At 46.5% G+C, this 144179-nt stretch overlaps 3 protein-coding genes across 5 annotated transcripts; 1 reads left to right on the top strand and 2 right to left on the bottom strand.

The window, feature by feature from the left end:
- Positions 1–17503: 17503 nt before the first annotated feature.
- SUFU (SUFU negative regulator of hedgehog signaling) lies at positions 17504–53324 on the bottom strand. 2 transcript variants are annotated; one of them, XM_066600925.1, is made up of 12 exons: positions 52970–53324; positions 49924–50058; positions 38548–38684; positions 35988–36130; positions 34824–34909; positions 34663–34735; positions 32564–32717; positions 32372–32483; positions 32096–32230; positions 30856–30994; positions 27392–27460; positions 17504–21193 (listed from the first exon to the last, which is right to left on the bottom strand). In XM_066600925.1, exons 1-12 carry the CDS (start codon positions 53116–53118, stop codon positions 21104–21106), a joined length of 1422 nt encoding a protein of 473 aa, XP_066457022.1. In that variant the 5' UTR covers positions 53119–53324; the 3' UTR covers positions 17504–21103. The 2 variants fall into 2 exon arrangements, with proteins under 2 accessions (XP_066457022.1, XP_066457021.1); XM_066600924.1 differs by having other exon boundaries at positions 32564–32720.
- Positions 53325–59794: 6470 nt separating this feature from the next.
- ACTR1A (actin related protein 1A) lies at positions 59795–84649 on the top strand. The gene is made up of 11 exons (XM_066600926.1): positions 59795–59930; positions 65415–65479; positions 65567–65642; positions 67570–67695; positions 68279–68403; positions 70905–71121; positions 73277–73369; positions 79495–79669; positions 80231–80292; positions 81537–81577; positions 83224–84649. Exons 1-11 carry the CDS (start codon positions 59883–59885, stop codon positions 83324–83326), a joined length of 1131 nt encoding a protein of 376 aa, XP_066457023.1. The 5' UTR covers positions 59795–59882; the 3' UTR covers positions 83327–84649.
- A 10733-nt stretch (positions 84650–95382) lies between these two features.
- Positions 95383–125640, bottom strand: MFSD13A (major facilitator superfamily domain containing 13A). 2 transcript variants are annotated; one of them, XM_066600927.1, is made up of 9 exons: positions 125554–125640; positions 116259–116504; positions 112133–112212; positions 110082–110531; positions 105261–105378; positions 103813–103909; positions 102860–103031; positions 101296–101489; positions 95383–97493 (listed from the first exon to the last, which is right to left on the bottom strand). In XM_066600927.1, exons 2-9 carry the CDS (start codon positions 116421–116423, stop codon positions 97240–97242), a joined length of 1530 nt encoding a protein of 509 aa, XP_066457024.1. In that variant the 5' UTR covers positions 116424–116504; positions 125554–125640; the 3' UTR covers positions 95383–97239. The 2 variants fall into 2 exon arrangements, with proteins under 2 accessions (XP_066457024.1, XP_066457025.1); XM_066600928.1 differs by lacking the exon at positions 125554–125640 and adding an exon at positions 116629–116698.
- Between the last annotated feature and the right edge of the window lie 18539 nt (positions 125641–144179).

The following is a 144179-nucleotide window of genomic DNA, read 5'->3' on the forward strand; positions in this document are numbered from 1 at the left end:
GTATAGCGCCAACTTATTCCGCAATGCTTTCAAAGCATGGGGGAGCACCAAGCAAGACAATTACATGTGGTATACACTAATTTGGAGAGACGGGGTGGGGTGGTTCAGGAGGCATAAGGAAGCAGAAAACCGTAGGAAAATTACACACAGTATTTAATCATTAGAAAACAGAATGGGGGGGTGATAAGGAGGTACAGGGAAAGAAGATGTATACAATAAGCAAAGTGTAAGGTGTGGGGAGCCATAGGGAGGGGCATCCTGTGGGGTTGGGGGATTAGATGAAGAGATTTGGTATGCCTCCCTGAAGGGGTGCATTTTTAAGGCAGAGGGGAAATTATGGAGTGTTTGAATAAGGAGGGGAAAGTGCCAGAAGTCAGGGAGAGGTTGAAGATGGTAGTGAGGTGGGTAATGACAGCCAGGAAAAGGGACCGGAGGAGGTGTGAGGGAAGAGGGTTGCTAGCACAGGTGGTAGGGCGAGCAATGGAGAGCAGTCTTAGAGACCTCTTCCTCTGTCGTTGGTTCTAGCATAGATAGCGAGTGAGTGATAGATGCAGTGCTGGAGAGACCGAGTTCGGGGCTTACCGTGCGGTCTTCTGAGCCACTTCACCTGTGTTGCTAGCTATGTTATATATACAATCAAATGTCCATGTGGATTTGGGTTACATTGGCAAAACATCAGAAAAAGATTAAGTAATATATTTCCAAAGACAAATCTACCAATCAGGCCAAGTGCCTCGAGCTTCCTATTCCCCACCATTTTATGTCCCATAATCACAAAATAGAACAATAAGGTTCCAGGTAATTGAGTGGATTCCTCCATCCAGATGGAGCGGCGATCGCCTCGTGGTTCTACGTGATCGTAAATCAAAATTAAGGAACCGAACACTTAACATCCTAATGGACTCAACCTGGATTATCTATCAAACTGTTGCAGGTAAATTAATTTTGTTTGTTCTCTTCCTCCTCACTCCATCTTCAGATGGACCCTTTTTGCCCCCTCCCTGCCAATTATTTTCCCCCTTCTTCTCCCCCCCCCCCCTTTTTTTTAAGGTCTTGCAGTCTCTCTTCCCTTCCCCTGCTGTTTACCCCTTTTGAGTTCTTTTTCCCATTTTTGATGTATCATAGACATTTATTTTGCTTCTTTCTTCACCCCCTTTTGTTCAGCCAGGGCTGCTTCCTGAGAATGTACGAGGTAAAGTCTAACACCCCTGCATGTATTCTCTCACTTGGTACTATTGCCCCTGCCATCTGCCTATTCCGTCTTAATTGCCCTTTTTCCCCCTAATGCTGCCTTTAGATGGAACGGATATTGTTTAAAAAATCATTCAAAAGAGCGAAAGTGAACGATAATCGTTGGCTCGCATTTAGACCAAATCGTCATTTCTTGTTTGGCGTTCAGTTTTAGCCGGCATAACAACCATCGTCGGCTTGTTCGCTTGTCATTGCATTTAAACACTTCTCGTTCAGCATTTAACATAGTAATGTGAAACGAAGAACAATTCCAAACAATGCATCTGCCTGTCTAAACAGGCTGCACGAGCGCCAACAAGGTGGTGATGACGTCACCGGCTTCTTCACTCATGCAAACGATTCTCGTTCAGAATCGCTCAGTGTAAAAGGAGTATTATTTTCTCATTCTCTTCGTATTGCTTCCCCCTTTACTCCACCCATTCTGTGTGTATTCTCTCATTTGCTAATATTGTCCCCGCCCTCTGTCTATCCTGCCTCCATTGTCTTTCTTATTCTCTTTATTCTCTATACATTCACTTTGTATTGATTTCTTTTTAAGGCCTCAAGGCTCCAGATTCTGCAGCAATAACCCTCCATAGCATGCTATGGAAGAACAATTCTTTATGCACACGAGCGGAAATCAATTGCGGTTTCCGCTCGTGGATAAAACATCAGAGCATACTCCATTTTACTGCGGTTCCCGCATGGACAGCTTCCATTGAAGTCAATGGAAGCTGTCCGACCCGTGGCCCATCCGCAACAGACATTGCAGACAGGCCACGGATTCAGTGGGAAAGCAGGAGTTTAAAAAAAAAAAACTGCACTGCGCATGTGTGCCAGCGCATCGGCTGGACTTCTGCACACATCTGCAGTACAGAAGAAAGAAGACACAGACAGGTAAGCAGGGTCACCGGCCGTGGGCACTGGCGGATTCTGTGTGGGATTCCCCATGCGGAATCCAAGGCCTTACTCTGTCAATTTCTCCATGCTCTTCCTTGTTCACTTTCACTGTATAGAACTCCCCTTCTCTGACACACATGCCCCCATCCAACATGATGCCGTGACTCCCCACTTCTGGTTCAAAGCTTTATGCCGTGATACCACTTCACTTTATTTATTGGGCTCTCCTGCCCTGTGCCACTACCCTGCTGGTGACCAGTGCCCCCTCTCTCATTGCAGGTATCTAATAAGGGAAGAGTATCATCTTTCCTTAAGGAGAGCACCTAGGAGGTGAGTGAGGAGACTTATAAGGCCATCCATGCTCCTCTGGGTAATATATGCAAAGAAGGAAGATGAAATAGGCATCTGGTAATTGACTCATTATTATTTACTCCTCTCTGCCATTCTTTCAGCCTATTTTCCTAGCTCTCCAGCCTCTCATGTGCAAATACTGCGATTAACCCTTTGTGCACCTCTACGGCTGTCAATGCTTAATCTTTTACTATCTGTGCCAAATGTGTTCCAGGATTCTCTCTCGATATGAATGGCTTTTATCTGGTCACATCCGGTTTTATCTTAACTTGCCCTTACTAATTTTGTGCTTATTGAATTATAACTTCCTCCCATTTGGGACGCTTGATCACAGCCTATGCCTCAAACCTTCACTTTTTAGGTGCAACTTGTTATCTAGTCTAGTATGTGTAGTGGCCCGGTACAACGGTACCCCTCCATAACTGTATGCATGCATTTTTATTAGAGATGAGCGAACGTACTCGTCCGAGCTTGATACTCGTTCGAGTATTAGCGTGTTCGAGATGCTCGTTACTAGAGGCGAGCACCACGCGATGTTCGGGTTACTTTCACTTTCATCTCTGAGACGTTAGCGCGCTTTTCTGGCCAATAGAAAGACATGGAAGGCATTACAACTTCCCCCTGCGACGTTCAAGCCCTATACCACCCCCCTGCAGTGAGTGGCAGGCGAGATCAGGTGTCACCCGAGTATATAAATCGGCCCCTCCCGCGGCTCGCCACAGATGCATTCTGACAGAGATCAGGGAAAGAGCTGCTGATGTCAGAGCTGCTATAGGGAGAGTGTTAGGATTGATTTTAGGCTTCAATAACCCCAACGGTCCTTCTTAGGGCCACATCTGACCGTGTGCAGTACTGTTGAGGCTGCTTTTTGCAGTGTTGCACATTTATTTTTTTTTGTATATCGGACGTGCAGAGCATTGCGTCCTGCAGTAATTTTACATAGTCCACGGTCAGTAGTGGTGGTGAGGCAGGGACAGTGAAAGACATATCCAGTCTATATAGGCAGTGGGCTTTTCCAAAAAAATTTGGGGAAAAAAATCTATTTGGGCTGCCTGTGACCGCCCTGACTGTACTGCGTCTCTGCTGGGGGTAGTTGTCCTAATTCATACGCAGCCAGCTAAGTGTTACAGCAGGTTTGCGCAGAATTCTTTCCTGCCTCTGCGTTGCCTCTTACATCACCGCTGTCATCCTGTCCAGAGTGAAACAGTCTGCAGTAATTTTACATAGTCCACGGCCAGTAGTGGTGGTGAGGCAGGGACAGTGAAAGACATATCCAGTCTATATAGGCAGTGGGCTTTTCCAAAAAAATTTGGGAAACAAAATCTATTTGGGCTGCCTGTGACCGTCCTGACTGTACTGCGTCTCTGCTGGGGGTAGTTGTCCTAATTCATACACAGCCAGCTAAGTGTTACAGCAGGCTTGCGCAAAATTCTTTCCTGCCTCTGCTGTGCGTTCCGTAAGCGAAGTCAGCCTCCAACCACAGGTCAATAAGCGGCACATTTAATTACAGCGTTCTGTTTCTGCACTACTGGTAATACAGCATGCTGAGGGGTAGGGGTAGGCCTAGAGGACGTGGACGCGGGCGAGGACGCGGAGGCCCAAGTCAGGATGTGGGCACAGGCCGAGCTCCTGATCCAGGTGTATCGCAGCCGACTGCTGCGGGATTAGGAGAGAGGCACGTTTCTGGCGTCCCCACATTCATCTCACAATTAATGGGTCCACGCGGTAGACCTTTATTAGAAAATGAGCAGTGTGAGCAGGTCCTGTCGTGGATGGCAGAAAGTGCATCCAGTAATCTATCGACCACCCAGAATTTTGCGCCGTCCACTGCTGCAACTCTGAATCCTCTGGCTGCTGCTCCTCCTTCCTCCCAGCCTCCTCACTTCATTACAATGACACATTCTGAGGAGCAGGCAGACTCCCAGGAACTGTTCTCGGGCCCCTGCCCAGAATGGGCAGCAATGGTTCCGAATCCTCTCCCACTGGAGGAGTTTGTCGTGACCGATGCCCAACCTTTGAAAAGTTCCCGGGGTCCGGGGAATGAGACTGGGGACGCCTACTGAGGACAGGTCTTCAGAGGGGGAGGCAAGTGCAGCAGCAGGGCAGGTTGGAAGAGGCAGTGCGGTGGCCAGGGGTAGAGGCAGGGCCAGACCGAATAATCCACCAACTGTTTCCCAAAGCGCCCCCTCGCGCCATGCCACCCTGCAGAGGCCTCAAAGGTCTGGCAGTTTTTCACTGAGAGTGCAGACGACCGACGAACAGTGGTGTGCAACCTTTGTCGCGCCAAGATCAGCCGGGGAGCCACCACCACCAGCCTCACCACCACCAGCATGCGCAGACATATGATGGCCAAGCACCCCACAAGGTGGGACGAAGGCCGTTCACCGCCTCCGGTTTGCACCGCTGCCTCTCCCCCTGTGCCCCAACCTGCCACTGAGATCCAACCCCCTCTCAGGACACAGGCACTACCGTCTCCTGGCCTGCACCCACACCCTCAACTCCGCTGACCTCGGCCCCATCCACCAATGTCTCTCAGCGCACCGTCCAGCCGTCACTAGCGCAAGTGTTGGAGCGCAAGCGCAAGTACGCTGCCACGCACCCGCACGCTCAAGCGTTAAACGTGCACATAGCCAAATTTATCAGCCTGGAGATGCTGCCGTATAGGGTTGTGGAAACGGAGGCTTTCAAAGGTATGATGGCGGTGGCGGCCCCGCGCTACTCAGTTCCCAGTCGCCACTACTTTTCCCGATGTGCGGTCCCAGCCCTGCATGACCACGTCTCCCGCAACATTGTACGCGCCCTCACCAACGCGCTTACTGCCAAGGTCTACTTAACAACGGACACGTGGACAAGCACAGGTGGGCAGGGCCACTATATCTCCCTGACGGCACATTGGGTGAATTTAGTGGAGGCTGGGACAGAGTCAGAACCTGGGACCGTTCACGTCCTACCCACCCCCAGAATTGCGGGCCCCAGCTCGGTGGTGGTATCTGCGGCGGTGTATGCTTCCTCCACTAAACCACCCTCCTCCTCCTCCTACGCAACCTCTGTCTCGCAATCAAGATGTGTCAGCAGCAGCACGTCGCCAGCAGTCGGTGTCGCGCGGCATGGCAGCACAGCGGTGGGCAAGCGTCAGCAGGCCGTGCTGAAACTACTCAGCTTAGGAGATAAGAGGCACAGGGCCCACGAACTGCTGCAGGGTCTGACAGAGCAGACCGACCGCTGACTTGCGCCGCTGAGCCTCCAACCGGGCATGGTCGTGTGTGACAACGGCCGTAACCTGGTGGCGGCTCTGCAGCTCGGCGGCCTCACGCACGTGCCATGCCTGGCCCACGTCTTTAATTTGGTGGTTCAGCGCTTTCTGAAAAGCTACCCACGCTTGTCAGACCTGCTCAGAAAGGTGCGCCAGCTCTGCGCACATTTCCGCAAGTCCCACACGGACGCTGCCACCCTGTGCACCCTGCAACATCGGTTTCATCTGCCAGTGCACCGACTGCTGTACGACGTGCCCACACGGTGGAACTCTATGCTCCACATGTTGGCCAGGCTCTATGAGCAGCGTAGAGCTATAGTGGAATACCAACTCCAACATGGGCGGCGCAGTGGGAGTCAGCCTCCTCAATTCTTTACAGAAGAGTGGGCCTGGTTGGCAGACATCTGCCAGGTCCTTGGAAACTTTGAGGAGTCTACCCAGATGGTGAGCAGCGATGCTGCAATCATTAGCGTCACCATTTCTCTGCTATGCTTCTTGAGAAGTTCCCTGCAAAGCATAAAGGCAGACGCTTTGCGCTCGGAAACAGAGGCGGGGGAAGACAGTATGTCGCTGGATAGTCAGAGCACCCTCCTGTCTATATCTCAGCGCGTTGAGGAGGAGGAGGAGGAGGAGCATGAGGAGGATGAGGAGGAGGGGGAAGAGACAGCTTGGCCCACTGCTGAGGGTACCCATGCTGCTTGCCTGTCATCCTTTCAGCGTGTATGGCCTGAGGAGGAGGAGGAGGAGGAGGATCCTGAAAGTGATCTTCGTAGTGAGGACAGCCATGTGTTGCATACAGGTACCCTGGCACACATGGCTGACTTCATGTTAGGATGCCTTTCTCGTGACCCTCGCGTAACACGCATTCTGGCCACTACGGACTACTGGGTGTACATACTACTCGACCCACGGTATAAGGAGAACCTTTCCACTCTCATACCCGAAGAGGAAAGGGGTTCGAGAGTGATGCTATACCACAGGACCCTGGCGGACAAACTGATGGTAAAATTCCCATCCGACAGCGCTAGTGGCCGAAGGCGCAGTTCCGAGGGTCAGGTAGCAGGGGAGGCGCGGAGATCAGGCAGCATGTACAGCACAGGCAGGGGAACACTCTCTAAGGCCTTTGACAGCTTTCTGGCTCCCCAGCAAGACTGTGTCACCGCTCTCCAGTCAAGGCTGAGTCGGCGGGAGCACTATAAAAGGATGGTGAGGGAGTACGTAGCCGATCGCACGACCATCCTCTGTGACGCCTCTGCCCCATACAACTACTGGGTGTCGAAGCTGGACACGTGGCCTGAACTCGCGCTGTATGCCCTGGAGGTGTTTGCTTGTCCTGCGGCTAGCGTCTTGTCAGAGAGGGTGTTTAGTGCGGCTGGGGGAATCATCACAGATAAGCGTACCCGCCTGTCAACCGACAGTGCTGACAGGCTTACACTCATCAAGATGAACAAAGCCTGGATTTCCCCAGACTTCTCTTCTCCACCAGCGGACAGCAGCGATACCTACACAATACGTAGGCTGCACCCACGGATGGAAGCATTGTTCTCTATCACCATCAAAAACGTGGACCTTTTAGCTTCAGCAATCTGTGTATAATATTCATCCTCCTCCCCCTGCTCCTCCTGAAACCTGATGTAATCACGCCGAACGGGCAATTTTTCTTAGGCCCACAAGGCTCAGTCATATAATTTTTGTAAACAATTTTTATACGTTTCAATGCTCATTAAAGCGTTGAAACTTGCACCTGAACCAATTTTTATTTTAACTGGGCTGCCTCCAGGCAATTGTGATGGGCAATGCAATGGGATATATTTATGTACCGCCGGTGGGTTCCAGGGAGCCACCCATGCTGTGGGTCCACACGGAGTTGTAACTGCATGTGTCCACTTCTAAAGAACCCCAGTCTGACTGGGGCATGCAGTGTGGGCCGAAGCCCACCTGCATTAAACATGACATTACCTCAGCTGTGCTGGGCAATGCAATGGGATTTATTTATGTACCGCCTGTGGCTTCCTGGCACCCACCCATGCTGTCGGTCCACAGGGACTTCACAATAGGGAGTTGTACCTGCCTGTGTCTACTTATAAAGAACCCCAGTCTGACTGGGGCATGCAGTGTGGGCCGAAGCCCACCTGCATTAAACATGACATTACCTCAGCTGTGATGGGCAATGCAATGGGATATATTTATGTACCGCCGGTGGCTTCCTGGCACCCACCCATGCTGTTGGTCCACAGGGACTTCACAATAGGGAGTTGTACCTGCCTGTGTCTATGAATTAAAAACCCCCGTCAGGTTGGGGCATGAAGTGTGGGCCGAAGCCCACCTGCATTTAATCTGACGTTAGCTCTGCTGTCCAGGGCACTGCAATGGGATACATTTATGTACAGCCGGTGGGTTCCAGGGAGCCACCCATGCTGTGGGTGCACACGGAATTCCCATTGCGGAGTTGTACCTGCCTGTGACTATTTATAAAAAAACGCGGTCTGACTGGGGCATGTAGACACCTTGACAGAATGAATAGTGTGTGGCACATAGGTTCCCCATTGCTATGCCCACGTGTGCAGCTCCTGATGGCGGTGGCACAGGATTATATTTCTCATTGCTTCTGTACAGCATTGTGGGCTATCGCCCAGCCCCTTTTAAAGAGGGTCGCTGCCTAGCCGTGCCAACCTCTGCAGTGTGTGCCTGCGGTTCCTCCGCATGGCAGACGCACTTATAAATAGACATGAGGGTGGTGTGGCATGAGGGCAGCTGAAGGCTGCGCAGGGACACTTTGGTGTGCGCTGTGGACACTGGGTCGTGCGGGGGGTTGGGCAGCATGTAACCCAGGAGAAGTGGCAGTGGAGTGTCATGCAGGCAGTGATTGTGCTTTGTTGGAGGTAGTGTGGTGCTTAGCTAAGGTATGCATTGCTAATGAGGGCTTTTCAGAAGTAAAAATTGTTGGGAGGGGGGGCCCACTCATGCCGCTATTGTGGCTTAATAGTGGGACCTGGGAACTTGAGATGCAGCCCAACATGTAGCCCCTCGCCTGCCCTATCCGTTGCTGTGTCGTTCCCATCACTTTCTTGAATTGCCCAGATTTTCACAAATGGAAACCTTAGCGAGCATCGGCGATATACAAAAATGCTCGGGTCGCCCATTGACTTCAATGGGGTTCGTTACTCGAAACGAACCCTCGAGCATCGCGAAAATTTCGTCCTGAGTAACGAGCACCCGAGCATTTTGGTGCTCGCTCATCTCTAATTATTATTAAATATTATGTTTTCCTGTACGGGGATGTGTGAAAGAGGGGCCTTTGTGGAGATTATGGCACTGGGCACAACTCAAACAGGGAAAACATCCCAGATTATGGTGGTTTGTGTTAGCAGTTTGGTTGGCACTATGTCTGATTGCAACAAATTATCCCGTAAATTACAACACCTGCAATAGGACATGAGGGGATGATGCGCACAGTTCTGGTCACCGGTGCTCAGGAAAGATGTTATAGTGCTGGAGGGGGTTCAAAGAAGGGCAACTAAACTAATACATGGAATGAAGGGACTGGAATACCCAGAGAGGCTATCCAAACTGGGATTATTTACCCTGGAAAAAAGACGGCTAAGGGGTGACCAAATAACTATGTATAAATACATAAGGGGATGATACAAGGATCTCTCCCAAGATCTGTTTATACCCAGGACTGCGTCGGTAACAAGAGGGCATCCGTTACGTTTAGAGGAAAGTAGGTTTCATCACCAACATACAAAGAGGTTCTTTACTGTAAGAGCAGTTAGACTGTGGAACTCTCTGCCTGAGGATGTGGTGATGGCAAAATCCATAGAGTAGTTTAAAAGGGGACTTGATATCTTTCTGGAGAGGAAGGATATTACAGGATATAAATCTTAGGTTATTTGTTAATCTGGGTATACAGGCAGGTAGGAACTATTAGGGGTTGATCCAGCGATTAGTCTGATTGCCATTAGGGAGTCGGGAAGGAATTTTTCCCCCAAAAGGGCTAATTGGCTTCTGCCTCTTGGGGTTTTTTGCTTTCCTCTGAATCAACAACACAGGAGCATAAACAGGCTGGACTAGATGGACATTGTCTTCATTCGGCCTTACAAGCTATGTTATGTTACTATGATGAGGGAACAACGTGGGGAGTCCTTTACTAAGTATCGCCCAATGTTTATCAATGATCCGGTGTACTGCCGTGCTGGCCCAACTGAAAGTAGAAATGCAGGGAATTTGTTACTTGGAATCCTCCATTGTTCTCTTCTCAAGCCTTTCCGATGGGATCCCAATGAATGTCTCCTTGTGTTTTGGGAGGGCTAATTTTGGAAAAACCCTTTTCTTTAAACCTTACTTGCATTTCTTCTAGCAGCATATTGGTAGTGGCTGGCTTAGAGACTATTCTTTTGATCCGCATGCATTGCGAGAGTGGAAGGGACTTTATGAGTCTAGAGGGGTGGAAACTAAAGTAGTATAAGAGCCTGCTTGTCTGTGGGTTCTTTATACAAATCAAAGGACAGCTGACCATTGTTTACCTCTACCATGATGTCCAGAAAGGTGGCTCTGCTGACATAGTGAAGTGGATGGAAGGGTATACACGAGCTGATTGAGTGATTGATGGAAACTCTCCAAACTAGGTGTGTCACCCTCCCAATTAAAAAAGACATAATCAATGTAACATATATACAACAGGCAATGATCATTAAACTCAGAGTGACCACCCATACGTGTTTTCACGTCCTGAGTGTCAGGAAAAAACGGAGGGGTTTAAATGCTGTCCGAGCTCCCGCCTCAGAAGCTGGTTGGGTCAGAGAGTCAGACAGCAGCAGCAGTAATCACAGAGTGCTGGGAGAACCGCTCCCAACATTAGCAGAACAAAGTAAGACAGAGGAGGTGCAGTCGGCTGTCATACCAACAGGAATGCAGCGCCGCGGGGCAGCCGCAGTGTCCCTAGCACCCCTGCGGCGTATAGGAGTTGTGTGGCCAGGAGTAGTAACCAGTGCCAGGGTTCCCCTGTGCCGCACACCACCCGCAGGAGCGACATTACTAGCAGTGCGGGCACGGCGACCCCGAGAGGTGCCAAGCCTGACACCTACGTAATGTACAAAAAGTCCCCGGGAACGCTCATCTTCTTGCAGTTCCGGGAGCAGCTTGTTGAGCGCCTTCTGTATGAGACCCCCGCACCTCAGCAAGCTTACAAATCTGAGAACTTTCGAAGGTTCACAGAGCGCCACATTTTACAGCCCATCCCTGCCATGATTTTGGTGCAGATTTAGCTGTGAAATTTCATTCCTTACATTAAAATGAAGAAAAACCCACAGTGCATTTTTTTTAAAAAATAGGAGCATGCTGTAGAAAATCCACAGCCTTACTGAAATCCACAGTGGGATATTTCCTCTGTTCATGAATAGGGATTATAAAAACCCCATTCACTTATTGTACTGTACAGAGTGCATAATATTGGTATACACATGTGAGAAACCAGCCTTACTGCTCTCCTGGTTGGAGATGGAAGTAAAGTCCCATTTACACGGAACGAATGTCAGGCAAATGATGCCCGACACTCGTCCCTTTGTGTACTCGCTCCCGTGCTGTTACACAGGAGCGAGTATCGCTGGCTCTCTGACAGAGCGGCCAGCGGGACGGCTGGAGGAGAATTCTCTCCTTGCTCTCCCCCACCTCTCTCCATTCACTGAATACATTCGTCAATCAGTACTGAACGGCTGCTATTTACACTCATCGTTCAGGATTTTATGCAGCCTAAATGATGAGCGATGATCCTGAATGATGAGTGTAAACAGCAGTCATTTAGTACTGAACAACCGGTGTGTTAGTGAATAGAAAGGGGCGGGGGAGAATGAGGAGTGAAATCTCCTCCAGCCGCCCCACTGCGAGCCAACGACACTATCTCCCATGCAGCAGCATGAGAGCAAGTATGTGCAGGGACAAGTATCAGGCATGGTCTGATATTGCTATATAATGCGATGACCATGTTATAATCTACTGCAGAAGATGTAAAGCTTTACCAAAAACAACAAAAAAAAATCATTTGATGCATTAGCCAGACATTTACATAGAAGAGTGAAGGTCAGCGAGCATGTGTAAAAGTCAGCACAAGCAGGGGAAAGAAAGAATGGGTAAGGGAGGGTGAAATAGCAAGTTAGCAAAAGAAAACCACCAAGTGAAAGAGCAGAACAGCATGTAAATACTGGCAGTATCAGCCATCAATCTTGCATATATTAGTTAGGATTTCCTGTTTTGCTCACAACAATGCAGCATTGTTACCACGCAATCTCCAACGGGTGACAGCTCTGGTTCGCTGGAGCAGCCATGTAAATTGAAAAAATAAAATAAAAATACATCACCCAACTACCTGTCAGGTCCCCAAACAGCACTATAATTTAGTTTATGGTGCAGTAGGAATGTGACTGATTACCTTTAACCCCTTTAGTGGCACGCCCGGAAAATCTCTGGGGCATGCTGCACTGACCATGCATTTAACCCCTTGAGTGGCAGGTTTCCTACCACCCTGTCGTGCCCACCAGGGCAGGTTTTTTAAAATGGTCTAATCATTGAATTTCAACTAGTTTTGCAGTTGCGTCTCAAGAGCCATAACTTTTTCATTTTTCCATTGACATGGCCATATAAGGGCTTGTTTTTTGCGGGACAAGTTGTGATTTTTTAAACAGGGGGGAGGAAAAAAAGAAATGGGGAAAAAAGAAAAAAGGGGCCATGTCATTAAGGGGTTAAATAATGTATTAACTTCCTTCTCTGGGTCATTACGACGCACACGGATACCACATGTGTGATTGTATTTTTGATTTTTTAGAAAGTAAAGGGAGACAAGTGTTTTTTTTTATTTTTTTAATATTTTTTTTACTTTTTTTTTTTAATTTTTTTTTTTTTTTTGTCCCTTTAGGGGACTTCCACAGGGACCCATCAGGACCCCTGATCACATTCCAGGGGTCCGATGGTGACAGCCCTTTACATGCTGCAGTCACATAGACTGCAGCATGTAAAGGGTTAACACAGCAGAGATCGGAGGTTTTCTCTGATCTCTGCTGTAAGAGCAGGTACCTAGCTGTCCTCTGACAGCTAACAACCAGCTCTCCCTGCCACAGAGACCATCGGCTTGCTTCTGACAAGCCGATGGTCTCTAAGGCAACCTGTAAACAAAGCAGGACATTGCCGACATGTCGGCAATATCTTCTGCTGGTTTTTCAAAGCCCTTGCACTGCTCTGTGTGGGTCTGTGCAGGCAGAGCACAGGGTCACAGCTTGTGGCATTGTGCTATGCAGCTCCCATAGTGATACATAGCCCGGAAATCTTCCGGGCTATGTTGCTATGAGCAGTGGAGCTCGTCCCCGGAAATTTTCCAGGCGTGCCACTCAAGGGGTTAAACCCCGGAAGATTTCCATGGACAGCTCTGGTGCTGAAATGTGGAGAGCACTGAGCTGTCTTCTGAAATCTTCCGGGGTTTTTACTGCATACGTAGCGCAGCAAGCCCCGGAGATTTTCCTGCCAGAATACCAACTGTTGAAGCAGTATAGTACTTTCAAATACTTGCGAGACTAATTGCATTGTTGACTCATTTAAAAAACCTGCCCTGTGAGGCATAACATGGTAATAATAAACCTGCCACTGAAGGGTTTAAAGCAGCAATCCTGATTTTTTTTTCTAGCAGCACAGGCTGTTCGTAAAGAATAATGTTGAGGCTTTTGCATTTACATGCTTTAGGTGATGTACCATTTATAGGTCATCTGTATTCCTCCTTTCCCTCGGATATGGTTTCCCTACTACAGCCTGTACTTCCAATCATGCCTCTGGTTTTGCATAGACAGAAGGGGTTGAGTCTCTTCACACCGGCCGTTCTCTGCTCCCAGGGCAGCAAGTGAGATCAGTGTCATGTAACTGCAGTCCAATAACTCATATTATCCTTTCAGAGCATCTTAGAAGATGCAGCTGCACACTCATAGAATCATAGAATGTTAGAGTTGAAAGGGACCTTCAGGGTCATCGGGCCCAACCCCCTGCTCAGTGCAGGATTCACGAAATCATTCCAGATAGATGTCTGTCCAGCCTTTCTTTTAAACACTTCCATTGAAGGAGAACTCACCACCTCCCTTGGTAACCTGTTCCACTCATTGATCACCCTCGCTGTTAGAAAGTTTTTTCTAATATCTAATCTGTGTCTCCTCCCTTTGTTTCATCCCATTGCTTCTAGTCTTTCCTTGTGCAAATGAAAATAGAGCTGATCCCTCTGCACTGTGACAGCCCTTCAGATATTTGTAGACAGCTACTAAGTCTCCTCTCAGCCTTCTTTTTAGCAAGCAAAACATTCCCAGATCCTTCAACCGTTCCTCATAGCACATGATTTGCAGACCGCTCACAATCTTGGTAACTCTTCTCTGAACTTGCTCTAGTTTGTCTATGCCTTTGAGTACAATCACTCAGCCAGTTGTGAATCCACCTAACAGCTGTCTTGTCAATCCCATATTTGGTCATTTCTTCAATAAGTATAGTATGAGATAGTTAGTCAAATGCTTTACTAGAGCCAAGATATACTATATCCACTGCATTTTCCTGATCAACCCAGTCTTCGGTCATAGAAGGAAATTAGATTCGTCTGGCATGACTTGCTTGTTACAAACCCATGCTAACTCTGGTTAATTACTCCATTTTTATCCATGTACTTGCATACATGCTGTTTAATAATTTGTTCAAATATGTTTCCTGGTATAGAAGTCAGGCTCACAGGCCTGTAGTTTCCTGGATCCACCTCCTTCCTTTTTTTTGAAGATGGGGACAACATTTGCCCTTTTCCAATCTTCTGGGACTTCTGTTCTCCAGGAATTTTCAAAGTTTATGGTGAGTGGTTAAGCAATTACCTCTTCTGCTTCCTTTAGTATCCTAGGATGTAATTCATCTGGACCTTGAGACTTGAATTCATTTAAGTTAGCTAAGTGGTCCCTCACTATCGCTCTGCTTATAGATAGCCTGCATTCTTTTATTCCCCCCAATAGCACAGGGAAGATCAGTTGATGTTCCATCTACTCTCAGAGAAAACCAATACAAAATAGGAATTGAAAAGTTTGGCCTTCTCAACATCATTCTTAATCAATTCCCCATTTTCACCATAGGACTATACTGTAGATTCTGTACAGATAGTACAGAAAGTCCATGAGAGTCAGGGGAGTTTTCTAACACTGCAGCTAATCATTTACCCAGTATATCACTACATACCTTCTGACTCTTCAATGAAGAGAGGGATAATATCTGCAGCGTGCATTTTACTTTAGGCCATGTTTCTTTTACACCAAGCTATGCCCTTTGTGTTCCCTCACAGCCAAAGTGCCCAATAGTAACTTCACTCGCTCTCACTCACGACCTGAAGGTTGCGGGTTCAATCTGCGCATGGTTCAGGTAGAAGGCTCAAGGTTGACTCAGCCTTCTATCCTTCCGAAGTCGCTAAAATGAGTATCCAGCTTGCTGTGGGGTAAAGAGAACTGATGAAGGAAACAGCAAACCACCCTACGAAAACAGTCTGCCAAGGAAACGTCACCCTAGGAGTCAGTCAGTCATGACTCGGTGCTGTACCAGGGGACTTTACCGTTTTACCTAACCTTCAGTGATCACAAATGACAACATCTCCGTCTGGAGTCATCCATTGTTTTTTCACTACCATGAAAAGGTCTCCCAATTGCAACTTATCTCTGCACACTATCCACATTATCACTAGAGCCTTTGGCGCACTAGCAGTTCCTTTTATTTTTGTATATTGTTAAAAAAAATTGATTACATATGGACCCATATTATTCTACTAGTAATTATTAGGAAATTATAGTAGCAGTGTTTCTGGTGGTGCAATGCACCACACAGCTATGCTACATGCATGTCACACACACACAGCTCTGCTACGTTGCTTTCGCATATTAGCTGCATGTGATTTACGAACTTCAGCTGGTGGCTGAGGTGAAATCATGGCTTGTTGCTGTATCATGTAAACTGCATTAGCTTCACGGCGGTGTTGAACCCTCTGTGGTGACATGATTGCACGACAGCGACGATTTGTTTCAGTACTGGAAAACTGTTCACGATTAGATGAAGGCTGGACTGGTGTTGGCGGCATTAGCAATTGAGATCACATGATCTCACGTTCAGGAGATCTGTAGATAGCGGTAAAGGACTATGCTTCAATGCCGTTGGTCAATATGCACCGTCAGCTATGTATGTGGACGTTTGTGAGGTGTCACTTATTGGAGTCTCCACACAGGTGTGCAGCTGTCTCACAACCCGCTACAAACTGTCAGACTGAGGACTGCTGTATCTATAGCAACTGAGGCCATGGGGGTTTGTAGTTCCGCCCATAATCCCTCATTTAGCTCTGAGACCATGTGACTGATCACATGACAGTGACATCATCACAGGTCCTGTCAGCACATGAGCTATTTATGTGTAAATTTGTGAGGTGTCATTTATTAGAGACTCCACACAGGTGTGTGACAGTCTCACAACCAGGTATAAACTGCCAGACTGAGTACTGCTGCATCCATAGCAACTGAGGCTGCAGGAGTTTGTGGATGTAGTATGCCCATAATCTCTCATTCAGTGCACGAGGATAAAAGGACCTGTGATGACATCACCATCATGTGATCAGGGGGTGGAGCTAAGAGCCCGTAACTGACAACACAGGTGCTGTCAGGCTCTGAATTTAGCTCACACATCACACGTGGAATGACAGACAAGTGGTCGTCAGCACTTTTACTGTGTAGCACAGGGTTTTTTGTGTAAATGCATGGACCACATGGAGCTGTAATGGATGCGGGCAGGCATGATCCCAGGCCAATCCCGCTTCCATTCACTAGCGACGATCGTTCCTGTGTAAAAGCACGATCATCACTGGGACGACCCACCAGGCATCTGCGCCCGACAAGTCATCCTGTTTAAAAGGGCCCTAAAGCAGACATAGTACCAGCAGCAGCCTATACATGGAGGAGCACAGAACAAATGAGGTGCAGCTCACTGGGGAAGGGGTGGCGTCAGAGCTACATGGTGGGATTTGATAGATGCCCATGTAAATCCTGTATTTCATAGGATGTCAGCCATCTACACTGAAAAGCAAGCTCTAGCCAGATAGCTGGCCTGGAGATCACATGGCGCAGGAGCCTATAATGAAAGCCTTCAAAAATGTATGGATGCAATAGAGCTGGCATCAAAAATTAATTACTCTGATAGAATATTGCTGGGGAGTTAGTATCAGATATCCAAAAAAAATGTATAAAATTTCCTTAAAGGGGTATTCCAGCGATTCAAAATAAAAGTTATATGCTTCATAAAGTGATGTCATTTTGCAATATAATGCTATAACTCGTTTTACAAAGATGCAAAGATATTGCTTTACGTATGGCCCCACCCTTTAGTTTTCCATTGGTATCCACTGGTTACGACCCGTAGGCTCCACGGTTTTACTGGTCAGGCACGCTCGGTGTCTTCAAATGCTGTAATGACAGTTCATTCAGTTGTGAAGAACTCATCAGGAAATGGGGCATTATGGGAGATGTAGTTTTTTTTGCACTCCCCTGAAACTGGCTGGAAAGCAGCAGTGGCGCAGGTCACCAAAAAACGGTTCCGGTCGATAAGCTAGCTGTACATTAGGAATAATGGCAATAAGTGGAAAGGTTAGGGAAATGCTGAAAACGTTGCCCAGTCTCCAGACAACCCCTTTTAGTTTACAATGTAATCAGACAGACGAACGAACATGTATCCATCACACAAGTCTTTTGTACAAATACTTTTTAATGCATTTAGTTTACAAACAAGGTAATAAATTTGGTGATCTGCAAATTACAAAAAGTAATTTATAAACTCAGTCTACCTGCAATCTAAACCAGTGAGAACTTACAATACAAACTAGAATAAAGAGGAACACAAAATAGATACAAAAAACAAAGATAAGTTACAAAATTAATGTTATACGGAAAACAATTCAGAGATTGTTACAACACATCCACTTGTTTTCTATTGTCGTTACAGAACACTATAAGAATGGATAAAGGCCAGGTACATAGACTCTCTATAGATGCATAGACTGCGTGGCGGCCGACGGCCCGTTGCGTGTCATCTGCAGCGTGCGCAGCATTCATAAGCCAAATAGTGAAACTGGATTTGGTGATCTCAGGGATGTATCTAGTGTCCCACAAAAAACAAGACAGAGCATAAAATCTATTTTATCAAAGTCTTACTGCCAACTGTATCCGCTATTCACTGCTATCAGCCACCTTAAAGCGGAGGAGAGGGCAACGGTAGCTTTTTTTCTTTCCCACTGGTGTTATTGACTTCAGGACAAATATCTCCTGTTCTGAGAGCATTCACTAATATAGGAAATATTACTTATGACTAGACCAAAAACTGTAGATTACATATAATTTAAAGGGGTTTTCCCACCACTTTAAATTGCTTCACAACCGCTCAAGTCCCTCCTGGTTGCCGCTGATCATGACATGTGATCGCTACAGCCAATCACTGGCCACAACAATGACCATCTACAGCCAGTGATTGGCTGCAACGGGTCACACATCCTGATCAGCAGCAACCAGGAAGGGCAGAGGGTTTGTGGAGTAATTTGTGGGAAAACCCTCTTTAAAGGGTGTGTTCAAACATTGCAGCAATGGTGGGGAGTCTGCAGGCCAGAGTTACAGTACAGTTACAGCAGAAAATCCACAGCGTTCTTTTCCTCTACATGTGAACAGGATTTGTATTAACCCTTTCCAATCCAATTTGTATCCTGGTTTTCCTAGGGGGCTTACTCTTTTTCTGCAGTTATACAACGGCGCTATATGCTGGCTAAAGCCAGTACTGCATGAGGTGACACGTTGGATAGGCTCCGACAGCAGAGAGGCTGGCAATATACAGTAAGAGAGCCCCGACGGAAGTCTTCCAACAGTGGGGCTGTACAGCCTTAAATTAGAATGTCTTGAGAGGTCAGACAGTGGATTGGAAAGGGTTAATCCCATTCACTTTAAATAAGAATGGCCTAGGATTTTGAACTATTAATAAAGATACTGGGAACCAAATCCCTGGCACAGAGTTAAAGGGATTCAGAATCAGCCATCAGGAGTAAAATCAGCGGGAATCTGTTACGCCGAATCCATGGCGATTTGTGCACAGAGCAGACTTCTAGAAGATGCTGCAATGGTCCGGTTTTTGGTATTGCAGGCCAAGTTCCCATTCGTTTCAACAGGAACCTAGCCTGCAGTACCAAGCCTGACCACTGCAGTGGGAACAGAGCTGTCAGAAAATATGGCAAAGAATATTAAAAAGCACTTGGGCCCTGTACTGAGGAATACTTCTAATGGAGTTGACTTCCAATGCTATATGCAAATAAGGGTCTGGGTTCTATGCATGACTGAGCCGTCTAAGAATCAGACGTCCAGAGAAAGCTCAAATGATAACCTCAGAATCATTCATAGCACTCTCTGACAATCCGAGGGTAAATGCATCCTCTCCTCTTTGCCTTGTTCTTAGTCTAGCAAAGAAAGTTTATGCCAAATTATTGCATTAGTATAAAAAATTCTAGTAATACTGTTTGTATGCAGTTACTGCAGAGAGCCTGACCCTCTCGTCAGCCCCCTCCATGCACACTGACCAGCTGCAGGGCGGCTTCTGGGATTTTCTTTTTTTTTTTGCAAAATAACTGATTTTTTGCAAAACTCACTAAGTAACATATAAAGTCAGATAGCTTTGGGCTGCACTCTGCATTATCCAGTAGAGGGCGACATCACTTCAAAAGACTTTCCTTGTCAGCCACTGCTAAAGGGAAAAGTATGCTGCATCCACACATTTGTACATCATGAACTGCTGTATATAATGTCTACCTGCTTTTTCTGCATGTTACTTCTTACACAGAATTTTCACATATTATGCTCCCATTAACCACTTCATTTCTAGGTGTAGATTATAAACATTTCCAATTCCAAAAAAGACAATGAGTGGAGTTATACTGTATCTTGTAAGTTTGATAAATCTGTACTCCTACAAATCATTAATTTTGGTTAGGTGTCCACAACAATAAACCAATCACAGAAAATCCCACTGCGCGCAAGTGTAATCTGTGGGAAAACCTGGGATTGAGTAGTCCATTTCCCTACAGCACCTCCACAGGTGAAAAGAAGGATTGCATAGTTCCTACTAAAAAAAAAATAAAATGGTTTGTCTATGCAATGCACCAAGATGCAGAGTCCTCCTAAGAGAGAAGCTGTTCTCTCTGCTAGGAGAAGGAGAACCCCAAATGGGGATTCTTAAAGCAGCCGTTCAGTTTTAGGACAAAATTCTGTCTGGAACAGAAGGGGCAAAGGAGTATATTACCTGTCCTTGGTTTTCTCTGCTGCCCTTCTAATCCTCTAGCTCCTTGGCCATCCAAGATGGCTACTGTGGACTACTCTCCAATTGGCCAGTACTGATTGCATGAGCAAGTCTGGCCAATCAAAACAGGTTGAGTGAATTAGTAGCACTACCACTACACTGTGGGGACTAGGTTGTCTGAAGATTGTGTCAGCCATCTTGGAAGACTGAAAGCAGGACCCGAAACCCATGGATTAGAGGGACAGCAGAGGAGGACAACTTCTCCGGTCCTGGTAACAGAATTTTGTCCCAAAACCAGAGGATTGCTTTAACTATGAAATAGGAATTCCTACATAGAACATATGAAAGGAGATTTCCCAAACCAATCATTTAACATGAAGCATCAAGTTAACTCTTTGAAGCAAACTGGAGTTAAACATTAAGTTTCATCGACTTGCTTCATCAGCCAACAGAACAACAAGGTATAGGAGCTACATGTAGTGAAACACATGGCGCCTGCACAGAGTAACGCTACGTAACCCGTCAAACATCATATATTCATTTGCCATGAATAAAGGAAAGAATGAACGCTGCTCATTCCTAAAGTTAAATTTTAACTAGCCGTTTAGTCATTTAACACGAAAAATGAAGCGAAGGAACACTGACCTAGTTAGCGGTCTAACCAGTAGCGGGTTCCAGTGTCATAACTAATGTGTTACATTGTAATAGAATGCAGCGCCAGGTGAAGACTAGCATGAATCCCACAGTAATGACCCCACCAATGAGAAGAGTCCGCTACTTTACTCCAACAGGCTCTGATAAAGTTCGTGTAACCGCCTGGGAGGAGGACGCACCAGAATGTTCTTCATTAACGGGGCGGGAGGGCAAAAAAAAAAAAAAAAAAGTTATCTGAACTTTCACACAAGCATCTGTGCTGATCGTCTCGACACGCCAGGTTGTGCAGTAATTGCTTTCCTTTGGTTTACAGCAATAGACGGTGCTGAACGTTGGAGAGTACATTAGAACTTTGCCTCTTCCTCAAGGTAGCGGATTATCAAACACTGTGTCTGGAAGAATGGAGATCTTCAGCTTCTTCTCCGGCCAGCTGAATTCCTTCGGCAATTTCATCTGGATATAAGAAAATGCAAAGCGGTCAGTGACCATCAATCTGAAACAGATCGTCCTTGTTGCCTGTTCAGTTTAAAGTCACTCCTGGTAATTGTAAAAAATTGATTATGTAGCTGTCCCCCAGTATATATAAGTTGGCTAGTGTTACCTTTGTTAGTTATGCAAATAAGGAAGATGGAACAATACCTCTGCAGCGCCACCTATTGGATGGCAGCAGTCCTGCAAATCAATGTCAGATCCTTTATACAAGTCTTTGGAACAATGGTTGGGAATTGAAAACCGAGCCAGAATCCATACACAGACAGCTGTTTTGGGGGTTTTGCCCCTCATCAGTGTGTAGTAGGATTCTGGCTAGGCTAGTGAGACCTGTGACAGAGTCGGGAGGAGTAACATCTCTCCTTAAGGAGAGCACCTAAAAGGTGTGTGGAGACACCTAGGAGGTGAGTGAGGAGACTTATCCCTTTGTATCTGAAACTCCAGGCCTCTCTCCCCTCAGATGGTCATGTGATCTCATTTCTGACCAGATCAGCTTTACTTGGGGTTGTGTGTTTAGTTTCCAGTCAGTTTGAGTGATGCTATGACATAGATCCTACCACAGAAACCACTTAGAGGGGGACACAGATACTCATGATGATCACACAGCTCCCGTCACACAGTTATAATTGAGGAGATCACAGCTCATCCTCCGGAGTGTATACTTATGGTCTGTAGCTTATTGATGTGACCGCAAAAGGTAATGGCAGTGATCTCCCTGCAGCAAAGATAATACTGACTCCAGGTGGTTACGTAATGCTTGTGCGCCCTCATATGCAAATCTCTTTAGGCTTCTGGGAGAGGGAGATTTTTTAAGGCGAGGGTGCACAAGCTCTAGACCATGTATCATGTTGGTGGCGTTATATTGGTGATCAAGTCAAGGTTCTGAGGAAGAATGCACGAGATATAGGTCTTACCTTAATCTGAACAATCGGAACATCAAATTGATACATCAATAGAATAGATCTCGCATTGCGTTTTTGGATACGGTCATTGGGAAAGATTCTGATAACATGTTGTCAACTGATGTTCTTCGGAAGCAGACCTCGGTCAATTAATTTTTCCATGCCTCCTTTTTCCATACTCCCTGCACAATTAGGGCTGTCCCTGATGGTGAATTCTTCAAGATTAGACGGATCTGCTCATCGGAAACCAAATTTGAGCTGCGGTCAGCTGATCTTGGGACCGAGGATATAGGTAGGAGATCTATACGTAGGCGTTAGACTGCTAAAAGGACTCTTAGGTCAAACTTCTTACAATCAAACAGCTAAAAGAATCAGACGATTACCTTAGCTCTACTGCCCCCTGTAATAACAAATGGGGCGTTAAACACTCCCCCTTGACTAAATATTGGTTAATATTGAAGTGTGGTTTAGCATTAGCTAGTGCTCTGTCTGATAGACAATTAATGCGGGAGACAAAGCTGCAATCCTGGCAATATGCTCGTTAGGAGTCATTCTGTACCTAGGATTAGGAATGCATCCACTTCTAACCCCCTTCACAAGAGAATCTGCACACGAGGGCCTGTGTGGGATATTCTGACAGCAAGACAATGTGATGATTCCTCATTACTAAAAAACATTCACAAACATCTTAGAATGTTTCATGATTGAAATCCAAAACATTTTTTTGGCTGTGGCATTTAGGTGGGGTAGAGTTGTCAGAAGGCTTAGGCTCAGGGGCCCGGGCTCAAATTTATTAAAGAGAGTCAAAATTTGGAAAATCTTGAGAGAAAAAAAAAAAAAAAGTCTTTTTCACATTTTCAATTGCAATATCTCAAATATGTGCAAACATACTGTACAAATTTTTGATGAGATATATATTTCCATCTCTTTACTTTATTCTGGACGCACATTTGAAAAACTTTAGTTTTTTTAACCATTTAGGAGAGGTACAAATTTAACATAGATTATCAACATTTGGAGGAACACTGTTTTCCTGCACCAAGATTAGAGAGGCTCATAGGTGTCCGAATGATAAATCCCCCCCCCCCCACAATGACCCCATTTTCAAAACTACACCCCTTAATGTATTCACTGAGGGGGGGGTCAGGAGTATTTTGACCCCACTGGTTTTTTTTTTCAGGAGTTAATGCAGTTTAGAGGAGAAAAATAAAATGTCAAATTTATGCAAATACATCATTTTAAAGGCAGTTTGTTTTTTCTATAGTGCACATGAAAATGAGGATTTACACCCCAAAATGGATACCCATTTGTAATGTGTTCAGAAACATACCCATTGTGGCACTAATCTTATGTCTGTATGTACAATGGGACCCAAACCGAGAGGAGCAGCCGGTGGCTTTCAGAACAGACGTTTTCCTTGAAGGGGTTTAAGGTCCCATTGCCCACTTGTAGAGCCCTTGAGCCACCAAAACGATGGGAGAACCCCCACACGACCCCATTTTGAAAACTAGACTCCTTAATGAATTAATCTCGGGGTGTCCTGCGTATTTTGACCCCACAGTTTTTGAATAAATCTAAGCAAAGCAGAAGGATTTCAATTATTTTAAGAAGTACGATTCTCATATTTTTGGCCATGGTGTTAATTTTTTGCACAGCACACACATGAATGAAGACTTGCACCCCAAAATGGATCCCCCGTTTGTCCTGTGTTCATAAACATACCCATTGTGGCCCCAATCTACTTATAGGACACATGGCTAGGTCTATAATTGGATTTCAGGGCACAACTGAATTCCAGGCCAATTTCTTGACCTCAGCAGCAGGGATGGGGTGTAAAGTAACTGCATACTCACACAGGCGGTCACGCGCAGTACACCGTTTTTCGCTTGTATTTCCCGCACTGTCGCTTAGGGGAGACACGGGTACCCACAGCCCGTACACAATATACGGTAGTTGCGTATGGGCTCTAGGTATATCCGCAACCATAGAGCACAATGGCTCTGTGTCATGAATATCCGCGGTAAAACAGAACATGCTGCATTGGGTTTTCTGTGAGTGGAATACGTAATGCGCAATTCCTATCCGCTCCCGTGAGACCCGCCTAAGGTAGATCACTACTTTTTTTATCATGTGACTGGGGACCGCTTAACAAGGCCACCGCTCACTGCTCTAGGCTCTCGATCGTTGGTAGCTGGGAGTAAGGAGATTTTAAATTTCCCGGGTCCTCCCCGGCTGCTGTCTGTGTCTAGCATTTTGCCGGCGGGCACATGTACAGAAGCTGGGGAAGGACCGTGGAGGAGGATTACGTCAGGGTTCATATCCGGGGACGTTCGTTATGCAATTTCATCTCCACTCACAGATACGATCCATAAGGGGAGATAAAAAGTTAAAGTTTCATTTTAACTTTATCTGATGGATAACAGTGATCATGTGACCGGGAACTGCATACAGCGGTCCCCGGTGACCTCTCCCTGCGCTCGGCTACTTTTGACAGCCGAGTGCAGGGAGATTTTATATTTGCCAGGCTCTCTGGCCTTCTGCTCGCCACATCGGCGCATGCACAGAAGCCTGTGGCAGGTCCAGATCGCTGCGGGACATCACAGAAGACATGAGGTGAGTATTTTCAGCTGCCCTCATGGATCCAATCCATGAGGGTAGCTGAAACTAACTTTTTTTTTTCATTTTTCCGTGATCACCATTATCCATTGAATAGCAACGATCACAGAGATCCCCGGTGACATCTCCTGCCTCACTTCAGAAGCCGGGAGCCAGGAGATTTGAAATCTCCCAGGCCTCCCACACGTAATGTCATACGTCTGGAGCACATGCGCAGAAGAGGGCATCAGGTCCTTTCTGGACTAGATCGCTGCAGAGGATGGGGGAAGAGTACGCTCAGCTGCCCTCGTGGATCCAATCCATGAGTGGAGCTAAAACTAACTTTTTATTGACATTCATGCGATCGGCGTTATCCATTAGATAGCGTCAATCGCATTGTCGAGGGAAGGGGGGAAATTTTCAGTTCTCTCTCAGGTAGTGGGTGGAAACCAGGTGCTATGATGGTTCCTATGCATTGACAGTGGGTGGGGGGAGGGGGAAAACACACAAACTTATAACCATGGCTGGGTTCAAACAGGGTGGAATTGCCATGGAATTTCCGTGCGGACTTTCTGCATGGCAGTTCTGCTCGGGATAAGCCAGCTAAGTTGACAAGGTTTGCAAAAATCTCACCCACACGTTGTGGGGCGGAATTCAAAGCTGCGGTATGTCAATTCTTTCCTCGTTTCTGCAGCGGCCCCTGTCCTCTCTATGGGGAGAGATAGCCGCAGCGGAATGCCAACAGCGAAGCCGCTACAAAACCCATGGGCTTTGAAGCTGTGTTTATCCAGCGGCTTTTTGGTGCGGTCATTCCGCAAGATTTCCGTCCTATGTGACCCCAGGCTAAAGGAACATTATACAACAGTACTGAGCAGCATACAGGTGATTTCAGTAGCTGTAAAGCACTATTAGCTCCTGAAGGATCTGTGTGAGTCTCCATAGACTTCTATGGATAGCATGAGTCATCCCCCTCCTCTACTTCCTGGTCTCTGTCTTATCTGTTACTAGAGAACGATATCACTCCACAACAGGCAGTGACAAGCAAGTTAGGAAGAAACTAGACTCCTAATGGTTAAAAGTGCATTTACACACACAGACGATCGCTCAAAATTCGTCAAAAACTGATAATTCTGAGCAATCATTTTGAATAGGTATTAACGGGATAAATCAGGCCTTTAGTACTTCATTGTATGTATTTAGAGAGCAGTGGGCTGTCTGTTCTCTAAATACATCACTATTGTTCTCCATAAAGAATGTTATCAGCGCTGCCCGTTGGGAACACAGCGTGCGGTCCGTCTTCTCTTATCGTCCTCAGGGTCGAGGATTTCATGCAGACCTTAAGTCAGCGATGGACAAAAAGTACGCAATGGGCGCACATTTACAACGATCATCACTCAAAAGATGGCTTTTGAGTGAAAATCTGTGTGTATAAAAGGGTGTTAATGCCTTAGAGCAATTTTTTTGGGTAAAACACTTAGATTTACACTGTTGCTAGTCACACTGACCATCATATTAAACACAGCTCGGTTGAAAAGTTAACTAGAGATGAGCGAACGTACTCGGTAAGGGCGATTTCGCAATCGAGCCCCGCGATTTTCGAGTACTTCACTACTCGGGTGCACTGTGAGTGAGCGGGGGGTTGCAGCGGGGAGTGTGGGGGGGGGGGGGGGGGGGGGGGGGGAGAGGGTGAGAGAGAGGGCTCCCCCCTGTTCCCCGCTGCTACCCCCCCACTCCCCTCTGCAACCCCCCGCCCCACAGTGCACCCGAGTACTTTTCACCCGAGTAGTGAAGTACTCGAAAATCGCGGTGCTCGATTGTGAAATCGCCCTTAACGAGTACGTTCGCTCATCTCTATTAATAACCCTTTAAGTATTATATGGTTTCCCCTAAAAGTTCCAATTTCACAGATTTATGCTTTGTGGTGACTAACTACAGGATACGAAGAAAATACTGTGGCTTAAAGGAGTTTTCGGCTTTTATGTAAATGAAGGCTCATCGTCGTATAATGAAAAGCTCTGCAAACGTCTAATCTACATTTCATCGCTTTCAAGATTTCTGCTTGCCGTTTGTGAATGTGAACACATTTTATACTAGTTTTTCCCCACAGCAACAGCATCCAGTCCTCAACTGGCCGATAGGTTTTAACTACGCTTATACCATATGGCACACTATCAAAAAAAAGAGCCGCGATAAGGATATCAATTTTCTTGCCGTTTTCAATACATCTGCTTGCTTTCAGTGGATGAAAGCCGAAACAAATTAACTACTTCTCTTATGCTTTAGTTACATAAAACTTAAAAAATTCCCCCTTAAACTATTCTGCCATGCACAAGGCAATCTAATACTGAGCTGGTTTCTCCTGCAGGTAGATTGGGTTTGGTAGTCGCAGGACATTACTGCCGAGAGATTGCTAGGAGGCGAGCAGGATCCCAGAACTTGTTCTGTATTTCTTCCATGCCCCCTGCATGCTGATCTTAACTAGATTACAAGCTGGGAGTTAATAAATGAATCATTGTGAATGCATGACCCCGTTACAGAAGGCAGGAAATGGCACACTCCAGCGAGTTCCCATGTTTGAAGTAGAAATCTAGGGCTGCAGAACTAAGTCTGGCGTTTTACAGGAACCTGCACTCCCCCGCTCCTCCATGGGCTAAAGAGAACTTACTTCCTCTGGAGAGCTTAAATCTTCTAAGTCTTCCAGCATCCTTTCCACCAGCTCCTCTGTCAACAGAATCTGAGAAGATAAAATGGTTTGAGCCTTTTATTCTGGCTTTCTATGTAATTGGCACAAACATTTGATCTCGCTCTGTGAAGTTAGGGGAGATTTTACAGCGGGCTTGTCTCTGTAGCAGCGGCGCTCGCTGCTCGTTCTTACCGTACTCACCGCCTTCATGGCTGCAAAGTACAATGTGGCAGAGCTTGGCATCGGCTGACGGACCGTTTCAATCAATGAATAAAGGGGGCACTTTTTCTAAATAATTAGAACCGCCCCCCCCCCCCCCCATACCATATAAAAATGGTGGCCAGACGCTTTATAAACTACGAACTACGCCGTTTTCACAAATCTACCTTAGAAAACATGCCCAGTATGAGAGGCAGATTCCTTTTTAACCCCTTAAGGACCAGGCTGTTTGTACCTAAAGGACCAGGACTTTTTGGGGATCCTACCCATGTGGTGGTTTCACTGGCCTATTTTTTTTTTCTTCAGCTACCAGTATTTTTATTTTTTTTGCTGCGATTCTCTCCTCCTCCCCCCCCCCCCTCCCCCCGTGTCACACGCAGGGCTATTTCCCGCCCCCCATCCTTTTTAGTTTTATTGGTTGGTGGGGGGTTTAAAAGGCTAAAAGAATTTTAAAAATTTGACATTTATTAGTTTTTTTCTTAAAATCACTACATTTACACTAAAAAAGTATGGGAATGGGTTGTTCTTTTTTCAGATGTTTTGATACATAATGTGATGTTTCAGATTATAGGGTGTATACAGCGACTGTTGCTTGGCATCAGCTTTGGGTCATTTTCTTTTTTATGTATATATTTTTAGATTTGGTCCTTGTGGCTGACCATCCTCAGTATGGCTGGGTTCTCAGTGGACGGATTCTGGGCGGAAATCTCGCGCTTTGGCCGCAGCGAAAAACCGCGAGATTTCCACCGGGAATCCACTGCTTGAAAACCCGTGGCACAAGTTTTGAAGTGGCCTGGCCGCACGATCTCCTGCTGTGGCCGGCGCTCCCGTAGAGGAGAGCGCAGCTGCAGCGGAAGAAAAAAAAAATTTTAAAAAACCAAACATGCTGTGGCCGGCGAATCCAGGCCACAGTGCCGGCTTTACCATCCCATGTGGACAAGATTTATGAGAAATCTAGTCCACATGGCCGGCCAAGTGAGGGATTAGCGGCCGCAGGCGGATTTACCACTGCAAAATTCCGGACGGAATTTCTGCGGCAAATCTGCCCAGTGTGAACCCAGCCTTAGGGGAACAGGTCTAATTATCCAAAAAGAGGTGCCACCTTTATTGATTGAGTGAAACGGTTTGTCAGCCGTTAGTAAGAATGACCAGACTGGAGAGGAGTCCACTGAAGCTCATGTGTATTCATATGCACGCTCACTAAGCAGTTGTTTTTGGCAGGCCCCGTGTGTGCACAGTAACATGGAGAGACTATGCATCAGCATCTGGAAGGAGGAAGGCGGGGGAGTGTGCGTATATGAATATGTATGAGCTTTACCGGACTCCCCTCCAGTCCGGCTTGGCAAAGTTACAATAGTGAGATTTGCAATAAATTCGGAATAAATGACAGACAGCTAAAATCAATATGTCCGTCACGATACCCTGCTGCCCGCAGTCCGGACGGTTTAGAGGCGTCCAACAGGTTCCCTTTCCATAACTTCGCATATTAAAGAAAGAAGAAAAAAAAAAGAAGCCATTTGAACGACTATATACACAAAGCTGTGGTGAGCATATATGGATAAGGCCAGCTGCACACAACCGGGAGCCCACAGCAGAATCAGACCCTGTGCCCAGCCTGCATCCGCACTTACCTGACTTTTCTTTCTGTACTGCGAGTGGTCCGCATGGCGAGCCGTCAAACATGCGCAGTACAGTTTTGTTTTTTTTTTTTGTTTTTTTTTAAATCCCTGCTTTTCCCATATTATCACCTAGCTATGTCATTGCAGAAGGGCCACAGGTCAGATGGCTTCCATTGACTTCAATGGAAGCCGTCCTCACGGAATCTGCACTGAAATAGAGCATGCTGCAATTTTTCCTCTGTGGGCAGAGGGGAAAAAAAAAAAAAAAAAGCCATTGATTTCCGCTCGTGCATGCTATGGGCAGTATTTTCTGCCGCATCCGGAGGCGAACGCCCACTCCAAATTCTGCAGTGCAAATTCGCCGTGTGCTGGCGGCCTAAATATGATGCTGTGCATTGTGTGCGTTGAGAAATCACACTAATTTTCAACATCCGTACTCAAAAATCTATGCTCCAGCAATGCCTGCATGGTAAGAAACTCAAAATTACCTTGCCCCTTCTGACTAGCATGGACAGTATAAACACACACACCGTGTTATTACTGCACAGAATCAAGACCGTTTAGTCTATTAGAGCGCACAGAACACAATTTTGAATTGGAATTAAACACACGTTCCTGCATCTTGTATTTCTGTTACATAGTTATGGCGCCCCCTGCTGTTTTTTAAAAGTTCTTCTCAGGATATGAAACTAATGTGTCCATTGCGGCGGTCACATATGCTCAGCACTTATCCTCTGCCTCGATCCTACTGTACTAAGGGCAGCAATGCGATTTCACCTAGTGTGCCGGCCAGACAACAAGTGGACTAGAAGCAGCTTCTTCTCACATCACTGGAAACATTAAGTGGACATTCTGAGATGGAACTGCAAGAGCAGCAGGGGGCGCCATAACAAGTATGTAACAATAATACATTAGACACAAGAATATTTGTATGATTATAATTAAAAAATTCATGTCTGGCTAGACCCAACAGAGGAAATTAAAAATTTAAAACGGGTTTTCCAAGATTTAATAGCAATGACCTATCGTAATGATGCATCACGAATATCCAAGTTGCAGGAGAGCAAACTCCAGTAACCCTGCCAATTGACTGAACGGGGCTGTCAAACTCCAGCCTCCTCATTGTGTACCAGGCACAGCACTATACATTATATAGTGCGGTGTCAGGTACTGCAACTAAATCCCATTCGCTTGAATGGGATGGAGCAGCATAAACGACATTTGATCAATGGATGTGATATTACATGCCAATAAAAAGGCTACAAGACTCGCTTGAGTGCTGTGGGCTCTTCTAACAGCTGATCAGCAGGGGTGCTAAAAGGAGTAGTCTCCCCATCAATTTGATATGGATGACCTATTCTAAGGACAACCCCTTTAAATAAATCTAGTATTCTTCTCAAATCTAGTCCTCAAGTACCACCAACAGGACATGATTTGAGGAATTCCACAAAGAGAACACCTATGGCAGTGACCATCACCCACACAGTACTAAGGAAGTTCTGAAAACATGGCGCATTGAGGGTATGCCAGAACCAGAGTTACACTACTTCTGTAATTGCGACTACTCAAGGTTATCAAGCCGTCTTCAACAATAAGGAGATTTCCTACCTGTAACCAAGGACCATGTGCTGCATAAGGATGCTCCTCCGTAGCAAAGGCTCCTTCTACTCCTGTAGACACAAAAGTGATGGCGGTGTCTCCGGTAATACTCTTATAGGTAAAGTGTCGTCCATGTAGCAGTCTGCCTCTACATTCAAGAGGAAAAGGATTTTAATGACAAGTTGAAGAGTTAAAACTTTGTTAATATGTGGAAAAGTCCATTTATTTTCACAACATAATTTCATGCAACTTTGGTCTCGTTACTCCCTGCTGATTAACATCACATTAGCTTCCATTTCCTATCTCCATTCCAGTGTCTGGCACCATCATAACCCCCAGACGGCAATGCCTGATGCCTTGGGGGTCATACTGGACTCTGACCTCTCCTTTGCCCCCCATATCCAATCTCTGGCCCAAACATGCCACATGCACCTCAGAAATATTGCTAAAATATGGTCGTTCCTAACCACAAACACGCTAAAGACACTCGTGGTCGCCCACATCCACTCCCGGCTTGACTACTGCAACTCGCTACTCATCGGCCTCCCCCGCACTAGACTCGCTCCACTCCAATCCTACTAGATGCGGCAGCTTGGCTCATTTTTCTATCCAGTCGTTATTCAGACGCCTCTGCATTATGCCAGTCACTGCATTGGCTGCCCATCCACTGCAGAACTAAATTTAAACTCCTCTACCTCACTCACAAAGCTCTGCATGGCGCTGCACCACCATACATCGCCTCCCTCCTGTCAGTACACCACCCAGCCCGCTCACTCTGATCAGCTAACACCCTCAGACTAAACACCCCTGTAATACGAACCTCACATGCTCGCCTACAGGACTTCACCAGAGCAGCACCCATCCTCTGGAACGCTCTACCCCAAGGCATCCGGACAATTCCCGATGCACGAAATTTCAGACGTGCCTTAAAAACGCACCTCTTCAGGGAAGCATACCAAATCTCCTGACCTAGTCCCCCGCCCCTCCCTGTTTGCTTTCTAATAAATGATCTGTACATGAAATTTCCCATTGCCTGTGTTCCCCACCCCCTGCACCTCCTGTACCACCCTCAACCCATTTGTGTCTAACCCAATGTACCTCACATTGTAATTGTTGTATTGTTTTGCATTTATCCATGCCTGAAAGCGCTGCGGAATAAGTTGGCGCTATACAAATAAAGATTATTATTATCTGACAGCACATAAGGTATCCGTGATACAGTATTACCTATAACAAAACCAATAATCACCGTAAACAAAGTGGAATAAGAGCTCCGGACTCCTGATTAAATTTGAGATGGACGCTTTCCAGTTGACGTGTGCGAATCAATTCATGAGGGATTATGGCTGACGAGTTTTCACTTTCGAGGCTATCTTTCCGGCTCCTTGGAAAATATAAAATTGCCAATAAATGGCAATACACAACTTTAAACAGACATTACCTTTAAAAAAGGTCTCATAAAAGGACAGACTACTTTTAAAAGGCATCCTTAGGGGGTTAATGATGAGCATTGTCGTCTACTTACGGTGTTCGATCGTGGTTCATGCCGTTGTGTCTCTGTGAGCTGATTGGAGGTAGAATCGGTTTACTGTTTATTTCTAGGCCTTTCCGCAAAGCCTCTCTAATCTGTTCTGTATCTGAAATAAAGAATAAGAAATTCATAGGAGAGCCGCAAATTTTAGTACAATTTTTCTTTTTATCCAACCCCCTTCCATACCTTTGCCAGACAACTTCCGTGGTTGGGTTCCTATACAAATACTTCTGCTGTCATCCTCATCCTCTGGCGGGCGACTTAAATCGTCCCATGCACATTTGGCGCTGACCCCGCTGAGGTTGGAGCCTTCCGTCTCAATTCCTTTATCAACTCTCTCCTGCTTAATAAATGAATGTGACAAAACCACATCTTTATAAGACTATCCAGTGAGGTACGCACCACTATCAGAGGTCTCGGCACCAAGCTAGAATTCAGCGATCAGCGACTCGTGCACAAAAACTGCACAATGTCAGTGCATTTAGACAGAACGAGAATCGCTCAAAAGACGGCTTTGAGCGATTCTCGTTGTGTCTAAATGGGCCTTAAAACACACATCCAGCTGAGCAAACATCTGTCCTGCAGATTCCATTGTTCTCACAGGCACAGTATGAATGCAAAGCAAACAAGGAGTACACTGTGCATCCTGCAGTCCTATGAAAGTTGAGCGAAATTGATTCAATTGGAACAAACTGGCGCAGTCTTTTAACGGCTGAATAATGGATTTCATGTGGCGTTAAAAATCCATCGTTCAAACGAAAAGTGCACGATGCCCGCGAATTCTGAGTGATAATTGTTGCGTGTAAAAGGGCCTTAAATCTTATGCAGCAATGCAGCTAGTGGTATTTATAACAATAGCGGAATAATTCAACCCACTGAATGAGCAGAATCTTGATGGTAGATAATATCAGTATGCTGCTCAAATTAGAGCTGGAAGGTTTATGGCCCACAACCCTCCTACACAGCTCAATTATGGTGCAACTCATCGAGTGATTTGTACCATAATTATTGGCTGTAAACGTGTGCAGTGAGTGAAGATCAGCGATAAATCGTTAAATTATCACTAACTGGATCTTTCATGTAGACCTAAAAATCAGCATTCGCCTTCTGCAACTCCTTTTGTGTAAACAGAGGTCATAACAATGTTCTGAATGGAAAGCAGCGGTAGAAGTGTTGATCAGAGGTGCGGTTATGTTCCAGCGAACCTTAGAAGCTACCCAATTATTCTTTAGTGTAATCGCTTGCCATGTGAATGATACATGACTGCTACATTACCACTGGTTGCGCGCTTGTTTATCTAGCCATGTAAAAGGACCCCACGTGGAAAGGAACCCGTCATGCTGCCCCTCAGTATAAAGTAGCGACAGACACTTATGAGCTATTGTTATGAAAGTTTTCAGAACTTACAAGTTGATGCTGCAGCGTACGGCCAGAGAAATCACCCTTATTCATGAACTGCAGACCGATTTCTTGCCATTACAGTGCTAGAAACCAGTCAATCATGGCGTCCCGTAAATAACGGTGACTCTTCTCTGGCCACGCACTGCAGGAACAACATGTAAATTCGCAATAACTACAAATTAGCAGCCCATAAGTGATGGGACACTGAAAGCCGTGTGCCTGCAACTAAGATATGCTGCCCTCAGTGAGATGATAGCAGATTGGTGTGCGGAGAATTGGGTTACAGTAAAGTTGGTCCTACAGATGCCAACCGACCGCCTATACCATCAAGTACAAGACTGAATAGATCTGCAACAATGGGAATGATAATCCCCATAGAGAATCATTCTGGTTGCTGCAAATAAATAACTTTCTACCTAGGAGATGAGCGTTTCACAACAGTCCCAGCTACCGTTATCAGATAATACCCGTGCTGGATTGCAAAAGCTTCCCTTTATTGCTTTAGTGTACGACGCTGCTAGGCAGCAGTATACCAACAATGAAAGCTATTAAACCACCAGTCACCGGTTACTCCAGTGTGCTGTAAGCGTAGGCAGTGTTCATACTTTCATTAGGCCACCTTGCATGCTACCCCAGCGGACGGACATTACTCAGTAGTAAATAATTCTATTTGTATGGCTGGCTACATTTCTTTCAGCATATCCTATGCCACCTCTTACTAAGACCACCTCGCACATGGCCTAATCGGAAACATGTTCCCATAATACCTCTGGCAAGCCCTGTGACTCTGCAAATGGCTAATTACAGAATAAGAACATTTTGGGCTGATTATTTCTGTAGGTACTTATGAAGCCCCCATTCCGGGTCTCATCAGGTAGACATACTTGCAAGTGAGGATCAATCTCAAATATGGTTTCTCCTCTTCGCATATCTGTGATCAGCCACGGTCCACCGGCTCTGCCGAGAGAAATATCTTACTGTTATCATCCTGCATGCAAGATACAGAACACAAAACTCATCTCCCTGCATACAAAAGCCTCCTTACACTGGCACGGTGCGGAGGAGCTCTAGTATTCCCTGTCCGTTCCACTGCTGCGCTGCATGTAGCTCTTCGGTGCAAACACCAACTATCTACCAGAGAGACCAAGGCACAGGTTACCACATGATGAATGCATTTATCATACTTCAGCTCTTCGTATATAAAGCAGCAGCGTCGTCTTGTCCCCGAGTCATTCCCAACCCAACCATGTGACAAAATTGTAACACATCCCAATTCACTTGAATGAGCCTGTATTGCTATACTCCGAACCAGCAGTCACCGTTTTGTGAAGGGCCGCTGTTCTCCACCCTTCATTCCAAGGTCGGATTACTTTCCAGCATTCACCTCCAGGTTAAGGTTTTGATGTTTCTAATCAATATAGGTGCAGAAGATGTTGGCACAAACCCCAAAAGCCTGAGTCCCAGGGGTGAGCCCAGGGCTCAAAAGCTTAAAGGAAAGTTATTAGAGATGAGCGAGTATACTCGCTAAAGGCAATTGCTCGAGCGAGCATTGCCTTTAGTGAGTACCTGCCCGCTCGAGACCGAAGGTTCGGGTGACGGCGGCGGGCAGGGAGCTGCGGGGGAGAGCGGTGCGGAACGGAGGGGAGATCTCCCTCTCCCCCGCACCCTCCTGCTGACTGCCGCTACTCACCGCTCCCCCGCGCCGGCACCCGAACCTTCGGTCTCGAGCAGGCAGGTACTCGCTAAAGGCAATGCTCGCTCGAGGCTAAATTGGCTTCTGCCTCATTGGGGTTTTTTGCCTTCCTCTGGATCAACAAGAGGGAATGGAAACAGGCTGAACTAGATGGACATTTGTCTCCCTCCAGCCTAACGTACTATGTAGTCGTCAGGAAATGGGATAACATACTAGACCGCTTTTTTTTTTATTTAGTGAATTAAGAACAGCAAGAGATACGCGTTTCAGGGTGAACCCCTTCATCAGTCATGCTGGGGCTACATTGGTGGCAACAGTGGAGAGACAGGCAAGTGGCATTGGAGTGGGGAGGCCCGAGGCAGTGATGCTGGGGAGGAGAAGCTAGAGTGACGCTCCGAAATAAAAAGGTCGGACATGTTATCCCATTGCCTGATGATTTGTCACTGGACAGTTGCGCCGATATACCAGTTCTTTGTATTCACGATTCTTCTGGTAGGAAGTTCTGTGACCGCTCACCTGTAAAAAGGAGACAAAGCCAAATGGGGTCTGCACCGGGCGCATCTGAGGGTCTTCAGTAAGCAGCATGTGCTGAATGCGGGACTCGCTATTATCCAGCGGACTGTGCCATGACACGTGATCTCCGCTGCAGAAGGTGTTCTCTGAGGAGACGAAGAGTACAATGTCTGTACCGATAAGATGAGGCATAGATCACATTGTTACATTAGCCATTAGCTTTGCAATTCTATATGTACAGTGGGATACACATGTATACCAAAAGGAGGACCGGTTCCTCTGTTACTCCTACTGTAAATGTATGACCACTAACAAGTGTGTGTCATCAGACTAGAGCCTGCCAGCAGGATTATGGATATAAAGCCACTGCCAGAGCATTATATTCAGCATATGCATGCCACACATGTACTCCTTTTAGCTTCACCCCATAATCTTACTTTTAATCTTTTGCGCCCCGTAAGTAAGTTCTCTTTTAAGGTTGTACCTTCCTAGCTCCGAGTCATCACAGAATCCTGCCTGCCCTCTCCTCCCGCTTGCTGCCCCCCAGCTCGTCGCCAGCACTCCTAGCGCTGAGTGACTCTGCACTTGTGTCTCCTGGCGCATGCACAGTATGCCAGTGAAGTATGCCCCTTGACCTGACCAGTGCCCTTCGCCAGTTGAGGGCCGCGATGTGTAGTGCTGAAATATTGTGCTAAAAGTCCAGTTTTTTAAATGTGCATTTTCCACTATGGACAATCCACACTAATTCCGTTAAAGTGTGAACAGCGGCTGTGTCATTGATGGCTGACCCTCGCCGACCACGTAATGCAGCGTTCCCCAACCACTTAGTACTAGGGCCAAAGCCATGTCACAGGCAGCTAATATGAGGGAAGGAAACATCGGTATGTGCCGCGTCTTAATAGCTTATTACCCTTTTAATACTCCGTGTGGCTGAACAGCATCTACCATGCAGGAAGGGGCTCACGGTCTACAAAACGCTGGGGACCTCTGATGGAATGCATGGACAGGTCTGATCTCCTGGGTCAGAGTAAAGAACGCTCCTCTGACATCAATATGTCCTAGTGGGGAGTTTGGACAGAGGCCGTCATCACAATACATCCGGACTCCGATTAGGTCTGCAAATATATCCCGGTACTGACATACAATAAAACCTACTGCCAACTACTGACGAACCGAAACAAGTGCTTGGCCTGGGACCAAAATGGGCACTTGGCTGCTTCACAACACCAGGACCCGGAGAAGGCAGCGGCTCCAAGTCTATTGTCTTCTAGACCTCCTCCAGAAGGAGTTATCCCAAAATCTAAAAGTTTATGCCCTATCCAGAGGATATAGGATAACTTTCTGATCACTGAGGGTCTCCCCACCGAGACCCCCAGTGATCCTGAGAACGGTGGTCCCATTTCCCCCTCTTCTCGTCACCGAGGGAAAGCTTCACCGATGGTGGAGTATGTGTGGCCACCGTTTCATTCATTTCAATGGCGCTGACGAAAACTGCCAAACGCTAGTACCTCAGCTATCCCCGGTAGTCCCACAAAGTGAAAAGGATCGGAGCGGCGAGACCCCACTGTTATGCCCTATTTTCTTCAGAGGGAATTACTTTAGATTTTGGAATAATCCCTTAAAAAGTGAATGTGTCATCAGAAAATGACATTCTAAGAAAAAAAAAAAAATCATTTTTGTTACTTATTTAGGGATTTTTGGTGATTTTTTTGGTTATTTTATGTCACAATCTACATTTAGAATAACAATCCCCAAGCCCTGCAATTCTGTCTGACCACCGAGCCTAATAGGGGGGCATGCTGAAACATCGCTACCAAAACGGCCTATTAGAATGTTACTGGCAGGAAGGAAGGGGGAAGGGCAAAGGAAAAAAAAAAAATCCCTCACACAACTTCAGTGGTTCCCAGTCACAGTTTTCACAAGTCATTGAGGAACAAGGAGCTGGACGAGGCCGGATTGCTTTAAGAAGCTGCAGGAATATGTCATTTCTCGAGGATCCATTACAAAACCACCACTGATTGCCAGAACGGAGGTCCTGTGTCCGCCATGTGTGACTGGCAACAAATGGAGCGGCACCGCACAGGCTTCCATTCATTTCAATGCACATGCCAGATATAGACAAGTGCTTGAACTCCGAAATGAATGGAAGCCTGTGCCCGGTCGCTACATTCATTGCCAGTCACACAGGGGAACGCATTGGCAATCAGTGGAGATCCCAGCCTTGGGATCCCCACCAATCAGGTGGTTGCAGATAGAGGATAACTTCCTATTACAGAATATCCCTTTAACCCCTTAACGCCACAGGGCGCAACTGTATGTCCTGGCAGGGAGGTGTACAGTTACGCCCTGAGGATAGCACGAGACCAGAAGAGATTCCATGCTATCCAGCAGCAGGAGCCGTGTGTAACCAATAGCCGCCTTCCCACTGCGACAGCGGCCCTTGCTATTAACCCCTTACATGCCGCGATCTATGTAATGCTTTATCATAGTGATCATAGGTATTATGGTGCAAATCCTAACCTTAGATTTTAAAACACCCAACCCTAGAAGACATGATACTTACCAGACTGGAACACGTATCTCGCCAGCCCCTGCATCAGCTCTGCCGGCCAAGTTGGTGGTGCCGATTCCTCCGGCTCTCTTTTTAGCCTAAAGGAAAGTTCAAAGCCAAAACCGCTGGGTCCATCCGGTCCGGTGTATCTGGAAGAGAGGGGAACACAAGTTACACCACTGCATGAAAGGGGTTACATGGGATTTGTTTGAAGAGGACTTTGCAATAGGTTTATTAAGAAAACGCATCCAGTGCCTCTTTACGGTGAACGGAGCAACATGTCCCCCATGACGTGGCATACAAGTTCATACATGCGCTATGTCTGAACAGGATATGTGACCCGTGTCTACAGCACAGAGACCCTCTCCTTAATGTAATCTGGTTACAATGAGGAAAGAAACGTGAGTCTTTAAGGCTGCGCACCAACTTGTTCAGAGGTCCTGAATTACTGCTTTGCGTTGAGATCATAAAGTGCTGTCTGAGTTATGATAGCTTTTGAAAGGCCCCCGGGGCTGCCATGTGTTTCTGCCTATTAAGATGTGCCTGCAGAACGTCTTAATACAATGTCGGCAGAAATACTATATACCGCGATGCTTCAGGGACAAAAGGCAACAACAACGTTATTTATTGTTATTAAAAAAAAGCAATACTGAAAGTTTAAGGTCTCATGTCCACAGGCAACATGGAGTTGTGGAATCCGGGCAGATGATCCCCAGTTCAATATGCTCATAGACCTGCATCGGGCATCTGCAGGTAATCAAATACAAAAAAAAAAAGAAAAGATCCAGCCTCAACTGAGGAGACCCGTGCCGCGTCCAAACAGGTGAGTAAGGGCTCCTTCCCACGGACGGATTTCCGCCGCGTAATACGCAGTGAAAATCCGCCGCGTTGCAGCAGCTATTAGGTTCTATTGAACCTAATAGCTCAATGCTCACGGTGCGGAATTCCATCGCGGAATTTCGCATCGTGAAATCACCCGACCTCACCCGCGGCATGCTCTATTTGCCGCGGGTGTATGCGCGGACGGCTTCCATTGCAGTCAATGGAAGCCGTCTGTCACACGATCTTCCGCTGTAGCACAGCGGAAGATAGCGTGAAAATGCTTCCCCACCCACCGCCAGCTGCATCATATGACGCAGCCGGCGCGTCATGTGACGCTGTGGGCATGTCATATGATGCGGCCGGCATGTCACGCGCTCTATTGCACATGCGCGTCGAAGCGTCATGCAGGACGGAAGACGCCGGATCCGCAGGTAAGTATTGGGGTCTCTGGGGGGGCGCCGTGAGGCTGGGTGGTATCCGCTGCGGGATTCTGCACGAGGAAACCGTGGACATGAGGTCTAAGCCAAACCCCTATTTCCCAGTATTTATTATAAAAGTATCAGCCTCCCTCCCCAAAAGAGAGTAAAAAACAACAACATATTTAGTATTGCAGCATCTGTACAAGTCCGATCAAAATAGGGAATTATTCATCCTGCATGGTGGAAAAAAATAAAAACACACAAATTTTTTTTTTTTTTTTTTTTTTTTTTAGCTACTTTCATTTCCCAGAAAATAGTTTCATAGAAAACGATCAAAAAGTTGTATGTACTCTAAACGGGTACCGATAGAAACTACAGGGTGTCCTGCAAAAAAAGCCAAAAAGACATCTTTTAAAAGCTTCAGCACATTATATGGTAAATTAACTAGTCCCCCTGAACGATACAACCTGTCCGGCGAAATACAAGCCCTCTGCCAGCTATAGTGATGGAGACATAACAGTGATGATTTTTTGAAAGTGCGTGCGTAGGAGGGGAGGGGGGGGGGGGGGGGGGGGGGACACCTAAAAGTAAATGGACCACATTATTTATGGATTTAACAAGTAACTAAAATGTATAAGGTCTCTGGTTCTATAGAACACGTACAATCATTAGGATTCCCACACGGGTATTTAGGACTCCGTGAGATTGTGATGTTCTGGAGGGGGAGGAGAACGGCATTTGTGAGGGGCTTCCCTCGGAGAGGAGTAAGGGCCGCTCCTGCTCTGTTGGTGGCCGTTGTTAACCAGCGCAAACAAGTCACAATGTGAAACCAAATACACTGGAGGAAAAAGCTTCCATATGTTGGGCATTTCTCAGGGGAGGTCTACCTCCAGCACAGAGGGGGGTCTCTCTCAGATAAAGCCGCCACTACCAGGGGGGTTACTGATGCAGTACCACGGGCGGCCTGCGCCCTGTGGCGCCCTCAACAGGACGACTAAACAAACTTACAGAACGTCATCAAGGAGATCTCTAACCAGATTACTGAGCATGTCAGAGCATAATGTATGAAGAAAGCAACACACAGAGCAAGCCAGTCATACTTATACTGGAAATGTTATTTAAAGGGGGTTGTCCAGTTGTAAACTAGTGAGGGCTTATGCTTAGGATGGGCCATCAATGGCAGATCAGCTGTTCACCGGGCTAGTGCACTTGTGTACTGAACAGCTTTCTGTAGGAAACAGACAGCTCCGCTCTTTCCTTAGTGGCTAGGCTTGGTATTACAGGCAATATTCCTATTCATATTAATAGGAATTTGACCTGTAATACCACACCTCACCACTACAGTAGGAACAGAGCTGAATTCAGCTCAGTGCATAGCAGATAACCAATTTGTGGGGTTCTCAGGGGGCAGACCCCCTGCCAATCTACTATTGATGGCTTATCCTTAACACTAGGCGATCAATAATTTACAAATGGCAACCCTTTAAATCTGGAATTAAAATATTTGAGAGCTCTGCCATCTCTGGTGGTCCCATTAAATTCGGGATGTGCCAGAGCCTCGTCCTCTGTGCACTGTATGGACATGTCTGCTCCTCCAGTTAGACTCTTTGCATTTGTTTTCCGCTCTGTGTTCTGCTGCACCCTAATGCTTCAGACTTTCTGTTATTCCGTTCCATCCTCGGAGCTGAACTACTGGAAAAAAAAAAACTGGAAGCGCCGGAGTGAACGTACGCTGGACCTGAAGTACTGCAATGACCAATCTTGCTGTATGAAAGCGTGCAGCGCTACTTCCAGGATTTCATGACGAGTCGGCGCTGGAGACTCCAAACGGAACCGCCGACACGGATATGAACAGGAGCATAGAAGTCTGCTCCCAAGTGTCTGCCTGGATGTGACCTCCAGGGAGCAGAGAGCAGAGCAGCACGATGGAGGGTAATGAACTATAGGATGGGCCATGTGCCTGTGTAACCAATGATGAGGATGCTGATCGGCAGTGGACCCCAAGGGGAGATCCCCGCTAATCTAACATTGGTGTATACAGCGGCAACTCCGTCACAAGACGTTTTTCCAATAGAGCCCAAATAGTGCATCTACCAAAATACAGGACTACGAGTGAGAACTTGGCATTACAGATTGAAAAGAAGTTTTTAAGGGCTCTATACATTTAGGCCTCATGTCTACGGGCAAAAGAAGAATTAAAATCCGCAGCAGATTTTAACTCTTCTCCTGCCCGCGGATCCGCATCCCATAGGGATGCATTGACCCCCCGCGGGTAGATAAATACCCGCGGATGGTCAATAAAAGGGATTTAAAAAAAAATGGAGCATGAAAAAATCTGGACCATGCTCCATTTTCATGCGGGTCTCCCGCGGGGACGGCTCCCGCGGGCTTCTATTGAAGCCTATGGAAGCCGTCCGGATCCGCGGGAGACAAAAATCAGATTTTACTCACCCGCTCCGTTTCTTCTCTTCGCCGCCATCTTCTCTCAGTCGCGGCCGGATCATTTTGCTTCGGGCCGGCGCATGCGCGGGGCACGTCACCGACGTCATCCTGCGCATCCGCCGGGCCGAAGAAAAAAGATCCGGCCGCGACGCAGAGAAGATGACGCCGCAGCGAAGGAAGGATCCGGAGCGGGCGAGAGGTAAGATTATTCTGATTTATTCTTATTTTCAGCGCTCATGTCTGCGGGGCAGGAGGGACCCCGTGGACATGAGGCCTTAGTCTAGCATGTCTGTCAAATGCGTCATCCAATGTTGGCCACAGGCGCCCTTGCATCACCAAAAAGGGGTCCGTGTGATATCGCTGCGTTTTCTCGCTGCAATACCGCGATTTTGTGGTGCTACACAGTTGCATGAAATAAAAGCTCTACTGCGAAAATAAGCTGTGCTGCAGAAACCGCCCCCCCCCCCCCACCCCCCATACATCACCTATTACGCGCTGTCCGGCTCCGCTGCGTCTTCTTTCCGGTACTGGTCTTCCGGCATCCCTTCTGGCTAGGAATCCGCACCTCCAGGCAGCGCTGTGCGCAATGAACCAAATCACAGCTCTCCAGTGGCGGGTACCGGGCAGAAGACACAGCAGAGCTGACAGCACTTCTTAGGTGATTTTGGGGTGTTTTTCCCTGCCGCTAGGGCTCCGTTTAATGTTTGACAGTAGGATTTCTTGCTGTCAAAGTTGCATCTCATGAAAATCGCGTTTTCGTGAGATGCAACAGAAAGGAAGCCTCATAGGGAAACATGGGCTACAAAATGTCGCAAGTCATGGGAATATTGCAAAACCCGCAAGCTTTTTGACTCGCATGCTACAAAACATCGCCAATGTGAAGGAGCCCATAGGAAAGCATGGGCTTCACACATACGCGATTTGTAGTGCTGTCGCTTGTGTGAAGGAGGCCCAAAGTCAATATACGCCGCCCGTGTCGCTATGCGATTGAACATTGACAATGATTTACGCGACGAAGAAAGCTGCGCGGTTTGTATCCCACGCAAGTCCTTTTAGGCGCCTCGCACAAAAGCTTCTGTCTGCTGCGCATTTTGCATGCAGCACTAAACCTCCACGTATTTCAATGGCCCTCGCACGCTAATTTAAACCACACGCAGTGGGTCCTACTTTCGGAGTTTTACACGCATACAACGCCCACAGAAATGAATGGCGTGCATAACAAAAACCACAGTACATATGTAATCGCACGCATAAGGCCCTTTTCACACGGCCGGGAAAATTGCGCAAGATTTGCGCATTTCACAACGCACAAATCTCACCCGAATATGAACCCCATTCTTTTGAATAGGGTCATACATATGAGCAATGCGGGAAATAAAATCGCATCATGCCCTACATTTGGGCGGGCCTTGGCATCGCAGCGCCCATGATCTTCAATGGGGCTGGTGGCACATTATCCCGTGTGGTAGGTGGGCACGATGTCTGCACGCACTGAAACGCTGTGCAAAAAACGCAGCTTTTTTTTTTTTTAACATATGCTCATATGAGAGCGGCCTTATCATGAGACGCTGTGCGACATAAGTCACCATCCAACCTCCACTGAAAGCCAACATCATAGGCAAGTAAAACAAAATCTACCATAAAATACGACCCTTTGTTTCTGATGCATATAAAACAAACGAGCGGACGAATTCTTCTCCGGTTTCCCCATTTTCTGTCATTCGCCCATTTCCCCTTGTAGGTGTTATCACATCCACACAGCGGAGGTTGGGAGCTTTGTGCCGCGGCTGACAGCAGACGAGTGCCAGGTTTCCTGGAGAGCGCGTATTATTTGTAGGACCTCACACTGCTGACAAAGGCCCCGGAGACCCCCCACGTTCCGCCCGGCCCCCCACAATGTACACAACTTGGCAGAAGTCTCCAACGGCTGCAGAATCTGCCAATACTAGGACGACATCCGCAGAGAAGCGGGCGTAGCTGGTCATAAACCACCGCGGAGGAAGCCGCCCGACCAGCAACATCCAGCAAGTAGGAGACTGTGGCTTCTTGTAGATGAGCCCTCCTGGTGCCATGCATGCCAGTAAGGAGGGGCACTGCAGCTTAAAGAACAAGATGGCAAAATACTTCCTTCAGCACTAGTAAGGGTGCCGTTACATGCCGCATCTCTCCGCTGCAAACACAGAAGGAAAACCGCTGATTGCGGCCGGCACCGGGACCTGCTGGTTCAACCACTATGAAGAGTCCAGCGGCCATCAGCAGAGACAGTGTATAATAGCAGCATAATGCCAGCTGCACACTGAAGGATTTGCAATGTGGAATCCGCGGTCAGTGTCCGCACCGTAGATCCGCAGTAAATGACGTCAGTTACACGCTATGTAGAAGTGCTTTTTCCTACAAACACACGGAATCAAATTGCGATTTCCATAAGCAGAGGAGAAAAAACAACCAAAACTGGAAATAAAAAAAAATGTTAAAAAAAAAAAAAAGCGCAGCATGCTCTATTTTCGTAAGGATTCAGCACAAACACTTCCATTGTAGTCAATAGAATAGTCACAGATTCCGCGTCATCAAACAACGACAGAAAAAAAAACGTGAAAAAAAACCACAGGGTCGGCTTCTGCTGCATCCGTACGTGTGCAGACGCCCTAAGGCTAACTTCATATGGGCAAACACGATGTGGGGCCATGAATCTCACCCCCATATCGCACTCCCCACCACCACGTGGATGTGAGGCAGTTTAAATGGGAGACCTGGCATCACATACGGCTAGCACGTGGTGCGATGCTGCCGCCGGCCTCATTAAAAACAACGGGGCTGCGATGTGAGCGCACACACAAGATAGTATCGTGGTGCCATGCGGGAAAACATCGTTCATGTATCTGACCCCTTTCAAAAGAATGGGGTTTATATTTGTGAGAGATCTGTGCATCTGCAATGCACAAATCTCATGCGGTTTTAATGCCCGTGTGAAGCCGGCATGTTCCATCTTTCTGTGTGCTCTCGCATCACCCATTGTTTTCAGCAGCATCGCACCGCGTGCTAGGAAACAATGGGAGAAACTCTGCTCAGGATAGTGACAAGTAGTCTTCGTATTCATCCTCCCAGTGGATGGCCATGGAATAAGATGATGGAACGGGATTCTAGAGGTGAACAACTGGCTACGTCGAGACCATGGAGTGAATAACCTATATGATGGACTGCCTGCTAGAGACTGGTTGCACCTTACAAATACAGGTAAGCATATATATGGTGGATGCCTTGCTTCTCTCATTAGGAGAGCTTTAAATTAGAACAATATGGAAAGGGAAGTGAAAGGCCAAGTAAAAATATACAGCTAATTAATACATTTGAGAACCTCGCTATTAGAAGTGGAAAGAAAGGACAAAGAAAAAAAAATTCAGAAGAAAAGTAGAGGAGAAAGAGACACCGATCACAAACTAAAGTGTTTTTACACAAATGCACAGAGCATGGGAAACAAAAGGGATTGGAACTCCTAACACAGGAAGAGAAATATGATTTCATAGGCATCACGGAAACTTGGTGGAATGATACACATGATTGGAATACAAGGCTTGAAGGATACAACTTATTTATAAGAAACAGACCTAAAAAAAGGACAGGAGGTATTGCGTTTATGGGATATTTTAACTATCCAGATATTTGTTGGGAATTTCTCTCAGGTAAAAGTAATTGATCCAACAAATTCTTATCCGCTCGTTGGCAACTTTATCTTCCAAAAGGTAGAAGAGAAAACAAGTAGATCTGCGCACCCCGCAGCGTGAGCCCTATGCATTTGTATAGGCAGCATATGCAACGTTTTCATACACATCCCCGCTATGAAACAGAGGGGAGATATGTGGCACGTGCAGTACACTCAGTTATACGGGGTCTCTGCCGGCAGACCCGCTATTCACAAAACACAGTAAAACGCTGCATTTTACCGAAATGGCCGTGGAGATGAGGCATAAAGCTGACAATGTATTGAATTGACATACAACAGCCAGAATGACATGAAAGGATGAAAGAACTCTTCAGTTTTTTGCTGCACCTTACAGACGTTTAGTGTTGGCGTCATTGATGACAATAGGGGACCTAAAACAACTTCTCTTGGCTGCAGTGGAACCGATAACAGAAGATACACTAGGACACGGCTAAGAAAGCTGGACTATTAACTTCACATCTGCCGTGTCACCAACGGCGCCCCCATGGCACATCTGTAAGGGGCATTACAATGCGAAGAGTTCTTCTATCCTTTCATGTCATTCTAGTTGTTGTAGGTCACTTCACGTATGAAGAAATCCGCTTTACACGGGGCAGGATCTGTAAACACCAAATATTGCCCACCATATACAGTGGGGGGAAAAAAGTATTCAGTCAGATACCAATTGTACAAGTTCTCCCACTTAAGATGAGTGAGGCCTGTAATTGGCATCATAGGTAGACTTCAACTATGAGAGACAACATGAGAAAACACATCCAGAAAATCACATTGTCTGATTGCTAATGACTTTATTTGCAAATTATGGTGGAAAATAAGTATTTGGTCAATAACAAAAGTTCATCTCAATACTTTGTTATATAGCCTTTATTGGCAATGACAGAGGTCAAACGTTTTCTGTAAGTCCTCACAAGGTTGGCACACACTGAGGCTGGTATGTTGGCCCATTCCTCCATGCAGATCTCCTCAAGAGCAGTGATGTTTTGGGGCTGTTACTGGGCAACATGGACTTTCAACTCCATCCAAAGGTTTTCTATAGGGTTGAGATCTGGAGACTGGCCAGGCCACTCCAGGACCTTGAAATGCTTCTTACAAAGCCACTCCTTCATTCCCCTGGCGGTGTGCTGGGGATCATTGTCATGCTGAAAGACCCAGCCACGTTTCATCTTCAGTGCCCTTGCTGATGGAAGGAGGTTTGCACTCAAAATCTCACGATCCATGGCCCCATTCATTCTTTCATGTATACGGGTCAGTCGTTCTGGTCCCTTTGCAGAGAAACAGCCCCAAAGCATGATATTGCCACCCCCATGCTTCACAGTAGGTATGGTGTTCTTTGGATGCAACTCAGCATTCTTTCTCCTCCAAACACGACGAGTTGTGTTTCTGCCAAACAGTTCTACTTTGGTTTCATCTGACCATATGACATTCTCCCAATACTCTTCTGGATCATCCAAATGGTCTCTAGCAAACTTCAGTCGGCCCGGCCATGTATTGGCTTAAGCAGGGGGACACGTCTGGCACTGTAGGATCTGAGTCCATGGCGGCGTAGTGTGTTACTGATGGTAGCCTTTGTTACGTTGGTCCCAGCTCACTAGGTTCCCCCGTGTGGTTCTGGGATTTTTGCTCACCGTTCTTGTGATCATTTTGACCCCACGGGGTGAGATCTTGCGTGGAGCCCCAGATGGAGGGAGATTATCAGTGGTCTTGTATCTCTTCCATTTTCTAATTATTGCTCCCACAGTTGATTTCTTCACACCAAGCTGCTTGCCTACTGCAGATTCAGTCTTCCCAGTCTGGTGCAGGGCTACAATTTTGTTTCTGGTGCCCTTCGACAGCTCTTTGGTCTTCACCATAGTGGAGTTTGGAGTGTGACTGCTTGAGGTTGTGGACAGGTGTCTTTTATACTGATAACAAGTTCAAACAGGTGCCATTACTACAGGTAATGAGTGGAGGACAGAGGAGCCTCTTAAAGAAGAAGTTACAGGTCTGTGAGAACAAAAAACCCTGCTTGTTTGTAGCTGACCAAATACTTATTTTCCACCATAATTTGCAAATAAAGTCATTAGCAATCAGACAATGTGATTTTCTGGATGTGTTTTCTCATGTTGTCTCTCATAGTTGAGATCTACCTATGATGTCAATTACAGGCCTCTCTCATCTTTGTAAGTGGGAGAACTTGTACAATTGGTATCTGACTAAATACTTTTTTCCCCCCTCTGTAAATGGAAGTTCGTTCACATGATGAGAAGTATCACTACCCGAGTCCTTACATTATACAGTCAGGAACAAAGTCAGCAAAGTTTTCTAAAAGTTTTTCTCTCACACGACAAAGCCTTTTCAAAAAAGTCGAAGCCAACCAAGTGATCAGGTAATTGCTGCGGCTCCAGTTTCTGAAGCCTCCAACGATCGGTTGCCGTTGGCCATAACTTGCCCTGCAGGGGTGACTGTTATATAAGGATGGCTGATGCATCAAAGCAGGAGCATGGAGAATTGTGGGCCTGTGGCGCTGGATTGTGGGTGCGGAGAACAGGCAAGTACCCTTTGTTTTATCGTTTTAACTGATTTGGACTTCATTTTAAAAGTGTAAATATGGAACCGGACAACCACTTTACACTGACCCTCCGACCTGGGCAAGCAAAAATGGCTGCACCACTACCTGATGGACACTGTGCATTAGTAGTCTAAGGCCCCCTGTCCACGGCCGTGATTTCGCCGGCGGCGAATCACACCGCCTGAAGCTTTCCATAGCGTTGCTATGGAAAACGCCGGCCCCATGTCCACGAGCGGAGAATCATTGCGATTCCCCACTCGCGGCTGGCAATTCGCAGCATGCTGCGAATTGCCGTGATTCTTCATGGTCAGATTAGGCTGACAGCGGAGATCTGTCTGCGGCTCCTGCTCCCGGGCGGCGGAGATCCGCCGCGGGATACCACAACACCCGTGGACAGGGGGCCTAAGATATTACATGCCACTCTGACTGGCAGCGCTGCTCATGTGGGCAGCACTGGTCAATTAAAGCAGCTGTAGTGTCTTTAGACGGGACGACAGTCACCTAAACAATGCACGGGCGCAGACATCACCGCTAGAGTGTTTAGACGGTCAGATCCTCGCCGATTTCTCGTGAGCAAGCAAACTGCAATCGAATAATGCATGATGGCTGCGCATTTAGACGAGACGATTATTGCGCAAATTAATTTGTTTGAACGAATTTTTCACGATAATCATCCTGTGCAAAGATGCATACTAATACGTAGTTTCAGGGGCGGTGCCGCCATCTTGGATTCTCCAGCACCGAAAGGTTGCTTTATGGATTGTTAATCTGCTAAACTTAGAAAACATGAAAGAGTTCTAATTAGAGATGAGCGAACGTACTCGGATAAGCACTACTCGTCCGAGTAATGTGCTTTATCCGAGTACCTCCCCGCTCGTCCTGAAAGATTCGGGGAGCGCCGCTGCTGACAGGTGAGTTGCGGCGGGGAGCAGGGGAGAGCGGGCGGGAGAGAGGGAGAGAGAGATCTCCCCTCCGTTCCTCCCCGCTCTCCCCTGCAGCTCCCCGCTCCGCGGCGCTCCCCGAATCTTTCAGGACGAGCGGGGAGGTACTCGGATAAAGCACATTACTCGGACGAGTAGTGCTTTACCGAGTACGTTCGCTCATCTCTAGTTCTAATATATGGATGGTTACTAGAGATGAGTGAACCTACTCGTTTCGAGTAATTACTCGATCGAGCACCGCAATTTTCGAGTACTTCCGTACTCGGGTGAAAAGATTCGGGGGGCGCTGCAACCCCCCACTCACCCACGGCACCCCCCGAATCTTTTCGCCCGAGTACGGAAGTACTCGAAAATCATGGTGCTCGGGCAAAAAAGGGGCGTGGCCAAGTAGGTTTGCTCATCTCTAATGGTTACAGATTACTGCTACGAAAAAAAAACCCCAAAGGCAATATTAGAAGAAAGAAATCCCAGCAGCAATACTCCCAGATCACTTACTCATGTACTCGGTTGTCTCCATACAGATCACTCAGCCCAAAACTGACGTAATGCCAATGCTCGGGAACATCAATGGCGGGATTGCCCTGATTGCGATACATGCTCACATAGTCCAGCGGGTCCGGTCCGCCCAACCTGAAAAGGTAGGAAGAAATAGGGAACTTCAATGATAGAAAAAAAACAACAAGAGCAAAAGTTTTTAATGCATTCAAAAATCAATTTAAGGCCGCCTGCGCACGGGCAGATTTTTGCTGCGGAGTCTGCGGCGGGCGTCCACAGCGCGGACCTGCAGCAAATATCATTCCTAGCATGCTATGGGAAATTGATTCTTGCGACACACGAGCAGAAATCCATTGCAGTTACCGCTTGGGGAGGAAGAAAAAAATTGCAGCATGCTCTATTTTTGCGCGGATGGCTTTCATTGAAGTCAACAGAAGCCGTCCGACCCGCAGCCTGCCCCCCCCCCTCCCCTCACTTCAGGGTTACTGCACCCCTCACAGTGAAGAGAAGACTTCTGAAGGGTTGGTCATCCAAGAGCATCAGCGCTCCATTCACTTTCAGTGGGGCTTCTGAGATAGCTGAGCAGGACCCGCTTCCATCAGCCCCATTAAAATGAGCGCGAAGGGCTGACCGCAGCCAGCGCTCCATTCAGAGCGACCGCACTGCACTCACTAGTTCTCCAAAACTCGCGCCCATCATTATACCTCTTTTTGCGCAAAGCAAATAAATGACATTAATCTAATGCAATCATATACAAACAAAAGCCAGAAGCCTTCAGCCCTGACGACTGTTGTCACAACCACAACACAACCGGGGCTATTGCACAAGAGGGATTGTGGTCACATCTGAGCTAATAGCGAGACACAAGCGGCCGGGTCCCATCCACGGCGAGGAGGGTTTAATACGTTTATGTGATGGAACACAAGTGATCCTAACGAGGTCTCTTGTAACGGCACATCAGATCTTGTTACATGCTGTATGTATGGCAGCGTCTCCGCTCAACAACCCGGGGTACACTGCGCCATTTAGTGTGTATTATCATAGCCGTCTGATTATAAATGGCCGCATTGCATTCTGGGCATTAACGGCAGGACATCACCGCCATCAAGCCAACTTGCATGTGGTGCAGTGTCGCTCACAAAGTGTGGACACAGCCATAGAAACGCTGCTCTAAAGGAAGCAGCTGCGCCATTACCTGGGAGGCTGCATGGTGGCTACCCTCCAGTGGCCGCTCCGAGGTCTCCGCACTGCTCCCCGCCCAATGGGGGGCCGCACACACGCGTTGTCCAGAGATGACAGACTGCTCACCCGGTCTTTGTTACCCATCAACCTGCTTATGAAGCCACATGCACTCAAGTCTAGTGCGTAGACCGCATCACCGCCGGTCGATGCCAACTTGGTGCATTCACACTACTATCATGGTGCCAATTCCAACTGACTTCAAGGGCTTGTCCAGGAGTGCCACAATTCTATAAAAATGCATCCAAATCTGTTATAAAATAATAAAAGCAGTACTTACCCGTCCTCCCTGCCGGCGATCAAGCGCTGCAGCCCCATCGTCTTTGTTTTGGGATAGCTACCACCGAACCGCTGCAGCCAATCAGAGACAGCAATAGTCAGGTGCCATTCTCATAGCATGTGAGTAGTGATGCCAGGAGCGGTCATGCTGCAGCGGATGTTCCAAAACAGAGGCGGCGGGGCTGCAGACGCTTAAGAACCACTTTTAGAATTTTTAATAAATTTTGATGCATTTTCATAAAACTGTACCAAGACAATCCCTACAATAGGACCACTATTTCCTTACAGCAACAATATCGCTACATATTATGCTACTAACACTAGATCCCCAAAAAACAGATGGAATCAAACTGATAAACCCAAACAGCGCCCCCTTATGTACGCGGGTGATGGTGGAAACTCATAGGAGGACAGCACACGTTTTGCAAGACGTCCATCAGCAGTATATAAGATGTATATACACTGCGGAGGGGAGGACTGGAACGACTACAGCTGCCGAACCTCAAGGGTCCTAGATTAATACCAACTATGTAACAATAACGTTTGTGAGTTTGGGGATCCATCAATAACAAGATCTACAGCGAGGGTCTTCCCCACTATGGTTCTCCAATCACTGCGAGACTACAGGTCCCAGTATGCCCCCACAGATGGAAAACCCCAGGCTGGAGACCCCTGCTCTAGAGCTTACAATTAAAGGGAACCTGTCACCACAACCTAAGGCCCATGTAGACACAATGATTAGCGCTCAACAGCCGTCTGATGTGTAACAGATCCGAATTCTATCTGTTCTGCAAGTGTCAAACGTGGACAGAACTGTGACGTCCCACTTGTCCGTGCGAGTGCGCCCTCAGGCCGGGCCCTTTACAGCCCGGGACCCTTCAAACCCCGGGCCCTTTACAGTCCGGGATTGGGTACTTTGTCTGTGACTTTTCCACCACCCCCCCCCCCCCCGTGGTCACATGATGCACGTTCCCTAGTGCTGTCCTCACGCGTCTGCTCAAAACGGAACACGGAATCAAACGGATGACTTTCCCTTTGTTCCATTTGCTAGATACTTCAACACAAAAATAAAAACAAAAAACAAACAAAACAAACCCCCCCCCCCCCAAAAAAAAAAAAAACAGAAAGGGGTTTTCTGTTTGATTTCGTTTTTTTGACAGAAAAAAAAGTACCGCAAGCCGCACTTTATTTCTGCCAAGAAAAAAAAACAAAAACTTTATTGCAAACAAAAAAGATAACAAAAACTTATTGCAAACACAGAAGTGATGGTTCTGTACACTCATCTATAGTTTGCACCATAGAACTCTAACAGCTGTTGCACAACAACTCCCAGCATGTCCAGTCAGGTAGAGCATGCTGGGAGTTGTAGTTCCACAACACAAGTTATGGCTGCTGCAGAGGATTAGTGATGAGAATCCCGCAGACCGACAGAGAAGTTTGGGAAGGACATAAAAGTTTGTGTCCTGGCAGATGGCGCCGAGCCGCCACACAGGGGCGCCACCTCCTCCACAACACAGCCGGGACTCACCAGTACTTGACGATGGCGGTGACCTGCAGGGGATTGGGCTGCTCCTGGTACAGCCGCCGGCACTCCCCATAGATAGCATGGAGCCCAGGAGGGAAGAGAGTCGGGAAGGGCTGGGACGTGGGGCCGCCGCTAGGCCGCATCTCTTCCATCTCCCCCGCAGCGGGACGGAACACGCACTGCACGGACCCCCGAGTGACGCGAGCTCCCGGGAGACTCCGCTATCACCAGCGCCGCCCCCACACTCTAGAGTCGGCCGAGCGCCCCCCGTCCCAGCTGGGAGAAGCGTCCGGAGAAGAGCCCCGCCGCTTGTTGCTGAAGAGTAGACGGTGGTCCTCCTCCGCGCGAGGCTTCCCATTGGTTGCGCAACTGCCAATCACGAAGGTCGTTAGGTTAAGCCCTAGCACTTTCTGTTACAGCTCATTGGCTAGCATTTCAGCCAATTGTAGCGCGGATCACGTTTCTATGTTCGAAGTCGCTGGCAAGGGGACTGGAGTCATGTTGTTGGTTAGAGAAAAAAAGCCACGCTTACAGATGTAGCAGTGCGGGATTTGTTTATTTTTTTCCCCTTTTTTGTATTGATCTCCCAATTTTCAAAGAAAACGTGACTATTTTTTATGCTTCCATCAACTGAAAAATGTAAAAAAAATTGAGTGAAATGGAAAAAAATGCAATTCCGCCAACTTTGGATGGGGAGAGGGGTGGTGGGTTTAGCATACATTAATCTGTGTCAGTACTATTATGACAATACCAAATTATATAAGTTTTTTTGATGCACTAGTTTAAAAAAATAAAATATCTTTGCAAAACATAATGTTATTTATTTTATTTTTTTTTTATGTTTTTTTTGTCCTTCTAGTTGTCTGAAGGCCCCTTTTTATTGCCAGACGTCTTATAGTTTCTGTTGGTAGCATTCAGGGCTAATGCCCACAGACGGATTGCTGCTGTAAAATCCGCTGCGTTATGCCACAGCTATTAGGTTCTATTGAACCTAATAGCTCATTGTTCACGCAGCGGAATTCTACCGCGGAATTCCGCTGCGTGAAAGAAATGCCCTAATAGCCATGGGAATACGCGCGTCCGGCATCCATTGTAGTCAATGGAAGTCGGCCGTCACTCTATACTTCCGCTGTAGCACAGTGAAAGCATTGCGGGAATACGCGTACTCGCCCACCGACGGCCGCGTCATCCCGCACTGCCAGTTTAAGTGACGAGAATAACGTGGCGGATCCGGGAGGTGAGTATGGGGTTCCTGGGGGGCACCGTGGCGGACTCCGCTGTGATATAGCCGAGTCCACCACGGCCATGGGCATGAGGCCTTAGGAGTGCATTTTCAGGTTTTTTATCAATTGTAGACGGGCTAACTAAAAAAGTGCAATTCTGGCATTCTATTTTTTTCTATGACGATATTCACCATACGGAATGAATAATGTGTTACTTTGATACATCAGTCTTTTATGGAGGTAGCAACACCAAATAGCTTATTTTGTTGTTTTTTTAAATTAGAAATACTTTTTTAAAACAATAATAAAAAATGCTCTCACTTAGGCCGCCTGCAGACGAGCGGGTCGGATCCGGCAGCGAGAATTCTCGCCGCGGGACCCGACCCGAGCGCCTGCAGAGACGAGTGCGTACTCACCCGCGCCTGGCGGCCCCGGCTCTTTCATGTGCCGGCTGCCGCGCAGCCGGCGCATGCGCAGACCCGAGCCGGCGGCCGGGTGAGTGCGTGCCCCGCACAAAAATAGGACATGCCGCGGTTTGTTTGCCGCGCGACATTTCGCGCGGCCAAACCGCGGCCGGCTGCATAGGAGTGCGTATTGTAATGCCTTAGGCCGCCTGCACACGGGCGGAAATCCCGCGGCGGTATTTCCCGCGGGATTTTCGCCACTGAAGGTTTGCATAGGAGTGCATTACAATACGCACTCCTATGCAGACGGCCGCGGTTTGGCCGCGCGAAATCTCGCGCGGCAAACAAACCGCGGCATGTCCTATTTTTGTGCGGGGCACGAACTCACCCGGCCGCCGGCTCCGGTCTGCGCATGCGCCGGCTGCACCGCAGCCGGCACATGAAAGAGCCGGGGCCGCCAGGCGCGGGTGAGTACGCGCTCGTCCCTGCAGGCTCTCGGGTCGGGTCCCGCGGCAAGAATTCTCGCTGCCGGATCCGACCCGCTCGTCTGCAGGCGGCCTTATTTTTACTTTTTCTTTTAGTCCCCACAGGGGATTTGAACTTGTCATAGTTTAATTATTTATACCATGTACTGCAATACTTCAGTGGAAAAATTTGGATGTGGATCCGCAAGAAAATCCTTGTCTTTTTGATTTTGTAGGCTGAATTCATGTAGAATTTCTCCAAAGTGAATTCTGCCGTGTGAATGTTTCCTAACTGGTTTTCTTTCAATGGAAACAGTTTATTAATGTAATCATAGTGAGGGCTTAATTACACGATCGTATATCAGCGGGCCAATATACACTTCCATCTGAGCAGTCCCCCCCCCCCTTCACCGACTCTCTCCCTCTCTCCTCCCCTCCGAGCGGCTTGCAATGGGAGTGGGCAGGACAGGGGTGGAGCGAAGCTCCCACCACTCCCTCCCCCTTGTCCATAGCCAACAATGGGAATGGGTGGGACAGAGCAGAGCTTAGCTCCGCCCTGTCTATGCCCATTGCAAACACTGGAGTGGAGTAGAGAGGCAGAGAGCCGGGGAGGGGGAGGGAACTGCTTAGATGGAAGCATGAAAACGCCAGCCGATATACACTCATGTAAATAAGCCCTGAGGGTGAAGTCACACGAACGTATATCGGTTTTCACGCCGAGCCGATATACGTTGTCCTCGTGTGGAGGGGGGGGGAGGATGGAAAAGCCAAGTGCAGGAACTGAGCTCCCGCCCCCTCTCTGCCTCCTCTCCGCCCCTCTGCACTATTTGCAATGGGGAGAGGTGGGATGGGGGCGGGGCTAATTCACGAAACTTAGCCCCGCCCCCGCCTCTTCCCATTACAAATAGTGCAGAGGGGCGGAGAGGAGGCGGAGAGGGGGCCGGGAGCTCAGTTCCTGCTCCTGGCTCTTCCATCCTCCCCCCCCCCCGCACACGAGGACAAGGCTCGGCGTGAAAACCGAGCCGATATACGTTCGTGTGACTTCACCCAGCCGAGCACGATATCGGTCCAAGAAGGGGCTCGTTCACATTGGCGTAAGCTGCAGTTAATCATTTCCATTTTTCTCATTTAAGGAGCAGAGACACGGAAGTAAAAATGCAATAAACCTTTTAGTTGATTTCATCATTGATTTCAATGGATTTTTAAAGAAATGGAAATATTTCCGTTTATTGTCATTCAATTCCATTTCATTTAAGTTCTTCAAACAGAATAGCGCAATCAGCACTGTTATTAATTTTTTTTAAAGTAATAGGGCACTATTACTATTGGGGCCACTGAGAGAGAGGGTACTATTACTACAGGGGCCACTGAGAGAGGGCACTATTACTATTGGGGCCACTGAGAGGGGGCACTATGACTGTTGGGGCCACTGAGAGAGAGGGCTCTATTACTATTAGGGACCATTGAGTGGGGCACTATTAGTACTGGGGTCACTGAGAAAGAGGGCACTATTTCTTTTGCGGCCACTGAGAAGGGGCACTATAACTATTGTGGCCACTGAGAGAGAGGGCACTATTACTATAGGGGCCACTAAGAGAGAGGGCACTGTTACTATTGGGGACACTGAGAGAGAGGGCACTGTTACTATTGGGGCCACTGAGAGGGGGCACTATGACTGTTGAGGCCACTGAGAAGGGGCACTATAACTATTGGGGCCACTGAGAGGGCTCTATTACTATTGGGGCCACTGATAGAGAGGGCTCTATTACTATTGAGGCCACTGATAGAGAGGGCTCTATTACTATTGGGGCCACTGAGAGAGAGGGCACTATTACTATTGAGGCCACTGAGTGGGGGCACTGTTAGTACTGGGGTCACTGAGAGAGAGGGCACTATTTCTTTTGCGGCCAGTGAGAGGCGGCAGTATTACTATTGGGGCCACTGAGATGGGGCACTAATAGTAGTTGGGTGGTCCTTGGAATAAAGGAGGTAAATACATATATTGTGATAAGCCATGCCCCTAACCACACCCTCTTTTAAAATCTGAGCCGATATTTTTTGTGACAAAAGTGTCAATTTTATCTCCAATCCCTGGGCAAATATATCAAAGGGACTGGAGGGGGAGGAGTTATATTACCGGGGGCTCTCCTTTCTTCCCAATTTGCCATCCATCCATTTTTTCCTGTGGTCCCTCTATGGTCTTCCAAGGTGGCTTTGTCAATTTTTATTCTACTCAATGCACATGGAGAACTGGTGGTACGTTAGTAGTCCAAAATAGTAAATAGTGCTCTGATTGGCCAGCACCGCTCACGTGAGCAGCGGTGACCAATCCGAAAGCTGCCTGCACTATCGGACTACTGATGCACTGTGTGTATCGAGTACTGAGGGGCACCGTGGCCATCTTGGAAGACCGCAGAGGGAATGGCGGCAGAATGGGTAGAAAAGAGGCTCCAAGTAATATAACAACCCCCTTCTGCGAGCGGAAATCGCAATCGACATGCGAATGTTCTGTTCTTTGAATGTTTGCGAAATACCGCAGATTGTCCGTGCGGGTGACGATCGCACATTCTGCAATTGTTTTTCACGCGCACAAAAAAACCTCAAGAAGGCTCAAGCCATGTCAATTTTATCACAACCCACAGCAAACAGGGTGCGCAAAAGAACCAAAATGCAGTAAACACAAATGTTAATGCGTTCGCTGTATTTTTGTTTACACACCCACAGACTTTAACCCTTTGCAATCCCATTTTGGATTCAGGCTTTCCTAGGGGGCTTTCTCTTTCTGCCATTATACAATGTCTCCATCTGCTGGTTAGAGCCAGTACTGAGGTATGGGACATGCTGGAGAGGCCCTCAACAACAGAGCAGTCAGTAATATACAGTAAGAATACCCTGTCGGATGTCTTCCAACATAGGAGCTGTACAGCCTTCAAAATTTTTTTTAGATGTCAGACGGTCGATTGGAAAGGGTTAATGGAATACAGACGAAAATAAGAAATGCTGTGATTTGCATTTTTTAGGCCGGCTTTACACGGGCGTATTTACTTGCGCAATACGCAAAGAATAGAACCCATCGATTTCAATGGGTTCACATTTCTGTATTTTGTGCAAATTTCGGTTGCACACAAAAAAAAAAAAAATATATATATATATATAGAATATGTTCTTTTTTCTGTGTATTTGCGCACCAAAGGTCCTCATAGAAATCGATTGGGGGGACGCAAATTTGCGCACAATATGCGAGGAGATTCGTGAAAGGGCTCATGCTCACCGGTGTATGTGTTAAACCCTGCGGGTCCCCCGTGACGTTTTATACATTACAGTCCATACGCTCTGTCGGCAGAGACCACCTATGGACCGCATATGGCACTGAATGTGCCCGCGAATCTGACATCACGGACATGCAATGTATGGCGCATGGACGGCGTATCATATGTAGCTCATAAAAGGGCTGCGTATCATATGCAGTGAAATAGAGCATGCTGGGATTTATTTCTCTTGCATATGGATACGCAATGTTAACATGCCGGTGTGCACGGAAGAATAAAAGTCCATTCACCGCGTGATACGCGGTAAGAACACGGTCGTGGACACGAACCCAAATATTGTATAATCCCGCGGAAAAAGAACACCTCTGGAATTCATAAGCCATTTCAATTGGTGCGTTGTTTGCCGTGCGCAAATTAATATGCCTTGAAGCGGCAAAAAGTACAGTAAAACGCGCCGATGGCCACACAAAAAAGGCATCATTCAGTCCGCAAAAACGCAGCACAAATGCCTGTCCGTATTCAGTCAGCAGAAAATACGGACAGGTAATACGCCCGCTAAAACTGAGGCCGGGCTCATGCAGGCGGTTTTTTTCCTGCAATTAACGTAGCGTTTTCAGTGCCGCGCTAATCACGTTATAACATTCCCATTGTTTTCAATGGAGCCTGTCAGAAAAGCTGCTTAATCGCGAAGTCTGTTCTATTTTTCGTCATTTAGCGCACCCACCCATGATGGGGTATGCGGAACCCAGCTGCGGCCAAAAGCCAAAGTAAAATCGTGACAAAGCGCCATGATTGAAATTGCCGAACGCCTGTGTGAAGGAGGGCAGAGGCCGGGCTCATCTGAGCGTATTTTAATTGCGTTTTACGCGTGCGCTATACGCATGTATAATATACCGCACATCGCAGAACTCAAATATATTAATTTCCGCGGTTCCACTCACACTGGCGTTTTTTCATTTCGCACAATATGCGAGTAAGAAGGAACACATGTCTTATTTTGCCGTGTATTACGCGTAATAGCGCCCTATTGTTCTCTATGGGTGCGTACTAAACGCTGTACATACGCAATTACATGTGTGGTGCTCATACGCAACGTGGCTTAAAAAAAAGGAAGACTGCGCATGACGGTGTGCGTGAGATATATTTTGTCATGCGCGCCGCACACCACGGTAAAACGTTACGTTACGGACGCAGCGTTTTACCACACGCTCGTGTGAGGCCGGCTAATGGAAGCTGAATGGATAATGTATTATATTAGAGGCAAGTATATACTAAAAGCTTTATTACTCCTGTGTGTTATGTTGCTGGCGCACATTTTGGTACACTGTCTCGTTAGACTCTGTGGTAAACCATAACCAGCCAATCTACTTCAGGAGGTGCGGCCGAACCGTCACCACCTATTTCTGTGAGGGAAACCAGAGGACGCATGCGCAAACTTTTCGAGGGATACACGCATGCGTACTCGAGGCTGAACGCCGTCCCGTCATTTTGTTGGCTGCGCATGCGCAGAAGCAGCTGCAGCCGGCCCGTCAGCTCCTGCACAGGAGGAAGCCGCCATGGAGTCATACGATGTGATCGCTAACCAGCCCGTGGTGATTGATAATGTGAGTAGGGTTTCAGAACGGCCGGCGGAGCTTCATTCCTCCATTGCTGCACCACGTTTTTGTGCTAGCAATTGGGATCGGCTCTGCGCGGATTAATTTTCCCTTTGTCATTACAACCGCGCCCCTCCTGTCAGTCACAGTGACGGGGCTGCTGTGATTTCCCGCGGCTCGTACGGGCAGCACGCCGCGGGCGGTCACCGCTCATCATCCCGCAGCGGCTCGTACGGTTATATTATTATTACTGCCTTATGTTTAGGGCTAAGGGGACTCTGCAGATTCAACCTAACCTGCTGCCGCGACAGAGTACGCCTATGGGCCCGGAGAGGCGGGGCAGGTGGTATTTTTTGCCTTTCTATTGGACGACGTTACTGTCAGTCATACTGAGCATAAAGGGCGGGACTGGATGATCTCAGCTGGCGGTGCCCGCAATTTTGATTGGTCAGGAGTTTGAGTGACAGCTTGTACGCGCTTTGTGATTGGTGTGTTTTAGGACTGGGCGGTGCTAGAGTCTGGGTGTGGAAGGATGGGAATGACTGGGGGAAGTAGGCCAAGCCCGTTGTGTGTGAGCGTTTGGTTGGTGATTGGATGGAATCCTTGCAGGGTAGTGGGGATCTGTCGCCTCTTCTGTAATGTGCACATCGCGTCCTGCGGCCTGTGCGTACAGCGTGGACTCGCGGAACATTGGGAATCAATGATAGCCCATCTCTTATGTATTAGGTGACCCATTTATTTCTACCGGACCGGTCATACCTGCGTGAAAAAAAAAATGACCCATTTTGGTTTGTTTTACACATTAATATTGGTACGGGCGTTTAACGTACGCAGCACATACGCATGTTACATACGTAATTACCGCGTTATGTGAAATATCTGCGGACTCCGCATGCCCGTGTGAGGGAGCCCTTATCCTGAGTTATGGCCGCATGTTATGTCCAGGTGGTGGGATATTGATATTTAACCCTTTCCAATCCTCTGCCAGGGAAACGAGGAGCAGGTTGGATCCTCAGCGGTTAGGCACAGTCCAGGACCCAGAGGAGAAGGCACAAGCGTTTTTTAACTACTTTTGTCTTGCAGACTACATAACACTCAGTGAGCACTATGTAGTGAAGAGAGAAAGCAGAAGTACCACTTCCAGTATTCAACCTGACGATCATGTGACCACCGGGTGCTCCCTGCCAAGGCAGAGCTGCAGGGTCCTATCAAACCCCGATCGGCTCTGCCAGTGACTAATATCACACTAGAGGTTTCCCCGGTAACTGGGACTCCTATGGATGCCGCGCTTATGGGTGCTACAGTGGAAAACGGAACTAAAAAAAAAAATTTTAAGCTTTATACCCCCAATACAACTAAAAACGCAGCAAAAATAATTTGGTAGCTGCACAAAATAAGATGGAACCATAAAACCTCCACATGGGTAAAAGCCCTAAAAAGTGTCTGATCCTTAAGGGGAAATTCAGTCTCTTCTGAGATGTCGTCAATAAGAGACGGTTTTTCGCGTCCCGGCGCTGGTTGTGTTTTTAACAGTTAGCCCTCGGACCCGTTACAGCCAATCAGTCTACTCACATGCAGTTTTTTGGCCGGACCGATGGTCTGCGGGGAAGGAAAACGTATGGCTCGTCCGACTCGTGGGCTAGAATCGGAGATGCCATGCCCGCTACATACGTGTATCCGTGTGCTGTGAGTTGTGCCCCAACATCTTGGCTGTCTGAATACGTCCCAAGGCCTCCCTCACACAGACATTTTTGTACAGCATCCAGCGCTGCCTTTTCAGCGCTGCGCTAAACGCTGTACAACGCTCCCATTCATTCCAATGGGGCTGCTCACACAACGCTGCGCTGCATGTTCTGTCTTTGGCCGTTTTCAGCTGAGCATCGCCATTGAAATGAATGGGCAACAAGTGGCACAAGTTGGTAACATGTTTTTTGGCAACGCTAGCTGCACTACCAAAAGAAAAAATCACTACTCGCCTAGCTGGCGCCATCAGGTCCCCGCCGCTGCTCTCCGGAGCTCCAGGCAGGCTGGCGGACACTTGTCATGGCCGACAAAGCATTGCTGGTGACGGGGATTGAAATCCCTGCTTCCCAGTGAGAGATTGCTCTGATTGGCTGAGGCCGCTGAGTGTCACCTGGCTTTGCCAATCAGAGCTGGTGCTTGATGCACCAATCGCAGCCATTCTAGTATTATGTCTGTATTTTTTTAAGAACTTGATGGGTTCCCACTGGTTTATTCTGAGAAGCGTGTTTTTTTTACTTGCATGAAAAAGACGCGGCGTGTCGGTACTACTGACCGTAATACGTACACGTGGGAGTGTTGTAAACCTCGCCGTGAATGCGCACGTTACTTGTGTATTTTTACACAGGAGACCGTGGAAAGAGGAATTTACAAAAAAATGACATCAGTTCGTCTTTCTTGCATGTTTTTTTTTTTTTTTGCACGTGTGAAGAACGCAGGGAATACGAGGGCAAAAAAAAAATCTTGCGCAAATATGATGCAGTGAAAACAGTGTAATTTTTCCCACCATGTAATCCCCGTGTGAACGGCCATGTATGGATGAGACAATCACATTGGTGACTTTTGTGGTCTCGGACCACCAATGATTTCCAGTGTCCGGAGGGTATCCCCACTCCTAAAGGAGAACACCTAGAATGGGCTCTATAGAAGGACAGCTTGGGCATCCAGTACAGAATTAGCGGGATGTTCCACGGATGAGATGGGTACATGTAAAGCTCTGCTCAGGATCAGCTGACTGAAGGGGCCGAAGTCCTAAAGTGTACAATAATTATTTGTATGGCGCCAAATTATTCCGCAGCGCTTTTGAGGCACGTGGGGAACACGCACAATATGAAATTTCAGGAGTTCCATGGGGTATTCAGTTATTTGGAAACAGTGGGGGAGGGGTGATATAGAAGGTACAGGGGCGAGCGGCAGAGCAAGGGGGAACACAGCAATGCGACGATAACATGTGATGTGCAGTTTTTAGGACACAAACGGGGTAGGGGGAGTACAGGAGGTGCGGGGCAGGAAGGGTACATAATGGGCAAAAGTGGAAAGCCGTAGGGAGGGGCAGGGAGCCTATAGTGGGGGACTAGATCAGGAGGTTCAGTATGCCTCTATTAGGAGGTGTGTCGTTAAGGCGCTACTGAAGTTCCGTTCGTCGGGTTTGTCCGGATGTTTTGGGGTAGAGCGTTCCGGAGGATGGGTGCTGCTCTAGAGAAGTCCTGGAGGTGAGCATGTGAGGTTCGTATTAGGGGGAAGTCTAGTCTGACTGCGTTGGCAGATTGGAGCGCGCTGGCATGGTGATGTACGGCTAGGAGGGAGGTGATGTATGGTGGCGCGGCGCCATGGAGAGCTTTGTGAGTGATGGTGATAAGTTTGAATTTAGTTCTGTAGTGGATGGGGAGCCAATGCAGCGACTGGCATACGGCAGAGGCGTCCAAAAAGCGGCTGGATAGGAAGATGAGTCTAGCTGCCACATTTAGTATGGATTGCAGTGGAGTGAGTCTAGTGCGGGGGAGGCCGATGAGTAGCAATTTGCAGTAGTCAAGTCTGGAGTGGTTGAGGGCGACCACGAGTGTCTTTAGCGTGTCCGTGGTGAGGAATGGACAGATTTTAGCAATATTTCTGAGGTGCAGGTGGCATGTTCAGGCCAGAGATTGACCGCTTCTTTACCCCCCCATTCAGAGTCCAGTGTGACCCCAAGGCAGCGGGCATGCTGTCTGGGGGTTATGTTGGTGCTAGATACTGATATGGAGATGCCGGGGGAGGTGGGCTGGTAGAGGGCGGAAAAACAAGGAGGTCCGTTTTTGAGAGGTTCAGTTTGAGAAAGAGGGAAGACATGGTGTTAGAGACAGCGGGCAGACAGTCGGGGATGTTTTGGCTGAAGGGTGCAGATGGATAATCCCTTTAATTGTACCAACGAGTCACTTATGAGGGAGTTGGGCGTTTGGCTCCGCAGCGGTCGGGCGGCCACCAATTTGTTCTGTAGATTGGTCCCGAATGATCATTAAGGTATCCACATGGCATGTCATAAATACTTGGTGGGTACAGGCCTGTTCTCTGGGATCTGCACCAAGTCAAGAACAGGGGTTCACTTAACCCTTGTCCTGCCTGATGGCTGCAGGTGACTGCAGCTCCTCTATACACTTCTATGGGAGTTAAAGAGTCGAGCGTGCTGCGAGTGGTGGGCGTCCCTGACACTCATTATCTTGGCTGTCCTAGATTATTATATAATAGCGAAATATCTGCTATTGCACTAATTAACAGTCTTGAAGAAGCAGTCAGAAGACGGGGTGTATATAGTCTGTGTGCAGGTTATTGAGCAGCCCACGTACAGTTGGGGTGCAGCATCATTTACTCCAAGCAGTTATGTCTCTTTATGACGTATCGGAGGATGAGGATGATGATGATGATTATTATTATTGCCGGACAATCCTGTTAATAACTGCAGACTAACAGATCACTTCAGTCTATAAATCTACGTTTCCAGTCATTATATTGAATGATTTATTAAATGGGTATTCCAGGCTTTTTTAACTGATGATCTGTCAGCGCAACAGGGCCGAATGTCATCAGCGGACGGGTAGAAAGTGCGAGCGCAGGCTTCATTCCCTCTGAAATCAATGGAAAAGCTGCGCTAATATTACGCTTCCACTCCATTACGGACCGGACATCCTGATCATGAAGCGGAGCAGGAGGTGTAATAATAGCGCAGCGCCTCCGGATATTTTTAATGGGAATGAAGCCCGCTCTTACACTTTCTCCCCCGTCCACTGATGACCACATCCGGCTCTTCTGTGCTGACAGCGGTCCGGGCGATCAGCTGATGGACGGGGATCTGCCACTCAGCATTACTGTCCATCAAGCCGAGAATACCCCTTTATGGGCTCATTCATACTAGCGTACACATGGGGGGATTTTTCTTTACATTCCCCACACGGTTTTAACTATATACGCTGCCAATACGCAATGTAATTCTGTATGGGTGGCATTGATTACACGTGCGTAGAGAACAATGGGCTCCCTCGCGTGTAAAATGTGGCAAAATAGAACATGCTGCGCTCTTTTTTTTTTTTTTTTCACTTGCGTATTACGCATTGCATACATGTAAAGGTGAGCAAAACAGCATAAGGCAATGTATTTGCGAATTACCGCGGATCACACATTGGGACATCGCATGCGTAATATGCTGTAAACTTGCGCTCGGCTTTACAGTCTTGAGACTTTCCCGTGTGCCGTACTTTTTCTGGGTGCGTCATGTGAGGACATAATTACTGTACTTGTACTTGTGAAGGATTCGGTGCCGGGTCTCGCCTAGTGATGGGATGAATGAGGATATTGTCTCCTCTCGGCTCTTAGAACATCACAAGGCAGTTTCGTTTTCTCTGCAGAAGCTGTTTTATGGCAGCCTGAACGCCATTCACACAGTATGGATGGATATCCTGCGGTGCCTCTAGTTGGGATATAACCTTCTTCTTGTCTTCTCAGGGCTCTGGAGTGATCAAAGCTGGGTTTGCAGGTGATCAGATCCCGAAATACTGTTTTCCAAATTAGTAAGTACCATTCTAAGAGTTGTGCTAATATACCGGAGCTCTCACACAGTCCGCATGTGTGTAACGCAATGTTGTATCTTCCCTTAGTGTGGGCCGACCTAAGCATATTCGAGTCATGGCTGGTGCCCTGGAAGGAGACTTATTTATCGGACCAAAGGCAGAGGTAAGACATCCGGGCGTGAAGACCCCTGGCAACATATTCTCTGCACTGAGGGGGGGGTGCTGCCAGCAGTTGATGGGTTTTGTGCCCACATAGAAGATGTGATGAACGACAAATGAGCTAATTCTCTTTTGACGTTTGATCACTGGACGTGTTAAGAGTAAAGGCCCATTTAGAGCCAGCGATTCTCACTCAAAGCCGTCTTTTGATCAAGAATCATTGGGTCTGAATGCACAGATATCATGCAGTTTTCGTGCACAAGTCGTTCCTCGCTCAATTCTAGTTTGCTTGAATTGAGCGATGAACTCTTATCAGTGGTGCGGGCTGTTATCACAGTCTGCAGTGCTAATAAGATTCTTACAGCCTGTGTCCCGCTGGTAGTTCACAGCGGGACATGAGCTGTAATAGCGGAGATTAATACAGCTGTTTGCTTATGCAGAACAGCTGTATTGTTTGCCGAGCGATAGAGGTGGTGTCCCGCTCCGCCTGCGTAGCTCTTAAGTAGCTACTATAAACTATCCAAAGATGATTGCTCAAAACTGTCACTCGCACTGCCGTTTGAGTGATCATCTGTCAGTGTAAACGGGGTCCAAGTTTATAAGGGGCTGATTTACTGCAGGTTTTCTCTACAACATGGAAAATCTGCAGCATTTACTACTGCAGCAATGTGAATGAGCTTTTCAAAATCTCGTTCACCCATTGCGGAGAAAATCCACCCAAAATCTTTGCAGATATTGATATGTGTTGCAAAATGGAAATCTTCATTAGCTGCAGCAGATTTGCAATGCGGATTCCAGTGCGGTCTTTAAAGAGGTTTTCTGGGAAAAATAGTATTGATGACCTATTCTCAGGATAGATCATCAATAGTTGATCGGTTGGGATCCACAACTTGGGACTCCGATTGATCAGCTGATTGTGCACCTGCTGACAGCGCCACAATTACACAGGGGGCAGAGCGGAAGTCTCTGCTCTGACCTCTGTGTAGTAACTGCAAGCGTGGCTCTCATTAAAACCAATGCGAGCCGCTTTATTTGCAGGCAACGCTTATGTTGACTTCAATGAGAGCTGCACTTGCAGTAACAAGCGCCGGCCGCTATACAGACCACAAGTACAATGTGTTATATGAAAAAAAAATCACAATCACTTACATAAGTAAAAGCATTCCAAGGTTATTACTACTTAAAGTGACATGCCTCGGACTTGAAAAATAGAGCCTGGTCAGGAAGGCCAAAACACACTCCAGGCTAAGGGGTTAAAATGCTGGACATCCAATGGATGTATTAGAACCACTAATGCTGAATGCTGTAATCTGTCTTGCAAAGTGAATGCAGCCAATAGCAGCGGCATTGAGTTTATCACTCCACCGTGGTTGCGGATTGGCCACTTGTCCTCTTCTCACCTTTCCTCCGGTCAGAAGACACGATCACATGATCAGCACCAGTGACCTTTTTCGCAGGTGGCCAATCCCCAACCACAAATGGCGGAGTGATGCACTGACTACTGCTGCATTCTCTCTGTGAGACAGACTATAGCGCTGGTGATGAGAGTAGTTGTAACCCACTTGCCAATTGGCGCTATATAACTTTTCACATTACTCTTCCATCAGTATTTGGCTTTGGCCGGTGACAGATGAGGGTTTGCCGGCTCCAGTCTGACCTGAACTCTACAACAATGCTGCTTGTAGGTCAGATCAGAATACCCGCAGTCAGGCCGGACCTCCCATCTGTCACCAGCCTTTCCCTTTACAACCAATGCTTTAGCTCTGGGGAGTCTTGCTCCACTTTGAGATGATGGCGGACAGGGGGCTGCTAATGTAATAAGACCAGAAACAATCTTATGAGTTCGGGGTGGGATATTTGGGTCCTATTGTAAAAACGACATTTTCCAACCAGATTAATTTTGAATTTAATTTTAACCCTTTCTTCTCCAGGAACACAGAGGACTCCTGTCTATTCGATATCCAATGGAGCACGGAATTGTTAAGGACTGGAATGACATGGAACGTATCTGGCAGTACGTTTATTCAAAGGACCAGCTGCAGACTTTTTCTGAAGAGGTAAATGGACACACGTTTTTACACAATGATGTTCCCCACCATTGTTGTTATATGGGGAAGACATGTAAATCAGCATTAAAGGGTGATTCCAGTTAGGGAACGAAATTTCAGGTTTATACCCATCTACTGAAAACTGATAGCTCACTTGGGGTTTGACTGCTGGGAGCCCCATCAATTCCCCCATGTCATTGAATGGAGGGCAGGTTGTGCAAGCACAGTGCCACTCCATTCAGTGCCAATGGGACTGCTGAAGATAGCAGAGTACAAGTGCTTGACTATTGCTGTTAGCCCCATTGACATTAATGGAGCAGCACTTTGCTTACGTGATCTTCCCTCCACTTTATGATATGTAGCAGCAATCGGGAAGTGAGGAGTACAGGGGGAATGGGAACCTCTGTTCTTGGGATAGATGGGGTCCCAGCGGTCAGAACCCCAACGATCTTTCGCTTTTCGTCCATCCAGTGGATGGGTAAAAACTTGTAATTTTATTGACTAACCTGACTATCCCTTTAAGAAATATTAACCCTTTCTTTATCTCCAGTCCACATGTAGTTATCTGTATTATTTTGCCCGTTTCTCACAGCATCCAGTTCTGCTAACAGAAGCTCCCTTGAACCCACGGAAAAATCGGGAACGAGCAGCTGAAGTTTTCTTTGAGACGTTTAATGTTCCAGCTCTGTTCATCTCCATGCAAGCCGTGCTCAGCCTGTAAGTGACATTTACACACCCACATATATCAATAAGAATGTGATACAGCGTGTAATGGGAGGCTTCACTGCAGTGTGAGAAACATTACCTGTAAGTAAATAGACCTGGTCTGTGAAGCAAGACAGAAGTAAGGCTGCGCTCACATTCTGTGTATACCAGGAAAGATGCACGCCGAATGTAGTCTGTGCTGCCCTATATAGTAGGCCACTGAAAGAGAACATAGACAAGCCACTAGTATTAAAGGGGTTGTGCCACCCTAATAACACATTGCCCATCCACAGCATAGGAGAGACTGAACATTGGCACCCCCACTAATCATGACAACTGGGGACCTGAGTGTCCTTGTATAAATGGATTAGGGTTGTGTGTACACCCTAGTGCTCTGTTCATCTCTATGGGACTGCCAGAACTAGCCAAGCACTGTATTCGGCTAGCTTCGGAAGCACCATGGAGAAATAGAGTGGTAGCTTGTATGCGTAATTGGCACTGCATTCAAACAGGATTACTTGGGACCTCCATTCTCATCATTGATGGTGTCCCAGCGGTTGGACCCTCACCAAACAAGACATTTATCCCCTGTCCTGTGGGTAGGTGATGAGTAGTTTTGGTGGGACAAACCCTTTTTAATAATCAGGGTTTTTTGTATACTTATCATACTGTAAGAACGCTCCGTGCGTTATTGTTCTGCATGCTGGTTTCAGAATCTGTAAGTTGTCTGCAGCCTGGGCAGAACTACAATACTCCACGTTTGTTAGCTAAGTGATGTTAAAGGGGTTGGACACTTTGGACATCTATTTTGTCAGGAGGGTTCCTTAATAATAAACTGATGAGAGCGAGGACACTGGGCAATCGGCTGTAGGCAAGTGTTTTATCCTTCAGTGCCACCACGGGAGACATGAGGCTCTAGACTTTGTTCACATCTCTATTAGGAGCCTCAGTCGCAAATTCAGTCAGAAGCAAAAAAAAAATATATATAGCACTTATTGCTGCTCTTTTTTTTTTTTTTCTAATAAAACGGTGGACCCCATTGACTGTATCGGGTGCCGCTGCTGACAGATCCGTTAAGCTATAAATTCCATTTTTCTGCTCCTGTGATAGAACAGAAAATTGGAGTTGTGTAATACAGATGTTGTGTAATACAGATGTGTCAGAGCCTGACACAGTTGTCATTGAAATTAATGGACTGTCTGTGTAAGGCGGCATCATACGAGTGTAAGGGCATTGGAGAACCGCGTATTTGCGGACTGAATTATGCTTGTTTGAGTGCGCAGCAAAATGTTTTTTTTTGCTTTTTATTTTTTTCTTTTTCCTGCACACACCCAAAAAAGCAGTGATGCTCCCAGCCATTTAAGTGGCTAATTAGTCCGAGTTCAAGATGTGTTTTTTCCTGCACAATTACACAGTGTGTCACGCATCTAGAGTATTGCACATAGGAAAATGGAAGCATGCTGCGTATTTTTGTGCGCGACCAAGATGCGTAGCCAGTAGAGATGAGCGAGCATACTCGCTAAGGACAATCACTCGATCGAGCATTGTCCTTAGCGAGTACCTGCCCACTCCGAAGAAAAGGTTGGGCTGCCGGCGCGGGTGAGCGGTGAGTTGCGTCAGTGAGCAGGGGGGGAGAGAGGGAGAGAGAGATCTCCCCTCCGTTCCTCCCCGCTCTCCCCGAATCTTTTCTTCCAAGTGGGCAGGTACTCGCTAAGGGCAATGCTCGATCGAGTAATTGGCCTTAGCGAGTATGCTCGCTCACATCTAGTAGCCAGCCTTCCATGAAAGTCCTTGTTGGGATATATTTTCTTCTAATGGTTAGGGATTCCAGCTGCCAGGCTCCCACCCATGTCCCTTTTATTGCCTGTGGGTATATCATGCCAATGTGCTGTGGCTCCTTATGCCAAAATGGGGGGCAGCATTTTCCATTTATCCTCAAACAAGCGTATTGATACACCACATCACCCTTTGCAATGATGGGGTGTGTTAAAAACACTGTTGAACGCTTTCGAAAACGCGGTTCCAAAACGTTCACGCAGTGTTTTTACAAATGCCTGTTTGAGACTGGCCTTAGGGTGGGTTTGGACAGGACGACTGCCGGGCGATTAAGCACCCAACAGCTGTTCAAATGACTATAGCTTCTGAGCTCACACAGGAGCAATAGTAGTTCAGTGAACGGAGCCGGCGTGCGCCAGAGATCTCTTCCCGCGGCTCACCTCCTTTCACTGCAAACATGAAAGTTCAAAGACTAACTGGATAGCTCTACTGAGCAAGAAGTCGCTCACTAGTCGCTCTGTTTGGGTGAGCTGAAACAGAACAACTAGCAACTATTGAGTGACTTCTCGATGCATGTCCGTGTTTACACAGGCTGACAGTCTACTATAATTGCTTGTTTGAGCGACTATAGGCACATGTAAAAGTCCCCTCCTCTGCAGATACATTACATACACCCTTCCCTTAATTGTTCCGTATGGCCTAATATGGGTAATAAAATCTGTCTACCTTGATTTCAGCTACGCAACAGGAAGGACAACAGGCGTCGTGCTGGACTCTGGGGACGGGGTGACACATGCTGTCCCCATCTATGAAGGCTTTGCTATGCCGCACTCCATCATGAGGATTGACATTGCTGGGCGAGACGTCTCTCGCTTCCTCCGCCTTTACCTCCGGAAGGAGGGCTACGACTTCCACACTTCAGCCGAGTTTGAAATTGTCAAAACTATTAAAGAGGTTTGTACGACGTCTCAGATGTTGTTCATTGAGAAATATTAATAGTGTTGCTTTACGTAGGAAAGACACTCTTGGCGTTACATGAACTATTACTGCTTTATTAACCCTGTAAGGACTACACACCGTAAATATATGTACTTGTGGGTGTTAGATGGAGCGCTAATCGTTACAGTTAACTGTTTAGATGCTATTGTCAAAGTTGACAATGCAGCTAGCGGTGCCCCATTGCCTCCCACCTCACATCGCAATTGTGGGGTGCCGATGGGTTCAAAGGGCAGCCAGAAGCCTTTTGAAGGCTTCCACGGCTGCCGTGTATTGTAGCCTATTAATCTTTGCCTGTACTGATCGCTAAAAATACAAATTGAAGTATAGTGTAGAAACGGTAAAACTGTTGCAATTTCAAGTCCTCTAAAGGATTAAAAAAAAAAAAAAAAAAAAAAAAAAAATATATATATATATATTAGAGATGAGCGAACGTGTCCGTAACGGACACATCCGCACCCGGACACCGGCTTTAGCGAACACTGGAGTGTTCGCGCGTAAGTGTCCGGGTGCCGCCGGGGGGCGGGGAGATGCGCGGCGGCGCGGGCGGCAGTAGCGGGGAACAGGGGGGAGCCCTCTCTCTCTCCCTCTCCCCCCCGCTCCCCGCCGCACCCCCCCGCGCTGCCACGGCGGCCCCCGAACTTTTTCGCCCGAACACCGAGGTGTTCGCAAAGTTCGGTGTTCGGGCGAAAAAGGGGCGGGGCCGAACGTGTTCGCTCATCTCTAATATATATATTTTTTTTTTTTTAAAAGCCCAATTAAACTTTTTTTTTTTTTTTTTTTTTTTAAGTTTAAAAAAAATCTTTTTCCTATTTCTCATGTAAAAAAATAAACCCAATTGGTATCGGTACATTCGTTAAAAGTCCAAACTATGAAGATGTATGATGTACCCTACACTGTGAATGTCATAAGAAAATATACATAATACTGTATCAGAATTGCAGGGTTTTTTTTTGCTTGCCCCTCCTTTCCCGCAGACATGAGGCCTGAAAATTGATTTTTCTTACCTGTCCGGACGCAGCGGATCTTCCCTCCGTCGTGGCCGGATCTTCTTTCTTTGGCCCAGCGGATGTGCTTGGCACACCGGAAGCGTGCCAAGCGCATGCGCCGTGCACTATTTATTCATTTATTTATTTTTTTTAAACTCCTGCTCTTGCACGCCGTAGAGCAGAAATTCAGCTTCGGGTGTGCCGCTGATATGGACGGCTTTCATAGGCTTCTCTGGAAACCTGCAGGAGACCCGCAGAAAATGGAGCATGCTGCGGGTGTTTTTCCACACATGCAATCCGCGTGGTAAGGAAAAAGGACATCCACAGGTATTTACTTACGTGGGGATGAAAAACAAAAGAACATTTCAGCAATTTCTGGTCTTTTAACGGGTTAAGCAAAAATTGTAATTTCCCAGTACTTCTACATTTGTTCCTCCCACTGCAGCCTTCTCCAGTTATGTGAATCCCTTCCATATAGTCATTGTGACACTTGAGTCATTTATTATTAAAGAGGTTGTACCAGAATAGACTTATCACCCCTGCAGCGAGCAGACTGAGTAGAGCAGCGGTAGAACATACACAGCTCCATTCATTTTCAAAGGGGCTGCTGGAGATAGCCAAGAGATTGGACTCGCCTCTTTCCATCCAATGAAATCAATGGAGCGGCACGGCGCATGTATAACGCTGCTCCATTCAGTCACTGCGAACCAGTAAGTGAGTTTAGTCTAGCTGCTGCCAGTGGGATCAGTCGTAGTAACGATTCTATGATTGATTGATTGATTGGCTTCAGGAGCAACTTTTAAGCTGCCCATGTTTATGTACTCTAAGGGCCCTTTTACATGGAGTGATTACTCATTCAGATTCTCGTTGGATTACGGAAATCTGATTGATCATCGTTCCGTGTAAATGCTGCCAGTGACTGAACGACAAACTTGTTTCGTATGTGCAGGCATAAAAATCAAATAACGATTGGCCCGTGTAAAAGAGGCCTAAACATGCCCCAAACCAGCTGTCTGTGTATGAAGCATTTGCCGTTACTTGGCGTTGATTAGTTGGCTGCATTAATCCCGTGTTAATGTATGATCTTATGTTAATTGGCTCTTTTTGTCTATATGAACGTGCAGCGCGCTTGCTACCTGTCCATAAATCCACAGAAGGATGAAACCTTGGAGACGGAGAAGGCTCAGTATTACTTACCAGACGGAAGCACCATTGAGGTACGTCGTCAGACCGGCTGGATGTGTTACTGATGTGGCAGTTCAGCTTATACACTTACATAGGGCCGGGCGCGAACAGAAGTGGCGTCTTCAGAGCTGTAAAACTCCTGCAGCCATATCACTTCCGTAATGGTGCGCTGACAAGTAGCTGCAAGCAAGGGTGTGACAGCGGTGCTGTGTACATGTTTTATGATCTGTATGGGATTGCTGAGGTATTATGCTGTATTTTAGCATTGGTCTTCCACTGAAATACTATTGATGACCTATTCTCAGGACAGGCATCAGTAGTTGATTGGCTGGGGTCCACCATTCAGGATCCCCGCCAATCAGCTGATTGGGGGCCTGCTGTCAGTGCCACAATACAGAGTGGAAGCAATTAGCTCTGACCCCTGTGTAGTGGCCGGTGCTCGTAATTGCATTGCAGGTGCAATGTTTTTTGGTTTTTTTTCCCCATACTTTTATTTTAAACTTTTGCAGAAATTTTGCAATGATTTTAATGTTGTAGCATGGATGGCATGTGCCTCATCAGCTGATTGGGTTGGGTTCAGAATGGCAGACCCCAGCCGATCAACTGATAGATCATCAATAGTATCTGCCTGGAAAACCCCTTTAAGATGACCGACTACAAAAGTAATTTACGTTGCATGTGTTTTTGCAAAATGCTTTCATCCTGCCAGAAGGCTTAAAAGTTTTTTTCCAGATGTCAAAAAAAAAATTTCCGTCTGCTACATATGAGCTAAAGTGACAATTGCGCAACCACTCTTCTTATGGAACGGTCCTTGCTCCGTTTACATCGCTGCAGTCATGATGTGCTACGCCCCGTCAGTCACTAACTGTTTTGGTTAGTGACTTGAATAGATGACTCTCCTCCAAAAGACGCTGGACCAGAATAGAATGTGATGCAATTGGTTGATTTTATTTTTACAGTAATTGTAAGAAAAACACACGCATGTCTGTAAAGAGCCATTGACTGTAAGTGACATGAAAATCACCCTTGTGAATAAGCCCCTATAGTATTGCATCGTTACTACAGTGATATGAACCGAGATCAGCAGGGTACAAAGGGGGCTGGAACAGTCTGCTACACTTCATAGATGGAAAAGCCGAGTTTGACTAAAGTCTGAATTTTTACTTTGAGTCCGTGCCTATTTTGCATCAAATCTGTGTTCCATTACCTTCAATGGGAATCCCCACTGTAGTCTATACAATGCCAGTTTTTCCTATACATGGGGGGCGAGAAAGTAACTTGTCTCTTCTTGATGTGGATACTGTCCCGTATCTCCTTCAAGAATTCTGCATGCAGATTTGCCCATTGAAAAAGGGATGAATTTGCATGCGGGTCCGCGGGTATACATGTGTCGGTCTGTAGATTTCTGCCACACAAAGCCCGCATCAGATTCTGTTAAGGGATTGTTTACACCTAGTGGATTTTTCACAGCGGAAAAATCCACATCATGCGGTGTGACTTTTAATACGGATCTACAGCAAACTTCAATATAAGGGATGACGCCTGCTGCAGATCTGTGTCAAAATCCGCAGCGGGCAATCTGCTATGTGTGAACAAACCCAAAGTATTTGTGCTGATGTGCAGCTATCAGAATTTTTCTCTTAAAGCTTATCCTTTTAACACCACAGGACGTATATTTGCCCCCTGGTAGGGTGGTAGTTTACGCATCAGGACGCAAAATTATATCCTGTGGATGGTACGGGCTCATAAGTGAGCCTGCAGCAAGAGCTGGCTGTGATTAATAGCCAGCCTCCTGCTCCGACAGCGGAGATCGATGAGAACACCGATCCCCACTCTCAACCCCTTACATGCTGCGATCAATGTACATCGCAGCATGTGAAGGGTTGACAGAGGGAGTACACTCCCACTGTGAGGTCAACGGCCCTCCGCAATGTAATCGTGGAGGGCCAATGGGTTGCCATGGCAACCGGACAGCATACACTGCTGTCCAGGGCTGCCATGGCCTGTAATTGCCATTGTGAGGCATAATGCATTGCAGTACAGAAGTACTGCAATACATTATCGTAGCGATCAGAGCTTTTATGGATCAAGTACCCTACAGGCGCAAAAAGATAATATAGAAAAAAACTTTTTTGGCGCACTTCTGTTGATATATTAAAAAAAAAACATATTTGGTATCATTGTGCTCATATCCATCTGCCGACAAATTGAACGGACTATATATCCTGCACGGATATATGGAATCGTTAAACTAAAAGAGCCATATGTACCCTGAAAATGGTACCAATAAAAACTACAGCTCGTCACGGAAAAAACAAGCTCTCACAAAGCTCCGTACATGGAAGAATAAAAACATTTTGGGACTTTGAATTTATTTATTGTGTAAAAGTGAAAAAACCTTTAAAAAAAAAAGAAGTAATTTTGGTATTCTTGTAATCGTACCGGCCTGCAGAATATATCGGGTCATTTATGCTGTATGATTAACGCTGTGAAAAAAAAAACGGACAGTAGAATTGCTGTTTTCTCTCCTCATTCTCCAAAAGAAAGTTTTACAATACACTATGTGCCCAAAAATGCTACTAAGAAAAGCTACAGTTTGCCACGCAAAAAACGAGCCCTCATATGGCCAGGCCGACGAAAGATAAAAAGTTATGGCTTTTGAAAAGTTGAGATGAAAATCCTCCAAAAATCATTGCTTTCTTTGGGCCAAAATAAGCCATGTTCTTAAGGCAGCGGTTTACAAACTGCTCCACGAAGCCGTTGGCGCTCCGCGAGCGGGAGTCGGGCCCCAACCGAGCCGTGGTGGCGAACCTGAGGTATGCATGCTGATAGCTGCTCACCACTATAGTGATTACCAGCGGGGCTGCTGCAGCTCCCCGCCGGTAGTCATCCAGTGCCACTGATCTCCTTGCACACTCTGACGTCAGTGTGCACCTGGGGTAAGTGCTGAGCAGTGGAGGAGTGGCACTGACTGCAAGGAGAAGGTAAGTATATGGGTTGTGGGGCTACTGAGGGGGGTTAATATTACTGGAGCTCATATTACTGGGGTCACTTATTACTACTAGGGTCGCAACAGGGGGTCACCTGTTAGTACTGGGGCTGCAGTAGTGGTCGCCTGTTAGTACTGGGGTCGCTATTACTACTCGGGACAGACTTGCTGTGGAGTTTACAGTAGCTGTAGCAGCAAAGTAGATCAGATTTTGAAAATCATCCACACGCTGTGGAAAGATTTTTCTGCACAAAACCCCTGTGGATATAAACATGCGGTGCGGGATTTAATTCCGCAGGATGTTAATTTAAAATATAATGTAACAAAAAGCCTGCCTTGGGCCGTCGCGTCGGCGGTAACAACTAGAGTTATTTTCATTATAGCAAATTCCACTGACGTAGCTGAATGCCTGTTGTTTGTATATAATTGGAACGTATGTGATATAAGTGAAGAATAGCCCTACAGATGGATATCAGCTTATTAGCACTCGGCTGGGAATAAAGGGCTTTTCGTGGTGTCATAAGACCGAGCGCCTCAGTGTGACTTGTCAAAGTAAATGAACCAGGTTAGCGCTCCTGAGTGATTAGGCTTTGTATTAACAATGTGTGAACAAAATATATAAATCAATCACACTCACCCGGTGTTTGGTACAGACCTTATCCAAGATCCATACCAACACCCCTTAATCCAGGAGAGCCTGTAGAATAAGTTTCCGGTGGGTCCCTTTGAATCCCCCGGGCTAGACAGGGGAGAGATCTGCAGGTCCTCCGTCTCTCTACCTCGAGAGCCGCTGAAGTTAAAAGCTGTATACTGTGAAAATTGGACACCGCGCTCCTAGGGATATCCACCCTCCGGACAACCGTCTCTTTCTTTTACTCCGTTTATTCAAACAACGCGTTTCGTCGATTACGACTTCATCAGGTACAAATTGTTACATAAAATCACCACTATATATACACATACAATCAATAAACAAGTTATTACCTTAGTCGATATGCTGCACGCTCAGATCCCGCTCCCCTCCGGCGTCCAGCGCTGTCCCGCCCTGCACCAAACGTCACAGATGACGTAGCACACGTGACACGGACGTAGCTGTAGTGGGCGCCGCCCCTCGTGCGGGGAGGAGCGAGCTCGGACCCTGCCGCTGAATCTGTTGATAAAGGTTACTATGGTTACATTATTGTACATCGGTGTGTCTAGCCTACACCGTGTTATATTTACCTTGCCCTTGTTACATGCCTTCTTGATACACAGCGCTTTATTAAAAGAACTATCTAAAATCCCTAAAATCCCTATAAATATATAAATACTTACATGCCTATCGCTTTAGTCCTTCATTAAAATACATATTGGTTTTTTGTATATATAAAATATATAAAAATATACATATATATAATTATCATTACATCTACATGAGTATTGCATATAGATTCACTTATACCTTTTTATATAAAATTAATTCCAATATCGCTGTTTACCCTAAAAAGGTGTGTTATGTACTTTATTACACTTAAACCTGCGACTTACAACCACCAACTTGGTTTGCATGATTATAAAAATAATTTTTGATGTTATTCTTAGTATATGTATAAAATTTATATTATTTGTCCACACAATTATTATACTTATTATAATGAATTTATTTATAATTTCTCCAAAATTTCGTTAAGTCCTTTAGGGACCAACGTATTAATTCTATATATCCAGAACATCTCCTTCTCTCTAAGTTTCTGAGTGGAGATGTTCTGGATACATTCAATTGGTGTAGCACGCAAACCTGTTGGGTCGCAGGCATGAACTAGAGAGAAATGTCTGGACACACTATGTTTTTTATAGCCTTTATGGATATTACTCCGATGTTGATTTAAACGAATTAATGTAATTAAACAAAAAATGTCCTGCAATACGAAAGGTATTATATACATGCTGGAATGTCCGTGCGGACTTAGATACATAGGGAGGACAGTAAACACACTAAGGGCCCGTTTAAATCAACATCGGAGTAATATCCATAAAGGCTATAAAAAACATAGTGTGTCCAGACATTTCTCTCTAGTTCATGCCTGCGACCCAACAGGTTTGCGTGCTACACCAATTGAATGTATCCAGAACATCTCCACTCAGAAACTTAGAGAGAAGGAGATGTTCTGGATATATAGAATTAATACGTTGGTCCCTAAAGGACTTAACGAAATTTTGGAGAAATTATAAATAAATTCATTATAATAAGTATAATAATTGTGTGGACAAATAATATAAATTTTATACATATACTAAGAATAACATCAAAAATTATTTTTATAATCATGCAAACCAAGTTGGTGGTTGTAAGTCGCAGGTTTAAGTGTAATAAAGTACATAACACACCTTTTTAGGGTAAACAGCGATATTGGAATTAATTTTATATAAAAAGGTATAAGTGAATCTATATGCAATACTCATGTAGATGTAATGATAATTATATATATGTATATTTTTATATATTTTATATATACAAAAAACCAATATGTATTTTAATGAAGGACTAAAGCGATAGGCATGTAAGTATTTATATATTTATAGGGATTTTAGGGATTTTAGATAGTTCTTTTAATAAAGCGCTGTGTATCAAGAAGGCATGTAACAAGGGCAAGGTAAATATAACACGGTGTAGGCTAGACACACCGATGTACAATAATGTAACCATAGTAACCTTTATCAACAGATTCAGCGGCAGGGTCCGAGCTCGCTCCTCCCCGCACGAGGGGCGGCGCCCACTACAGCTACGTCCGTGTCACGTGTGCTACGTCATCTGTGACGTTTGGTGCAGGGCGGGACAGCGCTGGACGCCGGAGGGGAGCGGGATCTGAGCGTGCAGCATATCGACTAAGGTAATAACTTGTTTATTGATTGTATGTGTATATATAGTGGTGATTTTATGTAACAATTTGTACCTGATGAAGTCGTAATCGACGAAACGCGTTGTTTGAATAAACGGAGTAAAAGAAAGAGACGGTTGTCCGGAGGGTGGATATCCCTAGGAGCGCGGTGTCCAATTTTCACAGTATACAGCTTTCAGTGTGACTTGTGGATGACTAATGCTGTGTGATCACTGGGTGGGGTATGAAGTCTGCCCGCTGCTCTTTCCAGTCCTGTTGATGCCAAAATGATTTTGATGTCTTTTTATAGATCGGTCCGGCCCGATTCCGAGCCCCGGAGCTGCTGTTCCGACCAGATCTAATTGGGGAAGAATGCGAGGGAATCCACGAGGTCTTAGTGTTCGCCATTCAGAAGTCAGACATGGACCTGAGACGAACTTTATTCTCCAACATTGTGTTGTCCGGTGGATCCACTTTATTTAAAGGTGCGCAGAATGAAAGTGCGATCCTGCACAGGTTACATATAATACCACGTCCGGCTTCTGTACGCATGAGTGTAGTGTTTTTGCGGAATGAACGATGCTTTTTTGTGTGCACATTTCACTGTACCTTTTTGCACCCGCAAAGCATGTTGATCGGCACTTGGCACACAAAGAGGCACGGATTAAAATTAGTTTTAATGGATTCCAGATCTGCTCTTTTCCTAGAGGAATTACGCAGTGTTTCACGCATGTCCTTGCATATTTTGTGCACCCCCTATTGATTCTATGGGGCCCTTTGGTGCACAAATATGCAGAAAAATAGAACCTGTCTCCAACCGCCCCGCCTCCATTCACTGAACACCTTTTGCCCCTGTGTAAATCACAGGAACATTGGTCATTGGGAAGACTGTCTGCGCCCGACAGTCACCTCATGTGTTCTTTCTTTAGATGCCTTAAACCTCCAATTTAGTTTATGAAGTTTGTTATTCTGATCACATTTTTTTTTCTTTATCCACCTTGCCAAATAACCCATTAATGACCGGAGTCTTTCATTTTACTTTTCAGGTTTTGGGGACCGACTTCTAAGTGAAGTGAAAAAATTAGCACCAAAAGATGTAAAAATAAGGGTAAGTTGTGCTGCTTTATTGTTGTCTAAAGCGACCCTCTAGTTTGGGGATAAAATTCGGTCCTGGGGACGGGAGGAGAGGTTACATTACCTCCAGATGTTGTTCTCTGCTGCCCCTCTAATTCGCCTGTTTCAGGCCCTGTTTTTGGTTGTACCAGATGACTGCAGAAATGTTCTACTTGCCTCATACACACTGTTCACTGATTGGCCACTGCTGCTGATATGAGCAGCTCTAACCAATCAGAAAGCAGTCATATTGCATTCATAGTCTAACACTGCCAATACAGTGTGGGGATTAGGTAGACTGAAGATTGCATCTGCCATCTTGGACGGCCAAATATGGCATCGGGGAATCTGAGGGATGACCAAGAACTGCAGGTATCTATCCCCGGCCCCACTGCTCAGCGCAGAATTTTATTCTGAAATCAGATGTTCACTTAAGTATTTTTATACTGTACATATTTTTCTTTGCATTCTCTCATCCTTGTGGGCTGCTATATGGATATAATACTACTGTAGATTTTGGCGTATCACCTCTATGCACATATGACGACAAGTGCTGCCTCCCTACATCTGTCTTCCCAGCGTCAGAATTACTGGAGACTTTGGCTTTACCTCCCTTTCTGTAAAGTTCTTGGTTTCATCAGAGGCCAAATTAACAACTCTACAGGCAAATTTACACTCTACATGCGCCAGCGCCAGACTGCCTATCTAACCCCAACAGAAGGAAGGCTCCTTGGAGTGGTCACTAGGATTGGACAGTATAGAAGGCGGGACTCGTAGGTGGGCGTGGTTTATGACTGCAGTCTTTGGACCTTTGGTTCAAACTAATCACTGGTGCTGAGGGGATCTATCCTCAAGATAGGTCATCAATAGTTGATTGCTGAGGGTCTGCCCATCGGGATCTCAACCAGTCAGCTAATCGTCTGGCCTGCTGTCAGTGCAGTGGGTCAGTCGTTGTCATCTGTGGTCAGGGGAGGAAGTGTAATAGATGACTTCATTCCTATTGGGAAGAATGCCTCCTATTACACTTCCGGCTCTGACCATCAATGAGTATGTCTGGCCTGCTGCACGGACAGCGGTCCGGACGATCAGCTGATTGCAGATTACAAGCAGTGGACTCCAACGACTGGCCATTAGTAAAAGTCCAGCGATTTGTCTTTAAAGATAAATAACATTGGTTATACAAAATGATTGCAATTTTATAATTTATGGCTTAATTGTAACACTTTTTTAAAATTTTAGATATCTGCTCCTCAAGAACGATTATACTCTACATGGATTGGGTAAGAAGAAACGCTTCTTGTAGTTATTGTCATTTTCTCGCCTTCAGTTTTGTGAGAAGTTGAATTTAGAACATAATGAAGGGCTAATATCTAGGATGTTGTGGAGTAAGGCAGTCAATGTCATGAAACGGTCTGGAGCCCCCACTAATGTTAGAGTGAGACCTTCAAGATTCCTGTTGGTGGTAAAGATCTGTCCATGTATGTGTAGTCACTCTGCATGGAATGAATGGGAGACACAGAAAAAGCAGCATACGCGCACATTCGTTCATACGGGGAGACCACACACACAACTTTAATTTTAAAGGGTTTTTCTGGGGAAAATACTACTGATACAGGATAGGTCATCAATAGTAGATCGTCCGGGGTCTGTGGCTCGGGACCCCGATCAATCAGCTGAGCGGGCGCATGCTGTCAGAGCTGCAAATACACAGAGCTTGGAGCGGAAGTCTCTGCTCCGGCCTCTGTGTTGTGGCCACCGCTTATAACTGCAGGCACAGCTTGCATTGATTTCAATGAGAGACGTGCCTGCAGTTACAAGCACTGGCCACTAGTCAGAAACCGGAGCAGAGACTTCCACTCCGAACTCTGTATTTGCTGCGCTGACTGCATGTGCCCGCTCAGCTGATCAGTCGGGGTCCTAAGCGAGGGACCCCAGCCGATTAACTATTGAGGACCTATCCTGAGGATGGGTCATCAATAGTATTTTCCACAGAAAACCCTTTTAACTTGGCGTAAACGATGATGAGTTAAAAATCCTTCTTAAAAGAAACTCTGCATTTTGCCTACATGAGTCAGATGACCTTTAAAAGTCCGTCTGCCACAGATCACACACTGGTTCGGTCGGTATGTAGCCTTTCGCTAAGGAGCATCTAACAGAATTCAGAAATCTCATATCTTAAAGCCTGATTGAACCAACTTTAGTTGTAACTGGAGATGAGCGAGTATACTCTCTAAGGCACATTACTCGAGCGAGTAGTGCCTTAGCCGAGTATCTCCCCGCTCGTCTCTAAAGATTCGGGGGGCGGCGGGGGAGAACAGGGAGGAACGGAGGGGAGATTGCTCTCTCCCTGCCGCAACTCACCTGTCACCCACGCCGGCCCCCAAATCTTTACAGTTGAGCAGGGAGATACTCGGCTAAGGCACTACTCGCTCGAGTAATGTGCCTTAGCGAGTATACTCGCTCATCTCTAGATGTAACAAATATTGCCTTGATGCCTTACTGTCCATGAACCCTTACATACACTCTGATTGGCTGCTTTAGTAGAGAATGTAAAATTCATATTGAACTCAATGATAAAAAAAAGTTTCCCTTCGACTCTGTTCTGTTTGGCTTCCATTTTTTTACAGGACCAAAAAGTGCAGTTATTGGTCCCGTTAAACAAAAAAACTTTTTTTTTATCATTGATTTCAATGGGAAAGAAACAGATCTGTTAAACTGAATTTTAACTTCAGCTCCTCTGTTCCAAAAACTGACTCCAAATGCAGGAGTGACTGGGACCTAGCTTGTATTAACTAGTGTGGTGACATTATTTGGCAGTGTATGCGGTATGCCCGCTGCACCGCCATAACGTGGCGTACTTTTCTCGTCCGAGCATGGCCTAAATGAGAACATTTTGAGACCTATTCTCCCCATTTCCTTTTTCCAGTGGATCTATTTTGGCCTCTCTGGACACCTTCAAGAAAATGTGGGTCTCAAAGAAGGAATACGAAGAAGACGGACCCAGAGCTATCCACAGGAAAACCTTCTAACGTCCAGGAAGACCAAATCACTTTATCTGTCCACTTCAGTTTAAAACTCGCTTTTTGAGTATGAGAGTGTGGTCGGGAGGTGACTGGTGGGTGGGTGTATGTATGTGTCTGTATGCGCTCTCCAGCATGCCAAGAAGTGGTCATACCAAGGTAAAAGATCTGACATTGTAAAGACCAGCAGAGAGCTCCAAGGAGAGGAAAGCCTTTATCCCATTCCTATTTATGTGTATTACGTTGCGCCAGGGTTCCTATAAAGATCTGTTGCGAAAAAAAAAACAATTCTTCTATCGCATTCTAGCCAATTTAAGCGTAACAGATAACGTAAGATCTAACCTAAGTAAAAGGATCCATGCTGCAGTGGATCAGGATCTGTTCAGTCACGTGACCCCGCACTTATACTGCCGCACAGGCCCCCAGAACCGCGTTTTACTTGAGTCTACGAAGGAAATCTGTGTAACATGTCAAATCCATTTAAACGACAGCAATTTTACAAAATGTTTCTATTGCATGTAATAAAAGAACAGTCTAGTTATATAGTTAGACATCTGGGTTTTGTCTTTGTTCTAGAGTACCCGTGTCACGGTGCCTGTCTGCAGAGCAGTGTAGGTTGCATCGCAGGAGATTCAGGAAAGCGTAGCTTCTGGTCACGGTTCGTTTCTGTGGTTCTTTACGGTTAAAGGGGTTGTTTGAAATTAGAAAGATGGCAGAATTCTTTTATTTAGAAACTGCGCCACTCCTGGTTTGTGTGCGGTACTGCAGCCCAACTCTATACACATGAATGGGGTTGAGATGCAGTACCAGATACAGCCTATGAACAAAAAATGGCACTGTCTTGTGTTTACTTTCATTCAATTCCTTTAAAGCAAAGCTGGATTCTCAGATGGCTGTGGAACTACAATTCCCAGAACTACTAGAGGCCCGCAGTCCCTCATTTGGTTTGAGTTGCTGATATTTAAAAGGGTTGTCTGGGCTTTGGATGGTCTTTCTATGCTGTGTGGGATCCCTACCAATCGGCTGATTCCCAGGTTGGTGTTGCAGACCAAGCTCCCATTGAATTTAATAGGCGCTCTGCCTGCAGTACCAGACTGTGCCACTGGAACATTGTCAGCGCTATCTGCTTCCAGTACTGACTTCATTGTCAGTGACGCCAGGGATTTCAAGCAACTGACCCCTGTTGATCATCTATGGATGACCTGTCCTTATAAAAACACCCAAAGTCCCGGACAACCCCTTTTAAATTTTGTGTCCTATGAAGCACATAGTAAGTAATACCACTATTGTGTAATGCAGCCTGTTCGTTAACATAAAGCTTGGTTAAACATGGCCTTTATCTGTCATTGTTTTTTATCGTTCATACCACGTTTGCCTTTTAAAAATTCTTTTTGTCTTTATAAACTCCAAGTTGGAACCATTGAGCGGCAGGTCAGCGATATTGAAAAGCACAGATCTGCATGACGAGTCCGCCGTCGCCTCCGTTTAATCCTCCTCCACTTGTCCGCGGCGTATGTCCAGGTGTTATGCGATGAGGCTTGCCCGGGGCCCCCAGGTCCTTTCCTTTTTAGCATGTATCATATCTGCTTTGTGCAAAGCCGCCCCCCCCCCCCCCCCCCTCTCATATCTCCATTACTGATAGATACTTGTATATATCTAGTTTACATGAAAGCTAACCCCTCCTTATATAAGTGCTCTTGTAGAACATGAAATGGCCACTGATTAATAAAATCATTATAAATCAGGAGGGGGATTATAAATCCTATTTCTATCTGCATTTGGGCGCTATTGCATAATATAATATAATATAGACACAATTACTATTAGTCCCAATATCCCACACACTAGGATTAGAGTTCACTGGGACTTAGGAAATTTTTTTTATTTATTGATGAGCTATCGTGAGGATAGGCTAATCAGTAGCTGATCGGCGGGGGTTCGCTGCCAATCAGCAGATCCCTGGGCCGCTGTCAGTACAGACAGCACAGGAAGCAGATTGCCTTGTCTGTATTGCAGTAGCTTGGTTTAGTATTTCAGATGCAGCTCCCACTGAATTCAATGGTAGCTGTGCCTGCAATACCAAACCAGTCCACTGCACTACAAATGGCGCATTCTGCTTCCTGCATGGTCAGTATTGACAGCGGTCTGGAGATTCCTTAGTGCCTGATCCATGCCGATTATTGATGACCTAGCATGAGGACAGTCACAAATAGAAGTCCTGGACAACCCCTTTTAAGAAAGCTGAGCTACAGCGGGCTGTTTGATGGCATCTTCACACAACTGCTTTAGTTGTCACTGACCCTTTCTTGGACATGTAGAAATAAAAACTAGTCCCCTAAGGGGCCTTCAGACGTACCAGAATATTCCACAAGATGCTGCAGAAGAATCTGCCCCACAGTCTGTACATCTGACATGGGGATTTAGAAACTGATTTGAAGTTTCTTTATTCTGCTGACAATTCCTTATCCCATCTACATTTGCAAATGGAAAGATGAAACAATGCTGCCATAGCGCCACCTATTGGGAAGGCAGCATTACTCAACCTGGGTCGGGAGGGGTATCGGTTCTCCTTATGGAAAGCCCCTAGCAGGAGCCTTATAAGGTCAAGCGTGCTCTTCTGGGAAATATGTAAATGGGAAGATGGAACAATCCCTCTACAATCAGTCTGTACATGATTATCTTTTCCTTCTGAAGAAGACTGCAGCTTGTATTCTCCGCCATTATTACAAGGCTTGTTAAAAGGTCAGACATTGACTTGCAGAAATGTTACTTTCCAATAGGTGGCGCTGTAGAAGCATTGTTCTATCTTCCAATTTGCATATTTCCCAGAAGAGCATGCTTGACCTTATAAGTCTCCTCACTAGGTGCTCTCCCTAAGGAGAATCAACACCCTTCCCGACTCAAATCTACATGTGGAATATCCTGGTACGCGTGAAGGCATCCTGTGCTGCTGTGTTATCCATCTGCAAGACTATTTCAGTGTGATCTGTTCCTTAGATGCGGCACACGGGGAGCAGCTCTACACTTTCTGGGTCATGGCAAACAGCATCCTGATATCGGCTTCAGTATGGAGGGCAGCGAGGGATGGAGATCACAAGCAGTTGTGGGTGAATGGGCTAATTGATAGAGATGGGAGAACCATTGGTGGCTCTTATTGCATGGCCGTGTCTACATAACAAAGAATAGTCTATTATTTATCTAACGTGTTACTGTATATTTATTATCTAATATCCCAACACTAAAGTCTAACGTAACTTGAAGTCATTGTAGCGCTTGTCTTGGAAATATGTAACAGATTGGACTATGGATTGTATGTGTTATAATGTATCAGTGCACAAGACCCTCTGGTCACAAGGCATTCCCTTCTACCTAAAGGGATTGACGTCATCACGTCTATCAGTCATTTCAAGGAACTTGTGCTTGTCATCTAAGTAAATGGAACATGAAAGCTGCTCGTGTGTCCGGACGGAATAGTATAAGACCTGGCTGGACATCCTCAGGAGCTTCACACAGTCCAAGCCCTCTGCCGCTACTCATCAGCCAGACTAGGGGAGCGGCGTCCTTGTACTGCCAGTAGAAGTTATTCTTGTAATGTATATCCCATGGTTTCCTATGAAAAGTTGGTGTTAATTGGTGGTTAGATGTTAAGACCAGAGTACCCCCGGGTGTCTGTAATGGGGAACAGAAAGACTGCTCCGGAAATGATGGAGTTAAATTCTGCAGCCAAATTTATTCTTTCAGGTTGTTAGACCCTTTTAGATCATTTTAACCCTTTTCTTTTCAAGGCGCATAGCTTAGTGGAAACGCTGACCTGGGACCAATACGTTGAAAGAAAGTCAAGTTCCTTGTTTGGGTCTTCCAACATTGGTTATGTGTGAACTTTTTAGCTATAGGATGCCATTGATCGCCCACACACAACTTCATCATAACAGACTATGGGCATGTCCGCAGGGTCTCAGCCCAAGCCTATTAATGCGAAATAGTAAAGGGAACATTTTAAAATGAGTTCTAACCAAAAATTGCTCCCATGTAGACTGATCCTCAGTATTGCAATTTAATGAGGAGGTCGGGGATTGGTGAAGAAAGGGTTGGCTTTTTTTATTGGAAATGGCACCACTCTTTGCCATCTGCTAATCCTGGTAGCCAGCCCCATTCACTTAAAGGCATTTCTTCTTGACATGTTTTACCCGTCATGCAGACACCCTAACCATGGCTCAGCCCGAGGAGGATGGTAGCAGGGGCCTGCGCAAATGCACCATTCACTTACATGGAACCACCAGAGCGCCGAGTTGGCTCTCTCCAGCAGTCCTATTGTTGAATAGAGCAGTGGTGTGCATGCCTGGCCACCCACTACCATTTACTTTGGACTAAGCTATGGCTACGTGAGGCAACCTCCTTAAAGCCAGCTTCACACAATCCTATTACATTTATGTGTCCATAATACAGGCAAGGGTCCCCGCCTGACTGCAGATCTACTAACCCAAGCTCAGCCAATGATGCTCCGAGTCCAGGTCACTAGTCGGGCCAGGACATGTGTTATACCAATAAATGCATCCAGAATATGCTTGTGTGAGGCGGCTGACCTATAGCTGGTGTCACGCATAATCTTTCAAGACAAAGCCAACGTGGACTTGGAAAAAAATGGGAAATGTAGAAGGGAGGATTTCTCTTCCATGCTGAATTCACTTCTGTCTTTGGCTCAAAAACAGCAGTTTCAAAAACAGTGGATGAAGCTACCATAAAAGCTGCAAAGCTGCAATAACTAGATGCCCCAGGGACAAAAGTTAGAGGAAAAAAAAGTTGGATGTTATTATTTAAAGGGAACCTGTCAGCATAAACTAAGTGATCGTGCTTGTAGCATAGATCCTGCAGCATCTGGGTGTTGCAGTTTATTACGGGCTCCCCGTTCCTGCGCCGTCAGTCTGTATAACTTCATTCAGTCCGCATGCGTGCACACAGACAAACTAAGAATCCTACAGATTGACTGTGTGCTGACAGCTCAGGAATGGGGAGCCTGGTGAATACAGATCGCACAGCAGGACCTATCCGATATGCAACACAACTTCATTTATGGTGGTGATGGGTTCCCTTTAAGAGTCTGCTTGCTGTAAATATACACCGTACATCCACATGTAGGTTACTGTGGTATCCTTCATAGTCTCACCCTTTCCTTCGGCTTCCCAAATAGCAAATTGGTAAACCGTCCTTATAACGACACACCCCTCTAAATATCAGTGTATTGGGGGCCTCTCATATGTTTCAGTCATGAGCAAGGGCCAGTGGTGGGATGTAAGTATCTCAGAGACCCCAGAGTGGCAGCCGTCCTGTCTTAGTACTTGTATGGGATGATCTATAGCATGGATATCGGTCAGTGAAAGCCCTCATGCCAATCTGCATCCATGTGCTCTGCTTAGCTTCTATCATAAGCCGGCGAATAGTGTTTCTGTTCATTTTTGTTTTTCCATCTTTTGTATAAATTTGCCCGATCCTGTACTGTGCACAAGTAATACGGTGTCAACCGGTGATGCCCAAAACACATAAGAATCCTGAAATAAAATAGAATCTTATTCAAAAAGTGTCATGTGATGAGTTATAGCGCGAGCGGCGAAACAACTTACACCACGCTGGGCAAAATAGACTTTTATTTTAGGGTAAGTCATGAGTCCCATGTGAACATGGCAGGGGCACGGCTGGTCCGCAGCAACGAACAGATCCTGAGATGACAGGAGGTATATACATTCACACTGCGAAATCTGGATGGCTGGAAATATCACACGTCTGTGGTCCAAGTGCCAGAGGCAGAATATACCGAGTACAGATCAAGATCGGCATTGGTCATAGCCTATGGATTTAGAGTTAATGGTGGGTGGAACACCGGAGGGAGAAATGTAAGAGGCAATTTTCACGGGCGCACGCCCTGTGTTCTACCAAAAGGAAGGTTGTGCCTTCTCCTTAGGGAGAGCACCTATGTGGGAGTCAACTTCTAAGGCCACACATACTCCTCTGGGAAATTTATGCTAATTGGAAGATGGAACACTGCCTCTACAGCACCACCTATTAGAAGGTAACATTCCTGCAAGTTAGTGTTAAACTTTTTAACAAGCCTTGTAACATGACTGGGAATATAAGCCCAGTCTTCTCCAGAAGGAAGAGATTGATAACGTACAGACAGAGGGTTTCAGGGGTTTTGCCCCTCATCAGTGTGGAGTAAGTTGCTGGCTGGACGAGAGACCTATGATGTGGGTCAGGAAGGGTCAAGTATCTCCTACTAGTACTCTCCCTAAGGAGAAACTATACTCCTCCTGATGCACATCATAGGCCTCTTAGCCAACAACCTACCGGGCACTGATCAGGAGCAAAAACCCTAAAATGGGCTGTGGTCTACCCTACTGACCCTCTGCTCAGCTATAGGTACACGGCTATCTTTTCCTTCTGGTGAAGACTCTGGCCTGTTAAGGTCAGACATTGACTTGCAGGAATGCTACCTTCTAATAGGTGGCGCTGTGGAGGCATTGTTTCATCTTCCCGTGGCTCAGCATACACCTTACAATAACCTATTCACATGGACGATATGGTGATGGTCCATTCGAAAAACATGGCAAGAATTGAACATGGAACGTATCGAGTCTGTGGAGATCCAACAGCATATGACAAGAGGCCGTGTGCTATCCAATGTGACTTGTACCTCAGTTTTTTAGGCAACTTGCATACGACCGTGTGAATCAGACATAATGGAAAGCTTAGGATCAGCTCTTGGGTTTTGGCTCACGAATACTGACCAGAATACCGACGATCAACTGAGACTTTCTAGAAACAGGCCGTTCCCACCCCTTAAAGGGCTGCCAGCCAAGACCACATTTATTTAATGTTCTCTCTCCAATTACAGTTGGAGGGAGCTTTGGACACGGTGTAGCACAGCCAGCTATACTGTTTCAACCACTTGGGAGTTATGACTTCCACAGTTTTAAAAGGGGTTTTGTTGACTAGACAGTCCCTTTAAGGTCTACCTAAACTGATGACTATAAATGGCCAGAAGTATTTAAAAAAAAACAAAAAATGGTGGAACATACATGCAGAGCAATTCTGCGACCATCCAGTTTTCATACATGGTGTGATTCTCAACCTCAGTGTCCTATGGGCCTATAAATGTGTGGGTGGTTGGCACAGAGTCTGCCATGGTTTGGTGAAATTCACCAACAATCTAACAAGTATAGGGCTGGTCTACCAGATAGAAATTATATCTGCCACATCTCCGCTTATTTCTGAAAGTTATCCGCTACTTCTCTGAACAGCAGGGAGTACGATAAATGATCCTGACACAGATCGCATAATGGTAGTCTGCGGGCTTAAAGGGAAGCTGTCATGTTTGGGCCCAATAAACTGCATTATGGGGCTCAAAGGGGAGGGAACAGGAAGTTGTGCCCCATACTTGCTCGGTGCCCCAGTCTAGCGGTGTGCGCATGCTAACTTTGTGGGGACAGTGTGCACCTGGTGAGTGTGAAACACAACTCCCAGAGCTTTCCAATTCCTCACATTTGAGTCCTATAATGTAGTTCATGGGGCTCAAACGTAAAGACAGGTTCCCTTTAAAAGGGAACCTCCAGTCAAGAGTTTAGAATTAATATGTCAGTACCTACAGGAAATCATTACCCATTATAGAAAAATGTTCCTTGGCTACAATGTAGATGAACTATTAGAACAGAGCTGTGATGTTTAACTATAGTTAACTACAGTGTGTGGTCTGGGACACACCCCCTGTCATCATTGGTTCACGCTGCAGAGGAGGGAACCTGGGCCAATGATGTGATGGGGTGTGTCCCAGACTACTTCAGATTAGGCATTTAACTATATTCACAGATCACTGCTCTTGTCCTAATAGAGTGGAGCTAAAAAAGTGGCAAGATCTGCAGACCAATAAATAGGTCATCAACATCTGCTGTCGGTACGGACTTCAAATCAAATCTGAGCTCCAGGCTGGATGGTCGCTTTAACTTGGAAGAGCGTGCACCTCAGATTATAACACTGCCATAAAATATACCTTAATAGAATAGTATTTCTGAGCCGGTTATACCTAGATGAAGGTCTTGAGTAATAGACAAAGAGAGCAACCTGGCAGATTAACGAGAAGGATAGGTTCGTTATAAAGGCTGATAGAACATATAATTGTTTAGGGTTCTAAGCAGAGGATCAAACACAATGCAAGCTCTTAGATTAACGTCAGTTGGTAAAAGGGTTAAGACTGAGAAAATGCCTCAAAGTACAACTCTGTCACATATGGATTCCTATTACTCTATGTACCACTTAGAATGGCATCTAATGGAATTTAGCCCGGTCAATGGGCAAAACCAATGGGATCCTGGCACTGTTCTACATCAAGAAGTGAAATGCAATTTTCTGCAGCAGAATTCTGTATGCAGATGCTGATCATTGACAGGGCTAAATCCGCACCAAAAACCGTGACAAAAAGAGGAGGTTTTTGATGCCGTTTTTAGAGGCGAGTTCCGTGATGTGACCGTACCCCAAGAGTGGATTCACACTTTTTATCAGCAGGTCATTGTAAAATCCAAAGTTCTGTGCAGATTAATTTCTTACTAGATCTGAGTGGTCAGAACCGGACAGCATGCACACTACCTGCAGCCACCACTAGGGGGAGCTTATTGCATACTTTATATACAGTATACATAAAAGCGAAGATTTGTTCCTTACAGGCTCCTATGTGCCTTGACTGATCCCAACCAAACGTGGTACACATACTCCTCATGATCCTGCTTAAAATACTGGGGGGGGGGGGGGGGGGGGGGGGGGGGGGAGCTCAACTGTTTGTCACTCAATGCCACCAATTTTACTAAAGCAGCTTAACCCCATAATGCTCCATGATGTACAGTTACATTGTTGAGGTTCGGGGTTTGCATGGAGGGGATCGGGGGTTGAACCCACTCCATGCAATCTAAGAGTCGACTGTTTCTTACAGCTGAGATCAGCACTCCCACTTATCACAACTGTTAACTATCAAAAGTAACACATTATTTACCCCGCACTGTGAATGTTGTGAGGAAATAAAAATAAAAAAAATACACAAACACAAGAATTGCGCTTTTTTTGGTCACACCATTGGCAGAGGAAAAATTCAATTAAATGTGATCAAAAAGTCATATGTACTCCAAAATGGTACCATTAGAAACCACAGGACGTCCCACAAAAAAATGAGCCGTCACACAAGTCAACAAAAAAAAAATGTTATGGCTGTTAGAAGACGGCGGCAGAAAATAATTTTTTTCCAAAGATATTTTATTTTTTAAAATTAGTACAGCAAAAAAAAAAAATACTATATAAATTTGGTATGGTAGTAATCGTACTGACTCATAGAATACTGTTATGTTGTTTTTGCTACAGTGTGTACACCGTAGAAACAAGATCGCTTCAAAGATGGCGGAATTGTGCTTTCCATTTCACTCAACTTAGAATTATTTTTTTTTAAGTTTTTCTTTGTGATTTTTAGTGTAATTCATTTGGAATGTCTAAAAACAAATTGAAAACCCATCGAACAAGTCCAGCCCAAAAACAAAGAAAGTGAAATTACTGCAAGCCAGCGAGACAAGTAAACGTGACCAACGACTTAAGAATGAGAGGGAAAGAGCCAAGACATCAAGGGCTGCAGAGACCGTAGAACAACATCAGGCCCAGATTTAAAGAGAGGGAAAGAGCCAGGACATCAAGGGCTGCAGAAACCGTAGAACAGCATCAGGCCCAGATTCAAAGAGAGAGGGAAAGAGCCAGGACATTGGGGATACTCCGGCAATGCTGGCGATATTAGCTAGAAATTTATTATTGAGTACAATGTAGAAGCTCTTGCTTAACAAACCGGCAGCAGCAGACAGGTACTGAGTAGATGCCCTTTCAACTTTTATCTGTGTTCGGATGCTCAGGAGCTATCGGCTATGTGCCCCACTGTCCATTCTTATAGACCACCCTTCTTTATATAGGGAGGCACAATGCTTGCACATGTTGGGGGAACTATTAATGTTGGGACACTTTGTAAATAATGTTGGAGCACTATGCCTGGTATAGTTATTATAGTGGACATTTGGCACCATTATAGTTGGGAGCATACCAGTTGGTTCAATTATTTTGATAGATACTAAGTGAGCACTTACTGTTGGGGGCATGCTTCTAGGCACTCTGGTACAATTACTTGGTGGGCACTATTACTGATTGAGGACAATAGCTGAGCAGAAAATATTTTTGGTTGCCACTGTGTTGTCCTATTACTGTCGGGTACGTTCCATTCCCGTGACACACCTCACTACCATGTAGATTGCAAGCTCTTCCCAAGTTACAATAGATCCCATCTGCAAGATGCCTACCAGTATATGCAAAGAGCTCCACCTTGTGGCAGTTGCAGGCAGCCACCATGTTATCTTCTAAATCTTCAGTCCATCTACGTAGGGAATTAGTGGCTCTGCATACAAAAAAAATACGGGGCTCTAACTACTGTACGGATACTAAGGAATTAATAACAGAGGAATTCCACACCAAAATTTGCTGGTTTTACATGCAGTTTTGCAAAATCCGTTGCAAATATTAATCAAAACCCGCATATAAGACATGTAGATTTTGGTGTGGAAATGTCTGCGCCAATTTTTTTCACCAGATGTGGAAGCGGCCCAATGCTCGTTCACATGAACTGCTTTACAGATGGTTTTCCAGCATGTATGGAGAAGCTACATGTTTCAGGATTCTTGCCTTTAGGGCATTTCTTCGTTCTCTCCATTTTTTCCTAAAGGCCAGGTGTATACCTTTGCAGTCTCTTAAATTGAGGCATTTTTGGTTTTCATTAAAAATTTCTGAGTGATTCCTATGATAGTATTGTTTTCCATGGCATTGCACACTGGAGGACTGAAATCTTACTTTACTCTGACTGACAGACTTTCCTGACCTAGCCTGCTCCCCTGTTGTGAATGTGCATTCACTGCCTTTCCACTGAATTATTACAGGGAGCTGTAGGAGTGTCAGGAGATGGTAGAGGAGATCAGGAGGTCCTAGGAGCAGAGAAAACTACTATTACAGAGAGCTATAATTCATTGCAGGTGAAATGTCTACTCTTTACAGCAGTGAGGGGGGAGGGACTTGTAGCTACTAAGAGAGAGGATGAGATAGCTGTGTAGTATTAAGTGGGCATGGTTATGCTACACAGCTTCTGAAATAGGGTGAGCTGAGTTTGCGCATCTTCACCAGAAACCAGCCGATCAGTGGTGGGAATGCCCCCATACCAAAGGCTTGAATATAGGAGAGCCTGAAAACCAAGCATGAGGCGTTCTAAATGCATAAGAAGGAAAAATCAGATAAGTGCATCATTTTTTTCTACAGCGAATTTGTAAGATGTATATTCATTTTTCATGCAGAAAAACCTCCATAGCCTTTAATGCTTCCCTCTCTGTACATATAATATAACCTTTATGTGTTTTTTATGTTTATCCTGTGTATTGCAAAAAATAGTCACAAATCTGGTGCGCGCCAAAATTTGAGACTTTTATGCCAGAAGTCCAGCGCCGGTGCATACATCCCCCGCTCCTCTCAAGTGCCTACATTTTGACAAGTGGAAACTTGCTGTACAACCGTACATATAAACAAGTCCATCACATTATAAAAAGAAAGTCTCACATTTTACATAGGTACATGGATGTAAAAGAAAAAAACACACAATGATAAACTGTAGCACCTGCCTATTTTAGGATGCACAAAGCAAATAAGATCATGTCACAACTGAAGTGCTGTAGTCACGATAATGCATCTTCTGTGCTTGCCTACACTCTCCTGATGAATCATTACTTGCCAGCAAGTAGTACGGATCACAGCAGGCCATCATTTAAAAAAGTTCATACTGCCTCATCCAGAGTAAGCCGGTTGTCTCCCCTGTTACCGGTGGTACAGCCAGCCCTAAGGGACACTTAACCAGACCCTGACTGCCCATAGACTATGAATTTCCAGGTGCCCATGCCTGGTAAGGAACGGCTAGGAAGTGGTTAAGATAGTAAAGCTGATGATATCCGCCCCCCCCCCCCCACCCCACCCCATCTCCTTGACCAACTTCTGTCCAACAGGAAACCAAAAGGGTGAGGAAAATAACATTTCTCCAAGTGTGTCCCAAGAGGCACCTAGTTTGTCTCCTCCTACAGTATTAGTCCACGTGAAGTAGGTGGTTTTGGAAATGGCGCCTTAGACAGTTCTACTGCAATTGACGCCAGAAATTCTACGTTCCGTCCTCCCAGTTGGATCCCAGAAGAAAATGGAAGAGACCAGGAGGAGATGGAACCTTTGTTTTCCCTGCCAAATTTCTGCAAGACTACAGGGCAGATTTAGTAATCTGGTCTAATATTTAGACAGTGTAGAACTTAAGACCAGATAGTCTAAAGACACACCCAGTTTAACACGGTAGCTAATGCTATACGATAAATTTGGTGCCTCTCTCTATTAATGATGGACCCTTAAAGGGATTTTCCAATTGTAAAGCCATTGGTAGCAGTAGAGTTAAAAAAAACAAAAAAGACCCCAACATACTACTCACCTCTTTGCCACTGCTCCCACCACTCCGGTCTTCCGTTTAGTTTGGGGGTAGCAGCAGTCACATGGGTCGTTTACCCATGTCACTGCTGAAGCCAGTAGGAGGCTCATCAGGGACATTAATAGCAATGTCCCATAAACCTTCAGGGAGTCCCTACATTAAAAGCCCATGGGATATCACCAGGTTTTTTTTTGGTCAAAATGGCAATCCAGCGCCATGGCGAGTACCGTGTTTCCCCAAAAATAAGACAGTCTTATATTTTTTTTGCCCCCAAAAAGGGCACAGTGTCTTATTTTCGGGGGAGGCCTTTTACTTACCTGGTCCGCCGCGTCCCGATTCCTCCCGATTGTTTCTGGCGGTGGCGCGGCGTCCTCCTGGTCTAACAGATGCCTTCTGCTGGCGACAGGGCTTTGAATACCCCGCCTCCAGCAAAGCGAGCGCTGTGATTGGCTGATTAAGCGCTGGCAGCCAATCACAGCCGGCGCTCGATGAGCCAATCACAGCCATTCAGTGATGTCATTTTTTTGTTTGTGGGGCACCCGAGATAGGTTCTGTTTTCTGGGGAGGCCTTATATTTCAAGCCTCCCTCGAAAACCCGATAGGTCTTACTATCAGGGTAGGACCTATTTTTGGGGAAACACAGTATATTGATCTTATATAATTTTGGGCACAGGAGGGCCCGAAACTACATAAAGAATAACTTGGAAAACCACTTTAACTTTACATCACTGCCAAGATTTTAGTATACATGGTTGCATTTAAAGTCACACCCCTTTTGCTGTCCGGGCATGCCCCATCTTCTATGCCACACCCCACTGTCTAGAAAAGCAAAAAAAAAAGTATCTAAAACACATATGGTATAACACATGTATGCCAGTTTTGGGGCTAAATTCAGATAGAATTTGGTCATGGTTTGTTTAGTAAACCTCCCCCTATGTGTTTGTAGAGAGATGGCGGAGTATGCGCTTTCTGATTTTTCTTCCATCATTCCTTGGAGCGTTTAGCATCCCTTTAAATTACTCTGCTACAATGGAATGTAAAGCCTCTGGAGCGTCTGGTGGGATTAAGACGGGACCCTCTGATGTATAAGTGGAATGTAAGAGTAATTGACTCTCATGCTCTGCCCATGATCATCTCTGTCATGACATTTCCTTTTGGAACGTCGGTTAGTAAAGAAGGTCAACTTTTTCTGTAATGGCATAGCGACTGGTCCAGTGCTACGGGCACTGATCACTGCCAGGTCTGGTAGGTCTCATGTGCTGTGTTCTCATACCTTGTGCCGTGTTAGAACACCGGCTTTATGATACCATTAGGGAAGGATTACAATGTAATCTACGTTTGTGGGGTCTTGTATGTTCCTTCATATAGTCTTAACGTCCTGAGAAAGAATATTTTGAGGCTGAGTCTGACGATATGATTTCACTGCTAAGAGACGTTTTCCATGTAGAGTAAAATGTGACCAGGTAAAAAGCTGGAGGAAAGCACAGGTGATGGGGATGAAGACCAGGAGATAAAAGCATCCCTGCCTGAGGGTGGCAGTTAGCACACGGCTTGGATCCATTTGCGGCTCCGTACTGATATTATTCATTGCATCTCGCTGAAAGATGTCATATCCTGCAACCACATAAATACATGTAAGTCACTTTTCCAGTACACATATTACAGATGTAGCCAAGTTTAACCTAACTATGAAAACTCTTTGTGACAAGTTATCTTATCTTACACCTTCGGGTACATTTACACGGGCGAATGAGATATCGGTCCAAGTTTCATTCTGTATATTGGTACTTATAAACTTGTGATTTTTTTACGTGATGTTTTGTGAGAAAGCGCATCACATCGCTGCATTGTGCAAAAAGCCACATGAAAATTGCATGTTGTTCCGATAGTACAAAATCACATTGCACTTGCATGAAACCCGCATTTACACGTAAGTGCAATAAGATTTTTTTTTTGCTCCCATATAGAATAATGGGCAGTTTTTAAATAAAATAGGCCTAAAATAGAACTTGCGACTTTTCTCGATGCTATGAGAATAATTGTCCATGTAAATACACCCATTTAAAGTAATGGGCTCCTTTCACATGCAATTTCTGTGCATTCTGCCACACACAGTAATTACATATGAAAATCGCTTGTGTAAATACACCCTTAGAAAAGCTACTACTACCTTATCGTAACGCAACAAAACCCATTGTAAAACTGTTGAAACACGTATTTTAACCCTTTGCAATCCAATTTTGGATTCAGGGTTTCCTAGGGGGTTTTCTCTTTCTGCCGTTATACAACGGCACCATCTGCTGGCTAGAGCCAGTACTGCGGTATGTGACATGCTGGAGAGGCCCCCCGACAACAGAGTGGCCAGTAATATACAGTAAGAATACCCTGCCAGACGTCTTCTAACATCGGAGCTGTACAGGCTTCAATGAAAATGTCTGAAGATGTCAGACAGTGGATTGGAAAGGGTTAACATGTTACAGGTATGTTCACATGGTGGAATTCTCCACGGAATTTTCAGCACATAGTCTGCCTCTAAGGCTGGGTTCACACAGGGCGGATTTGCCACGGAAATTCCGTCCGGAATTTCACCGCTGTAAATCCAGCTGCGGCTGCTAATCCTGGGATTAGCCAGCCATGTGGACAAGATTTCTCAGAAGTCGCGAATCAGTCGCAGCAAAGCTGTCAGAAGCCAGTGCTGCGGCGTGGATTCACCGGCCACAGCATGTCCATTTTTTTTAATCTGCTGCGCCTGCGCTTTCCTCTATGGGAGTGCTGGTCGCAGCGGAAAAGCGAGCGGCCAGGCCGCTTCAAAACCCACGGCTAAGTCCCGCGGGTTTTGAAGCGGCGCTTTGCCCGGCGGAAATCTCGCAGTTTTTTGCTGCGGCCAAACCACAAGATTTCTGCCAGGATTCCGACGTGTGTGAACCCAGCCTAAAAAAATGCCGCAAAATCCGCACATGGATGGTCAAAAGCTGTGTGCAAAATTCAGACACGTTTTCAGATTGCCGCCAAAAAGGACATGTCACAAACTCTTATTTCACGTACCTCAAAAATGTGAAAATCATTATTCTATGCCAATAGCTTAAGGGCTTGTAACCACTGGTGATAGACCTTCCTGCGATGCGAGATTGAGTGAAAACGCATGATTTTCAATGGTTTTATTTCCATTTGCGATGTCTTCACTAAAGGCTCACAGCGCTAAGAAAAATCTGCAATATTGTTTTCAATTGGGCCGGCAGCAGCAGTCCCCACGGGGATGAAGGAATCCCCTGCCATAGCTGTGTCATGGAAGCGCAATGTACTCCCTATATTTTCAATTAGATTGATGCTGCTGCCGCATCGACCCTAGCGCAGATTTTTCTTAATGCTGCAAGTCTTGAGAGAAGACGTTGCAAATGAAAATCATTGGTTGCACGCAGATTTTGACCACTGACAGGGCTAAATCCACGTGCGGATTTTGCTGCATTCTTAGGCTTAGTTCACACACGTCGGAATCCCGGCGGTAATCACGCGGTTTGGCCGCAGCATTTTCAGGTAATACTCATTTTACCGACCTCGGAAGGATGGAAGGCTGGGTCAACCAGCCGGCTACCTGAACCATTTCTGCCGCGTTCTACGTGGCGGAAAACCACAGCGTTGCCCCGCAGCTATTAGGTTCTATTGAACCTAATAGCTCAATGTTCACGCTGCGGAATTCTGCAGCGTGAAAGAAACCGCGCCATGCTCTATTTGAATGTAGTCAATGGAACCTGGCCGCAACGCTATACTTCCGCTGTAGCACAGCGGAAGTATCGTGTGAATACGCATCCCCGCCCACCGCATCATCCTGCACTGCGGGTGTGTCATGCGCTGTACTGTGCATGCGCGCTGACTCACCAGGCGGGACACGTACAGCGGATCCGGAGTGGTGAGTATGGGGGTTTGGGGGGGGGGGGGCCGCGACGGACTAAGCTGCGATATTCCGCTAGCAGAGTCCGTCACGGCCGTGGACATGAGGCCTAAGGATACACCAGATATACAAAATCAGACACTGTGATATATCTGCACATAGTGGGGCGACTTAATATAGTCTGATATTTACACAGTGCAAACTTAGACTAGACAGTCTTAAAATACACCAGACACCGTACAGCCATATTTATAGAGTATTATTAGGACTATGCAGGAGCCATATATTTAGGAGTCATTTGGGAAAAGCAGAATATTAGGTACTTGCTCATAATGCAAATCATTAATACATTAAAGGGAACCCGACAGCTCAAACACGCTGTCCAATCTGCAGGCATCACATTATAGAGCAGGAGGAGCTGAGCGGACTGATATATAGTTAATGGGGAACGATTTAGGATAACTTGTATTATATTCATTTATATCTCTGCACATTCTGAGCTGAACAATCCAATGGGTGGAGCCATCAGTGATTGGCAGCTATCTGGGTATGACTGTACATAGAGAGAAGGCTGTCAATCACTGATAGCTCCACCCACTGGACTGTTCAGCTCAGAATAAGCAGAGATGTAAATGAATAAAACACAAGTTATACTGAATCTTTCCCCATAAAGCTATATATCAGTCTGATCAGCTCCTCCTGCTCTATAATAGGATGTCTGCGTTTGGACAGCGTGTTCGAGCGGACAGACTCCCTTTAATCCTTTCCAATCCACTGTCTGACGTCTAAAGACATTCTGATTGAAGGCTGTACAGCTCCGATGTCGGAAGACGTCCGGCAGGGTATTCTTACTGTATATTACTGGCCGCTCTGTTGTCGGGGGCTTCTCCAGCATGTCCAATACTGCAATACTGACTCTAGTCAGCAGGTGGCGCCATTGTATAATGGCAGGAAGAGAAAATCCCCTAGGAAACCCTAAATCCAAAATTGGATTGCAAAGGGTTAAATTAGCTCCATTATTGCGGCTCTCTGGGTGTGAGATATTTTAAAAACTGATACAAATGCGGTAAAACAATAAAGCAGCAGTAATTACCTGTCCTCTGTCTTGGCTATCTGGCGCAACAACCCCGCGGTCCTCCAAGTCTTTGCTTAGAAACGACTACCACTTGACCACTGCAGTAAAGCAGACGCCGCAGTGGTCAGTACCATGCTCCTGGCATCACGGTTCCCAGCATGTGAGCTGTGAAGCCAGGATGATGGCATATGACCGCTACCATCTATGACTGGTTGCAGTGGTCGATGGTAGCCGTTCCTAAACAAAGACCAGGAGGACGGGCAAGTACTCCTGCTTTTATTATTTTTACAGATTTGAATCCATATTTAAAAACCCATCACCCATCCGGACTCGCCCTTGAAAACTTCACAGTAATGTCCCACAGATAATAATGTTCATGTAAACAAAAAAAGTTAATAGAACTTCTAGAAATAGAATAAAGTTGTAATGAAACTGTGCTGCTCCCCATTTACCTGTGTAGACGCACAACAACCATGTGCCAATGAGTGGGGCCAAGGTCTGTCCGGGTTTGGTTACCAAGGCAACCATTCCAAACATTAACGCTGAGGCTGCCTGTTTTCTGCGGTTTAACACAAAGTCTTCGTCCACCAAGTCAGTGACCACCAGGTTCAGTAATTTACAAGTGCCTTCCGTGAAAACTCGGTTGCTGCAAAGAGAAGATGATGCATTACGGTTATTGCCATGTATTGTGCGAAACTCCTAACCCAACGGATGTTATGACCAAACAACATCGATTTTATTCATTTTCATGGAAAAAAACGCAGTAAATAATAAAATTATGTCACTTTTAAACAGGACACCAAGTGAAGAGGTGAAGGATTCTGCTGTGGGACGCTGCCTCTTGCCAGAAGTGAAAGTGCAAAGCACGGTCCTTTTTGTTAAAGGGTTAACAATTTTGGTTTTTCAATTCCAAGTCCGTGTTATAAGGCTTGTATAGAGAGCTTAAGGCCTCCGGCACACAAGCGGGTCGGACCCGGCATGTGGGATTTCCGTAGTGAACTTTGACCTGCTCCCCGGCCAGTGACCCCCCGCTTGTCTGGCGTCTTCTCCTATGCTGCCATTGTGCCTGGCGGCACATGCGCAGTGCAGAGGACACCGCGCCAAAGCATGCGTAGATGAGAGGACGCAGCGCCGTTGCTATGGTGATGACGCGGCTCATGTGGCCATTCTGCAAGGATGATTGCAGAATGGCCGTGGGACGGACGGCTTCCACTGACTTCAATGGAAGCCGGTCGTGTGTAGAATGAAGAGTTGGCTTGCAGGCAAGCAGGAAGAAAGGGATTCCTCTGAGGAGCAGTTACTTTCTTCAGCCTGCGTGATCTGGCGTTGATTTACCGCCGGCAAATTCACGGTCGTGGACAGGGGGCCTTATAGGCAAGTTAAATGTGTCAGTGTCAACCCACCTATATCTATAAGCTCTGTATAATCAAGTATTCCAGTGCCATAGACATTAGATTTTTGGTTAACAGATCATGTTGGGGCTCATTCACACAAGTGTCTAATCTCCGTTTTGGCTTAACCTAATGGAATGGAGGCAAACGGGAAGGTTTTGCTTTCGTTTTTTTTTTTAAAAACCACTGAAATCAATGGTGGTAAAAATGGAACCATTTAATCCCCCCCCCTCCCCCCAATGACAGAAAAGAATATGATTATTTGCATTTTTACTTTTCCCCTGCAGAGATAGGTAGAACTAGCGGTTCATAATGCCATTGAAATAAAAAGCACGCAAGTTGAGACAAACACGTATGTTAAAGGGGTTGTCCAAGATTAGAAAAACATGTCTTTCTTTCACCAACTACTCCACGCCTGTCCATAGGATGTGTGTGGTACTGCAACTTAGCCCCATTCACTTCAATGAGCTGCAGTAGTAGTGGTAAACCACGGACGGGAGGAACAATGATTCTGCAAGAACACAGCCATGCTTCACTAATCCTGTACATCCCCTTTAAGGAGGTGTAAGGGGGTTAAATGTATGGACTGATACAAAGAGTGCTGCAATGTAGAGAAGACACAAACCTGGCTATAAAGATACAAAGTAGGTATGTCTGGTCCGGCCCAGCTAGGAGCATGATCACACTGAGAGCCAGCTTGAGAATGAAGAGCCAGCGCACAACGCCGTAGACGCCATACTTCTCACACAGCGAGAGGAAGTACATGTTGTTTAAGTGCGGAGCGATGTAGGAAAAACCTGGTGAGAGGAAAAGAAGGGGAGGGCTTTTACTTTACAACATTTAAACATTTTTTGCTGTTCTGAAGCAACATAAAGCTAAGGGTTTAGGCCCAATGTCCACGGGCGGATTTGAATTGCGGAATCAGCGCGGAAGATTCGCAGTTCAAGCCGCCCATAGGGAACCATGGGTGAACGCACTTCAATTTACTGCGGTTTCCGCACGGACAGCTTCAGTTGAAGTCAATGGAAGCCGTCCTACGCACGGGCCACGAATTCCGTGGGAAAGCAGGAATTTAAAAAAAAAACAAAAAAAACCTGAACGATAATCATAGAGTTCCATGAAAAAGTACCTTGAAAGGGTTTTCTTGGCAATTCTTGATCTATCCCCTGGATAGGTCATCAATAGTTGATCAGCGATGGTCCACCACTTGGGATCCCCGATCATCTGATCCGCTGTCAGTGCAGCCAAGCTGGACGTCTTCACTGCGGTCGGAGCCAGAAATGTAATAGAAGGCATTGCTCTCATTGAATAGGAGGGCAGCCTTCTACTACACTTCCGGCTCTGACCTGGATGTCTGACTTGGCTGCATTGACAGTGGGAGGAGGGAGCAGCTGATCGGCGGAGATCCTGAGTGGTCGACCGCCGCCGATCAACTATTGATAACCTATTCTGAGGATAGATCATCAATAATAAGTGAATTAAGCGGGTGGACGCAGCTGTTGACATCACCAGTTTGTCTTTGGCTCAGTTTTTGTTTTCCTAGAAAGGGAAGAGAGAAGTACGCAGGTTAAAACCTACCTAGTAAAAAAGAGCCAGTAGAAATAGAGATGGTGTCCGATAATAAATGCTCCAGGAAAAGGGGGAAGAAATTACTGTTGAAATGGCAGTGAAAAACCTGCAAAAAACAAGAAGGAGTTTAGAAACCCATCATTCTCAGGGCCATGTGATATATTCTGCCCTCCAGAGTGCATCAGAGCAGAATACAGCAAGTACAAAGGGAGACGGCGGTAAGTCAACACCGTGTGTACTCAGCTGCATGATCCCGGCTCCAGATAACAGCGCCATGGAGACTAATAACCCGCAATCAGTCACTGACCCCACAGAGCATACAGTACACATCACCAAGGACGGGCGCTCCAGGATGGACGTACACCTCCAGTCAAATCAATATCTAAGACAGTTGGTCATAGCTGGCAATTTGGAGATGTCCAATGGACTAAATCAATGTAGGAGCCTTCTTTCACACAATTGCAGCTAAGTTTACCAGGAGCCACCATACTTTCATTCCAAATACAATGACAATACAGAGATACCTGTGCAGGACATATCTAAAGGCCCATTTAGACCCAACGATTCTCACTCAAAATTTGCTCAAAGCCGTCTTCTGAGCGAGAATCGTTGGGTCTAAACGCGCAGCCATCGTTCAGTTTTCGTCAACCATGAGTCTTATCAGAGCCGTGCGCTAAGTTCTCAGCGGGATACCCCTGATACAATTGTTTCAGCTGGTACCCCGCTCAGAGAACACAGCCAGGGTATGAGAAAGACAGCGCTCCAGCTGTGTTCTGTATACCCCGCTCAGAGCACTCAGGTGTATACCAGCTGAGTGCTCCGTGAACACAGCAGGGGTATGCAGAAGATAGCACTCTAGCTGTCTTCTGTATACCCTGCACGGCTGGTATACAGCTGAGCGCTCCGAGAAGACATCAGCTGTATGCAAGACGACAAGCGGCCCCGCTTGTCTTCTGCATACCCCGCTCGGAGTGATCAAAACCCGTGCGGAAAGTGACATGCGGTGCAGAATTTAATCCCGAAACATGGCAAAGTAATCGCCGTCTCCGCTGCATAATTCATCTCGTCTCAAGGAGGGGGTGAATACTACAGAGATACGCAATAAAACCAGCTTCAAAATCCATACCAAGTGGTGCAGGTTTTGAGGCAAGCTTTCCGCTGCTGATCTGCTGCGGGCATTCGTTGCAGGCATTAGGCTACAAATCAGCCCCCATTTGCAAAGTGAATGTGAATGACAGGACGATTTGTGAGTGAATGATTTACATGCCTGTATAAAGTGAATGAGTGAGCTCGGTCGTCTGCTCATGCGAATGATAAATGGCTCCGTGTAGCAGCAGCCTAGTTTTATGACCACTAATGATGTGGACAGATGAAGAGTCAATAATCCCAGTACTTCTCCGGGCCGGGATGCCATATTTACAATACCGATCAGTATGGACCAGTCACGATTATCTCACCTGCACCAGATTCATGCAGACAAACCACAGAAAATTTCGGTGTCTTGACAGCTGCTTGAGGTATTCGAAAAGGGTGATCTTTTTTTCAGGAGGATCGGAGGGGTCGCCCACATATAGTCTAAGGGAGAAAATCCTTGTTAGATACTGCATTCAGCTAAAATACACTACAAGGGAACAATTCAATTACATCTGATATGGATGAACCACAACGTCTCCAGACCATTTCATGTCTATCGCATGTGCTCTGTGAAGGGAGAACGAGATACCTGCTCTCACCTGTAAGGAGATACCAATGGTGGACCTACCAATTCTGATGGATTCCAATCAGTGCTAAAGGAGGATGGGCCATCATGCCACCCTCATGGAGTCTATATCTAACAGTTTGGCCAGAAACATGCAAACCATGAGCCCATTGGAGGTCATTCTGTAGGGCTGTGGAAGTGTTCCGCCTCACATAAAGGAACAGGTGGAGAGTCGGAAGCCATGTTACACAGTCCACCAATCCCATTGAACTCAGCAGGTTTGACCTACATTTTTGCAAATAAGGAAGATTGAACAATACCTCTGCAGCGCCACCTATTGGATGGCAGCATTCCCTTAAATCAATGTACGACTTTTTAACAAGTTTGTAAAACAATGATTGGGAATAGGAAACCAAGCCAGAAACCCATCCACAGACAGCGGTTTTACAGACTTGTTAAAAAGTTGTACATTGGTTTGAAGGAATGCTGCCATCCAATAGGTGGCGCTGCAGAGGTATTGTTCTATCTTCCATATTTGCATTAAGTACCCAGAGGAGCATGCATGGCCTTATAAGTTTCCTCACTCACCTTCTGGGTGCTCTCCTTGGGGAGAGACTATACCAGTGCGGGCGAACCTTTTAGAGACTGAGTGCCCAAACTGCAACAAAACCTACTTACTTATCACCAACACGTCAGGGGGCGGGGCTTATCACAACGTATGATTTCACCCCCGTCGTTCTCGAAAGGACAGGGCCGCTTCAAAATAGACAGCGTGCAGATTTTGACTGCTTTTTGCGAAAAATGCTGCAGAATATCCTCAGCGGGAATTTCTGTGGAAAATTCTGCAGCATTTCCGCATCCAAAAAGCAGTCAAAATCTGCATGCTGTCTATTGTGAAACAGCCCTGCCCATTTCCACCACATATAAACATACCTCAGCGGTAATAGTGACCCCCCCCCAACCCCCCTCCCCCCCCCCCACACACACACACCAGCCCCTAGTATAATAGTGACGCCCCCACACAGCGGCCCCAAGTATAATAGTGACACCCCACCGCGGCCCCCCCAGTGTAATAGTGACACCCCATCGCGCCCCTCCCCCCCAGTGTAATAGTGACACCCCACCGCGCCCCTCCCCCCCCAGTGTAATGGTGACACCCCACAGCGCCCCCCCCCCCCAGTGTAATGGTGACACCCCACAGCGCCCCCCCCCCCAGTGTAATGGTGACACCCCACAGCGCCCCCCCAGTGTAATGGTGACACCCCACAGCGCCCCCCCAGTGTAATGGTGACACCCCACAGCGCCCCCCAGTGTAATGGTGACACCCCACAGCGCCCCCCAGTGTAATGGTGACACCCCACAGCGCCCCCCAGTGTAATGGTGACACCCCACAGCGCCCCCCAGTGTAATGGTGACACCCCACAGCACCCCCCAGTGTAATGGTGACACCCCACAGCGCCCCCCAGTGTAATGGTGACACCCCACAGCGCCCCCCAGTGTAATAGTGACACCCCACAGCGCCCCCCAGTGTAATAGTGACACCCCACAGCGCCCCCCAGTGTAATAGTGAGATCCCACAGCGCCCCCTCTCCCCGAGACCCACATACTTACCCCCTCCTCCTCGTGGAAGCTCTGCTGCTCCTCTGCTACGTGCACACTGTTACATCAGTGTGCTGCCAGACGCCTCCTCGCCTGCTCTCGCGGAACCTAAGAGGAGACGTCAGGGGAAGCGGATCCTGACTGCACACTGACGTCACAGTGTGCACCGGGATCAGCGCCGCTAGCAGCGCAGCTGAGTGAATGCCGGCAGGGCAGCTGCAGCCCCTGTCGGGAATTCACTAAAGCGGTGAGCAGCCGATGGCGGCGCATGCCAGCAGGGAGGGCTCTGCGTGCCGCCTCTGGCACGCGTGCCATAGGTGCACCACCATTGGACTATACCATCCCCGGACCCACTCACCCCCTAGGTGTCTCCACACACTGTTTGGATACTCTCCTTAAGGAGAGACGACACCCCTCCAGATCCACTTACATTTCTCTAACGAGCACCTTTACTGGTGACACTACTGTAGATTTAACAGCTATATCTCTCTAATATCTCCTTTTACAGCAACTTTACCAGTTTGGTTTTGCATTGTCTTCACAGTATAAGACACACCTTAAGATGTGGGAACCCCTTGGATGTTATACAGGATGACAGATCAGCTATTCATACTTGACCAAGCCGAAAAGGATATTGATTCCGGGAGAAGCATTTAAGATGACACTTAAGAAAATGCTGATGTAGAATAGCCATGATTAATATGTCACTTAGAAGAAGAACCAACAAACTGACAGGTTGACATTTCGGATATGTTGTTATGGGAATCCAAGCTCTACCACTTCTCCAAACACAGCCCGATCTCGGTTAACCGTGTATTTCAGACGTCTATAATCCTAATGCCTTCTGGACACCGCCTTATTCTTCCCGTACGTAAAGGGTGATAACAAACAAGGGACATCCACCCGGGCTGAAGAGGTCTTTGTCCTGCACCTTGTGTAGAGAACATCTTAGGTGTCTCTTGTGTTCTATCGCTCAAGCATTACCGTTTCTGTAGTAAGCAGAAGTGTGATCTTCTATGTGTTGAATAGGAGAGGCTCGAAACAATGACAGTCCTTTATACTTCGCAATGAATAGTCTTGAGCGAACCGAACCAACTTTGCTAAAAAAGTTTGGTTTGCCACAAACCTGAGCTGAGCTTTCTACACGAAACACGGTTCTACTGTTCGGTTCGCTCACCACAAGTCCAGAACGGTCATGTATAACACTGTCTAAAAGTCTCAGAGTCTTATACAGGGCTTTTATGGCTCCTCGTGTTATACACCCGCTTTAGGGGGGTTTTTTTGGTGAACTTCTGGTTCATTTTGAACTATTTCGGAGCGAACCTAACTTTTTGCAAAAGTTCAGTAAATCGGCCGAACTGAACTTTTCAAACTTCCGCTCATCACTACACTGAAGAGGTTTTTAGAAGCACCTCATGTGCACCTTATGGTGTGTAGTTGGGCACTACTGGTGAGCACCCAACCACTGATAAATAAATTGCTTGAAAGCGCTGTGGAATAAGTTGGCGCTATACAAATAAGATTTAATTTTTAACTTATCCTCAGGCTCACTTTCAATGCAGCATAAATGATGGACGATCAACTGATCGCTCCTCCTTCAGTGTTAATAGCGGCCGTTCAGTACTGAACAGCTGCTATGTTAAGGCAATGGAGAGGGGCGGGGGATCGCAAAGAGAGAAATCTCCTGCAGCCTCCCCGCTCAGAGCTAGCGATACTAGCTCACGTACAGGTGCATGGGCGCCTGCGTATCAAGCATCGTTTGCTCGACACTCGTTCCATCTAAACCAGCCTTAACCCAAGACCTTGTTCACAGAATCAAAATCCACATCGGAAAAATTCAATTCAGATCCGCCTCACAATCCACAACAGAAAACTGCAGCCGAGCCTCGGATTTCAGCCACAAATCAGCATGCGGATTAGCTCCATTTAGTGGGACTAATCCTAGGGCAGATTTGCCAATGTGTAATTAGGGTCAAGAATTAACATGTCACTTTTTCCCCCTAGATCGTCTAGAGTCCCTGAGGTGAGTCCAAACAATGTGCCATACTACTACCACCATGTGGGAATACCCTCTAAAAGGTTATGGACAGCCTCTTTTTCTAAAATAAACACAATTTTACATGAGAAAACGTTTTTGCAATTAGAATGGATTAAAAAGTTTCACCCATTTTCGTCCTACGCTTGTAGAATACAGCTGCACGCTACAAGTTGGGAGGACTAAACGTCTTGCAAAAACCATCAGTCAGACTATCAGGTTCCGTATGGGGAGGTGGTTTCTTCACGGTCGCCGAGTTTTACATATAATGAGTATAAAGGCAGGAAGGCGGTGCTTGAAGATAAGGCTACTTTTTTATATTAGAACTGATCATTTCATAACCCGGCTCAGAAGTCCTGCTGCTGTGTACTTGTAATTACAAGTGCTGCCCTCTAGGGGCCTGCTAGTGAAGTGAGCCGGGTCCATCTCTACTAGCACAAGGAGCGGTGACAGAGAGCTGTCACAAAAACCCTAAAAAACAAGATCAATAATGTGCTGGTAGAGAGATGGCCTGGCTCACTTCAATGACCGATCCCCAGGGGCCAGTGTTTGTAATTAAAAGTACACAAGATCAGGTCTTCTGAGCCAGATTAAACAATAATTAGTTATAGTATAAACGCTACCTAATTATTTTCAACCGCCCCCTTCCTGCCTGTTCACTTCTATATGCAAAATACCCCTCCTTGCTGTTGGAGGGCCATTAAGAAACGACGCCCATGCAGAACCAGTCAGTCCTCCAGCTTGCAGTATACAGCTACACACTACAGGCATAGGGCGAAAGTGGTTGAACAGTTTTAATCAATTCCAACTGCAAAAATGTGTTTGTGCAAAATGTGAATTAAACCAAAAAAGGTGAACAGGTGTCCTTAACCCTACACTATCCTTTCTTGGCTTTACCAACCACACAAGTAATCAGGGCTTGCTTTTTCTACAGGGTTTACTTACTCTTTTAATAAGCAATCCTGACCCTCGGCCGATCTTCCTCCTGTTTGAAAGCGTTGCCTCAGCAGCCAAGTGGAAACTGTGAACCCGAGGGCGGACACAGCCGCCAGGAGGACACAGAATATCCGAAAGGAGAAAAAGTCTTCTTTATTCCAAACTGTGTAAGACGCAAAAACAGAGAGGGAGCCGATGGCACTGAACAGCGAGCAGTAGAAGTTCAGTCTTGTCCTCTCCACTGCAGATACTGCAAGGTCTGCCAGCAAGGCATTATGGTTCAAGTCCACCATGGTAAGGAAGCTGTCATATAGACAGAGACAGATGAGGAACTGTAAACCTGGATGAGCCCATGACACCCAGAACGCCAGGAAAGAAAGTGCAAACAGCGGTCCATTCCTGCTCAAGGCATTGAGCCTCTTTAGCACCACATCGGGAGTTGAGATGTCTACGTTGGACCTAGGAAGATAGGAAAATACTTTTCAGTGGCGCCAGTGGAAATCTTTCATATACTGTTGAGATAGAGATATTATATATGTATATCTATCTCACCTAGCAGGTGCCGTCCGGGACCCTCCCGCTGGTCTTCGTGTTCCTGCAGGCTTCCGTGCAGTTGTCAGCGTCGGCAGAATATCTCTTGCTGGTAACGGGGTTTGAAAACCCCTCCTCTAGCAAGAGATTGCTCCGATTGGTTCTCAAGTGCTGCGGCTCAGCCAATCAGAGCCAGCGTTCTAAGCACCAATCATAACCATTCATCCAGCGGCAGACAAATGAGGATTTTTCGGTCAGCATGAAAGATCCAATTAGTGATGGATTACTGATCGTTCTCAAGCTGCACAATTATCGTGCAAACTGCTGAATCTAACAAGCGATTTACACGATAATCGTGCCATGTATAATGGGCTTAAGAAAACCGGAATGATCTGCTATCAGACACTGCTGGCTTATCGCCCAGGGAAATAAAAGATGGGGCATGGTGGAATTCGAAAAGAAAGATGGGATGTTGTTGGAATTCAGTATGTCCTATCCTTCATGGCCATCGGATGACGGGGTGATGTCATGCTGCCCCCCTACAAATGAGATCAGTGACTGATCCTTACTAATGCTGTGTTTAGACATAACCATTCTCATCCAAAAAAAAAAACCGCCTTGCCTCCCTGGGTAAATCCCACCTTGGCAAGGGCACTGTCGGGCTGAATTACACGGCAGGATATCGCACTCACCCTTGTTTAGGAAGCCTAAGTGAGTGGTGGGGGAACTCACCTCACAGCCGGCGTCTGTGTCTCCAGTGATGGTCTCCCCGGCGGTGCGGCAAGCTGCTCTGTAATCGTCCCCATTGTCGTCTCTCTGGTAAACTGGGCTTTGAATTCCCCTGCCTCCAGCAAGTAAGCCCTGTGATTGGATCGAGCGACAGCCAATCACAGCCAGCGCTTGATGAACCAATCACAGCCATTCAGTGATGTCATTTATTGAATGGCTGTGAATGATCGAGCGCTGGCAGGGGAATTCAAAGGCCCATTTACCAGAGAGAGACAACAGTGGGGAGGATTACAGAGCAGCCTGTTGCACTACCAGGGGGACTACAGCGGGAGACACAGACGCCAGCTGCGAGGCGAGTATTGCGTTTTTGTTTTTATTTACCCAGTGTTGCTAGAACTTATTTTTGGGGGAGGGCTTATATTTCAGGCTACCCCCACCCTCTTGAAAATCAGGGTAGGGCTTATTTTCAGGGAGCCGCGGTAGTAGTTGCGTATGGATGAAATTTCTGTAATTCCATACATTTTGTTACTACTGCAATACGCTGCGTATTCTCTGCATCCAAGGTTTCAGTCCAATCAACACTCTGTAGGCAAATAATATAGAATCTATAGTTTATTGATGACTTCTGGGGAAACCGTGAAAATTACATTTCCCTATGGCTGGTCTTTATTAATTGCTTGCAGCAGAGTTGATTCCGCTAATGACACTACAGGGTGATTAAAAAGTTCCCAAATCCAAGGACTATTATTCCCCATGTACAGAGGCTTTGGAATTGGTGACTACAGAACAGTCAGACTTACTCTTTTGTGTTCAGGAAAATCCGATCACTAAACCAGCCAAACAGAGGGTCGTTCAGGCTGTTCCAGATCAGGAAGACGGTCTGGAAGAGAAACAGGAACAACACTGGAGAAACGGATTGGCTGCAATATAACAAAATATGCCATTTGCAACTATAAATCACTGTAATGTTATGGATTCTGGACGCCATGAGGGGAAAGATTGTCAATTTAGGTGCATTTACATAGAATGATTACCGTTCAAACGAATGAAAGTGAATGATAATCGTTAAGTTTAAACTGCAAGCCAATGACTGAACGATAGACAAGAATCAGTCGGCATAATAATCATTGTTTCGTTGGCTTCCTGTTAATAACGTCACCATCACGTTCACTCGGGCAAAAGAGGATCCTGAGGTCCTCATTGGTATAACAGGAGCATTAGCCACAGCAGAGCGCCACTGCAAAGAGCATCTCCACTGCCCACAGCAGACTGTCAGGGCTATCACCAGCTAGATCTGCAGATGGTCACTAGGATGGATGGTGTGGAGAATTAGTGTCCTGAAAACTCAAGGTACCTTTCCACAGGATGACTTTTGGCCAATCATTCAATCAAAAGAGCGAATTTAAATACTAGTAGTTCAGTATAAACATGGCCTCCGATAGGCTGACAAGAGATAATATACAAGTGATTTCATTTTAGTTTACCAAAAAAAAAAGGCTGGTTGATCAAAAGTCATCTGATGTATAGCTGAGGTGATTTCAGCAGGAAGCAGAAAGCTCTGTTACCACTGCAGTGGCCAGACTTAGTATTGCAGGCACTGTCCCCATTCATTTCAATAATAACTTTGCCTGCAATACCAAGCCTAGCCACTGCAGTTGGAACAGAGCTGTGTACTTCAGCAGAAATCAGCTCAGTACACAAGAGCACCAGAGGCCTAGCAAACAGCTGATCCGACAGGGTCCTGAGCAGCAGACCCCTGCTGATCTACTATGGATGGCCTACTCTTCAAATAGGCTATCAATAGTTTACAACTGCACAACCCCTTTAATGAAAAAGATTCCTGAACACAGCAAAAGTAAAGGAGGGAACCGAAGAAGGGAGGGTGGAGTTCAGTATTTTCTGTTGGTCAGCTGTTCTCAGCGGCTTCCGCCGTCTTAAGATTTTGTGGTTTCCTGAAAGATTTGGAAGATGACGATGTTCTTAGAAGCAGCTGGAGGCCATCTGGATTTTGACATTTCTCAGTTTCACTTACAGAAGAGAAGATTTTTTTTCACATAAGAAATTACAGACTGGCATGAAAATACATAGAAGTTCTCACATGCGGTCAGCGAGAAGCTACAACTTCCAATACGCAGAGCAGCAGAGATTGTAGCAAAACATAAAGCTTCTATCTAGGATATAGATGCGTTATATCACTGCGTGATATGGGAAGAAACCATCAACTAGAAAACCTGAAATTAACTGTAAATGTGTTCATGAGGAACATTATAGACGACTCATCATCTCTGCAGACACATCTACTCTAACCCTTTGCAATGCAATTTTGGATTCAGGGTTTCCTAGGGGGCTTTCTCTTTCTGCCTTTATACAATGGCGCCATCTGCTGGCTAGAGCCAGTACTGCGGTATGGGACATGCTGGAGAGGCCCCCGACAACAGAGCGGCAAGTAATATACAGTAAGAATACCCTGCCGGACGTCTTCCGACATCGGAGCTGTACAGGCTTCAATCAGAATGTCTTCAGACGTCAGCAGTGGATTGGAAAGGGTTAATAGATACTTGACTTCCCCGTCACATCCCGTTTTCTTACATCTCTGCATTATTCTTTCCTTTATCTCGTCTGAAAACATCTAAATAAGGGCCCCTTCACAGGCGGTCGTGCAAAAAAAAAAAAAAAAAAAAAGGCATGTTGTATTTTTCTGCATATCTGCCCACCAAAGGTCCTTATAGAAGCCAATGGGGGGTTGCGCACATGCGTGCAGAAAATGCAAGGAGATGCGTAAAACACGGCATAATTGCGCTGGACTAAGAACACATCTGGAATTAAGTAGCCATTTCAATCGCTGCGGTTCTTGGGCGAGCGCAAATAAACATGCCTTGCGGGGACAAGAGTACAGCAAAATATGCTGATGTGCGCAAAAAAGGACCATTCATTCCGCAAGTGTACTAGTACATAGGACAACTGTTGGGCGCAGACAGTCTTCTCCATGACTATCACTTCTGCGCTTTCACACTGGAGTGACGTTCAGTGAATGGGCTTACAAGTGCGAGTTTCTCGGACTGATATCACACTCACCCGTGATAATACACCCCAAGATGACAAATGGACTTTATTATCCCCCTTGAGAACAGTGCATATCCTACACAGTCTGACATGATCAGCACCGATTGGACAGTTGGAAAGTAATGGTAACCCCAAATGTAGTCCATTTATTAATATATTTCCAGGAGGATTAACAGAGGGACGGCACGATGTAGAGTCTCAGAAAATATAGGATTTAGAGTTGCTATTTTGCAGGCAATGCAAGTATTTAGTAAAAACAAAATGTATCAAGATCCGGCGGGTCCTTTATAAACTGTTTGTCTAGTTTGTAGAACCACTTATGAAACAGTGGGACCCTCAGGGGCAAATTTAGCACAGCCGCGAAAAATGCCCATTAATTTCAGTAGATTCCGGACATCCCGCTTACAGCAGATCGGCAGTGGCTGTAGTTAATAAAGAGGGACGGGATCACAAATACATCTCTAGCATTACATGTACTATATTGGCCACAGCAGAATAGGGTCCTTCCAGCCAGAAGGTCCTTCTCACGGAGCGAGAAATCGTACGAATGAACAAATGAAAAATCTGTCATTTTCCGTAAAATGCTGTCAGTTTACACGCAGAGATAGTCGCTAATATTTTTTCGTCATTCGCTCGTTCCGTGTAAAAGGCCCTATATCTATAGGGAGGACACCACTCCATACATTCCGCCCATGAGCTCTCTAACCTTGGATGGTCTTAGTCCGGATAACAAGGTGCTAACGGAGGATGAGTGCCAAGTATACAGGGCAGTGGTGGTATGAGCTGGACACAAGGACACAGGGATTAATGGTCCCGTGGGTCCATAAGGCACATATACAGCCATGTGCTACGGGACAGAAGTGGGAAATGTGCGTTAACAGGAAACACATGAGCTGTGAAGGTAAAAATAAAACTCTATTGCTACATCTGTCTGGGTTCACAGACATGTAAGGAAGTGATTCATCGGCAGACCACTGCTCTTCTATCACACTAGGATCTCACAATACCCCAGCTTCCATCCGTTCTTAGAAATGCCATCCAATGTACAAAGAAAACTACATGACCACCTCGGCGAATACTAGCCCAAAGATGTCCCAAACAGTGGCAAACACATGGCCTCCTTGACAATACCATCCATGGTGTGCCCCCTCAACAGAGAATAGCCCCCTCTTAATGCCAGCCATGTCCCCTCCCCTGGACAATGCATGACCCCCCCTCTCAACAACTCCAGCCTCACAACCCTCCCTCAACAACGCCAGCCCCATTTTGCCCCCTTTGAGGACGGCAGCCCCCCCAACAATGCCAGCCACATTTCCTCCCCTTCATATAATGCCAGATATGCACACCCAACGCCAGTCATGTTTTACCAAACCATCAACAATGCCAGCCATGCACCACCCATCGACAATGCCAGCCATGCACCACCCATCGACAATGCCAGTTACACTGTCACACTTGACCATGCCTGATATAATACCTTGCCAACACGGACATCCACACTGTTCACCCCAAACAAGTCCAGTCGACCCCTCTAACACTGTGGCCCCAAATGGAGCAAACTACAGGACTCTCACTGACAAATGCCAGCCACAGTTACCCCTACCCTTGCACCCATTTTCTCTCTCCACAAATATCATCCCCGTATAAACTACAGCCACACCGCCCCTCCGCTTTCAACAATGCATCAAGTTAATAAGTTTTACTACAATATTGTTCCATTTTTAGAGCATGTTTCTCATTATATCTACTTTATTATATTATGAGCTTTATATCTAATCCCCGTGTGACTTGGCTTCAAGTCAACAAGACGTAACCTCATTATATGACTCCCTGAGCCATCTACATGGAGGTCACCCAACTCACCTCTCCAATCCAGAAGGACATCTTGTCGATCTTGTAGACGGAAACAAAAGTGTCCACGTAGTAGAGAAGGAAAACATTGTGCAGGACGGAGAGGAAGAAGGAGAGCGAGCCGTACAGAACAGCCGTGGGGATGCGGGAGACCCCGGCGGCAACTCTCAATCCCATGTTAGATAACTCAGGAACGGGCGCAGTCTATGTGGGGTCATCCATACTGTACGCCGCCGCTACATAACCGCGTCATCTGTCCTGCAAGACAAAACAGAAAGGCATCACTAGTACAAAGTATCACCAGTTCTACAAGTAACAGTACGGTCGTAACGTCCCAGGACAGCCATTTATATACCCTTCCTATACACGTACGACTACATACCAACAGTATATGGACCGTATACGAGGAGCTCGTGCCCGGAATAACTCACAAGACGAGCGTCACGGAGAAACCTGCTGAGCAAGGCGGCGCTTTATGTCACTTTATATCATTAAAATGTTTTTATTGGCATAAACGGCACGGCCTCGTGGGATGGGTACGTGTAATTACCTGCAGGGAGGAGGCCTGCGCCAGCTGGAAGGAAGAGACATCATGTGTAGTCTACGAGGGCAGAGGTGGTGAGGAGTATACAGAGGCAATCACTCAGCTACTGGTTACACTTGTATTTCCCCTCCACATTTTTGTAACATTTTTGTAAGATCCTTTTCACACTAATGTTTTGCTGATCCGTCGTGGGAACAGCAAAACGGAAAAAAAACGTTTGTTTTCCAGTCCATAGAAATATATGGCAGCGTAAAGTCTTCACTTTCAATCAGTTTCTGTATTTTTTGTCTCAATTCCGTAGTTTTATTTATTTTTTTTTACACTGAATGGAAATTTGCAGACTGCTGCGCTTTTGTTTCGAGTTTCGGAAACTGAATACAGATGGATCCTTTTTTTGTTTTTTGCATTGACCTCAATGGGAGGCGGATGTGACTTGTAACGCTAGGTCCTACAATCAAATCTCATGGAGGGCAACATCAACTTTGAAAAACTCCACACAGCCATCAGACTTGGTTCGTGAACAGCGTCTGGTTTTCATTGTGCACACGTTGCATGTTTTTTGGAGCGTGCGCACGCTTTTATGTTCACATTGCATTCGTATTCACTGCGTTTTTCAGGCGCACCAAGAAGAAAAAAAAAAGTCCCAATTGACGTCACTTTCTTCCACTGCCTCCTGGCAACATGCATTAAAAAAATGCAGTGCATACGCACGCAACTGCGTATCTGCTGCATTTTTACGCAATCCCATAGACTTTAATGGGCGAATTCGGACCATAAATAGACATTTTTATGCAAGCGATCGGCCCTAATAAGTGTAAAATGTGACCTTTACTCATCTGCAATAAATTCTTCACTAGGGGAGAGTTCACATAGTGTTATTGCACACGCTGTATGACTCCGCCTGGGGTTCTTTGACAGCGCTGTGACGGAATCCCCAAACAGAAACTAAAGGAACCATTCACTTCTATTGTGTAACGGACACCTCTTTGGTGCGCCCCTGCCAGGATGCACGGTGTACGCACCAGATCGGAAACACCTTGTGGATAACTAAAGGCCCATTAAGATCAACGATTCTCGCTCTAAGACGTCTTTTGAGCAAGAATTGTTGGGTCTAACTGCACGGACATGTGCATCAGTTTTCAATTCTACTTTTCTTGAATTGAGCAATGAACTCTTATCAGCGGTGCAGGCTGTTATCACAGTCGGCAGCGCTGATAAGATTCTTTCAGCTCGCGTCCTGCTGGTAGTTCACAGCGGGAAGCGAGCTGTAATCTCGGAGAACAATGCAGCTGTTTGCTTATACAGAACAGCTGCATTGTTCACCAAGTGATAGCAGCGGTGTCCTGCTTTGACTGCATAGCTCTTAAGTAGCTACTATAGACTATGCAAAGATGATCGCTCAAAACTGTCACTCAAACTGTCGTTTCAGCGACTTTTGAGCAATCATCTGTCAGTGTAAATGGGGTCTTAGGCACATCATCCATCAAAGGGAGAGGGGTCGTGATTACAGCAGAGAAACCATGCAACTGAAGGGTTCGGATGTCCCAACAAACCATTCACAAATAGTTAACATATGGAGTGGGACTTCTAAAAAGCACTCTTACAGGTTTATAAGCAATCAAAGGAACAGGTTTAAGTAAAGCATCACAAGGGTAAAACTCGGCGACGGGTTCCCTTTAAAAGAATCCTCCTATCTCATTGCCCTCTACAAAGAGATAGTCAAATTAAAGGGGGATTCCAAGGCTTTAAACTACTGATGACCTATCCTCCCGATAGCTCATCAATTACTGATCAAAGGGGTCCTGCTGCTCGGGATCCCCACCAATCAGCTGATCGTTCAGCCTGCTATCAGTGCTGAGGCCCGGAAGTCATCATTGACTGTAAATGTAATAGACTTCACGCCCAACGGCAGCGCTGCCTCCTATTACACTTCTGGCTCCTCACTGCAATCCGAGTCGGACGTGCAGTCCTGTCCGTAATGAGGAGCAGGAAGTGTAGTTGTAGTAGGAGGCTGCGGTCCCATTGATTTCAATGGTAGTAAAGCCGGTTATCACACTTCCGGCGCTGACCAGCAATGAGGACGTCCAACCTCCCAGAACTGACAGCAGGCTGAACGATCAACTGACAGCAGGGATGCCCATCGATCAACTATGGATGACCTCTCCGATAAATAGCTCATCAGTAGTTGAAGTCCCGGAATATCCTCTTTACCTCAATGACTGTAAAGGATGGATCATTGTCACCTCCATGATGCCCAAGCACTGGTGTATTTCTTGGATTATGCCCCCCACATGTTGACATCTATACAATTCCCATGGCCTTCCCATATAGTCCCTTGGTCAACCATTTACATGACCTTCATTTACCTTCATTGTCTTCATATACATACTACTACATGGACCATATGTAAGGAGCTCCCGTCACCTGAAATGCCTCACAATGGTGCCTTCACATGGCGCCGATTTGCTGCATATTTTGCAGCGGATTTTGGTGCAGTTCTGAATTTAATTGAAAAGATGAAATCTGCGGTAATCCACACCAAAATCTGCAGCCATTCCATGAAATGTGAACACACCCCGAGACACTATCCGGCAGAAACAAGTCAAACCAGCTGGACCGACACCTGTCTGGGATGATTTAGTGATCCTGCACTGAGCAGGGGGTCGGACCCGATGACCCTGGAGGTCCCTTCCAACTCTACCATTCTATGCCCAAACTTTTTTCCAGTCTTTTTGTATATTATGATGATTTTTTGACTTTCACAGAGAAAATGGAACATGTCCCTGTGTGTAGAACAACGGGTCAGGGTGGCGGTTACCTACGCCAGCTGGAAGGGTCATCATGTGCCGGTCTATGAAGGCCGAGGTGATAGGAAGTATAGATGAGCACACGGAGTCCTCTGCTACTGGTTACAATTGTATCCCTGGGACATTCCTGGAGCTGGAAGACGCTACTTTGATAACAGCCGGAAAAACGGTACTTTTTAATCAAGAAGCTGCAAGCAATAGACACAAACATACAGACGTATTCAGCTGTCATGGCCGCTCACACCCGCCGTTTGTGTGTCCGTCTAATTGTTACATTGTGGAACGCAGTTAAACGGGAAGAGAATGAAGAATGGAAGCAAATGATAGAAAATTGATAAACGTATTCATGAAGGGCTTCAGTCTTTCTGCGTGCCGACAGGCACAAAAACTGGGGTGCGGTTTTTTGACACTTGAGAACAAAAATGTCTATCTAAAAGGGGTTGTCCCGCGGCAGCAAGTGGGGTTATACACTTCTGTATGGCCATATTAATGCACTTTGTAATATACATCGTGCATTAAATATGAGCCATACAGAAGTTATTCACTTACCTTCCCTGCGCTGGCGTCCCCGTCTCCATCTAATTTCAGCGTCTAATCGCCCGATTAGACGCGCTTGCGCAGAAGGGTCTTCTCCCATCTGTTCGGTCCGGCACGAGCGGCATTCTGGCTCCGCCCCCGTCACGTGTGCCGATTCCAGCCAATCAGGAGGCTGGAATCGGCACATGTGACGGGGCGGAGCTACGTGATGATGCGTAGAAGGGGCGGAGCCAGAATGCCGCTCGTGCCGGACCGAACAGATGGGAGAAGACCCTTCTGCGCAAGCGCGTCTAATAGGGCGATTAGACGCTGAAGTTAGACGGAGCCATGGAGACGAGGACACCAGCGCAGGGAAGGTAAGTGTATACCTTCTGTATGGCTCATATTTAATGCACGATGTATATTACAAAGTGCATTAATATGGCCATACAGAAGTGTATAGACCCACTTGCTGCCGCGAGACAACCCCTTTAAAAGAATGAAAACATAAAGTTTTACATTTCCATATGTTCTTCATGGACGGCACACATACCGATATGCTAAACTTTTTATGCCACAAAAAAAAAAAAAAAAAAGACACATATATGGAAGGTCAAACATAGTCAAAAAGTCTGCACTTCTGAACTACATTGGGTCAGTTACAGTCCATGGCAGGGTGTCAAATTAACTTTAACCAAGGGCCACATCAGTCTCAGGCTGAAAATCACGCAAGATTTGTGCCCTGCAAGACGTACCAATACACATGTATAATCATACACATTAGTAACGTTTTCCTGCATGGCGAAGCAGGAAATAAATTGCAGCATGTTCTATCTTGTGCGCGCTCTCACATCGCAGCGCTCATTGCTTCCAATGGGGCCGGCAGCAGCGGCGGCCTCATTAAAGGAAATGGGAGAACTCCGCGATCCTCGCATCCATGGGGCCTTCGCATGGTGGGGAGCGCGATATCAGGGCAATATTCACACCCTCATATAGCTCTCGCCAGTGGGAAATTAGGCTTATGGTTGCCTGCAAAGGGGCCGAATGTAATTGTAAGGCTGGCTGCACACGGCCGTGACGGGCTCCAACGCGGAATTCCGCGTCGGAGCCCGTCATGGCGCCCCCCAGAGACCCCAATACTTACCTGCGGATCCGGCGTCCTACGTCCCGCAAGAAGCTTCAGCGTGACGTGCCGCAGCATCATGTGACACGCCGGCCACGTCACGACACGCCCACAGCGTCACATGACGCGCCGGCGGTAGGCGGGGAAGCGGTTTCACACTATCTTCCGCTACAGCGGAAGATAGCGTGACGGACGGCTTCCATTGACTGCAAAGGAAGCCATCCGTGCGTACACCCACAGCAAATAGAGCATGCCGCCGGTGAGGACGGGGGATTTCACGGTGCGGAATTCCGCACAGTGAGCATTGAGCTATTAGGTTCAATAGAAGCTAATAGCTGCGGGCAACACAGCGGATTTGGAAATCCGTCCGTGGGATGGAGCCCTAAGACTGTATAGTAATAGTAACCCCCACAGTGGCTGCAGTAGTAATACTGACCCCAGTAGTTATAGTAAACCTCATAGTAATAGTGCCCCCATAGAGGCCACAGTAGTTATAGTGAACCTCATAGTGACCTCAGTCATAGTGGTCCTCATTGTGGCTGGAGTAGCTATAGTGGCTGCAGTAGTAACCCCTTTAGTCATAGTTGCCCCCATAGTGGCTGCAGTAGTAATAGTGACCCTCTAAATAATAATGGACCCTATAGTGGCCGCAGTAGTTATACTGACTCTCATAATGACCTCAGTCATATTGGCTACCATAGTAACCCCTTTAGTCATAGCAGCCGCAGGAGCAATAGTGGCCCCCATAGCGGCCGCAGGAGCAATAGTGGCCCCCATAGCGGCCGCATGAGCAATAGTGGCCCCCATAGCGGCCGCAGGAGTAAAAGGACGGTGCATGCAGACAGCAGGGTAAAAATAGGTCAGCGGTCACATACTCTGCACTGCCACCACCGGATCGGAGATACAAGCTGGGCGAGTGGAATGCCTGCGGGTTTGCTGCACGGCCGGCGGTATATAAAATGAGACAGCAGGCCAGATTCGGCCCTGGGCCTGTGTTTGACATGTGTGGTCTACGGGTACATCAGGTTACACACAGTTACACACAGATTCGGCCCTGGGCCTGTGTTTGACATGTGTGGTCTACGGGTACATCACGTTACACACAGATTCGGCCCTGGGCCTGTGTCTGACATGTGTGGTCTACGGGTACATCACGTTACACACAGATTCGGCCCTGGGCCTGTGTCTGACATGTGTGGTCTACGGGTACATTAGGTTACACACTTTAATACTCTAGTACTATAATACATGGACTTCCCAGATGGTTCCGGCTGGCGTGTAGAGCCCTTAACATGTATGTACAGCCTCAGTCCGCTCCACAAGCCGTACACAGGCACATGTGTTGTGGCTACACTTCAGCTATAAATCCCAGATTAACCATGAATCTAGTGACCTTCTCCAGCAGCTATATGGACCCGATCAGGTCAGATCAGGTCAGATCAGGTCAGGTCAGATCAGGTCAGCAGACAATCTATAAGATAACCTATCAGAGAAGGGTAAGTATAATTAAAGAGCCCCGGCCCCTCACACAGAGGCCCAATGATATCCTGTGTAGCGGACAGATGACATCACACACAGGTGGAGGTGAAGGAAGCGACAGCCCCTGATTACCGCATGGATTAGTACATCAGCGGACTGACCCAGGGGCACATATAACACCTTGGGAGGTTTTTTGTGAGTTTTTATAATCTTTCCTTAGGATAACTCTGGAGAGCGCAGCCCGATGTACACGAGCGGAAATCTACCGCGATTTTCCGCTCGTGTTTAAAAATTGCGGCAGGCCCTGATTTTCCATGATGCACTTATCATTATGATAGGTCCATCGCAGAAAATCACTGTGACTTTAGGCCGGCTGCACACGGCCATGATGGGCTCCGCTGCAGAATATTCTGCGGCGAAGCCCGTCACGGCGCCCCCCAGAGACCCCATACTTACCTGTGGATCCGGCGTCCTCGCTCCTGCATGACGCTTCCCCGCCCACCGCCGCTGCGTCATGCAACATGCCGGCCGCGTCACATGACACGCCCACCGCATCACATGACGCAGCCGGCCGTGTCATGTGATGCGCCGGCCGCGTCATATGATGCGGCGGCAGTAGGCGGGGGAAGCGTTTTCAAGCAATCTTCCGCTGTGCTACAGCGGAAGATAGCGTGAACGGACGGCTTCCATTGACTGCAATGGAAGCCGTCCACGCGTACACCCGCGGCAAACAGAGCATGCCGCCGGTGAGGTCGGGTGATTTCACGGTGCGGAATTCTGCGGTGGAATTCCGCACCGTGAGCACTGCGCTACTAGGTTCAATAGAACCTAATAGCAGCGGGCAACGCAGCGGATTTTCGTCACGAATTACGCGGCAGAAATCCATTTGTGGGAAGGAGGCCTTAGTGTTCTCCTGCGGCTGAAATCCGCTGCATTATAACGCAACGCCCGTGGAAAGGCGGCCTTAGTCAGACCTCATCTGGAATACTATGTCCAGTTCTGGACAGCTCAATTTAACCCTTTCTAATCCAATTTGTATCCTGGTTTTCCTAGGGGGCTCACTTTTTTTCTGCTGTTATAAAACGGCGCTATCTGCTGGCTAAAGCCGGTACTGCATGAGGTGACACATTGGATAGGCTCCGACAGCAGAGAGGCTGGCAATATAGAGTAAGAGAACCCCAACGGATGTCTTCCAACATCAGAGCTGTACAGCCTTAAATCATCCACGGACAGATCAGACGGGAAGAAGCTGCAGCGGAGCCGCGGACAGCGCCTCTGGGTGATGTATACTTTTAAAACAAAATATTTTTAAGCTATGGCTTTTTTTTTAGGGGTACGGCTTATATTTTAAGCCCACTCCCCTCCTTCCCCCCTGTGAAAATTCTTGCATGTGGTGCTACAAAGTCGCGGTATCACTGCAGCTACATCGCACAGACCAGCATGCGATATCGCTGCTATTTTCTCGCGGCGATGCCGCGTCGCCCCTATAGACGAGGCCTTAAAAGCATGCTCCATTTTTCTGCTGATCCTGGGGGACAGCTTTCAATCAGCGCGTGTGCATTCAAGGGTGAACACCCACTTGCATTTTTTTTTGCGCGTTTTTTCACGCGACATCGCAGCGTTCTTTTCACGCGATTGTCAATGGGACTTTCTAATGTTAAAAAAGCATCGCACAAAAATTGCTAAGTACAAACTTTCCCATTGACAATCGTATGTAGTGAGTAGAGGAAGCTGCACTGGCAACCCCTAGCATGGCAGACCCAGCCCAGCTCTGCCAGGGACTACTGTCACCATAGGGGGATGTTTTCAGTCTATGAACAGAGTCCTGGCGAAGAGACTTGAGCTGAGCTGGAAGAGGCGAGGATAAGATTATTATTTTCACATATGGGGAGCAGGAATTTAAAAAAAAAAACTCAGACATCCCCTTTAAGGGGCACAAAAAGGCACTGTTACTTTGGGAGTATTATTACTTTTCTGAAGCACAAAGTGGGCATGATTAATTTGCAGGGAACACAGAAAATAATTATTTCTACGTGGGGCTTATTACAGTGTGAGGGTACAAAGCGGGCATTATTTCCTGTGGTGATCAATATGGGAGAGCAGTATTACTTTGTGGGGCACAAGAGGGGGCACCTTAACTGTGGGAGATACTGTGATGGGCATTGGGGGTAGAAAAGTGTGCAGAGACGATATGGGAAATCTTCACGGCTGTCTGGACCGAATGGGGAAAAAAAAGAAAGAAAAGTGGATGACATCAGAGATAATGGACCGTGTGATCACAGGAGGTAACTGCACTGTAATCACTATCACTGTGTAGAACGGGTATCTATTGTATGGTGACTGCACTATTTAGAGCCGAGCCACTGGTTATACAGTATATTTGGGGGGCAGACCACAGAAAAAGTACCTCCAGGAGGGAGGTGTGGAGGGCGGCGGTGAAGGGGGGCAGGGGGGACAGTGGGGGGCCCAAGCTGAACTTTTGCACCTAAGCACCCTTAGCTACACCCTGCGTATAGCGCAACCATAAGGACCCAACAATACGAGACAACTGCCCTACTGTTGCTTCAGGCAGCAGGAATAATCCCAATATTAAGAGAATTGGGAAATTTCTTATTTCAAGCATTTCTTTTTGCCAAAGACCCATAAAATGTCCTTAATGTCACCCGTTATTATGTATATGTGATGACCGATCTGTATCACTGCATACAGAGATACTCCAGCATGACCCCTATGGAGAGGAGGTAGTGACTACGTGTATGCATAGGCGGGCTCCATGGAGGACACTCATGGTTACTACAGGGGGCACCGTGTGCCCGGTGACCCGCACACCCCACTTACCTCCCCCTGGCACGTCTCCGCGCTCCCCGGATGTCTCCTCATTTCCTTCTGTTAAGAGAAGTGAGCCCGGATTCAATCGAGCCGGGCTGCTGTACACCACTGCGGGCTGCAGGGGTCGCTGTGAGGCGTTGTGAACAGATGACACGTGACGCGTTGCCCGGAGTAAACATGGCTGCCTCGGTTACACAGCAGATCAGCTACGTGCTGCTGCTGAGGCGGCAGCGCGGTCCTCCTGCCGGCTGCTTCACCTCTGCACATAGCACTAAGCTTGCTTACTGCTATTATGCCCACATGAGGGGCACTGTGGGTCCCTCTGCTGCGGGCTTGATCATCTGTACAATGGTGGAGCCCTATAAAGCTCTTTTTGGAAAACCCTTGTTAGAAAAGTTCCTTTCGCAGTCATCGAATGCAGCCATAGGCGCCATTTATCCAAGACGGCCCAAAATGGTGCCCTTTCTTGTACTACGGGCACCGCAGAAAACCGTATATAACATGAAATACATTTCTTATCCCATTGTGGCCAATGGACCATAAATGCGACTATAGCTATGTGTGCAATAAATGTGACGTCATTACTTCCCGCTCCAGCAGGGAGGGGGCGCTGTTGGCACCACCGGGCCAAAGGCACATTTTTGTTTCCTGTTCCATATTTGCGTGTGCCTGGGTACCGCCTATTTGCGTAATGGACAATTTTTCACGCCGACCATAAAAATCGCATGTCCTATTTTTGTTTGTATCAATGAGAGCCATGCCTGCAGTTACAAGCGTCGGCCACTACACGGAGGTGCCATTGCAGCGCTGATAGCATGCATCCGCTAATCTGATCAGTCGGGGTCTCGAGCAATGGACCCCGGCCGATCAACTATTGATGACCTATCCCAATGATAGGTCATCAATAGTATTTCCCTGGAAAACCCCTTTAATGTGGCGCCTCCCTGTAAATAGGGCGCAAGTCGCACGGGGAAGTGTAAGCTGAATGTTAGCTGTATACTTCCATATGTAAACAGCTCCTTGCCTGTATAAAAAGACAGAATTGTATCTTTTAACTCTCTCAGACATCCTCTATGTGGGTTGTTCGGTCACATGACATTAAATATCACACAAATTATCGGCAGCGTCATATATTGGTGGTAGACTATTTTTAGGATGTTATATAGTTCCTGTACCCGTGCATTACTCCTACGGTGAGCTTTGTTATAGCTTCCTTAAGAATCCCCATCTAGGTGTTACGTTGGTGCGGGGCATGTGAACAGCAACCTAGACCATTATAATATATTATAGCTAGAGGGATGAATGGACTCAAGACCACCAAACAAAGGCTGCTTTTAAACGAGCCGATTCTCAGGCAAACAAGTGATGTCACCGCGGGCTCGTTCGCTCTCATTCAGCCTGTTTAGACAGGCAGATACATTGTTGGCGTATTCAAACTATCATGGCTCAGCCTTTCACATTCGCTGTATAAGCGAAAACGGCTTAAGGGAAAAAGGCAAGCAAGTCTCTACACCACAGAAGTAGGGGAACCCTGCTTAAATGCAGGGCGATCGTTCCAATAAGGAGGGGGAATCCAGGCGGTTGCAGATGCAGGCTGGAGTCCAGGCGTTCGCAGGCGCAGGCTGGAGTCCAGGCGTTCGCAGGCGCAGGCTGGAGTCCAGGCGTTCGCAGGCGCAGGCTGGAGTCCAGGCGGCGGCAGGCTGGAGTCCAGGCGGCGGCAGGCTGGAGTCCAGGCGGCGGCAGGCTGGAGTCCAGGCGGCGGCAGGCTGGAGTCCAGGCGGCGGCAGGCTGGAGTCCAGGCGTTCGCAGGCGCAGGCTGGAGTCCAGGCGTTCGCAGGCGCAGGCTGGAGTCCAGGCGTTCGCAGGCGCAGGCTGGAGTCCAGGCGTTCGCAGGCTGGAGTCCAGGCGTTCGCAGGCTGGAGTCCAGGCGTTCGCAGGCTGGAGTCCAGGCGTTCGCAGGCTGGAGTCCAGGCGTTCGCAGGCTGGAGTCCAGGCGTTCGCAGGCTGGAGTCCAGGCGTTCGCAGGCTGGAGTCCAGGCCTTCGCAGGCTGGAGTCCAGGCGTTCGCAGGCTGGAGTCCAGGCGTTCGCAGGCTGGAGTCCAGGCGGCGGCAGGCTGGAGTCCAGGCGGCGGCAGGCTGGAGTCCAGGCGGCGGCAGGCTGGAGTCCAGGCGGCGGCAGGCTGGAGTCCAGGCGGCGGCAGGCTGGAGTCCAGGCGGCGGCAGGCTGGAGTCCAGGCGGCGGCAGGCGCAGGCTGGAGTCCAGGCGTTTGCAGGCGCAGGCTGGAGTCCAGGCGTTTGCAGGCGCAGGCTGGAGTCCAGGCGGCGGCAGGCGCAGGCTGGAGTCCAGGCGGCGGCAGGCGCAGGCTGGAGTCCAGGCGGCGGCAGGCGCAGGCTGGAGTCCAGGCGGCGGCAGGCGCAGGCTGGAGTCCAGGCGGCGGCAGGCGCAGGCTGGAGTCCAGGCGGCAGGCCGAGGGGGAAACCCAGGCGGCGGCAGGCCGAGGGGGAAACCCAGGCGGCGGCAGGCCGAGGGGGAAACCCAGGCGGCGGCAGGCCGAGGGGGAAACCCAGGCGGCGGCAGGCCGAGGGGGAAACCCAGGCGGCGGCAGGCCGAGGGGGAAACCCAAGTGTCTGCTCACTCGCAAGCGGAGGGGAAATCCAGGCCTCCACACAGAACAAAGTTCACACTGACTAGGCATCAGCACACCTACAGACGGCAGGGAATTCTGGTGACCGACACTACATCAGACAGAGTTCAGACCAAACAGAACCGCATGCACGCTGTCACCAGCATTCAGTAAGGAGAGGATGAGGTATAATGACCTGCACCCTCTAGTGAGCGGGGCTGGTACTTATGTGCACCGATCCCAGGTGATTTGTACCATCTGCCCGCCAAATCAGCCCCCACTTGCAGTGATGTACACCTGAAAGTACTACAAGCCCCAGGAGAACAAACTATCACAAACATGACAATAGGTCCATGTAATGCATTGTGTTATATCTGTCCCTTTCACCTGCTTATCAATCTGGCCATTACATGTCATCTAGAAGGTGGGGATGGTTGTTAAATACCTGATTAGAGTATGATTTCTTTCCTATTACCTATCATGTTAACATTACACCCAGTTGGTAAACAGATTGCGAACTATTAGTATCCTGTTTTGTAAAGGATGTTGGCTGTAAGTCTATTGAACATTGGTGTGAATCCATGGATCTGTTGTATACCAACGGTGACCAATGTATACAGAGATATTAGCCCATTTGTTTAACAGTAAATGCAAATGTCAGAGAGAACAAAGACCTGGTCGACGCCAACACCCTGTCAATTCATTAACATATTACCAGGGCTTACAAGTGTACTGGAAGTTGATGATACATTTATTTCTCTGCGTCATAAGACTTTGCAATCAGCAGCTCCTATGATGTGTATGTGTACATTCCCATTATGTTCTTAGGATCTTCTCAGAAGAACCAAAATAAGCTATCACTCACAGCAGAAATCACACTGGTGCTCCCCTCCATACTCGTTTGTTCTCTGTTCATTTCTGCTTTCATGGATTCTGTTTTCCTTCTGGGATTGGACCCGTCCTATGATGGAACTGAGTACCACCTGGTGGACCCCATGGAATATAATGGGGTTTGTGCAACTTCCATCATGCCCTCCATCAGTTTGCACCATGCTGCACTATTTCATCTGGGACAGATCTGCACCAGCATCTCTGAATGAAGACTTCAATGCAAATATGAACAGAGCCTGAGGGTCCTCTTTCACGGGACTACTGTCAGGCGGTTCAGAACCCAACAGCCATCCCATCGGTCATCACACACAGGAGCGATAATCACTAACTTAGGCGGCTAACTTCACACGAGTGAGTGCAATATTGGGCCTTTAATCATGACCCGATATTGTGCTCACCAACATGCGGTTTCCCAGCAGATTTATAACAAAACCGCCTCACATCACTTCGAGGAAGTAGCACTCCTTTCGGCACAGCACCGGAGGATCGTGGAGTGTCTCCCATTGTTTTCAATGGGAAACCTCACATTGCACTCTCATGCACCTACGGTAGCACGAGGTACCACCAGCCCCATTGAAAACAATGGGTGATGAGAGGGCACGCCCACAGATAGGACATGCCGTGATTTGTTTCCCCCATCACAGTGCGATGCAGGAAAAAAATGAATAAATAAAAATCGCTCATGAATATGATCCCATTCAAAAGAATGTGGTTCACATTGAAAACGGCCTAAATGGCGGTGGAGCGTACTAGAGATCTGTTCCAGCCACTCGCCTCCATTCAGTGTAAACAAGCAGTCGTTTATAGATGAATGACTGCCTTTTTACATGGGACTTTTTACAAAATTCCAAGAAATTAGCAATTCTCGCTCCCTTGCCCCATTTGCTCCCGTATTTACACGGCACGACAGTCGGCTGTAATTGCTCTTTTGAGAGATTATTCGGGCGACTATCCGCTTGTCTAAAAGTACCCTAATGAGACTACTTGATTCCTTCCGTCTGCCATTGTAAAGCTAACCATACACACAAAATCCATGGGGCCATCCATATGAACAATCCTATCAGCAATGCTGACGATTAAATTGCACAATCAGGGATTCAATAAAAAAAACTGTCCCCCTGAGACACCGAATGGCAGAACCCCGAAACGCGTCGTACCTGTATCACACATACACTTATATTCTCTTTGTATTTTTGATTTTTTTTGTGTGTGTTTTAAATAAGTTGTTACTTCATCGCAAACGAGTTGGAACTTCTTTGGATATCCTTTTGGTGATTACAAGGCACCATTTTCGCTTTTGGGTGGGGTCTCTACGGAGAGGACCTTCTACACAAGTAAGTCACTTGCATTAAGATTCTTTGAAGTATTCTTTCCATTTGCTCCCAGGATCTTCATTCTTATGCATTTTCTCTATTGTTATCCCGGGAACCTATCTGGTGTTAAGGTACACCGCTACATTGGTTTGAAGGGAGCAAAGAAGGGCAGTCTGCCAAGACAGCCATGAGGCCTTTCAGAAGGCCCCCGGCTGCTATGACACCTGCACGCATATTTAGGATTTCAGCCGCAGTTCAGCAGCGCTGCTGATTAGAGCCACCTGATTGGCTCTTCGGCACCACTTGACTACACAGCGTGCACACGGATTGCCTTCAGCAGCCGTGCACTACACACTACAGTTAAGCAGCCGTGCACTACACACTACACTTAAGCAGCACGGGGTTAGGGTTTAGGGTTAGGTTTAGGGTTAGGGTTTAGAGTTAGGTTTAGGTAACCCTAAACCTAACTCCGTGCTGCTTAAGTGTAGTGTGTAGTGCACGGCTGCTAAACTGTAGTGTGTAGTGCACGGCTGCAGAAGGCAATGTGCATGCACGCTGTGTAGTCACGTGGTGCCAAAGAGCCAATCCGGTGGCTCTAATCAGCAGCGCTGCTGAACTGCCGCTGAAATCCTAAATATGCCACCTGCACGGCTCCCCCGATCTCACTGCGGGGAGGCCGTACAGGACCCCCAAACATTGGTCTGAATTGACAGCGGCATTTAAAGGGTTAATAGCCGCGATGGGCCGTGTGGCCGATTGCAGCTATTGCCCGCGGGTGTCAGCTGTAATAAACCCGCACTGTATAGAGAGAGATATGGGGCTGTCACTAAGGGGTTAAGGCTGTACAGCTACGATTTTGGAAGACGTCCGTCGGGGTTCTCTTACTGTAAATTACCAGCCTCTCTGCTGTCAGAGCCTATCCAACGTGTCACCTCATGCAGTACTGGCTTTAGCCAGAATATAGCGTTTTTGTATAACAGCAGACAAAGAGTAAGCCCCCCCCCCCCCCCTAGGAAAACCAGGATACAAATTGGATTGGAAAGGGTTAAGGTACTTTTAGATGATCCAATAATCGTTTGATTTTCGGCACACTTTAACATTTTACGGTCATTTTATATATGTATTTAGTAACCATCTGAGATGAATAGAGACAGACCCATGGGGTGGAGAGTGATCAACTATGACTGTATGTGTGAAGGATTTCCACTTTCAGCCAGATGGTAATTTAAGGCTCTTAGTAAGTCATAAAAGTATACAAGGCAGAGGGAGAACATTCTGTACAAATGGTACGGTGAATGCACATCTATACATTAGACACAAACAAACCAGTGTAATCCTATACTACAAGTAGTATTCTAAACCACAACTATCTCCGCTGTGGTAGAAATAACATGATGTGGCTTTGAAGGGTTATCCCATCTCGAAAAGCTATAGCACACCAGTAGGATATGCCATCACTTTATGAACAGTTGAGGTCTGATCTCCGCCCCTGAGGAAGCCTCCCCATTTTTCGGTGGGGTACTTACTCTTCTTCTTCCCCGTTACAGCCTGTTCTCTTTTTGGATAACTTCTGTTGTACCATATATTTTCTGTTATTGAGATTGAGATGGAAAGATCCTGTGCCATTTAGGTTATGTACATTGCACTTTCATCATGCTACTATTAAACATGGCACTTGATTTGTCTGTGACTGTTATTAAGTTAGATGGTGATATGGGAGGATGATCAGAGGCGTAACTTGAAGCTTCCGGGCCCCAATGCAAAACCTGTAACAGGGCCCCAACTATAATGCTTTATTCATAGTACTGGGCTCCCTATATGCAGAAGAGAGGCCTTATGGGCCCCCTAAGGCTCCTGGGCCCGGGTGCAACCGCATCCCCTGCAGTTACGCCAGTGGATGATGTTATTCTGAACTGTATTTAATGACATTTGGGGGGTGTTTACTCAATACATGTTCCTTTTTCCAGGGGCAATGGGGTTGGTTGGTCACTTAGCGGGTTGACCGCCTGGTTTTTGTCCTTCTTGTTGATTGACACTATTTTAATTGTTTTTATGTGTTCTGTCCACATATTGATATTTTCAATAAACCTTGCTATTTAGTGATTGTATAGTTGCTGTACAAGGGGATTTGTGTACATACTGCCTTTTACTTTGTATCTTCTACTACTTTACAAAGTGAAGGTGCATCAGTGGGGGTCCGACCTATGGGGCCCTTGCTGATGCTAAGAAAGAAGAAGCAGCAATGCTGGTTTAGTGATGTTCCTGTCTAAAGGCCTTTTTTCCATTATCGTTCTAAAAAATCGTTGAAACGAGCAAAAATGAACGATAATCGTTCAGTATACATGCGACCAACGATGGAACTGAGAGTTATACATTTTCATTTATCGCTTTTCACTCATCTTTCATTTCATGCAGGCATAAAAACCATCGTTGGCTCATTTACTAACTGTTGGTTTTAAATACCCATTGTTCAGTTGTTCTCAGTTACCTATATAGCGAATGTAAAAGACTGAACGATTTCTCGTTTGAATGCGCCAACAATGTATCTGCCTGTATAAACAGGTTGCGTGAGCGAACTCTGACATGGTATGCTCATTCAAACAAGAAATTGGCAGGTCTAAACGGACCCTGAGGCTATCCATACACATAAGATTTCAGTTGGCCGAACTTGTTGATTTTGGCTCGTCTGGCCGATCATCTAATGTGTATGGTGGCCTTCCAATGCTCCACTGACGGCATATGTCGGGGAGATAAGGATTGGGCAGATGTCGAAGCAGAGTCAGATGGGCCCCATTGACTATAATGGGCTCCGTCTGCTTTCCACCCAACGTTTGGACGCAAGTAAAAGCGCTCAGGCAGCACTTTTACTTCCGTTATTTTGAGCCGGATCTGTGATGGAATCTCCGTCCGAAGGCTCCAATGCAGATGCTAAACCGGCCATACACCAGCATGGCCAATATCACTGTATACAGGAGATGTATATACTTCTCCCTGCATATAGTGACATCGACCATGTATACAGTAGTGTAGTCATGCTGGCATAACCTGAGTATCTCCTGAATATGATTCTACACTTTACACACAGTTAAAATGCATAAAAAACCTGCATGTGGCTTTAAAAAAAAACTGCATGCCGTATTCAAAAACCACTAACGTTTTAACGTTTTTAACGAACTTTTTCTGCTCCATCACTATCCAATAGCACATATACACACCGCCCATACACAATGTAATTACATATGGTCGGTGTTGATTATGCATCAATAGAGAACAATGGTCTCTCTCTCGCGCGCGCGTAGTACGCCACAAGATAGAACATGCTGTGCTCTTTTTTGCGCTTGCATATTACGCAGTTCCTACTTGCAAATGTGAGCGAAACTGCGTAATGTATTTAATTGCAAGCGAATTACCAAATGCATGTACAGTGCACGCGTAATAAGTGGTAATTATATGCTTCTGTGAGGCTGGCCTTAGGGGCTATAAACACATTTTCATATAGTCCAGAAAATGCGTAATGTGTGGAAAGCTTATGCAAAGGGACTTCTACGGGAAGGGGTGGGTGGGTACAAACTGAACTTTTGCACCCAGGCCCCTGAGCCTCTAGTGACGCCCCTGCTCCACTGACATTGTACTGTACATTGCTGCGGAACTTTGGCTCACATTCTATAGCTGAAATTCCGCAGCAATTACACTGTGTGTAAACTAAAATCACAGGTTAATTGCTTGTGACTTCTGTGTTATTTACTGTTCCTAGAGTTGTCCAGTCCATTAACAATCTAATCTCTACGGTAACAGTCCAAGGATCCCTGAGATAAGTGGAGCAAGAAGTTTCTGGCAGCCGTTTATCTCCCTTATTAAAATAACTTGAACGTTCTGCCAAGCCGGTACTACATGCTCATGAGGGAGGTGACAGCTGTAGGCCAAATATTCGTACATGGGTGTTGGTAAACATCCTGGTCCATATTTGTAAAGAGGCTATCTATGATAGCGCTTCATTAGTGGGTATAATAGCACACAATGAACTGCATCCCAAACTTGAGTTCAGTTGACCATCAGTAGACTTGTGCTATAAGCTAAGCAATGTATCCCATTCAGTGGAGCTACTTGCTGACATATATTGCTATGATATATGCAGTGTCCCTAGAGAGACCCCGGACATCTGATATACGTGGGGAGCTGGGAGGGTAAAGTGATGGCCTGTCACGGCGGCACTTACCAGACTCATTTCCCTGAGGGATAGCACACACAGCCAAGGCCAGAACGTACCTGCAGACCACCAAAGACACCCCGAGGATAGGGAATGCCAATAAACAGGAGAATGGGGGTTGCAGTTGTCACGGGTGATGCCACCATTCCTACACACCGGAACAATCCTTGGCGAAGAATAATTACAGACGGAGACAGTCTTTAAGTACCATGAGTCCCTAGGAACGGTTAGGGCCCGGCCTAAACTTTTACTTACCAACTTAAACAGATTATACAAGGCAATTCAATCAGATTTTACAGTGCAGGCAAAGAACTTTCAAACTTAATAAAGATTATTTTCTTGCAGTATCTCCGCCCTGACTTGGAGACGCGTGGATGTGACAGTTAAAGGCTGCATTCCCACGAACGTATATCGGCTCGGTTTTCACGCCGAGCCGACATACGTCGTCCTCATGTGCAGGGGGGGGGGAGATGGAAGAGCCAGGAGCAGGAACTGAGCTCCCGCCCCCTCTCTGCCTCCTCTCCGCCCCTCTGCACTATTTGCAATGGGGAGAGGTGGGACGGGGGAGGGGCTAATTCTCAGAACTTAGCCCCACCCCCGTCGCACCTCCTTTCATTGCAAATAGTGCAGAGGGGCGGAGAGGAGGCAGAGAGGGGGCGGGAGCTCAGTTCCTGCTCCTGGCTCTTCCATCCTCCCCCCCTGCACATGAGGACGACGTATATCGGCTCGGCGTGAAAACCGAGCCGATATACGTTCGTGGGAATGCAGCCAAAGGGTGTATCTCTACGCAGTGATCCTGGCTCTGGACGGCCGCTTAGGAAAATTAGACAATTAAAGACTTGATTAGTACCTCTGCACTGGCCTTGTCTTGAAGAATTACTTACAAATGCTCTCTCACTATTGGGGACCCTCACTCCACTCACATCCAGAATCCAGACATCACGGGAAATCTCTCCTCTTCTTCCTTCTTCACCACAAGGAGGCTGAAGGTGCTTCCATGTGGCTCTGTGTTAGACTCTCTCAACTGCAGAAGATGGACTCTCTTTCCGGCTCTCAATCACTCCTATTTATACCTTCTCATACACCGCATGATATGACAGACTGACATAATTACATGCATGCTCTGATTTTATTAAAGTTAACCCTTCTAGCGCTGCAGCTGTGCAACATACACACTGGAAATAACAAGACAAGTTTTGCACAGTGCACCAACAAAGGACAAACATGTATAACATTTATGGAGGGGACCAGCATGATGTACTGGGCCCCTACATATATGCTGTAATATAAAAGGTCTGTCTGGTAATACATTGTTCAGTGCAGACAATGAAACACTGCATCCACTTTAAATAATTACCTTCCATTTCTGACCTGTAATCATGTGCATTAATTAACATGAGCATATGTCAAGTAATACGACAGACAATCCCTGCTATCATCTGGCTTTGGTTCCCAATCCCAAACACTATACGTCCAAGCAACTGTTGATAAGTAGTTCTTATATCTGGCTCTTGCATCCTATTTCTCAGTACATCGGCTTTACATGAGCCGTATTAACAAATTTTCATAGGATAGTTGCTAGTGCTTTCAGGTAAGAAGCTTAACTCATCACTAGGGTCATACAAGGTGATTCAGTGTAGGTAATTCAGTGTAGGATTACAAAGAAGTAATGACAAGGTATCGGTTAGCAGTACTTATTGTGAACTATGTGTTGCTGTATACAGCAATTAGTGGTCATGATTGTAATTAGCATGCGGTGCACCTTTAAAGCTCTGTTCATGCATATTTTGGCTCACGCTGTTGGATTAGATTTATTTTTTACATAAATTTGTATACTGCAGAAGTTGGATTTGTAAGGGGAGTAACCAATACTTTTCTCCTCCGATGATATTTAAACATTGCCAGTGTCACTGAAGAAATATTGTTTCCTGGCTGCTGGCTTGCAGGAAGAAGAGTCCAACTTCACACTAGGTTCGATGCTGACATCATAGAGGCAGTGTGATGGCGCTGAGTCGGAGTGACCAATGAGAGCAGCACCGGCCTAAGATTAGATGGCACCATGTGCAGAATTTTTTTGGTGCCTCCTGTCAGAAGAACAAAAACTATATAAATTGCACTAATACGCAGTCTGCTGGTATTCTGCTTCTGCTGAAAGCAATAGGATAACAGCATGCCCACATCAAAGCAACACTGTGAATAAATACTGTTCCAGAACCAAGCTTGTAACATAAATGCAGCACCAGAAGCCAGCTTAGTATGCAGCACCTCAGCGGCCATCTAGACATGAGGCCCACACTGAGGAGTTGGCAGGGTAGAGTTGGCACTTGTCGCGGTGGCTCTACCAGACTCTTCACCGGAGGGACGCACATACACCTTGGGCCCAAGTACCGCTAGGCCTCTATTAGGCAACACCGGGACAGCGGTTACGTGTATACATGTGGTGGACTGTAGATTTGTCACGTGTGACGCCAGCATTCCTTCTCACTGTAGCTTGTACCCTGCGGTTAAATGAAGAGAGTCCACACACAGTTGAAACTTGATTGGTTGCTGGAAACGGCAGTGAGAACTTTACTGGAAGCTTGTCAGAGTATAACGTTACACACACCAGTGCAGGCATGACAGAGAATGTGAATTCAGGGAGGAGACACAGGATGACACCGGTCCCACAGTCCAAGTTATCTGAAAGGTACAGCTCCCGGAAGGGGAACACCGCGGAGGAGGATGGGAGTAGGATCACTCCACAGACACTCACTCAGTACTTGCAAGCAGCTCTGCACGGCGGACTCTTCATTTCAGTCACTCCCTAGAGGTGGTACCTGGAATAGCAGACCTCAGGATACCTCTCCTCTTAGATAATAAGCACATTCAATGTAATGAACGTGTCGTTACGGACGCGTTGATACCAAATATGTGGGATTTAAAAAAAAAAAAAAAAAAATTTATGCTAATATGAGAAAAAGCATCAAAAGGGTTTTTTAAATTTTTTTAACATTTTTATTCTTTGTACTTTATTTTGCTCTTTCTTTTTACACAGTCTGTGTCCCTCTGAGGGACTTTTACTGCAGCACTGCAGATTGCTATGATAAGGCATGGCAAGACTTCTCTCCTGCCATGCCTTATCGCTTACTATAGCGATCTTGGGCAATGGCTATACAGGACGCCAGTATCTGGCGTCCTGTTGCCATAGCAACCAGCCGGGCTCTCTCGATGTTATCGCGAGAGCCGGCTGGAGTCACAGAGGGGCGCGCTCCCTCTGTGAACCCTTTACCTGCCGCGATCTACTTAGATCGCGGCAGGGAAGGGGTTAACAGCGGGGGGGGGGGGGCATATCTCCCATGCCCCCCCCCTGTAGCAGCGGGACGCCATCTACTAGTGACAGCTGGCTCGCGCTGCGAGATAGCGCAAGATCTGCTATGATCTCGCGCTATTCCCATGACGTAAGGGTACGTCATTTTGCGGGAAGTACTCCGCTCCCATGACGTACCGGTACGTCATGGAGCGGGCAGGGGTTAAATACTGTATACGAAAGTTGTGCCACTACTAGTTGTTTAACTGCAATGTTTCAATTTTTGTATCATACTGGGGAACCCGTCTCAGGCTGGGTCCAGACGGGAGCTGATTTGCAGTGGAACGTCCGAAGAGGGCGTTCCACTGCAGATCAGCCATGAAAAGCTTACCTCAAAACCTGCACCACTTGGTGCAGATTTCAAAGCAGGTTTTATCACATATGTCTGTGTGGAATTCACCCCTTCATTGAGAAGTGCAGCAGAAATGGCTCACAAATTGGCATGCTGCAGGATTGAATACCGCACCGCATGTCAAATTCCGCACAGATTTTGTGCGGATTATTTCTGCAGCTTGGGCACGAGATTTGCAAAATCTCATCCACTTTGCATCTACTGTAAATGCCGCAGAATTTCTGTGCGGAGAGTCCACATGGAAATTCCGTGGCAAATCGTCCCCGTGTCCAACACATACTATATAACAAACCATGTTCTCCCCTAGAAGCATTGCTTGCACTGTCATACAGGTTAGTCTGTGTCTGTGCACCTTCATTGGCATGAAGCCTAAGGTTCATGCACACCTCTGCATCATGGATCTGTGTTGTCTGGATCCAAAGTGGGGCGTCCATTGACTTCATCTTAATATCTGATCCCATCACAATCGCCATGATCCTCCTATAGAAATCTAACATTTATGGCCAACGTTAATTGCCTAAAAATCGCAAAACATAATTTAAAGGTTTGCAAAAATTGTGGCCCCGTGGTGAAGGTCAATGACCGCTTGTAAGTATTGTGTACACTCAGATTACAAACGTACTCCTACAGTATACATCGTACGGTAGTCTGTCATCTTGTCACATGACTGCAGTATATGCTCCTTTAGCACCCATGCTGTACGGAAATGGCCAATATTACAACTATCTGAAAGTGGCCTTATGCAGATATTAACCCTTTCCAATCCACCGTCTGACATCTTCAGACATTCTGATTGAAGGCTATACAGCTCTGATGTCGGAATACATCCAGTAGGGTATTCTTACTGTGTATTACTGGCTGCTCTGTTGTCAGAGGCCTCCCCAGCATGTCCCATACTGAAGTACTGGCTCTAGCCAGCAGATGGCGCCATTGTATAATGGCAGAAAGAGAAAGCCCCCCTAGGAAACCCTAAATCCAAAATTGGATTGCAATGGGTTAAATATCAATCATTGTTATCCTTAAGGCCTCATTCACACAGGCTACAAATTCTCGCTACAAAATCTTACTACAAAACGCATGTATGTGAGGCTCATGGTTGCCAATGGATTCTTTCAGACTACGAAAGATAGCGATGATTTTGTAGCCCGTGGGAACGAGGCCTAAAAGGGTAATACCTTGATCAACTTTTATCAACTGTCCTATCACCTACTTCCACAGTATAAGTCATAAAAGTCTGGATAGAGGATAACTTGCTGATCGGTGGGGGTCTCACTGTTGAGACCCGCGCCGATCTCCAGAACAGGAATTCTGCGTCCTGTTCTGCCTGCCATTGCGGGGGTCGCTGTTTACCCCCGCAGTGATGTCAGCATCAAGGTAGTGCTGGCTGAGCATGTGCTGTCAGCACTCCATTCATTTCAACGGGGAGGACAGAAATAGCCAAGCAGGTGCCATTTGGTTATCTCTGCTGTCCCATTGAAAGTAAATGGAGCATTTGTGTGACCAGCACTCTATTCAGTCTCCTCCTCGCTGCGGGAGGTGCAGTAACCCTGTAGTGTGGAGCACATGGGAAACATGGGACCACCGATGACAAGATCATCGGGAGTCTCAGCAATATAGTCTCAGTAAGTTATCCTCTATCCAATGGATAAAGGCCCACTTAGACACAACGATTATCGCTCAAAATTTGCTCAAAAGCCATCTTTTGAGTGATAACCATTGCATCTAAACGCGCGGCCATTGTGCACTGTTCGTTCATCGCTCATTTCTAGCCAGTTAGAAATGAGCGATAAGCCTTATCAGCGCCGCATGCTAATATCTCAGTGGGAGGTGCTGATAATATTCTTTCAGCTGGTATCCTGCTGGGAGTTATCAGCGGGACACCAGCTAAAAGAGCCCAGAACAAAGCAGCTGTTTGCTATCGCGGCGGTATCCCGCTTCGCCTGCATTAACTCTTAATTAACTACTTTGAGTTATACAAAGATGATCACTCAAAACTGTCACTCAAACTGTCGTTTGAGTGAATTTTGAGCGATCATCGTTCCGTGTAAATGGGCCTTAAAGGGGTTGTCTCGCGGCAAACCTCAAAATTTTACATTACCCCATTCCCCCTCTCACCCCCCTGGCATAAAATAGCAATTTAAAGCGGTTTTTAAACCGCTTGCTACTCACCGATCCGATGAAATAAGGACTTTAAAAAATCTTCTCCCTAAGATGGCCCCCGGTCCTTTCCCAATGATGCACTGCGGTTTTCTCCCATGGTGCACCGTGGGTCTTCTCCCATGGTGCACCATGGGCTCTGTGTGTTCCATTGCCGATTCCAGCCTCCTGATTGGCTGGAAATGGCACACGTGATGGGGCGGAGCTACGATGACGACGCGGTGACCAGCTCTCCGGCACGTGCGGCCCCAGTCACCAGCCAGAAGCACGGACTGCGCAAGCGCGTCTAAAAACGCCAGTAGACGGCACCATGGCGACGGAGACGCCAGCAACGGAGCAGGTAAGTGAATAACTTCTGTATGGCTCATATTTAATGCACGATGTATATTACAAAGTGCATTAATATGGCCATACAGAAGTGTATAACCCCACTTGCTGCCGTGAGACAACCCCTTTAAGGGATACCTTGCAATGTTGATACAACCCCTTTAACATTTTGAAATCCATCAATTTCTTGCAATTGCTTATGGACCCAGAGCTTCAGTAGATAATAGAAATTTGGAGATTCCTCCTAATGACCTAACATTGCATCAGGAGCCACCTACAAACATGAAGGAGCAAATGGCAATAAGTTATAGAAGTTGGGAATACACATACCTCCCATTTTGGACAGTCAGGGGGACACCTATGGTTCATTGTGTGACATATCTATTTTATATTCATATTTATACACTTGAATATAATTTAATTATCACAAAATAGTCTGAATATAGAAATTTTTACGATCCAAATTGTACCATATGATGGAATAATATGCCAATTGCGGTTTTCAGATACAGCGAGGAACCATACCGATAGTTAGTGGAGCATAAGTTTACTAATGCAAATCTATTTCCCAGGTAAAAAAGAGGGATATTTAAGGCCAAAGTGGGACTTGGGACAAAAATAGGGACTGTCCCTCCAATATAGGGACTCTTGGAAAGTATAAGAATACATGATGGACAGGGCTTGGGTATATCTGTCACTCTACTCTTGCAGTAAGCGGTTGCTACTTACTATGTTTGTGTTCCTGGTAACCGTTGGTCTGCCGTCAGGTGGGAGGATCTGCTTACCTGGGTGTGAGAGTACACTAAGGCAGCGTGCTCCACTGAACAGGTTACTATTCTACTGACCGCTTCAGGTGATTTGTTCCATCCAGGACTGGAGGCTAGTAAAGCTGAAGACGATGGCTTTAATGACTGGCTACACTCAGGGGTACTGAGGTGACCCTCCCAGTATGGAGTCGGCACACAGGTATGTGTCTGAGAACAGGTATAATCCCCACGTCAGTGTATAAATATCTAATACAACTAATTCACATAATAATGAAAAGTTTACATTGGTTATAATTACAGGTGTGTTACATGCAAAAGAATTGATCTTCACACACAGTAAACCATTTCATTTCATGTTCCTTAAGGCAAAGTTTTGATTTTAGGGATGCAATCCTGACAGAATCTGCTGGACTGATGCGAATAAAAGGGGGATTTTATAATATTATGTCCCATTCATATAGAGTGGACAAAATCTACTGGGGGTAATGAATGCGCTACAGATTTTAATATTCACAGCATGGTCGTTATTTACATGATCTCCACATGGAATGAATAACAATGGATCTAATCGGTCTGCGGATCCGCTGACACATCCTGGTAAAAATCTAGTTTTGAGCCTCAGCTGTATGTTGTGAATTCCTTGAAGAATACACGTTGATTTGTCATAGACAGATCCTGAATGTGTAAATGTGCCCTAGAATGATACAAAAAAACTCTTCGTTAAAATCTATTTGCTCCTGTTTAGTTGTAATGATTTGCATTGTGTTTCATACAAGTAATTAACTGCAGATATTACTTTTTGCAGCTAGTGTTATGTGCTTATATAGACCTGCTGAAGAGTAAGAAATAACTATATAGGGAAAAAAATCTGTTTATCTACATAGTATTAAAAAAAACATATAAAGGTCAGCTTATCACCATATATATGCTCTATTGCTCTCTGTCATCAGCCACTGAAGACTGGTTAGAGAATGAATGTATTCTCCATAAAACTCTCGCCTTTGTGATCAAAGCTTTCTCATTTATCCCAAGTATTATTCATCGCCCGTGCAGCGGCTGAAAATCTCCCCAGTAATAGTTTATTATCAGGGGTTTTAGGGGTCATTTAAATATAATGAGACAGCACCTTTACAAACGGTCCCCAGACAAAGGCAACTGTGTGTGAAAACGTGTATTTTGGCACACAGCCAAATTCCCTCTGTAGTGCGTTAACGACTTTTACTATAATTCTTGCACTTTAGTACGTGTTTATAGTCACCATCTCATGTTGGCATCTCATTTGCACTAGCACTTTTTTGCATATGAATCTTATCATCTTCAGTGTGATATGTATTTATTGATTTCTGACATGGGATGAGATTATAGGCTCATACATTGAGGGTAATCTCTGGGATTTGTTTCATCATAGCTTTGTCCTTTTTAGGTAAAGGTAAAACCCTTTGGTGCAAGCACCGAGTCGTGACCGACTCCTAGGGTGACGTCACATTGTGACGTTTTCTTGGCAGACTGTTTTTGCGGGTTTTTTTGCCATTGGCTTCTCCAGTTATCTTTTATCCCCCAGCAAGCTGGGTACTCATTTTACCGACATGGACTGCATATCCTGATCCTTATGTTATTTGGCTTGAAAAAGACCTGACTATAGATCGAAATGTTGCCTATCTTAACTTGGACGCAATAAACATGTTCCTTTTAGAGATGAGCGAACGTACTCGGTAAGGCCAATTTCGCAATTGAGCACCGCAATTTTCGAGTACTTCACTACTCGGGTGAAAAGATTCGGGGGTCGCCGCGGGGCGTGGTGTGGTGGAGCGGGGGTAGCAGCGCAGAACAGGGAGGAGCTCTCTCTCCCTCCCCCCCCCCCACTCCCCTCTGCAACGCCCCGCTCACCCACGGCGCCCCCCGAATCTTTTCACCCGAGTAGTGAAGTACTCGAAAATCGCGGTGCTCGATTGCGAAATCGCCCTTACTGAGTACGTTCGCTCAGCTCTAGTTCCTTTGTATGACATAATTTTCTGCATCATTTTATGCTGCCACCTCCTCCACTCGTCTACTCTACATTTTACCGACCTCGGAAAGATGGAGGCTGCGTCAATCTTGAGCCGGCTACCTGAACTATGCAACCTCCAGGTCGTGAGTGAGAGATTAGGACTGCATTCTGCTGCCTTAACACTCTGTGCCACACAAAGCTCATTAAAGAAGTGGAGATGCCAGGGAATTAACCCAGGGCCTCGTAGGTTGTAATTACAATTAGTATATTTTTATTAATATTATGGCATGATACACGTTTTTTCCTGCTTGGCGCTTATCTTATTTAAACCCTGCAAAATAAGTTGGCGCTATACAAATAAAGATTATTATTGTAAAGGCATCTTATGGGTTTGGTCATCTGATATTTTTGGTCAAATGTCCCGCTGGTTTCTTGGTTTAGCCTTTAAAAACAGAACCAGAAGTCGTGGATAAATCATGCTTTTTTGCCACGATTTACTAAAAAAAGCACTTTTTTTCTGCAATTTTGCACAAAATCTGAAGAAATCATGATTTCAATCTGTGTGGAATCACCTTTAATGTTTTGCAGCAGTAAGGATTAAAACTCCAACCAAAAATGACATTTTGTCATCAGTGAAACTAACAGAAAACTATTGCATTCTGTC

Source organism: Eleutherodactylus coqui, chromosome 4, assembly GCF_035609145.1.
Source record: "Eleutherodactylus coqui strain aEleCoq1 chromosome 4, aEleCoq1.hap1, whole genome shotgun sequence".
NCBI lineage: Eukaryota > Metazoa > Chordata > Amphibia > Anura > Eleutherodactylidae > Eleutherodactylus > Eleutherodactylus coqui.

Coding starts and splice junctions, on each gene's coding strand:
- SUFU (XM_066600924.1), bottom strand. CDS start 53,118: ATGGAAGAGATGCGGCCTAGCGGCGGCCCCACGTCCCAGCCCTTCCCG. Junction 34,736..34,823: donor CTCCTCCGCACCGTGCCAGT/GTAAGGAGGCTT, acceptor TTCTCTCGGCAG/AGCCGGTGGACCGTGGCTGA. Junction 32,231..32,371: donor ATGAACCACGATCGAACACC/GTAAGTAGACGA, acceptor ATATTTTCCAAG/GAGCCGGAAAGATAGCCTCG.
- ACTR1A (XM_066600926.1), top strand. CDS start 59,883: ATGGAGTCATACGATGTGATCGCTAACCAGCCCGTGGTGATTGATAAT. Junction 65,480..65,566: donor AAATACTGTTTTCCAAATTA/GTAAGTACCATT, acceptor ATCTTCCCTTAG/TGTGGGCCGACCTAAGCATA. Junction 71,122..73,276: donor TTGTCAAAACTATTAAAGAG/GTTTGTACGACG, acceptor ATGAACGTGCAG/CGCGCTTGCTACCTGTCCAT.
- MFSD13A (XM_066600927.1), bottom strand. CDS start 116,423: ATGGGATTGAGAGTTGCCGCCGGGGTCTCCCGCATCCCCACGGCTGTT. Junction 110,532..112,132: donor ATTTTCCTGAACACAAAAGA/GTAAGTCTGACT, acceptor CTATCTTCCTAG/GTCCAACGTAGACATCTCAA. Junction 103,032..103,812: donor TACTGGCTCTTTTTTACTAG/GTAGGTTTTAAC, acceptor TCCTCTCACCAG/GTTTTTCCTACATCGCTCCG.